The sequence below is a fragment of the Siphateles boraxobius genome, unplaced genomic scaffold, assembly GCF_051911475.1.
Source record: "Siphateles boraxobius isolate OS27281-9 unplaced genomic scaffold, OSU_SipBor_1 130, whole genome shotgun sequence".
Lineage (NCBI taxonomy): Eukaryota > Metazoa > Chordata > Actinopteri > Cypriniformes > Leuciscidae > Siphateles > Siphateles boraxobius.
Window position 1 is genome coordinate 30,103,889 of NW_027508734.1, and position 144,179 is coordinate 30,248,067.

Sequence of the window (144,179 nt, forward strand, 5' to 3'; positions counted from 1 at the left end):
TCCTCAGTGACGCTCCCCAACTCAGCATTCGATTCACCATCATCTCCCTCCATCTTAGCTCTAGCAGGTGTCTCAACCTCTGCTCGCACCGCCCGCACCTTTTTAGAAGCCATTATGGGCCAACACTGTTGCCTGCAGTGGAGAGTAAAAAAATAAAAACTACAACGAAAATATTATTATGAATTTGTTTGGTTTTTTGCAGAGAGATAGAGAGAGAGAAATTCACTACTGCACTCTTCTGACCTTCCCACTTCTGACCCCATTTGTAATAGGAACACAGTAATGAGTGAATTCAAAAAGTTTAAAGTATAAATGAATATTTATTCAAACTTGCAAAAACATGAAAAATCCTAACCCAAAAATATAACATTAATGGAAAAATTAAACAAAATAATTGTTATTTGGCAATAATGCCAAATACAAACTTTCCAAAAATAACCAAAAATACCAAAAAGAACACCAAAAAAAAGAAAAGTCAACAAAGTACAAAATACCTGCAGCACTCAGGCCACACTGTCCACTGCAGCAACCAACACAGACTAACTCCATTACTGGCAGCCAACACCATTACCCCATAGGGAGGGACAGGCTCAAATACAAGACTTTACACGTTTTCCCATAAATATAGAGTCTAGAAGAAACATTTTGCCATAATGTACAAAATAAATAACATACTCTCTTATGCAACAGACGATATAATTTACAATACATTGAACAGGAAATAACAGAAGCAACTCGGCCGCGTTGTCCCTGAAACAGCCACGCTCAATTATTAAATAGTAGATTCCCAACCTTAGCTGAACCAAAGATTCCAGCCACTATTTTCCCGTCGGAGCTCTAAAATTATGGGCCAGACAATATTGCATAAAGACAACAGGGGGTGCTTCTCAATAATTTCCTCGCTCCTCCATCCTCCATCCTCCATCCTATGACCCGGAAACCGATCGAGCTCAGCCATCTTGAAGGACATCTCAATTCTCTAATTGGACCACAAGGAGGCGAGGAACGAGGAGAGAGGAGGCTTCCTGAGTCATGAGTGATGATGCACCGGTGTATCCTATGCGGACGTCTTTCTTGTCGAGTAACCTGACGCACGTATAAATTCTCCTCCCCCTTCACATCTGTCACAATAATTTCCATTTATGCTTTACCTTTGCAGTTTACATAAATCATATATCACACATATATCAACAGGGCATCTTGCTTTATCTTTATTATTTATTAATTTCTTAAATAACCAAACTTTAACAACATAATGGCAGATCCCTTGAGCGCAGTTGATGACACAGTGAAGTGACGCTCAAGTGCAATATTCCAATATACAAATAAGCTTTCCTTCGATCCCTCCATCCTCATTTTCTTTCCTTGCAGCCTTCCCTTGTGTCCTACAGGGGGTGGAGCTGAGACGCAAGGAAAGGAAACGAGGATGCACAAATAAGAATTGAGAAGCACCCATGTATTTCATTTACTCATTTCGATTAATAATCATAATAAACTCTTGTGTCAGTAAACAGTCGGTGTGTGTGTGCGTGCGTGCGTGCGTGAGAGTGCATTGTTAAACTCAAGTCCATGTTAAATGTGTGGTCAATCCATGACCGTCACAAACACACACTTCAAAGGTCCATGCATGGCACATTTATAACCAGTACATTTGATTTCTTTCAATCAGAACCACCTGAATCTGAAGCATTCCTTCCCATCAGGATCTATATTTATCTGAGTTGAGACAGCTTGCAAATTAAAAGCAATGGAAGGTGGCCCACTGATATAGCTGGTGCTGTGCTATAATTAAGCCCTGTGAGACTTCAGTCAACCAAACCAGACCCAAATTACTCTACAGGTCATGTGAGCATACCTTGCCATGAATAATACTGTACTCCACAAGCCGCTTTAATGCAGTGGCAATTATAAATCTTCTGTAATACACAAAAACTTTTTTTGTAAATAAGTGTTCATACATTTACAGAACATACAAAAATTGTGCAACTTTAAGCTTTATTTGTGTATGGTAAAATAGAAAATAACCAGACACACACGCATCCGAAATAAGCCTTTTCTGTCAACATTACAAAGTAAAACCTTTACAACTGTAAGTAAACAGCAAGCCATTTTCTAGTATGGTTCAAATGTTTTGGGTTGAGGTTTTTTTCCCCAAAACACAATTTATTAGTTAGGCTATTTCTGTACAGCATGAACAGACATTCATGGCTTTGAAAATGAAACGGCACTCGATTAAAACAAAGTGCCTCAGTTCACAACAATGCTAATTAACAGCATAAATATCTATCAACAAATAATACATATTAACTAGGCATCAGCAAAAATGTACTATAACACATCAGAGTAGAAGCTTTTCAATGTATAACTAAAATGTGTCTATGTAGCTCTTCATCTCTTTGATTTGTTTTTTATATGGGAACTATGCTTTTGCACAGATTTGGGTTTCTGTTTCATATCGAAAAACAAAACGAAACACACATGCAGTAGTCAGAGTAAAATTAAAGCCATGCTCCCAGTTCTGGTAGAACATACCACATCTGGAGTATTTTCTGAAATATTCATACAGTGCTTAAGACTGGATCAAAAGGCAGACTGGTGAAAACGTGTTCTCTCACATTGGTAAATGAATAATTTAAAAATCCTTTCCCCCTATTTTTCTCCCTTGTCCTGCTCACTTTCCTCAGTACCCTAGTCCGACCTGTTCTACCTTCTCTCACCATCCTGCCTCCTTTTGCTTTTTATACATCAGATCAGGATAATGAAAGATTGGGAAAATCATGAGTTGGTGACATGCAACCTGGCTTGTTCCAAATGTTGGGGCATTGCCAAAAAACACAATAGAAAAGGTTACAATAATTACACTAAGCAGATGTGATTGCGATCTATAGTGGGCCATACGGACTTTGACAACACTACATGAATGCAACTTGTCAAAACAGAACATTTAGAAAGAAGCTTTTTATGTGGGCTACTTAAAAAGATTAATTTGTATAATTTGTGTGACAGTATTTAATAGGCATGTCTTTATATACCCTATTTTTTTGAAAATGAACAGTAAAGACAACACACACAAAATATTCTGTATATTGTAAAAATTGTTAGAACCACACCCCAATCCGAGGAGCCAGTCTTGGCATCCGCTTCTTTTTGGTGTCGGACTCCTTCTGCAATAGTTTCTTTCTCCTGGTGTCAAAAAAACCTATAGAAATGAAAGTTAGTTACTATGAGGGAATCTGATGAGCTTTGACTTTTATTAACACCAAAAAACAACAACACAAAATGAATAAAACAACTTGACTAATAGTTGAAAACATATATTAACCGTGGTTCTAGGAAACAGAAGGGAAGAATTCAATTACTTTTAAATCAATAACTGGAACATCTTTGTAACCTTGAAATTCTCTCCCAGATACTGTTGAGAGCTTAAAGCAGTCAAAAGCAAGTTGTATTGGCTAAAAAAGGTTGCCTGCTGAAATAAATTTCATGAGTAAATGCCGCCTCCACCACGCTGACAAATCTTACCTTTTAATATCTGACTCGATGATGCAACCTTGAAAAATACAAAACTGAATATCTTTATGAATCAACACTGCATGAGACTGCTTCGCTCCTCTGACTTTGGCTTCTACCCTACAGGCACAGCGTCCAGCTGGGACACAAACCTTTGGCAAGTCCCAGATTCTGCACGCCTCTGTCCTCCTCTTTCTCCTCCTCTGAAGGGTTCTGGGCCACATTTCGGAGGTAACGGTTGTGTGGAGCGGTGCTAGAGAGAGCATTCTGTCTGCGGCTTTCCTCCAATACATTGTCATCAGAAATACCTGTGAGCATGACCAGACACAGTTCAGATTAATTTGCATTAAATGTTGATTGCCTATTTATGTTTTGTATTGCTATTTACATGCTTTAAATGCACCCTCTTATATAATTCAGTCTTAAGAATATAGACTGGCCACATTTTTGAAGCATGTGCTTTTTTATGTACAATTAAAGTCACCACTCTAACACTAACAATCCCTTTAAAACACATTGCAGTTTCACAAATATAATGCATATCAGTGCAATAACTTTTTTGTCCCGAATGACACTATACACTAAGCACTTTTTCAATGTACTTAATTTTTTATATATATATATATATATATATATATATATGGTTATTTTGTAATCCAGCACCGGAGTCTGATAGCCTGTCCCCAAGCTGCGACTGTTGAGTATGACGTTCCACACTACTTCTTATTGGAATTTTCAGAGCAAACCCTATTTATAATAAAAAATGGCTTTGAATAGTGCATTTATACGCAGACTGGGACACACCTTATATTATTTATAATGTAGTCATTAGGATTACAAGAATACTTTCAGTAAAGTTGCCAAAGGCTATTTAAGTAATCTAAAGTCATAGTACTTCAAGTACTTAAAATGAAAATGTGTAACAGATAACACCTCAGAAAAACCATAATAGTGAGATCAGTAAAGATCAATATGTGGTTTACAAGCAGATGTACTGTAGGAGTTCTGTGGCTGGATAATAGTACAAGCAAACCCAAACAGAAGGAAGCGTGTTTGCTGAAATGCAGTTTTTATGTAAGCACAGTCTCGGCTGTGATCTCTGGGCAGTTATTTATTTCTCTAAAATCTGACATCATTAGATTTACTTCAGGGCATCAATTCCTTCTCATATTTTTCTGCATTGTTTATAAACAAAATTAGACCGAGGGCTTAAACTCGAATAGAAAAACATAATTTTTATATGACATCACTGTAACAACACACAAAACAAGACAAAATAGTCAATGTCTACTCCATCATAATTTGTGATGATAATATCCAATACACAATCAATCATTTAGTCAACCTTCATGAATTATGTTAATTTAATCACTGCAACTTACTGTACCGCATAAAACAGACAAATGATATGGAACATTAGCAGTTTATAATAAATAAATTGGGTTTAATGTTTCATTCATGTGAAAAATCTGTCAGTGCTCACCTAGAGTCATAAAACAAACATGATCAAGTTAATTATTATTGAATTTCTGAGATGTCCAAAAAGCATACAAATCAGAAATATTGCTCGTTTCAGAAAGGCACAATCAGTTTTATATATATCAGATGATGCCTTGCTTGTATTAGTCATTATGATACATGCAAGGCTTTACTCTCATTGAATCATTCCTCTCTGTGCCAAACCACCTCCATTTATTATACTGAACTGATTCCATTTATGAACGTGCTTCTATACAAAAGCTGTGAGATGCAAACTAAGTAAATCTGACATTTGAAAAGTAAATAATAAATAAAAAACTTCTTAAATTTCACCTGTCACCTGCTTAGTCCCTCAAATAAATTTTTGGAAACAAGTTATGTTTGTATTGAGTTTGTTTTATATTGGATTTGATTTTTATTTATATTATATTTAAGTTTTCTGTTTCTGTTCAAAGTTACCAAAATGTGTTTATCATTTTACTGACAATATTCTTTGTGGTTGTATTGTGCTGCTCTTATTTAATTTTCACAAAATCCTCATTTTCAGTCAGTTTGTTCTCTAGGCTCGAAGAGCCAGATTTTTTGACTATCATTATAAAGTCTGATCATATAACATTATTCTGGCAGAGAACCGCCTAGGACATAGTGACAGTCCATCTGACAAATAGAGTGATCATCACCATTTATTTAGCTTTTATCCACCATTTAGAAACGGGTAAATCTGACACAGATGATTCCATAACAGTATTTAAAAAAATATATAGATAGGATGATCAAAATTTCCATCATTCTAAAAAGTAAGTACTGATAATTTCACAGGCATAAAACAAAGCAAACGCCAAGTTTTATTAATTGCCTCAAACTAACTCTGAATGTATTTTAAAGATTTGAATCCATGAACATCAAATAATTCTACTAATCCAATCATTAGTTCCTCTTGTTTTAGCCCAGTACCTCAGATATCAGTTCAACCATGAAGTTTTGAGAAAATTGTATCTTCTTTTTCTTTCAATTTATTAATATTGCAGTTTAGCAAGGAGTGAAGCTGGTAACATTATCTGACAGATAGATTTCATGTTTTTTTATATATATATATAATTATTTAATCCATCATAATCCTAAATTAAGGTTATATTCACCAGACTTTGTATTCACTATTGTAAGTGTTGTCTCCAATGATACTAATAACACAGTCTTGTAAATTTTTTCATATCAACCTTAACCTGCCTTTTACAGACACTCCACAAACACAATAGTGTGTGAGAAAAAAAAAAAAAAAGTTTGACCAGCTTAAGTGTTCCTTGCCTGACACCCACAACCCCCTTTTCCCCTAATCGAGATGCATTAATTCATATTTCATGTGGAACGCGTTTATTGTGATTAGTCATGTAAATAGATTGAGATTTCTTTATTCTTTTCGCGTGTTAATTTACATTTATATTGAATTAGCGTACGGAATAGGGGCTCGGAAGAGAGAAAAGAGAGGCTGATTATGTGTGCAGATTATGGGCACATCTCGTGGCTATTGTGTTGTGTAATTAAAGGGGAGAGAGGAGAAGAAAAGGGACAGATGCTGCTTCTCAAACTACCAAACCGTTTTTCATCTCCGGAAAAGGCCTGCGTCTGCTGCAACACCCTCCTCTACCAACCAACAATCCCCCAAAGAAAAGATGAAAAATAGAACACATTTAGAGGACAAGCCACAAGCTTTTACCACATCTCTTGTTGTCTGGCAGACCCTTGTATTTGAGCTTAGAGTAGGGGATCACTGTGACCCGGACCACAACAGCAACTGCAAGGTGACACTGGGAAATGTCTTTGTTTGTGGTATATGGATATTATAAAAGCTTTTAGCATAAACAAGTTCATTTGTTTAAGTAATAACACACTCAGAACTATGTTAAATAAATAGTTCACTCAAAAATGAAAACTCTGTCATCCTAAACCTGTTGGACTTTCTTCCGAGGAACATAGAAGAAGATATTTTGAAGAAAGTTGTTAAAAAACCCTTTTGGTTAACATTGAGTTCACTTGGACATTTCTAAAAATATCTTGTTTTGTGTTCAGCCAAAATAAGAAACTAATACAGGTTTGGAGCAAAATGCTGGTGAAATGATGACAGAACTTTTATAACTATGCCTTTAAAAAAAAATGTTTAAACAAGATGCTCATGAGAGCCCATATATGTTTATGTATATGTATAAATGAATGTCTGTTGCACACTGTTTTTAGACAAGAACTTGTATTGGACAACATACTCAGGAAATAGGAAACTAGCTGGCCATCTTGCTATCACATAAAATGTGATATACTTCTATATACAATTTGGGATGTAGAAACAAGCATGTGAGGGTAGCAAAAGACCTCCTTCAAACTTTTGTAGTAGCCTATAATCAAAACCAATAGAAATTTGGTCATGTATCTCTAAAAAGAAAAACAAATGAAGGCTCAGTAGAGGGGAAAATGGCAAAAGAGAGTGACACATGAAATGAAAGATGAAGGTAGTGATATAAATGAGAGAACGTGACAGTGAAAAAAGAATAAGAGGCCCAAATGTCAGCACAAAGCATAATGAGTATATGGTCAAACAGAGAGACAAAAGCAGTCTTAATGTCCACGCACATTAAGATTGGATGGACGTGTTATTACCCGGGGTCGTCGTAAAACCGCAGTCTATTACCGAAGGTCGCACGTCCATGCAAACATGTGCATTCACGCAAATCAAGGCGCGGTGTCTAAATCCCAGTCAGGGACTGTACATGGAAAATAAGTGTCCCGTTCACTAGCTCTCAGTGGAGTAAAAACCCTCGGCGTTAAGGTTTCTCATCCTCGTCGAGCTTTGAATAACAAGCAGTGTTTATTCGACCATGAAAGGCAGCGGGAGAGATCATATCTAGCTTTTTAAATATGGAGGGGAAATAAAAAAGGAAATAGAGAGGCTTTCGCAAGCCTGGTGTATTCAAGAAAGAGGAGTATTCAAGGTGGTGTTTTTATTGTTTGAAAGCATCCTTGCTTTCAGATCAGTATATCATGGTGGTTACTGGTTATCCCTGTGGTAAGACTGGAAATGTTCTAATCCATTATCATTTAATTACTCTGCGTGGTAAAATAAATATTTTTGGCGGGAACAATTAATTAACTACAAGCTTTTAATACCAATTAAGCAAAGATATGTTTTCTCTGTTCAAATCCTATTTTTTTCTTTCATTACATGGCTTGTTTCAAAGAAGCTATCCTTTGTTGTTTGATCTGCAAATGGCAAACTGCCATGCGTTGGGGTTTGATAAAGTAACCCATGAAGTCTAAAATAATTCTGTTAGTTTTCTTAAATGTGCAGTCAGTGTTTTTCCTCATTAAGTTTACACATTAAGAAATTGGTAGTAATTTTAAAGAAAAATATGTTTAAAATAAAAGTTGTGTGTATATACATGGATGAAGACTCCAGTCATTTAAGTAGCAAAAGCTGTACTATTTTACATGGATCAGGTCCCCTTATGGGGACTGCCATGTTGAGGTCACATGGCAAGCTGAAAACTACTCATACTGTATTTTGAGATGTGTGAGCACAGCTCTGTCTCCTCTTTGGATGGGAGGTATTTTGTATTGTATTGTATAGATGAAATTAAACAATTTAATAATTCATGATCTTTACAACAATAGAATCAACACAGAATTGACTTAAGCTGAATATGACACTATTTTGTTTTAGAGCTGCTGTACAGCCGAAATGAACTGTTTGCATCATTGAATCATTTTCCTGTTATCACTGTAAAGCTGCTTTGAAACAATCTGTATTGTATAAAGCACTGACTTGACTGCTTTTGAGACGTTAAGAAGACGGGCTTTTCTGTGAACGAGAGAAAGCTGTCTGATCTCGACAAAGACCACTACGTCCATAGGAATGACACTGAATTCCCACTTAATGTCTGCCACCCTGTCTCAGGAATGTACAACAAACATTGTACATTGTAACAAACATTGTACATTCCGCACAGGTGTGTCTTTGCAGTACGGGGTGGTCCTTCGGCTAATCCAGGGTTAGGCAAGTTCGGTCCTAGAGAGCCACTGTCCTGCAGAATTTAGTTCCAACCCTAATCAAACACACCTGAACAAGCTAATCAATGTCTTCAGGATTACTAAGACTATAGGCAGGTGAGGTTTTTTTCAGTGTTGGAGCCAAACTCTGCAGGACAGCGGCTCTCTAGGACCGAACTTGCCTACCCCTGGGCTAATCGGCCTACCCCTGGGCTAACCTGGGCTAATCGGTAACCGGCTTCCCTCACAGGGTGGGGCCGTGGGGGCCAACATGGATTCAAGGGGTATTTAAAGTTGCTGGACACCGATTCAGACCACAGAACATATAAATCTTCTGGAACTATGTGCAGTGTTCATGGCTCGAAGGAATTTCTTGCCAGACACCTCGACAGTGTTCCATTTGAACCACCAGGGTGGCACGAAATCCCGCTCGTCTTCCCAGCTTATTTATGAGATCCTGAGTTTACTGGAGGCGGGAACATGCAACCAGACAGCGGATTATCTTTCCAGGGATCGATTACATCCAGGAAAATGGAGACTTCATTCTCATTGCAAGCACAGGGTGTTACTCATGGCACCAGAATGGCCACCCAGACCATGGTTTGATTTGTGACTTCTGACAGTTAATCCTAGGAAGCTTCCCCCCAGGAAGGTCCTCCTCTCCCAATTGGAGGACGGAAATCTGGTACCCAGATGCAGCTCGTCTACAGCTTTGGGTCTGGTCACTGACCATTCACTAGAGCATTGTGATCCTGCAATTATGACATGGATGTCCTTGAAAACTGCTTTTTTGTTGGCTGTTCCTTATGCAAATTAAATCAGTGAGTGCACGCACATTCGGTTAGCGAGTTGTGCTTGTGTTGGTTGTTGGATGTTGGATGGCTTCGGGATGGTCCTCAGGAAACCAGCACATTGATCTGGCCTCTTTTCTGACATCTTCAGGGTCTGATTCGGGAGCTCAACTTTTGTGTCCCATATATGCCCTGAGGTGTTTTGTGGAGACTAATGCTCAATTCAGACAGTTAGACCAGTTATTTATCTGCTATGGTGGTGTGAAGAAAGCTGCTTCTGAGTCGAAGCAGAGGATGTCTAACTAGATACTGGAGATGATTACACTTGCTTACAAAGCAGCAGGGAAACCATTGCCCTGGGTCTAACTTGTCATTCAACTAGGCCCATCACTTCACCATGGGCTGCCTTTAGAAGAGTCTCATTGACGGACATCTGCACTGTCGCTATTTGTGCTTCTCTGTGGATTTTTGCCAGGTTTTATAAGGTCAGTTTTACTGCTCATCATGCTGCGAGTCAAGAGCGGTCTTAATGTTTTTTTATCAGATGGGTGGCATCCCTCATGACTGGGTTGGTATTTGTCATCCATGGGTCAGTAGGAATGAAACAGAATGCTAGTTATGTTTGCCTTAAATGGCTGAAAAACTTCTGCAGGATTATGCACCCATATTAGCCAGCGCAACAAAAGCAAAAAATTACACCTTTTAAGTGATATGAAAAACAAACGAAAAATAAATGTCAGTCACTGAGAAATTAGACTGGATCTCTGCGTAAAGCATAGCACTCTTCCATCCATTCTGCAATACCAAGAATCATTCACACAGGCAGGAAAGCAACTGCCACCATCTTTAAATGAGACCACAGTCAACAACCACTTCCCACTGTTCTGACATTCTGATAGCATCACAGCAGGCACTAACAGAAACCCAGAGCTAACCTTATATTTTTCTCTACCACACTCCTATCTTTACCATCTTTAATAAACATTGGCAGGACAGCAGTAAAACACGAGGGAAAACATTCTTCATCGGGCTTTGGATGCTTTTAGCTTCCGGTTTCACAGCTGTAGATCTTTTTGATCAAATTTGGATAAAGCATCAAAGAAAGAGCAAGGAAAAAATGAAGGAAGGAAATGAACATCTATTTTTGTCTACATAGATATGTCTCTCTATATAGCCTATATTTGTGGCCTGCTTTTGTTTGAACTACAGTATGGCAATTTTTGGTGTATATACACTCACCTAAAGGATTATTAGGAATACCTGTTTAATTTCTCATTAATGCAATTATCTAATCAACCAATCACATGGCAGTTGCTTCAATGCATTTAGGGGTGTGGTCCTGGTCAAGACAAACTCCTGAACTCCAAACTGAATGTCAGAATGGGAAAGAAAGGTGATTTAAGCAATTTTGAGCGTGGCATGGTTGTTGCCAGACGAGCCGGTCTGAGTATTTCACAATCTGCTCAGTTACTGGGATTTTCACGCACAACCATTTCTAGTGTTTAAAAAGAATGGTGTGAAAAGGGAAAAACATCCAGTATGCGGCAGTCCTGTGGGCAAAAATGCCTTGTTGATGCTAGAGGTCAGAGGAGAATGGGCCGACTGATTCAAGCTGATAGAAGAGCAACTTTGACTGAAATAACCAGTCGTTACAACCGAGGTATGCAGCAAAGCATTTGTGAAGCCACAACACGCACAACCTTGAGGCGGATGGGCTACAACAGCAGAAGACCCCACCGGGTACCACTCATCTCCCTTACAAATAGGAAAAGGAGGCTACAATTTGCAAGAGCTCACCAAAATTGGACAGTTGAAGACTGGAAAAATGTTGCCTGGTCTGATGAGTCTCGATTTCTGTTGAGACATTCAGATGGTAGAGTCAGAATTTGGCGTAAACAGAATGAGAACATGGATCCATCATGCCTTGTTACCACTGTGCAGGCTGGTAGTGGTGGTGTAATGGTGTAGGGGATGTTTTCTTGGCACACTTTAGGCCCCTTAGTGGCAATTTGGCCTACCTGAGCATTGTTTCTGACCATGTCCATCCCTTTATGGCCACCATCTACTCATCCTCTGATGGCTACTTCCAGCAGGATAATGCACCATGTCACAAAGCTCGAATCATTTCAAATTGGTTTTTTGAACATGACAATGAGTTCACTGTACTAAAATGGTCCCCACAGTCACCAGATCTCAACCCAATAGAGCATCTTTGGGATGTGGTGGAACGGGAGCTTCGTGTCCTGGATGTGCATCCCACAAATCTCCATCAACTGCAAGATGCTATCCTATCAATATGGGCCAACATTTCTAAAGAATGCTTTCAGCACCTTGTTGAATCAATGCCACGTAGAATTAAGCCAGTTCTGAAGGCGAAAGGGGGTCAAACACAGTATTAGTATGGTGATCCTAATAATCCTTTAGGTGAGTGTATATATATATATATATATACACACACACATATATATACACATACTGCCAGACACACACTAAATGGAAAAAAAGTATTGGCACCTGACCATTACACCAACAGGGATTGTAATGACATTGCACTCTAAATACATTCATATGGAGTTAGCCCACCCTTTCGCAGCTATAAAAACAACCACTCTTCTGAGACGGCTTTCCACACGATTTTGGAGTGCTTCTTTAGGGATTGTTGCCCATTCATCTAGTAGAAGTAGAGCATTTATGAGGCCAGGCTCTGATGTTGGACCAGAAGCCCTGGCTCATAATCTCCGTTCTAATTCATCCCATATGTGTTCAATAGGGTTGAGACCATGGCACTGTGCGGACCAGTCAAGTTCTTCCAAGCCAAACTCATCCAGCCATGTCTTTATGGACCTTGCTTTGTGCACTGGGGTACAGTCGTGCTGGAATAGAAAAGGACTTTCCCCAAACTGTTCCCACAAAGTTGGAAGTATATAGCATTGTCCGAAATGTCTTGGTAGGCTGAAGCATTAGGATTTCCCTTCGCTGGAAGTATGGGGCCAAGCCCACCCCCTGAAACAGCCCAAGACTGATTATCCCTCCACCAAACTTTACAGTTGGTACAATGTAGTCAGGCAGGTAACGTTATCCTGGCATCTGCCAAACAGAAAAGTGCGATTTGTCACTCCACAAAAAACGCTTTCACGGCTCCAGAGTCCAGTGCTTTACATCACTCCATCCAACACTTGGCATTGTGACTTAACGTGGTCTTCCGCTTCATGGCTGAGTTACTGCTGTTCCTAAACACTTCCACTTTCCAATTATACAGCATACAGTTGACGGAGGAATATCTAGAAAGGGTGAAATTTCACAAACAGACTTATTGCAAAGGTGGCATCCTATCACAGTACCATGCTTGAATTCACTGAGCTCTTCAGAATGTCCCATTTTTTTCACAAATGTTTGTAAATGCAGACATGGCTAGGTGCTTGATTTTATACACCTTTGGTAACGGGTCTGATTGAAACACCTATATACTGTAAATGTGTATGTGTGTTTCATATGATGGGTAGATTACTTACATGTAGTCAGTTAAAGATTGCATATAGCATGATGAAAAGTTTAGATTATTTTTGACCTAACTTGTTATCATATTGATTTGAATAGGACAATCTTGTACCATATTGATATAAGAAAAAATACAAAGCTAAACAAATATAAAAATGAATAAAAATCCATGAAGGGCATTACACATTACAGTACGTTAGGGTTTGGAGACTAGGGTTTGTAAAGGAACTGCAAGCGGGGTAGTGAGTTCATGAAAAGCTAATAATTCAATAAGCCATAAAAATATATCATTAAATAAATAATTTTAAAAAAATATGGATTATTTTTATTACTTTTTTCAAAGAGAAATGTAAAAAAGGCATAATTATTGTTATACTGTACAAACTGTTCTATCCCCTAAACCTACCCAAAGAAAACTTTCTGCATTTTTACATTTTCAAAAAAAAAAAACATAATTTAGTATGTTTACTAAGCCATTTCCCTCGTAGGCTGGCTGCTCCCCGCAATGCTGATCTAAGGAATTACTCCCCACAATTAAATATAAACCTGTACACATCGATACACACACATACACACACACACACACGATCAGTCATTTTCTGCCAGACCTTGTCTGTTAAAAGGTTTCAGTTAAATTCATCTTTCTAACCCTGTTATAAACAGACTTTCTGGACATTAAATACTTTAAGATATCACTGAAGAAATGGCGCCCTCTAGTGCTGTCACTACTGATTAGACAAGGGCTAGGTAACTCTGGCCCTCAAGATCCACATTCCTCCAATTTAGCTCCAACCCTGATTAAAATCACCTGCCTGTAATTGTATAGTGATCCTGAAGATCTTGAATAGCTTGTACAGTTGTGTTTGATTACGGTTTCAGTTCAACTCTGCCGGAAAGATCTAGAAAGTGTAGGCCTACTTTTTGGCTGCTTCTCAACAGGCCTACTACTGATGCATCCTCCTTTCCTCTCTCCTCTGTCCTCTAGCCCGTGACCAATCGAATTCAGCCATCTTGAAGGGTATCTTTATTGTCACCACGAGGAGGAGAGAAAGCGAGTTTGCTTCCTGAGGGGTCAAGGCTCATGAGCGAGGATAGACAGGCGGCGGAGCGAGGAAAGGAAAACACATACATTTGCCTTTCAGCTGACAATATATGGTGAAAATTACACCATCCTAAAAAAGTATATTCATAATTAGAAACTCCAATCTATTTAGCTTGCTTTTACTAAAGGACAAGGCAAGACTGAGGAATGGAAAGGGATTTTAGTGTAACATATAGGCTAGATAACAGGGGGCGCCAGTGGACCACAAACAAGCTACTCAGCACGTCTTTCAGCTTCATCCACACATCATTCAGCTTCCTGACGAACAGTGCTCTCACTGAAATCCGTTCAAAAGTTTGGGGTCAGTAAGATTTTTTTGAAAGAATTACTATTTTTGTTTAGTAAGGATGGTGTTAATGCTGTTCTTTTGAACTTTACATTAATTGAAGAATCCTTAAAAAAAAGGGATGTAGCACAGTTTTAAGCAGCACATCTGTTTTCGACATTGATAATAATGATAAATGTTTCTTGAGCACCAAATCAGCATATTCAAATATTTTTCTGAACTGAAGGATCACCATCACCATAGCTACCATCACAGCCAGGAATAAATTAAATTTTAAAGCACTTTACAATAACACTTTCAAGAACACTTTACAATAAGGTTCCATTTGTCAACATTACTTAATATTAACATCAATGAAAATCACTAAGCATTTATGTTGTGTTAATTATTAAAATCTAAATTTGCATCAGTTCATGTTAGCTCAGGTCAATATTAACAAAGAAAGAACAGTTGTATTTTTTAATAGCTAACCTTAACAATATTAATAAATACTGTAACAATTGTATTTCTCATTGTTAATGTCAGTTAAAACGTTAACATTAAATAAAGGGAGGGGGCACTCAACCTTAGAGTTTTACAAAAACAAATCTTACCCTAAACTTTTAAATGCTTAAAAATATAAATAAACCTTTTTTCATTTTAATGAGTTTTTTAGTATAATTCTACAGAGAAACATTACATCAAAATACAAAAGAAAGGAAGAGAGCGTTAGCATGAATGAATATCTGCTCATGTTCAACAAGTTCTTTCCAACTTACCTTAATGAGTATATAAAAATCTCCATACACACACACACACACACATTGGGTTTCCGTGTTTTAAGACTATTTTTATACTGTACAAACTGTACAGTTTGAAATGGTATATTCTATCCCCTATATAATAATTATATATATATATTTATTTATTTTTTATTTTTTTTATTTTTTTCTATCCCCCATTTAAAATGTATAAGCTGTTTTAGTCATGGGGACCAACATTTTGTAGGGAATACCTGGACCAATTTTGAATATCTGGAAGTCGGTTTTAATGTCATTATATTAGTAAGGACATTTGGCCCTCACAAGTATAGCTTAACTGTAATATGACATATAAGAATCATTTTTAACAATCAACAAAATAATGAGGTTTGATCCATCACATATTTATCTACAACTTCAGATCTTGAAGACATTATATCCATAACTACAATTAAAGGAACAGAGTAAATCAATTATATTGCTGATTTTCCATAGTTCTCATACTGTAATGCCCTGCACTGTGTGTAGGAGCTAGTCATAAAGTGAGCCTAATTCTAAAGACAATATTTACATCTAGAAAAGAGTTCCGTTTTATTATGATAGCTAGCTTCTTCATTCATAATTTTGAGGATTATTGAGGTTATTAACATCAATATAAAAGGGACGAGGTTTGAGCTCTTCATGGCTGTTAAAGTGTGCAGAAGCAATTCATATTTACATACACTTGTAGTTAATCAAAGATGAAATCTTGTATTTGTGTGCATTAATTTGCACGTAACATAGAAGAAACCAGATAAAACCAGTGAAGTACAGTATGTGCACATGCATGTGTGGATATTTTGGAGGCTAGTAGTAATAAAGTGATGTGAAAGGCAATGTTTTACTCTTTTTAATTGTGTGAGTGCTGGGATGAGACATGCATACGCCAAGCAAAAGGACACACCTACATACAAATTAGAGACGAGTCACAGCAAAGAATCTGTGAGTGCAACATTCCAAACATGTGAAAGTGAGATTTATTGAACCTGAAACTGTCCACCTTTGCTTTTTTCTTACAAAGAACAAAATTTCCAGCATGTATATATATATATTATTTTTAATGGAAAGGTCTCAGGTTATGCAACAGTTAGTTGTGAAGCAAAATAAGTAAAGTAATTTGTCAACAGCCTAATATCCACAAATGGTAGTTATATAAAATTGGTTAGATCATATTAAAGTGGAGAGGTTAAGACTTCATTGGAACAGTTGAATGGCACAACAGCAGAAAGCAGATACAACCTGTTACGCTCCAGTTTCAATCAGGCAATAAGCCCTTATGGATGAGAGAACAGCCATCAGCTGACAGAAAGGAATGAATTGCGCTCGTTCAAACTGAGGTCTCCAGGTTTTGTAAGGAATAAATGGTCCCCAAGAAAAAAAAAATGCTCACATTGAAATGAGTGTTTAACCCTGTTTATGTCTGCAAGTCACTGCAAGGAGGGTAACGGCATCACAACGCTTGGATGCGTCACATATGACCTACTCTTGGTTTGCTGACTAGTGGAGAGCAGATGCTTTGGTAGCCATCAGCCGGGTCGTGAGGGTTGCTTATCTTTAGGAATGTTTCGGTTTAAACTTTTTGAATGTACATCTGCAGAGTTCAGAGATCACTTCTTGTCCCATCGTAGAAGCTACTCCTTACCATTGACTGAGAGAGATCTGAACTGACCGTCCTCCTCTACCTCCACTCTCTCTTGACCGTTCTCTACAATACTGTAATGACATGAAAGTTAGCTGTACAGTGAGATTACATGAACTGTGAGACTATAATTACCATATCTAGTGGTAAAGGCTTAGTCAAATAAGCAACGATTTATGAGCAATTTGCATAGATATGTAGTGACTGAATAACTATGCAAAAGTGCTTGAAGTTATGAGTCACTATTAGAGGCTAATCACAGTATGTTCTTTGGTACCGTTTGGTGGTGATCCTCCTTCCATTGATGAATTGGGTGGATGTTGAGACAGAGCGGAAGTTTCCCATTCCACCTCCACCACCAAAAGAAGAGGAGGAAAATGAGGTGAAACCACCCCCACCCATTGGGCCGAACGGGGTGAATCCTACAGAAAAGATGACGATGATGATAATGATGATGTTCAAATACACAAAGTATGGCAATCTTACCCAGAAGTACTTTTGAATTTTCACTGGCTACACACAGATTTACATACCAGTGTTAAACCCAGAAAAGGCAGGAGCGAATGGAGAAAATCCAGGAAAGAATGAACCTGTCGTCCTGCTCCTGCTCACACCCCTATGATGCCGCCCACCACCAAAGAAATCTTCAAAGGGGTCATCAGCTAAAAAAAACACACAAAAAAACGTTTTTTTCAAATTTTTGTTTGTAAGACATGTTCAAATAAAGTGGTTCCAGATTAACAATTAATCGAGAACTACTGAACAACAGATTTACATGCTTGATAGATATCACAAAGATCACGGAAACATTCACCAACAGCACAATATTGTTTTACAGAACCTTTTTACAGCATCTAAATATGGACACAGTGAGGAAAATCACTTTTCTGAATTCTGCCATTCAAAAACAAAGTAAAGAAAATGAATTCCTGATTATTTATTGATGAACAGGATAGCCAGAGGGACGGGGCTGACAGGTGACCTCAGCAAACTTCCAAGGGGGCCACGGTGTGACTTACAATTACTTAACTATAAAAAAAAAAAAAAAAAATAGGAATACTAAAGATGTACACTCAAATTATATACTTATTTTCCCCCTAAATAACTACTGAATTACATATAGAATATTGAGTCCTCTGGAATCAGAAAATGCATCATGGTTAAATTATTTAATATATTAATACTCCCAGTTTCTATGAATAAAACGGTTTGAAAACAAGCAGCGTCATCATAGTTACAGCAGAAACACCAGTGACCTTTTGCCACTCAGAGTGAGGAAACTGCATTTAAAGGGAACCCGTTTTTCATGTCATGGATTGCTTTAAAATAAAAATAATAAAAATAAATAAAAAGTTTTCATCATAACTGTGGTATGACAAACACAACATCTTCATAACTGTGGCATGACAACAATGAGCATTTTGACTTGTCAGAGATAAGCCATTTGAAAAAGCTCATAAATGTACGGTGCGTTTGGTCAATTTGTTTAAGGAAAGTTATGAATATACGGTAAGTGTCAAACAAGTAGTAAATGATCGAGTAAATGATTCTATCCCAGGTGACTTATAATAGTGAGAATCTCCCTGAAGCAACCTGGAGTTATCCGTTAAATACTGAAGTGCTACGTGCATTGCTCAAGGGCACATCAGTGATGTCTCATGATCCTTTCATGCAGAGCTCGAACCCACACATTTTCGGTTTCCAGCTTTGAATAAATTGCACATTTTATTTTTTCTGACCTGTTCATCGGAATACTAGGTTGATGGTGTCTACAAATGTCTATTTTTATTCTTTCTCATAATGTTGGGTACAGTGTCGCAATGTAGAGATACAGTATGTCAGCAGAAACATCCCCAAATCAATGTTTCTCCATTTTCAGGCACTCAGCACCTTCACATGAACCTTTCCCAGCTCCTTCAAGCAATTTGATTTGGCAGGCAGAACCATGCCTGATATCTTCTCCAACACATGCACAGCACACACAGTTATTCTAACCCACCCCCAACTTTGTCATGGCTACATAAACACAAGTAAACACCATTGACCTTCAATCATCAAGGATGGTGTTCCTGAAACATTCACATGTATTCCCGCATCTATTTGACTGCTGTATAGAAATAATCCTAAGTAGTTTGACATTTTGCTCACAGATGAACACACATGCGAACACATTAATGTTGTTGAACAACTCGTTCCCACTCTCTGTAGCGGCCTAGAGCTATAAAAGCATTCCCCTTCTCTTACTGCTCTTTTATTCAGAAGCTATTTCTGAGAACATTCCTATTGGATGATGCACAGTCTCTTCTCGTCCCACTGGTCTGAGCGCCCTCGCCATATTTAGAGTGCCTGTATGTTTTACACATATCCCGTTGAGCAAGGCTCGACATTAACGCTTCTCCGGGACAAATGGATCTTTTGAAGGGACAAGTAAAAGAGAATTTTACTTGCCCGACCGGACAAGTAGCCTGATTAGAACGTTTATAAGAAAATAACTAGGAAATCACTAAAACGACAAGTACAAAACGAGTAAACGATAGTGGATAATAAATGTAGTAGGCCTACTGACGGTAACAAGGTTGTGCTGTTGAGGCTCGCGCAGCCTCTTGAGGAGAAATGTAAAACAAATGAGCACAGCACACACTAAGAAATTCAGTTAACAACATACTGCCAATAAAAAAGTCGAGTTTTTATACGTTTAAGATATGATACAGTTGACGAGTAGAACTGTATGATACAGTTGACCTCACACGACTATTGCAGTTTACCCGAGTACCATCACAATTGAAAATGTGACATTGATTTCATACAACAGTTCATTAAACAGTTACATTTTAGATGCAATATTGATGGTTTTTGTTCAGTTTCAGCAGTGAAAATAGTTCCATACAAAGATCACAGCACTGACAGCAGAAGCATTATGCATCTCACAGCAACACTCAAACGTGTTTTCATTACTGAATGATTCAGCGTTTTGAACAAATCGGTTGAGTCAAAGATTCAATGAACCATTCATAAACATCCGACTCATTCTTGAATGAATCAGTTGCTTGAACGAATCGTTTGAATTAACAAATCAATGACTCGCTCATTAAGACTGTCGCCTGCCGCCTCCGACTTGGGGTTTAGTGTTAAAAAGTATAAACGTTCCTTATTTGTACATTTAAAACAATCTCATAACATTAATGCAATTGTAATTTTACATTTAATTTGATCAGCCCTACCTAGGGTAACAGTCCTATAGTGTCTTATTATTTTAAATAATTGAATTTAATGATCACATTTAAGAATTTGAATTTAATGATCACATTTAAGAATTTAAAATGAAAGATGAAGCATACATTTAATAAGATTGGAGGGGGGGGGTGAGCTTTAAAAGTGCAGATATTAGAATATGCAGAATTAAATATATCAAAGCTAATTGAACACTGATGAGAATATTGCTTCTGAATAAATTATATTTACAACACACACAAAAAATTCCAAACATGCACCTTTTTTTCCTCGGACAAGTGAATAACAGATTTATTTGTCTGAAGGACAAGGACATGAAAAGGCTTAATGTCGAACCCTGCGTTGAGCCATTTGTTCCCAGCAGTAGGATCAGTGGGCATGGGGTAGCACTTCAGTATTTAATGGATAACTGAAGCGTGTCATCTATGATCAGCCCAACAACACTATTTTTTACTAGTTCATCAATACCTATATCAGCATTAATGCTTTTTACTAAGTTATTCAACAACATATGAAATCATAGTGACTACGGACTCTCAAGCTCTAAAAAGATATTTATATTATGCCATTATTCTTGGAAAATCCTCTGAAGACTTGGAATGTAGCACACAAGTCGTGCTTTCATGGTGCTTTTAAGTCCTATTCTAAGCTTGACAGTCTGTTATTAACTGTTGTATAGACTAAAAAAGAAAAGAGTCAAAATTGAGTTTCTTTGTGTTTTATAGCAAAAAAAAATTTAAACAGCATACTTGTGTGAAATGACAAAGTAAAAATATATTTTATGTATAAAAGGTTTTTAAAAAAAAGCTTTTAATAAAGTGAATAAAATTGTTCCCATAACACACCAATGTTAAGAGCAAATTTTTGTGAATATTTTTAGTGAGCAATATAATTATGGTAGATTAACAGAAAGTTAATCGATTAATGAACCAAAGCTCCGATTAGTTCATGCCAAACCTAATTATAACTCAAACCACGTTATTACTTTCACAGAGACACTGTGAGAGATTAAATGACCTTCAGTTCCTCTCTTTGGGAATTTGTTCTCATTTTTCACTGACAATAACCTCTTTATTCTGGAAATATGCAGGTTAAATGTGTTTTTGCCATTGAAAACTGAAATAGAGAAAAATTATTTGTAACACTTTCTATGAAGTCCATGCTTATGAATTATATGCTCATAATCCATTATAAACTGATTTATAAGTATTAATTAGCCAGTCATATGGTTCCATCATGAATGTTAATTTTGATTAGTTAAAATCTAGATCTTCTCAGCCATATGAATGATATTGATTATAGCAGTTTGAAATTATAATTAAAAAAATAGTTGCAGTGTTTGCTCATATGTAACATTAAAAAATTTTTTAATGTTTTAAATCAACTTTTTGTATTAATGATTTCTGTTACATTTACAAATAAACAACTTAACAGGATGCAATTTTCCTAAAGCAAAGGTTAAGAAATCATGTTTTCACTTTACTTAAAGCCATCAATGATGCATTTATAGAGGATAGTAACTGTATTATTACTCACAATAAGTATTTATAAGAAATCAGCACAGCTATTAATAAAAATAGATTCACTTTTTTTTGACAGAAATAAATCTGAATTACTAAAAGTAATTGTAACTATAATAAAAAAACATAGCAATGCAGGTTGCATCTTTATAAATACATTCATGGAACTGTACGACTAGCTAATTAATACTTCTAAATCAGTGTATAATGGATTATGAGCATGCACATTGAAAAAACAAATGCATGACTTATAAAATGTAACTATATCTGTTCTTATAATGCAGTATTGCTCTTATATCTGTTCTTATATTGTAGTATTGGTCTTAATGTACTTATAGAATAGTAATACTAAACCGGCTATAATTCATTACAAGCATGGGCTTCATAAAAACTTACCAAATTAATTTATGTACTCTTTTTCGATTCCACCTTTATTTTTCGCTTCATTAAATCAATATAAATTATTAAGTATGCACCTACCAAAGAAATCTGCAAATGGATCTCGGCCTCCAAAGAATTCCCTGAAGACATCATCTGGATTACGGAATGTGAATCCACCCATGAAATCCTCATCATAATGGCCACCTTTCCCAACAAGAAATATACATTACAGGATAATTGTAATAATTACAGGAAAACCACATTTCCAAAAACAGGTAAAAATGTGAACAGACAACTCCTATATAAAGAACAACTTCACTGACCTCTATTGGACAATCCTTCTTTACCATATCTATCATACTGTCTCCGTTTGTTTTCTGTATGAAAGAGAAATGCTGCTTTTAGTTTCACACAAAACAGACACAGATTAATGAGGTTTATAATAACTACACACTACTCCCACCACACCTACACAACATCAGAGCCAATAAAGGGTGCCGTTCTGTGCCAAAACTATGGTTTATAACATAATGAAGTTGATTGTGACTACAAGCAATGATCAATGCTTAGGCAAACATTTATACCTACATGGACAACAAATGCAATCTCCTCACTAGGAACTTGAGTCTATAAATAATGCAACATATGCAGCCTTCACACACCCATGTAAACACACACACACACACCAAATATTACCTTTACCTCAGAAAGGCACACTGTTGCCATTTGCAAGCTTACTGAAACCTATTTTAGGATGATTCTAATACTCGTGTGACAATCTATACCATGCACATTTAAATACAGTTTTTTCTACAGGGCTTAAAAAGGAAAGATGACATCCATCTATTAATCACCTGCATTCAGCTAGGACACAACTAATAATATTCCATAAAAAGATCAGAAGCAGATGTGCAAGGACAACCACTAAAGAAAGGACAAATAGAACTGGCCATTTTCAAACAGTTGAGAAATGTTGGCTTGTACAGTCAAGATTTAATCCAGGGTACTGGGACTCTCTGGTTTTGCTCCAAACTCCTTCCTATACTGAGGAGGTGTGCCATACAACATGTTTAAAACATTCATGAATCAAACATTTCAACTACTGAATGCCTTATTAGACTATCACAGCTCATTCTGGATACAGCTCTTTAAGCTTTATGCCGTTTTTAATCAGCATAAAGGGACTGTCTAATGGGCATTCATTCCACAACAATTTGTTAATGTCTCAAGTCACCTATTTATTTTAGTAAATTAAAAACACTCACTCTCAAATAAAAATGAACAAGGCATCATATTGGAAAAAATGGTAACACTACAATGTCCTTGTTACATGTTACATGTAGTTACTGTAGTAATAACAATCAATTATGCATAATTACATGCAAACCAAACCCTAATCCAACCCTATAGTAAGTAGATGTAGTTAATTATTATTACTCGGTACTTAAATGAGTTAGAAGTAGAATTACACTATAACATGGACACCTTAAAAGAAAGTGTAGGCAAACATTAATAGCCAATACCATCTGACAGGACTTCATATGCTTCTGAGATCTCTTTAAACTTGATTTCTGCCTCTTCTTTTATTTCTGGGTTTTTGTCTGGATGCCACTTTAGTGCTTGTTTTTTGTACCTGTAAAAAAACACACACACACACACACACACTCATTAAAACAAGTCTTGTTAAGAGTGAACAACGGCAAAAAAAAGTGCTTCATTCTTAGTATATACAAAATTACGACAACATTGCTTAACATTTAGAAGTACAGCAAATATGAGGTTCATTAAATAAAACCTATGACATATGCAGTTTAGGGTACATTGCCAATTAAAAAAAAAAGACAAAGTAGTTGGAGTTAAATATTTTTGGATGCTGCTAATTAATTTATTATCATCATGCATGCAACTTTTATGAACTATTAACGGACCATTTAAAATGCACCAGTAAAGACAATAATTAAAAGTCATGGTGTGTTTTGGGGGGGGGGGGGGGGGGGGGGGGTGACAAGACCTAAGATATGTTTTTCACCAAAATTCTTGATCCTGATTTAAAACCAGACTTTAACAATGATTAATTAATGTCACACAATGATTAATTTTACATGCACATGTATATTATGGTCTTAAATCTCACACATTTGTTATGGGTTTAAAGTAAGAGTTATAATATTTATACATTACAATGAATAATTTGTGTCTTTGAACGGTCAAGTACTGCACTGTCCTCATTTATGATGCTAGCACATCACTGCATTACAAAGTCACACACCATTTAACAACCACTTTCAATAAAGGTCATTCTGCACAATACAACTTCGGTAGGTGTGAACAGGTCAGCACCTCTGCACACTAAGTCTGAGTCAGCGATACACACCCGACCAGCAGCGTCAATGGCCTAAACCAAACACTCCATACACCAGGGGATTTGTCCTTTGCACATCTTTTAATAGTGTTTGCCCTCTGTAGCTCTTTGCTTTGAATTTGCTGATGATTATGAGGGGAATTTCTAGTGACCTACAGAATCAGGATTCAATAGATGCTTGCTTACCTGAAAAACAAAGGACTAAACACCCTTAGGGAGGTAGTAGATGAATAAGGCACGGGGCATAAGCAAGGACACAACGTGTCTGAATATTGAATGGTGTACGCTCCTCATCTATCCATATACTCCATTCCCTTTCTCTGTGTCCATTTTTTATTTTAAAACACTTTACTGGTATGACTGTTTACATGCATACAATACAGCCAAAGCATTATGCACAAAACAAGTAATGAGAAGAGAAAGAAATATACAATATAACACACAATAAAAAAATAATAATAAAAATAATATGATATAATAACTATTATTATTATTATTATTAACACATTTATCAGGACATTAAAATGTATAAAATAAACTAATAATATGTATAAAACAGTCTTTTAATTAATAGACAAAATATGGAAAAAAATGAATAAATGGTTTCTGAGGGTGTGCAGCTGAAAAATTAATTTTGCAGCAATTGATGGGTAGCCGTCTTCCCCCAATAACATCTGCATTTGATCAGTATCTGAAGAACTATAAAACTGTGGCATGAGGTTAGCGATTTTGTCAAAGTATTTCTCTTTATTTAAACCACAGTGTCTGTCTCAACCTCACCAGTGTCACAGAGAGTACAAACTCGTTCTTCTATTGGCAGTCATGTCTGTGTCTGCCTTTTTCTATTGCCAAACTGTATCAGTGTAATCACAAAGTGCTGATTTTTATTTACCGAGAACATTAAAAGCGATGCATTGAGACAAACACACAGTAATAACGCTAGCAGCAAAGATGTCTCACATGGATGGTATCAACTAACCCCTGCTGTGTTGCACAGTCACTGTTGTCATTACTGACATACGTGTACAAAAATAGATGGCCATGATGACAGAACACAGAGTACTTACGCTTTCTTTATATCGTCATGGGATGCATTTTTCGTCACACCCAGGATCTCGTAATAATCCCCCATGGCTCAGGTTTTGTTTTGTTTTTCACTCCACTGGATGACAATTTTTCAGCAGTGGCCCTGGAAAGAGAGTGAGAAATCTAGTTGAAGACATCCAACAAACAGAGGGTGTGTTTTGGTAGCTATGTGGGTGTGTGGCTACTGTGAGGGACAACCTCAAACAAACCAACATGTCATGTGAAAGCAGGGTTCTACATTACACCGCTTACATAAGCATTTATAAGGAACCGACTGATTCATGACTATTTGTTATTCACTCTTGGCTCCGGTGTAAGATTTCAGTTTCCTTTGGGAAATCCTATTATCTTCTAATCTACATGTCCATACTCCAGCTTGGTTTAACCCTAATAAGACATGAGCATAGTAAATATAATATATAAATAATTTTCAAAAAGCAGTTTACATATGTTCTTACAGCATTTACTGTATATAACCCATATATAACTCTTAAAACCTACAAGCCATTTTTAAAATCGCTTTGAGTCATCTCAAATCTAAACTTCTAATGAAGAACAAAATGTCATTGCTTTCAAACAAACAGGGGCCTAATACCCAGTTCCAATAGCTTTCCAGCTGGATCTCATTGGTTATTTATATCTGCAGTGTCCTTCAGGACAGGCCCAGAGGTGATCATGGCACAGCACTGGCTTTCCTCTGCGTTGTCCAAGTAAAGGCTGGAATACACTACACAACTTAACAACTGAACAGATTTTAAAACATTAGGGCATCATACACTTGCCGACCATGTAAATGCTCAGAAAAACTGGCCATCATATACAAAACGAATGAGGATCACGCACTAACAGACTGTAAAGTCGTTCCAAACACAGACTCACACAGAAAGACGTGCCTCGTTGCAAAGAGATGCACGACAAATGAAAATAATATGTGTTCTAAAATAGGCTTAAAATATCAAACATACATGATATCCTCCGACTGGACGAAATCATAGTATGAAGCAGGGCCGTTACTGGTGGGGTGAAAGGTGGAGACAGTTATAGGGGCCCCCACTGCCCAAGGGGCCCACTAAATCAAGTTATGCTACGGTATACATTACCCTACTCTCACGATTCATAAAATATATATACATATTAGGGGTGTAACGATACACAAAACTGACGGTTCGGTTTTCCCACGGTTTTGACGTCTCGGTTCGGTTCGGTTTAGAAAACTAAAAAAAAAAAATATATATATATATACATACAGTCGTTTAAAGAAAAATTGTGTCTTTGTCTTTAAATTTAATTTAATTACAATTAAAAGTTTTCCATGGATTAAAAATCTGCTAATGCTGTAAACTATATAGGGAGCCGCACATTACTATAACATTAAAGGTTAACAACAGAGCCTAGAATTTTAGCCTATATTCAGATGCTATTTATTTTTTAGATATAATAATCAACACATTGTATGAAAACATGTAAACTGAACATAAGGCAGTTTTTGCATTAACTTTACTCTGATTTGTTATTGAAATATATAATAATTTACACAGCTGTCATTTTCATGAAAGATATTTTAAATGTACATTAAATCATCAAGATATAATTAACAGGTTAAGTAAAATATAATATATAGGCTAATATAGTGCATTTATTTAGTGCAAGAGTTAATTTCTCTAGGAACCAACAAGTTGTGGAAACTAAGGGCGCTTTCACACTTGGTTCGATTGCCTGTTCCGAACCCGCGTTCGATTGCTCAACATTTCTAAAGAATGCTTTCAGCACCTTGTTGAATCAATGCCACGTAGAATTAAGTCAGTTCTGAAGGCGAAAGGGGGTCAAACACAGTATTAGTATGGTGATCCTAATAATCCTTTAGGTAAGTGTATACAATATATTACATTGTCAGCTTGTATGCCAGAGAGTTTAATGGAAAACAACAAAAACATTTACAGGTCCTTCTCAAATTAGCATATTGTGATAAAGTTCATTATTTTCCATAATGTAATGATAAAAATTAAACTTTCATATATTTTAGATTCATTGCACACCAACTGAAATATTTCAGGTCTTTTATTGTTTTAATACTGATGATTTTGGCATACAGCTCATGACAACCCAAAATTCCTACCTCAAAAAATTAGCATATCATGAAAAGCGTCTGTAAACGAGCTATTAACCTAATCATCTGAATCAACTAATTAACTCCAAACATCTGCAAAAGATTCCTGAGGCTCTTAAAAACTCCCAGCCTGTTTCATTACTCAAAACCGCAATCATGGGTAAGACTGCCGACCTGACTGCTGTCCAGAAGGCCATCATTGACACCCTCAAGCAAGAGGGTAAGACACAGAAAGAAATTTATGAACAAATAGGCTGTTCCCAGAGTGCTGTATCAAGGCACCTCAGTGGGAAGTCTGTGGGAAGGAAAAAGTGTGGAAAAAAACGCTGCACAACGAGAAGAGGTGACCGGACCCTGAGGAAGATTGTGGAGAAGGACCGATTCCAGATCTTGGGGGACCTGCGGAAGCAGTGGACTGAGTCTGGAGTAGAAACATCCAGAGCCACCGTGCACAGGCGTGTGCAGGAAATGGGCTACAGGTGCCGCATTCCCCAGGTCAAGCCACTTTTGAACCAGAAACAGCGGCAGAAGCGCCTGACCTGGGCTACAGAGAAGCAGCACTGGACTGTTGCTCAGTGGTCCAAAGTACTTTTTTCGGATGAAAGCAAATTTTGCATGTCATTCGGAAATCAAGGTGCCAGAGTCTGGAGGAAGACTGGGGAGAAGGAAATGCCTGAAGTCCAGTGTCAAGTACCCACAGTCAGTGATGGTCTGGGGTGCCATGTCAGCTGCTGGTGTTGGTCCACTGTGTTTTATCAAGGGCAGGGTCAATGCAGCTAGCTATCAGGAGATTTTGGAGCACTTCATGCTTCCATCTGATGAAAAGCTTTATGGAGATGAAGATTTCATTTTTCAGCACGACCTGGCCCCTGCTCACAGTGCCAAAACCACTGGTAAATGGTTTACTGACCATGATATTACTGTGCTCAATTGGCCTGTCAACTCTCCTGACCTGAACCCCATAGAGAATCTGTGGGATATTGTGAAGAGAAAGTTGAGAGACGCAAGACCCAACACTCTGGATGAGCTTAAGGCCGCTATCGAAGCATCCTGGGCCTCCATAACACCTCAGCAGTGCCACAGGCTGATTGCCTCCATGCCACGCCGCATTGAAGCGGTCATTTCTGCAAAAGGATTCCCAAACAAGTATTGAGTCCATAACTGAACATAATTATTTGAAGGTTGACTTTTTTTGTATTAAAAACACTTATTTTATTGGTCGGATGAAATATGCTAATTTTTTGAGATAGGAATTTTGGGTTTTCATGAGCTGTATGCCAAAATCATCAGTATTAAAACAATAAAACACCTGAAATATTTCAGTTGGTGTGCAATGAATCTAAAATATATGAAAGTTTAATTTTTATCATTACATTATGGAAAATAATTAACTATCACAATATGCTAATTTTTTGAGAAGGACCTGTAATTTAATAAATTGCAAGCTTGTGTAGCTGTCTATGGAGGGGAGGGACAGAAAGCTCTGAGCTTTCAACAGAAAGATCTTTATTCGTATCCCGAAGATGAACAAAAGTCTTACGAGTTTGGAACGACATGAGGGTGAGTATTTAATGAAAGAATTAAAATTTTTGGGTGAACTAACCCTTTAATATTGATTAATGTACAACAAATATAACCTAGTTTTGATTTCTTTATTTTGGATTTGCATTAATTTCCCTTTAACCAGCTAAAATGGCTAAATAAGTGTTACCCATGTTGATGCAGCCACAGAAAAACACAACATGATTTGTATTGGCAACATTTAAGCCTATAAATGAAAGATTATATCATACCTGCAGGCCAGCAGCATCCTCAAATTTCACAACAATGTTTGGCAATGCGTAGTCAGTAAGATCTATATATTGTACTTCATAAAAATGGTACACAAACACAAGAACTAATTAATACTGAACATTAATGGCCACAACCAAGGTTGAAAATCTGTTTTAAAAAAAAATTCACAAAATACTCAATAGTTTTTCTGTGGTGGTGTTAGGGCATAATCCGAGGATTTCAATGGAATGGATTTAAATATGACAAAATGTGTTAAAGCACAGTTTTTAGCTGAAAGCACAATCAAAATTAGAAAAAAATATTTACTAAATTACTACAACACAAGGGTGAAAGATATTTAGAACTTTGACTGATGATCCACTTTCTGCAGATGCAAATTCTCGTAATACTTACGATGCACACACCCACTATTTCAAGTCCTCTCTTCCCCAACTTTTGGATCTTTAAGTACATTTCTTTCAAACCACACCTACTGCACAACAGCCAACATTCCTGACTCATACTACAGTCAATCTTTTCCACCTTTTTGAGACAGCCTTTTCATGGACCTATACTTTTAAGCAGCAGTCCCCTCTTCTTCACCCTAATCTTTCCTCTGCCATATCTTCCTCCAAAATCTGTTGCACATTCCTTTGCTACTTGTCATGAAACAGCAGTCAGGGCAAGCTCACAAATGTGTGAACAGATGTGAAATGGCTGCTGAATTCTTTGGAGGTTGTTTTCTGGCTTCTCATAGTGGCACTAAGAGGAGGCTGTCAGCTCATCTCAAAGCAGATCACTTGACTGCAATAACTCTAGCCAAACCTGCACCAAATGACCACAGCTCAGTCAGTTTTAGTTAGTGCAAAATGGTTTAGTGATTTAAAAGGCTAAATTAGACTTCTACATGTGAAAGGCAAAGAGTTACACAACATGAACAGTCCTAAAATAAGTCAGTATGATTGCATGGTAATGTGTCGATGTACAGTGTTGATGAAGGAAAGTACGACAAACCGAATTACCTGCATATGTTGACCAGATGATGCCATAATAATTACAAGACAATTTGTCCATGTGGTCTTTTGTTTTCTCTTCTTTTTCTTTCTTTGCAAATTTAGGAAAGAGAGAGTATTTGACTTGGCAATGTGAGTAACAGATGAGCCATTGCTCTCTAGGGCAATGGAAGTCATTATTTGGCAAGAGTGTGTGACAGACTGAACCAGATGACAGTGTTTCAGGATTAGTATGGCCAACTGAACCAAGTTTCTGACTGTTACAACAAGAAAAGACAACTAAATTAACTTTCTCTTTCTATCTTTGAACAAGTATACAGCAACATTCGTTTGTGTGAATCTGCACAGGACAAAGACACACTTATTTGCAGTAACTTCCTGCATCAACCAAAGACTCTAGAGTAACTTGTTTGTCCAAAAGAGGGACTGTAACAAATAAGGCTGAGGCTATATGAACTACCTGTAAAATCTTACATTTGATCAGTCTGGCAGAACATTAAAATCTGTAATACACTAACTAGGCCTAGCCTATATTATGGACTAAACCAATGTGTTTATGATAATAATGATGATATAATATAATAAATATTGTCCGTCAGACTCAGCCGCAAAACAAACAGCCTAATTCAATTTTTTTTTTACAACTAAAATAACTGGAAGTGGATTAAGTGGAAGTGTGCCTCACACACAAACACACACAAAAAGTTTAAAACCAAGCGAGGCTGTTCTTGCATTTAAATCAAGGTGGATAGAGTTACAGCTTATAAACAAAGTGAAATTAACACTGGTACCTCCTTAAAGTCAAAAACTACACATAGGAGTACCTTTAATAGCATTAATCTCAAAACACTGGGATACTGTACATTGATAAAGCACAGAGAATTATAGGGGAATTTGGTCGGTCCACCTGAAGATGAAGGCTGTCAGATTATGCCATTTCAAAACTTTGTCAAACTGGCTTGTTATGCTACAAACATTATCCATTTCATCTGATGAAAAGATTTGAACAACTTAAAGTGATGCAATTCACTTCAAAATGAAAGGGAAGCCAAACCATTAACATACTACTCTCCATTCTACTGAAATGTAAGACTTATGCTGTCAACTCTGATCTCAAATCAAATTGAGAAAGAAATATTAACCATACCATGAATATGAAAATGTCAGTTTGAAATTGCAGACCAAAACTTAAACTACAGCTCACAAAATAATCAACAATGCATTTAATTAACATCGTCAACATGTAATTAATTCTCTCAATGTAATAAGAAAGCTAGTATCACTTCCACATCCATAGCAGATGTAAACGGAAGCCTGAAAAGGAGAAACGCTGATACTTTCTATAAAAATGAACAACGAGATGACTTTTCTGCCAAACATGCATGAGCTTCAATTCCTTTTCTAGATTTTGCCCTGTCCTAATGCTGTTCTACAAGAATAAAAGTAGCCTACTCGAAGAGCAACGTGATGTCTTAAAGAGTTTAACTCTTTTAACACTATCAAAACTAATCGTGGAAATAATCTCAAGCACGTCTCGGGTTCATTAATTTGAATGCAGCATGTTTACAGGTGTGCGTGAGAAGAAACGGAATGTACTGGAAAGTCAAAGAACATTTTACAAAATTCCGTGACTCATCGTTTCACTTACATAGCCTATACTGTACGTCAGTTTACACACATAAAATAACCTATTTGAAATTTATGTTATTGTTAGCCAACTTATTGGGCGAAATAAAAGCATTATCCTTAAAAAAAGAACAGAACAAAACTATACAAGCCATTGTCCATTATAGGATAGGCTACAATTCAACACTAACGTAAAATCGTTTAAAATTATATCGGAAATGTGAAAAAAAAAACTTTTAGATGTCAAGAGAAATTATGCGGCTGCTGGTTACTGGGAGTCAAAACCTTTGTCTTTTGTAAAATTAGAACTATTAAACATTTATGTATTTATGTCTGCCTAACATTTAAATTAAAAATTATGCTGCTGTTGCTCTCGGTTGTTTTTGTATATGAAAATGCGCTCCAGTGATCCCCGAAGACACTTTGTCCGTGCCTCATATGAACTGCCTGCCTAAACATTTGGGCATCATAGTTGCGAAACTAGACACCCGCACCGTATATGTTTTTTGTCTCGTTTTCATAGCAAACTGAAAAAAACATCAACATATCTCAAGGTTAAACTCACAAACCTTACGTGTCCTTATCCCGGCGCTTTATTTGGACCTCCGATCAGTGTATTCCAATGATGAGGTCGAGTTTCTTTATTTAAAATACTATTTCTGCAGTAATTAGCCTACTCTGTTTGGTCCAAGGTCTGTCCGTTTATAAAATAGTCTCAGGTCAGGTGATCGGAGTAACTTCCCTATATGAAAGACAGAAATGAGTAGACGAATATATGAACCTTTATCACTAATATTGTGCTGGCACTAATCTCTAACCACCCGCCGACCTCTATAAATCGACATGATTCTTGTGCAATTTCGTCACTTCCTGTTACCCAAACAGCTGAAGGAGATTGCACATAAGTGTGATGTGACAGGTAGCTATAGTGTTGTAATATGGGGAATCAAAGGGAAAATTATTCGTCTTCATATCTCAAACATTTGCTGAATGTTTAATCTTCTTAGGAGCAGATAATATGCATTAGCCTATAGGTGGACAACAAATATTTACATAATCCACTCATAAAAATAAATCCAATTTTAAAACTAATATATCAAGCAGAGGACAGAGTTTTATGATCCTGAGACAGAAGAAGTGGAGTGGAAAGTGAAAGTGCAGTTTCCACATTCAAAGCTGGAGTGAAGGGTGAGAGGTCATGACCTGTGACTAGCTGCGCCAATACAATCACCAGTGTTTAATGATCTAGATTGTAGAACAAATCCAATTGAGCTTTAGCAGGTTAATAACCATGCAAATTAGTGATTATAAGCATAACTCCTTCAGACACCATTTATGTTTATGGTTTTATGACTGACAAAAATAGGCACATCTATGTTTTTTTTTCTTTTGCATTCAACCAAATGATTGCATGTTAATAGACAGGATGTGATGCATGCATTGGATTCAGATGTTGCCTTTCCCCCTTCTGCTGCCTTTGAAGTATTCTGGGATGGAGATTGATACCATGGAAATCATGTGGAAGGATATTTTTGTTTTCCTGCTAAAGATAGCTAGACCCTTGTTAGTAAGCAAATGGATTGTATCATTCTCCATATTGTGCTAATTTTTTTTTTAGGGAAAGAATGTGCCAAAAAGCTTGTGCTGGAATCTTCAACTTGTTGATCCAAACTTGGCAGGGAGCACGTAAGAGTCTGTATCCCCTGTTAGACCCCATGTTGAAATTACACATGATTTAACTGGTTAAAGGGATAGTTAAAACTAATCTTAAAGTCTGTTCTGACTTATATTTTTCTGCAGGACAACAAAAGAAGATATTTTGAAGTAACCAAAAGAGTTTCCATTGACTTCTATTTTATTTTTAGTCTATACAATGACTAAAGAACATTCTTCAAAATGGTTCATGTTAAACAGAAGAAAGAAACCGGTTTAGAACAACATTCTATGACAGAATGTTCTTTTGGTGGACTATCCCTTTTAGAGAAATGGTCTCTAAAAGGGATAGTCCACCAAAAGAACATTCTGCCGTTTCATCCAGACGTCAAAGTCAGTAAAAAGAAAGAAGAATGTGGAAAACTAAATTTGTAAGGCTACTCTTTTTTTTTTTTTTTTTTTTTTTTTTTTTTTTGTTCTCTACTGGGAGATAACTATGTTTTATTTATTTTTAAAAAGTTTGACTAATGAAACTGGTATGAGTAGCCTAAAGTGTGTGGTGTGTTACAGACTGCTGGAGAGTATAAAGCAGGCCTATTCATGATGGGATTTTGTGGAACACTGAGAACTAGTGACAGTGTTATGTAAAACGTGTAAGTATTAATAAAGTTTAAATGGGTGGTTCAGGATTTTGGACATCAGACCTCATTTCCAAGTTAGACTGGGTGTTACTTATCAGTGGATACAGTTTTCAAAAAAATTCACCAAGTCCTTCAGTTGCATAGTTTGCCGGTGCTAGGCCAGCGCGCGTCAACGTAATCCGCTAATTTGCCATTAAAAACCGTTTTACCCACTCCACAGTACACCAAAAGCAAATAAATGATAACTCCATGACTATCGATGTAAATGTCGGTTGAGAGAATAATGTTAGAAATCAAACTACTCTTTCATCGCATTGCAATAGTTATACTTTGTTCCCTGTATTTATTAGCAAAATCTACAGCAGTTGTCGAGTGATATTAAGTTACCTAGGCAACCGAGAGAGCCGGTCCACATGACAATCACGCAAGTGTATTTACCTGCGCTGTATTCACAATTTCGAAATGCACACCGAATCACCATGTTGCCAATTCCTTCGCTTAACGTTACAATCGAATGTTCCAATATCATTGTTCAAGGCTACTGATAAATAACATCCAGAACCACCCAAAATCCCAAAATCCTGAACCACCCCTTTAAACTTTATTGTATGAGCTGTATGTCTAAGTATTGGCCAGCAGAGGGTGACAATTTCTTTCCTTTGATCTCACATTTAACCCCCTGTTACATAGTGCACTATTAAACTTTATACAGTGAGATAATACCAATATGTGCCTTTTCCCAATGCGAATGATTCAATTAGACTTTTTATCTTGTAGGCCTAATAACAGAGGTCATGATTTATAAATGCTGCATGCATAACTGATACTACATAACTTCTTTCTAGTTAGTTTCAAAAAACCTCCACAGGGAGGCACCCTTGGTCTTCTAATAATTATTCATCTTTATATGCGGTAGTTAGGCTTACTTATTTATGATACATTAGAGCAACAAAGCAATGAAAAAATAAAATATTTCTAAATCAAAGTATTTGTTATTGTTAATTGATTTAATAATGTAACATTAATAATAATAAGAAAAATATAGTATGGACAGAGATCTTGCATGACAATATTCTTGAAAAGCGATTATGAATTAACAGGCTGTCATTTTGCTGTCAATTCTTTCCAATTTTCTGTTGTTAGCAGTATTTTCATTTTTGAGCAAGCTGTAAAACGTAAACCATGGTAATATTTAATACATCCAGGTTAAATTTGTTTATGTAGGCCTATATAATTACGAATGTGTATTAACTTCAAATCTGTTCAGATTTGCGGCAAATCATCTAAAGTGTCAGATTGTTTTTCTTATATCTTTATAATTATTTTACACATTAAAAAACGCGAGTTTTTTACGACTTTTATAGTTTCTTTAACACGATGGATGGCAATGTACATTCGAATCTTTTCCTGGAAAAAAAGCAACCAAAAAAAACAGACTAAACGTAAAGTTGTTTTTTTAAACCTATTAATGGTTCTTGATGAATTCTCTGAAATTAAATCTTTAAGCTTTCACATTCTGGTGTGAAATGACTTGACCCTAAGTGCAATAATATCATTTCTAAAAGCTATATGAAATACCTTTGGTATATCTTTGCACGTGGATGTGATTGATGGCCAGAGGCATTAACTTTGCCAGCTATAATACATTATAAGGTAATAGACCTAAATAAATCTCCCCATAATTAAGGCCAATTCTTCATAGCTATAAGACAAGTTAGTTTTTTAAGACCCAATTACCCCCGTCTGAGATTGCTGCTAAAATGCTGGAAATTTGGTCAGAATGGGAGGAGTCTAGAGACCCATTCCAATGAGGAAGGTGAGACTGAGGCTGGGAGAATATATGGAGATTATCCAAGGTGGAATAAAAAAAAAGTTCCCCCTGCTCTCCGGCCATTACTTGCTCTCATTGCAAGGCCCTATTAGATTTATGTCAAACGAACACATCCTTAATTTATGTTATACGGATAATGCATCCGTGGTCCCGACCAGCCTCCTTTCTTGTTCCATCACTGGATGTTTCTTTAATTATATGTCAAAGGCCATTAAACTCAAAATGAAATTCAACATCCCAGTTTTTCTTAAATGTTATGTTTAAAAAAAAGATGCTAATAAAAAAAAAAAACATTTAATCATTACCACACATTCTATGACACATAGATTGAACACCTGTCTTTGTCATTCAAAAAAATCATTCAGGGCACATACACTTAAATGTTGGTAAACACATCTTTACAAACAACTTTGCTTGTCCTTGCTCATCATGAACTCTACACATCAGTGTTTGTAAACGATCAGATATTCAGCACCTGTGTGCTGTCATATTACTCATTTACTTTAACAGATGTTGGGAAACAGGTTATTACTGACTAGGTGAGGAGAGAACTTAAAAGTCTTGTACAAATGCTGCGTGAACATTAAAAGATGTAGACAAATACATAGTCGCATATCCATCATCATCAGCTTTCCACCAACCAACATGTCCATACAGCCGTGCTGAACCCAGGAAGTAGCAGCAAAAAAAAACACAATCAGAGGATGCTGACAGCACATACTTCAATCCTCTTCAGTTTACCAAATTGTTCTTTGCTACAGCAGAACTTAGGCATGTCACACTTTTCCTTCATTCATCAATTTGTCTGAAATTAAAAACTCCCCTAGTTCCACTAATCTAAAACTTGCATGTCCTCAAAGTTTCTGTGTTTAATTATTGCACAATGTCAGCATCACTCTCTCCATTGCTATAAAACAAGGCCCAAAATGTGGAATACATAATTACGCAATCTGTGTTTTCTTTGTAAAATGCAATAGAAACATACAGTAAACCTTGAGGCCTGAAATGCAACTAGGAATTGTTGTAATTTAAAAATGAATATTTTTTTTCCAATAATCAGCCAATTTTACGCCATCATTAGTACATGATTCAAAAAAGATGACTCCACACCTGTGCTACTGTTCTACCACTCCTGTTAACCTCACACATCCTGCCATGATTCTAATCTATTCAATTCTTCTGTTGGTGGCACATTAGCCAAACAATAGTATTTAGCCTGCAAAATTAATAGCTCAGAATTTTAAGCGAAAGCTACAATATTAGCACGCCCTGTATCAAGGCATGTGCATTTGTATAGCTGAAGCAGTGTGACCTTAAACCAAGCACAACCTTTAGTATCCCTACTGTGCTGAAGAAATGTCAGGCATGCTGTTACATTGGAGAAACGTATGTTTTAGCTTGTTCTTGAGTCAGCGAGGCTAAAGCATGCATCTTTATTGGTAGACACTCAATATGTGCTGCACTATGGTGACAAACAGCAGTTCAAATTGTAAAATGGAATTGTCTTAAAACATCCACTTCAATGTAAGCAATGCAAAACCAAGGAAAATCTACAAATAAATTTTGCGCTGCCATTTTATTCCCTCTGTATGTCCAACATTCTGATGTTCCTGTTCAATGTTAGTGCTTATGATCAATGGACGCCTTTCCCTGATGCTGCTTTGAGATTATAAATGCATTATTTACATGGTTACTCTTTTTGAAGTAAAAATAAAGCTGAGCATATATTTGTCCGTGCCACAACTTCAAACTGTCCTTCTGCATTTGTTTGTTTTTTTTACGTCCCAACACCTGCAAATCACTGTACATCCACAGCAGACACACTGTCTGTTCATTCTCATCATTTAATATCTGGTCACTATGACAAAAGTCGCAGCTTCTTGCCTGCGTTTCAAGGCCATCAAGGGGTTGACGTATTCCTCAGCTGAGCTCAAAGCCAGCAGAGGATTCAATAGCATAGAGTAACTTGTTCCTCATTTGCTGAGAGTCACAAAACTCTGGTAGCTTGAGAAGGTTCATGCAAGTGCTAGCGGTAGGGAGACGCTCCAGGTCAGTGCCTCCGTTATGGATGCAAAATGCTGGGTACAGCTCCTAGAGACAAAGAGAAAGCGGAAAATCTCATAAACATCTATGAAAAGGAATACTCAACAAACACTTTGAGGGGAAAAAAGTATCTGGAAGAGACAAGAGGAAAATACTTTTCAGTGAAACAAAATCATATTTTAGTCAAGTTGTAGATGCGAGATTGGTCACTCTGTATGTTTGTTTTGTTTTGCATGCAGCCCAGACAACTTAGAAAGACATGTTTTTGTGTCTTCAAATTTATTTAGGCAGTGTCATCGAATTTACAAATTATTCTTATGAGCCAGTTCTTTTAATGAATTATTCAGAAAGACAATACTTGGTTGAATCAGTCTGACAAATCCATCACTGAATGAACTCCTCGAATCAGTCAGGGCGGTTACTGAATTAAAGGGAACATTCGTCAATTTTCAACCAGCTTTGCACTGTTACAATGTCAGTAGTATAAGTGAATGAACAATCTACGCACTTTTTCCATTTTACCAGCACGAAGATAACCTCGTTTATTTTGTTGAAACTACAGATCATACTTTGTCATTTTTGTATCCTGCTCACAGACAGTCGGATCAAGTCCAGTGCATTATGAGTGTTGAAATTTTCCTACCTTTTTTCGCCACAGACATTTTTATCATTTATCTCTAACCGTGTATCGCTGATTTAAAAATAAATAAATAAAATATACATACATACATATATTTATATTTCTACTGCATAGACAGACAACTTTTATTAAACCCTCATCTTGCACATCTGACTCGATTACAGAACTGCAAGTTATCATCAGTTTCAGTGCTGACCGTTTCGAAATGAACCAAGTTTTTTATACTTAAGTTTTGGCAAAATCAGTGTAGGATTGTAAAAACAGTTTTAACACTGTGTCTACACTAGGTGAATTGTTGTCAACCACAGCTTGAGACTGTCTACGAGGAACGCGTCAAAATCAAAGTTCCAATTGTGCTGTTGTCAGAAGTAGCGCAGGCACGTGGTGTTCGTTACATCAGTTTATTTTCAGTATCTGGTCACACTGTGCTCCATTCAGTGTAGACTGTATCACTGATTATAAAACAAAATGCTAAAAAACATTTTAAACAGGCAGCATCTACGCAGATAAATGCAACAAACAACAGCCTAATATCACAGCAACAGCTAAACAGAGAACAGATCTGTAAAAGGTTATAGAAAGAACAACAACATGGGCCTACTGGAAAAATTCTCCACGTGGCTGAGAGGCTCAACCCCGAAATGAACCTGATTAAACCTGCTTTAAGGGGCCAATTTTTCGAACAATTAAGGTATTAAAGTATCGTTCCTTATCGAGAAAATGTCATGATGGGAGCCATCATTTTGAAAAAAGGGTATCCATCATGATTTTTAAATAGCTCACTGTGACAGGGCTATTTCTCCCCTAATGAATTCTGGGATGTTTAACGGCATCTAATTAAGGCTGAGCTGGCTGAAGAGGCAGACGAGGTGGGAGGCCATCTCGCCTTGATCTGTCTCTCTTCGTCTTTTTCCTCTTACTCCTCCTTTCCATCCGTTCCTCAGAGCGTCTGCACCAAAGTCAAATTCATTAAACAGCCCCACTTTAATTTTGGCAGTAGCACGTATCTGTGGAATTGCTCAGAAGCCATGATTTTCCCCCACCCAAATTCATTCAGGCTAAAGTAATCTGCTTTAAACTGATGACAGATATTAAAAGATGCAATAAAGTCAATGAAATGACAATTACTGTCCTTGGTTAGTCTAAGGAAGGCATAAAAACACATTTAATGATTTTTCTGTTCCCTAGATTCTGCTGAGTGTAATAAGCACAACTGACAGACTCTGGTATACAAGAAACAGACTTAAGGTTGAATTTGTGGAGTCTGTGACAATACTAATCCTAAGAAAATAGTTGGTGGATGAAGTAGTCAAAGTAATTTGAAAGCTCTGTATTTTATTTTCTGCGTTTACTGTCAGACGCTATTCTCACATCCTCATTTCCTGGGCTTTGACTACACGCTAGATACAGTCAACATCAAGCAAGAGCCGTTTCAAGTTCAACAGGGCATTTTATCAGTCAGAAGGATTTCACACACAGTGGCACTTGGAAAAGCCTCAAATAACATTACAATGCTAGGGGTCACAACCTCTCTAGCACAAATAGAGGCCAAGATAAGGCATATCCTGATAGCTGTTATAATGTGAAAATGATTTGTTACAATGAGCCTGTTTGCTCGTACACCCTTGTGTAAATTAATGACGAGATACTGCGACAAAACTTTTTTTTCACTTCATTATTTCTCCGTTAAGGCAACACACCTTGCAGGGAGTAGACGTCTTTGTGGTGGGGATCCTGATAACTTTATTGAATAAAAATATAGAAATTAGGAAAAAATCATAAGCAGGTGCGAGTTAGCATGAACTTCATCTGAACTTCATATGTGATAACAGAGGTGCGAGTCAAATCGATGGTGCTCAGACACGGGGTTGGGTTATGTCTGTACATTTCACTTTTCCAGTGAACCCACCTAAAGCCCCTTACAATCTCAGATAAAACATTAACTCATCTTTAAAGAGTTTAAAGAGAATCATATTTTCAGAGGGTTTAGGTCAATGTCACTGACCTTGAAGCCTAAGAGCGGAGGTCGTGAGCAGCTTGTAACAAACTTGAGAAGCTGCCGTTTCTCCTCATCACTGAAACTCTCCACCACATCCCAGAAAATGTTGATTACTGGATGATTTGCTGAATAACCACCTGAGTAGTGCAGCAACAGTTAAGAAAAACAAAAAAATATAATACATAATAAACAATAAGTCTTTCATAACTAAACCCTTCTAAATTATCAGATAATACAGCATCTCAGCTATGAGCTTTAGAGCAAAACATGGTTAAAACATTTTTAACTTTTTTACTACATCCTGTTTAAGTGGAGGAAAATTTGAAGCATCCGAGTTAACACTTACAGCTGGAATACACTACATGACTTAAAATCTGAATTTGTAGTTAATAAACTCTCTCCATAATGGCTCTCCATTACTTATAAATAAATACAAGACAAATGTAAGAGCAACATGACATCTCTGGAAGGAAAGTAAGAGAGGCTAGTATATCAAGCTAACTCTATAGTGATAAAAAGTCTGATGGATGTGCTTGTAGTACCTGAGTAGTTGGTAAATTTCTTCAGGTCATCCAGACAGATGGGCACGTGTGCACCAGAAATCAATACCTGAAATTATAGGTGGACTTAAGTTGTTTACATTTAATTAATGACAACAAAAAAAGTTTTCAATATTGTGTGGTGATAATATCTGTTGATGTTATTATTATTAATCCTTTCTGACACATAACTGATTAGTTTGTGTCAAGACATGTGCCCTTTGTGTGTGTGCATGTGTGTGTGTATGTGTGTGTGTGTGTGTGTGTGTGCACGTGCGTGTGTGTACGTGTGTACGTGTGTGTACGTGTGCATGTGCGTGTGTGCGTGCCCAGGTAAGCTGCTACCTGAATTTCCTGCTGATCAAACATTCGCAGCCACTCCAGGTTGACCACGTTAGCCAGGCCCTGTCGAAAGGCCAGGCAGTGTGCTCGGATCTGTTTGTTCAGACGGTAATCAGCCACTAAATGGATGTAGGCTATCCTGTTGGCTGTGGTTACCGGGATGTCCTTTCCCCCTGGTTTGAGCTCAACCACCTGGAAAACGAAACAAATAAATGAAAGTGTAACAGGCACTGTCTCCCTGGGTTCAGTGATGATTTAATTCCATGTTGAAAGTGATACAGTTCAGCAGCAGAAGAAAGTGTTAAAGGCAACTGACGAACATAATGGAAATGAGTGCACATGAACACCCTTTACCTAATGAAGGGGAAAGTAAATAAGAGTTTGCTTGTACTTTGGTACCTTAGTAATAAGAAAGAATGATCAAACTGTTTAATTTTCTCCATTCATAGCTATAAGAAAGAATGGTCAACCTATTTATTTTTTTCCATTCAACCAAAATAAAAGTTTTTTTAAAATAAAAATCAGTATCAATTATCATTTCCATTCAACTTGCTAGTCACTACTGAATTACTATTTAGGCTAAATCTACCACCCTGTTACCCATCCTGTCATAGTTATATATATATAGTTATATACATTTTATATAAGGACACAATTGTTACTAATATTTGACCTGAGTTGACAATCAATATTTTCTGAACATTCAATACCTCCTTTCATTAACAAATTTTTTTAAAGATTTTTTTTTTTTTTTTACTTAAACTTGAACCAAATGTGGAGAGCACACACAATTTCCCTCCATACAAAACAGGTTGAGTTGGTTTTCATATGTTTGGAAGTGAGGAGTGGCACTACCAGATATCAAGCTGGATGATTAGACCTTATACTTTGCTACACAGTTTTCCTCCCAGTAGGTGTGTTTGAGCTGGTCAACAGAGAAGTTCTAGACAGAGACGTGCTTTATCTCCATCAGCCAAGACTAACAACAGTTAGATCAATCATTAACAATGCCAGAGAACAAGAGATGGAGAGAGGAGAGACAAAAGACAAACAAAAGGGCATGGGGGGGGGTTGTTCACCTGTGCCTCCCCAAGATCATTGTTGACCACAGTGAAGTTAAGGCCGAGGTCTTCCACATCACCTTCATAGCTCTTGAGGAAAAGCAGGTTTCTGTACATCTCTGGGTCTAGAGAGGCCAGATGGTGGATGTCCACCTCTGAACTGGTGCCTAAAATCTTGGAGAGGAAGAAACTGGCAAAAGGCAATTCCACTAGCATGTTTTCATACAGCGCCTGGGAGACAGAAGACAGAGAGACATACATTTAACAATATGACCTCTAGGACTGTTAAACGCTGTGTAATGTAAAGTAAGTGGCAAAATGTTGACAATATCTATATCCTGTGGGCTAATCTGTCCCAAATACTATTGACACCTTATATTAAAGAAGCTCAAACTTTAAAAACATCAACTGTATCCTTAACCTCTTGTTCCATTAAGAAGCACAAGGAAGGTGAGTCCTAAAAGCTAAAGTACCACAACAGTCCTAAAAAACCCATATCTGAGTTCATTAAAATATACAGGCCTTGAATAAATGATTGCACTTAAATCCTTCAACCACATAAGCTAAATGGATTATAAATTTTCCAAATCTCCATAATGCATGCATCTAAAACACACACGTAGGCTGTAAATCAGAGCATTTCTTAAACACAGGTTAATCGTGCAACTTCAAACATGGGACATTTTTTATGCAAAATAATCCACTTAGCAACACTCTTCCCACGAGCCCTGTTGTGGGAACATATGTGCTGCGCCCTCCTGAAACCTATCAATAACGGCGCTCCCGAGAAGAAGCCGCAATAAGGATATGGAGGCACAACGCAGCCTATTTTTCAAACCTTCAAGTTATTTATGGGTGTTTATTGCCAGAAATTGTGCCAAAATGATTTGGGATAAAAAGGATTAATGAATGGCCAGGACTTTTAATATAAGTGAGTGCAGTGGCAACGCAATTAATGCAAATTGTGGCACCATCAGGAGAGTAAACGCCAACAACTTAGCAGCTGCCTTCTGTTTCTGCCAAATAAATTTGTAAATTTACAGCATTAAGAATCAATAAAAAATTTAACACACTTGCCATCAATCAGGAGTTCTGACCTTCTCTTTCCTCTCTGTTGCCCTTTGAAGAGGGACAGTTAAGCACTGCTTGTTGAACTGCAGAGCACGTGGCACTTGTGACTCAGTTCGTATTTGAGGGCATGTGTAGATTAGAGTGTGAAAATACTTCAATTCTACACAAGGGTGGGTCTTTAATTAAATGGCTGTAGCATGCCTTGATATTTAAATAAAAAACATTTATTTTTCAAGTATCCACATTCAATATTTTGAAAACACCTTTTTCTTCTACATCATGATCTATAATGCACCCATCCCATGATGTCTTCCTGATAAAGACATGTTATAGCAATTCTACAAATTAATATTGAAAATTGTATTCGTCACATACAGTCATGTATAGAAATACAACTTGCAGTGAAATGTAAACCTGGTCAGTGTCTTAGACTAAACCAAATAAAAACATTTAAAAAATCATGAAATGATGAAAGATAATAATAAAACAAAAACATTTGCCAAAAACTAAATTTTTAAATAGAATTGTATGTTGAATGGATCTGGGAGTACTACACTTCTTAAATGGTAGCTGAAAGTATAATCAAATCAATCAAAAGCTTAATCAAAACATTTAATAAATAAGTGAAGTGATGTGTCGACCCTTGTAAATGACCATGGCTCCAATTCTGTGTAAATCACCGGTTAGCAGGACCACACAAAATCTGCATTTGCAATCATGTCTAAACTCTCTTAAACCTGATGACACAAATATGGTCTGCAAAGCTAACAGTATAGGGCTCAACAGGATTTTATCCAGCTGGTCCAATCAGGCAAGAAGTTTAGATTTCATGTAATATATGAAGCCACCACCACCACCACCAAAAAAAAAAAAAAAAAAAGAACTACTGACAGGTTTGGACAAAACCTTTCACCAAAGCCAACTAGATAACTTTCACATGGTGACACAATGTCAAAATAAAAAAATAAAAAATTGCAATGCATCACAAAAAGTAAAATTGACAGGTCTCTTCGTTGGGCCCTGCCACAGTTACAGTGACGCAATTGTAATCTATACAGATCGTCTTTATAACAGCACTAAACAAATATCAATATCCCACTCAGTCTGCCACTCCTTCACATATTTATGGAGAGAGAAGGAGGGTTAATTGAAAGTCAAATTGTAATTAATCTCGTCACCTTAATTGCTTCGCCCATTACTAAGGAGTGGGGGCAATTGAATGGAATAAGATCAAGAAAGTAGGAGGGAGGGGGCCAGCCATTCCTTAGGGTAGGAGCTCAGTTATGTCCCTTCCATCCTACAAGGTGTGTGTGTGTGTGTATGTGTGTGTGTTCATTATAGCTCTCTAATAAGTGGCCTGAATTGCCTCTTCACAAAGTGTGTTGATGCCCGTGACTGTAAAACAGATCAAAACTCCATTACCAGCAGCACGGCTCGAGTTATTTATGGTGCTAGCTGATTAAGCGTCCATGGCCAAATGCGGTGGCTACACAAACAGAGACGGGAAATCGTGGGCTAATGGAGTAGCCTAATTGAGCAGCGAGCTTCTTGGCATGAGGTAATTCATCTACCCTTCCCCCAGTCAATGTGATTTGTGATAAACAATCCTGGGCATACGCATTAATGCAACTTTAAAAACATTAGCGGCTAATAAATACCAGCTAGCGGCCATACAAAAGAGATGACCAAAACAATAGCGTCAATAAATTATGGCTCAAGGTGTAGCCATTATAGAAAAATACTAGGCAAATTTAGGATAATCAAAGAGTTATCAAGATGGTTTTATTGTAAAAAAAATAAATAAATTCCACTTATTACGAACCATTCTAACCATTAAAAAATAAGCATGCACTTATATCAAATTCTTTCCACCCTCCAACAAAAACTAAGTACTGCTACTGTATATACAGATTCCTGCAATGCTTGGAAACAGTAAACTGTAATTTCTGTCGCTAAATTAAAGCTCCTAAACTACTTTGAGGCCTCATACAATTAGACAAAGTAATGTAATTGTGAGCAAATTATTTAATTTACAAGCAACCATACATTTCTAGTATTTTGATGGAGGTTTATTAAAGGTAATTTACTAAATGATCTTAGAAAAATAAACCTAGACAAAGAAAAAAATATTTGGCTCAAAAGGCCACAAATAAACTTGACTTTAAACTTCAGTGACCTCATAAATCAAATGCATATGATCTATAATGTTAACTAAGCTACTCAGCCTGAGACCACTGATTGAACCTGACCTTTGACCTTCAGCATTGATCCAAATGACCCCATTTGACCCCAAAGTCAAATGAGAAAACTTGAAAAAAATGAAAAGACCAGCCACTGCAAGTGTTATTAAATTATTAACTTGCAGTGAAATATGTTAACTAAATCGTGAACAGGTGTAGCAGGTGATCAAGCTGATTTCGTAATGCTCTTGGGTCTCTATGCCACTGAAGAGATAAAGAATGTTATAGTGTAATGCAATACATCACATGATCCTTGTGAAACTGGTCTTACCTTTCCCAGTATCCTGCCAAGAAAGTAGTAATGACGGGTGAAGGATTCTCCCACAAGCATCTCTGCAGTTGGGCTCGGATAGAGAAGCCCTTCATTAGTTGTCTTGAAGAAGCCTTGGTTAGGATTAAAGCCTGACTTCAACAGTTCATTCAAGAACTCTCGAAATATTCCCCCTCCATCAATGCCAGCTTCATCTAGCCCATGAGCATTGAGCAGATGAACTCTGATCCTCTTCTTGAGATCAGGTTCTGAAATGGAGATAAACAAAATGTATTTAGAATGCTCCACATGCACCGTAAGAAAATAAATATCTGTAGAAAAACGTAAAGGTGCTGATAATTTACTGACAGGACATTATCCGTTAAAGGGATAGTTCACCCAAAAATCTAAATTCTGTCATTACATACTCAGCCTCAGGTTGGTCCAAACCCATTAGACTTTTGTTCATCTTCAGAACACAAATGAATATCTTTTTGATAAAATCTGAGAGCTTTCTGTCCGCAACTGACACTTTGACCCCATTTACACCTGGGATTAAAATGCCATCTGTAACCAGATAAGTTAACCGGATAATAAAAAACGCATGTTAATGCAAGGTGTAAATACGTTGTGATCGGATTGTGATCGGATTTCCCTTACCAGAACTTTACCGGATCTTAACTAGGTGTAAACACAATCCGTACGACGTGATGGCATTCGTACCTGCCAAACGTCATCTTCTGCCCCTGCTATGTTGACAAACTACAGCTGATTTCCCGCCACCTCAGTGCTCACGCGCAGGTGTCACTCAATGTGGATAACGAGAACGCATTAAAAATACAAGGTGTAAACGCAAAGGTAAGATCAGAACACTTATTATCCGGATAACTTATCTGGATACAGATCGCATTTGAATACCAGGTGTAAATGGGGTGTTTGATGCTTCAAAAAGTTCATAAAGAGATAGTAAAACAAATCCATATGAATTGAGCAGTTTAGTCTAATTTTTCTGAAGAGACTGCCTTTATATAACAAACAGATTTAATTGAGGCTCTTATTCACATATAAACATTGATCAGTGGTAATAAACAGAAGGTCAACTGAACCTGCTTGATGCACGAGAACAAACCTCATTGGTTCTTGCTGAAGCTCAAACGTGCCGCGTAACACATGAGAATCAACCTCATTGGAGCGAACATGCTTAAGCTTATGTTTACCACATCTGATATGTGAGTTGATGAATGTGTGAATAATAATAAAAAGCGATATAATAATATAAAGCGATCGAGTCTCTTCAAAAAAAGGAAATGGCTCAATTCATTTGGATTAGTTTTACGATCTCTTTAAGAACTTTTTGAAGCACCAACAAAAGTGTCAGTTGCATAGCTCTCAATGGAGGGACAGAAAGCTCTCAGATCTTCATTTGTGTTAAGAAGATGAACGAAAGTCTTACAGGTTTGGAACGATATGAGAGTGAGTAATTAATGAACCAACCCTTTAAGTTTACTTTTCCTTTAACCCTAAAATAAAACACAATGCAATGCATAATTCAAAATAAGAGTAAAACACCTGTGAAAAATATTAACAATACATTGTGCCCTATTTTACAGACTTTTAGTAATTACATCTGTATGGGGTGACCTACCTCAGAAGTACAGAAGGGAATAATATTATGAGAAAACAACAATTTATGTGACAAAATTAGAAAATCAAGTTCTCATTCAGCTCTGCCAAGCAATGAATCAAACACCAAATCCCTGCACTACATTCCTTCTTTTATGATTATCTGTTTCACTTGGATGTACATCGCAGTACAGAAAAAAAGATCTGTTGCTACTTCCGTTACATATAAACTTCGAAGGCTTAACACCAGTCTGTGCTATAGTCAGAAAAACATTTACCAAAAAAAAGCAAACACTAAAATTTGACAAAATCTTCTGTCATCTATAAATGTCTGGTGCTACACAACTAAAAATACTTTTCTCAGGTACGTTCTTACACTCAAGAGGCCTCGCCCCAAATTCATCAAAACAGCTGCTATAAATTATTGTATCTTATACCTTTAATTTCTCATCCCAGTGTTTATGAACATCACATTCTGTATGCGAATCGCTTTTTATTAAAAGAGCTTTCAGCATATTTGAAGGGGAAGGTTTGCCTTGTTTACCATTCTCGGGGGATAATTTATCATATGCATCTTCATAGATGTAGTTCCGCCGAATAGTGACGTTAACACCATCCAAAAAAGGGCCCTCTCCTTGCACCTCCCGCTTATCAGCATAGATCAACTTCTGGAAAATCTAAAAACAGAATGAAAGAAGTTTAGCTGATTTAAGTCAGTTAATGGATGCAAATTTGAGCATGTGTTAATTTAGATTCTCACTTTCTCACCATTTCTTATCAAAAGCACAAAAACAAATGAAAGAGTTTGTAAAAACCCAATGCTATTAACTAATTACAACTTTCAACCTTCTCTTTAATTCAAAAATCATTGAATTTTTAGACCAGTGCTGAGCATGAAACGGAATCCATATCATACCAGTAATGGCTCTTACCTTCACACGCTCCTCAAAGGGCACAACAAACGGTAGTTCAGTCAGGATAGCCAAATGTCTCTCCTCCGATACTGACAATGGTGGAGGCTCCAGTCCAACTGTGCGGGGGACAACAATCTTTTATTACACTTTATTAAAAAGGTCATCTCTGAATATCTCCTTGTTTTCCGATCCTGTTTCCCCTTGTATCCTTGTCACTGTTTGTCTTTAAATTGTGCAAGTAAAAAAAACAAAAACAAAAAACATCTACAAATCCTGAATAATGAAATTATGAAACACCCAATACGCCTTTAGGAATCTATCCCAATATTTTTTTATTACCTCACTGTTCAATTTACAAGGACAACAAAAAATATAAAACTGACAAGCAATTTACTGTACAACCACAGAATCTTCATCCATCCTGTTGACAGTCAATCGCTAATGCTGTATTCACCACCCAAAAACATATACTACCAGTCAACCAAAAAATTCTTTCTCACCTTCCGCACCAAATCAGCATATTAGAAATACAATAAAATAGAAAAGTTGTTTTAAATTAGGGCTGCCCGATTATGGCAAAAATTATAATCACGATTATTTTGGTCAATACTGAAATCACGATTATTTAACAAGATTATTGGTGGGTGATATAATCAAAGTCTTATTTCAGACATCAGATATATACAAAGTTCTGTCATTAAACTCTAGATGGCACAGGCTGCAAGGTCCTTAACTCAATTTGTTAGCGATCACATCATTATCTATATAGCAGCAGCCAATGAGCTAGATGCTAAACATTCAAATACTTGGCATTGTTTGCTTTTAGCAGTCAGAAAATACAGAAAATAGATTATAGATATAGATAATATATACTTCAGCATAAACTAATACAAGGTTAACTAATGTAAAGGTCCTCAAAACAATTATAGAAAACAAGTAAACAGTCAGCAATATAATAAAAACAAAAAATAATTCTCATAAACAAAACTGACAAATAAATTCAACAGAACAAAAATAAAAATTAAATAAACAGTGCTTTAAGTTTTTCAGGAAGATGTACTAGGTTGTATTCAGATAAGTAATAGCTAAAATAAATGGAATATAACAAATGTAAAATAACCCTGCATAGTCTTCACTGTTTACATTAAATACAGATTAATACTTAACAGGGGTGTGACGAGACACTTATCTCACAAGACGAGACACGAGATTGGGTTCATAAGAACGAGACGAGACTTTTGCATACATTTTCAGAAATCCTCAATGATGAAATTCATGACTGGAAAAATAGTATGCAGGTGCATTTTGAAATGTTTTAACTAATAATATTATAATGCATGTCTTTTCAGGTCTACTTTATGAGTATGAATTATCAAATGCATTGAAAGAAAACAATATACAAGCACTGTAAAAGGTTTTTACTGACTGGCTTTTCACCTGTATGATTTCACATTAGTCTCTTCAGACCTTACTGTACATGAATTATGATGAGCTTCCAGAACTTCTGATTGAGGCTGTGTGTGACCTCCTAACTGAACTCCTTAACACAAATTCACCATAGAAATAAAAACAGTATAAATAACAAAATAAATAACAGTGTTCTCTTAGTCTTATTAAGTGCAAGTGCAACCATAATCAAATTACTGTAGCGCACAGACTCTTTATAATTGTTGTGAAATTGCTGTTTTTATTTTGCACCGGCAGTTATAGGGTTATAGAGGGAGCGGCGGTGGCACGAGATCTCGTCACACCCCAAACACTTAAAACTGCGGTCCGTAGTTTTTCTTTGTCACAATCTCTGTTCGAAATCTGCAATTGCAGTTATTCACGGAATTATCAACTTGACGTGGGTTGTGCCTCGGCACGGCACAGCACGGATGAATCCAATGTTTTGAGGAGAATGTGCGGCTGTCAGTCACCGCGCCAGTGTGAATACTGTCATTCGGAATCACAGATTTCACTTTTTGGAAGTATGACCAACATAAGAATATTCACCGGAAAATGTACATCTGAACATGTAAGTAACATCCACTTTTGTTCTGACCAACTAAGGGGAAAAAAACATAGCAGTAAATCGCGCTGATTAAATCTAACGATCGCTTGTATCTGATCGAACCGTGCAACTTATACTTTGTTCTCAAATTATTAATGTTAACAACATCAGCATTGCATGACTACATTTAATGCCCTTCCGATATTTATACTTGTTTTCGCATGGGCCCGGTTACAGTCTCTTTTTTTCTGTAGAGAGTAGACACTCGGAAGTTGCTTGCATTTTACAATGGGTGAATCTCCAGTTGTCACTGGTGTTTGAAACTTTCTGGATCCGTCATCAAATTGATAACTTTAATTATATCGAGTGCCGTGAGAAAAGGCTATAAATCTCCACCTCCAACATCCTTGCACGCAATATAGCCTACTAGCCAATAGGGGTGTAACGATGCATGTATTAGTATTGAATCGTTCGGTACGTGGCTATCGGTTCAGTACGCATTACAAACCGAACGATTCGTTGGACCATTTTTCCTGCCGACCAAAATCTGCGCTGGCGCGACCACTACAACGTTGCGGAACATCAAATGGCAAACGTAATGAAAGCGGACCGAAACTGAGCTACTCATTATTTTGTGCTTCACGGACCGTTTATCAGTTTGGACCATCAACATTAGAGCAGCGTGAGCCGATCCTGATCAAGCGACACTGTTATACACAGCGCTGAGAGATCCAGTAAACATAGCATTTGAATTCGCCACTGAAGTAATAACATCACTGCGAGATCTAGTGAGAAGCACTAACATTTCTCCGTTATTAACGGATCAAACAGCGCTGACGTGGAAACCAGGAGAAACATTGTTCCATGAATGAACTAGTTATAGGTTTTAAGTCCACAGATCAGCAACATTCACCATGGATTTAATGTAGTAACACTAACTTGTAACCATGGAAGTTTGGCAGAAATAGTAAAATGCTTTCAAGTACATCACACATCTTTTTCATATTTAAATGTTATTTATAATGTGATGACCAAAACATTATTTATTCATCCTTCAAAGATTACCCCCATTTATTAAACTAAAAGTTTCAAGATGTAGGAAAACTCACACTTTAAAACTAATTTTTCTTTTAATAAATAGGAAATTTATCTGGCATTTCTTTCTTTTTGCCGTAGCCTATCGAAAACGTACCGAACCGTGACACCACTGTATCGTATCGAACCGAACCGTGAATTTTGTGAACCGTTACATCCCTACTAGCCAAGACACCTTCTTTATGTGTACAGATGTGACGTAATGACACAAAGTGTCATTTCATGCTCAAATTTCCCACGTAAATTCACCAGTACTACTGAAATTAAAAAACGTTATTTCAAGCTTACCGTTCTGAATCGAGGTATGGCAAGCAGATAGTTTTGAACACTGGCTGGTTATGAATGTACAATTTATTCAGGATAATTTTTAACCCAAAAAAGTTATGGACTTAAGTTACCACTTAAGCTTAAAGCTACTTAAGTTTATTTAAGCATATTTAAGCACTTAAGCATATTTGTGTGTATTTGACCATTTAGGCCCACACCTGAAGCTCAAAATATACTTTGCTCTACCACATTTGGCTACATCTCGCAGCGCTCACACAGAAAGTCGCCTGGGGAACAGTGTCTCTTTCGCGGCTTAATGCACTTTTAATAACACTATTTCATATCAAGCACGTCCCGCAGTATAGCAACAGTAGAATGCATTTTACAACACTCGCTTATCTGGCTGTTTTTGAATGTTAAGTTGGGCTTTTAGGGAGGAACTAATGGGCACCGCTGTGAAGTAAAGGAAGGTGTGCTGGACAAAGTGCAGCAATGGCACAATAATTGTTTTACCTCGATTATCTTTTTTTCATAATCGTTGGAAGCCAAATTCGAAAATCAATAACAATTAATCACACAGCCCTGTTTTTTTTTTTACTGTATTATTTAATTAACAATGGTGGGACCTTATGCTTCTTTCAAGAACATAAAAAATATTATTGACCTCAAACCTTTGAACGGTAGTGTATATCCACATATTTTTTCCATTCACAACAAGGTCAAACCATGTGGCAGTAAATTGTTAGAGATAATTAACCTGCACAAGACAATGATGTCTGTTGCAAAAGACCTACTTCATTTACATCTGTACACTTGCTCAACCTTGAGTGAGGTCTCCTTCCAGCCTTGCTGAATGCGATATTTACAGAGCATCCCATTAAAGATCACTCAATCCCCCTCTGTCTTTCCTGCCACACACTTTTAATTAACTCAGCAGCGATTTGCCCATCCACCTGTCCTCTCCCTCCATTACAGGGACGTTTGTTTTGTATTATACAAACGTTTCGACCACGGGAAAAAAACTGCCATAGCAGCAGATGAGAAGTGTCATTCATCTAATACGTTGCTTGCATGGTGGAACGATTCTACTCAATTAGTCAGTTCTTTCTCTCTCTCTCTCTCTCCACAAACCAGCCATCAAGGGGCCATCTTGGTGGAGAAATATGGCGCAGCATGGTCAATACAGGAGCCATTCGTCACTACCTCGCTAGTCCATTTAGGGAAATGAAAAAGGTCCGGACAAACAGGCAGCCAGATGTGTCCAGCCTTAGGCTGATTGAATTTTTAAGCACATGTGCTCCAGGGTGGCATGGGAAATATCAGACACACTGGTACTAGTTAGCATTAAGACCCTCTTGAGTGTTCTTGCTTTGGAATGAAACTGCTTGACAGAAGCCATGTCATTATTACCACATGTTTTTGTTTGTGTTTCACAACACTTCAACTTAGATGAGGTTGTTCTCCACAAGTATAAGTCTTACCATCTAACGTGGACTGAAGTGGTCCGATACGTCCCATTCTCCTGGTTCTCCACACATGTCTTGCAGAGGGCACATAGAGCTGAGTCACCTACGCATTAACAATAATATACAAAGCAAGTCAGTTCACTACAAGCTATTAGTGAGTTCATGCATTTTCAAACTTATTTATTTTGAAACATGTATTTTTGATTATATTAGGGATGTGCCCGAAGCCATATGCTTTATTCAGAAAGGCATGGAAAATAACGAATTGTACATAATAATAGAAAAAAATTCCTTGTGCTTGCTAGATAACAGAGAGGTGATAGCCTTATTTAATAGAAAAATATTAAAATTACAATGCAATATTAAATGTGTAAAGTTAATGAGTGTAAACTCTATGAACGCAGCGCCATCATCCGTGTTGCAGTTTCTGTATATTGTGTCTCTCAGAAATTAGAGCTTGTTAAGAAATACATCAACTAAGATACTGCATTAGACACATTTTCTACTATTTCATGTCTATTTAAACATACAATACATTACAAAAGAGAAACATTATACGATGTTTTTCTGTCTTGCTGGAGGCGGCAAGCAGACGTGTGACGTAAGTGGTGTGCGCAACAGCATGAGGCTTTCTGCCCTGTACGAGTCAAAGAAATAGAACATTTGTGTCTGTGACTCTCGTGCTGCACCACATGCAGTGTAGACAGACAGTATAACTAATTATAATGGGTTCTGTTGGTTTTTGTAGTTTCTGACCAATAGGAGCGATTTCTTATTAAAGCAATATGATTGATGAGGGAGAGCAATCTGCAGTTCCTCTAGTATACAGACAAACACACTGTCCTAAAGAACTTATTCCTCTTATTTAACATTTAGTACTATTGTTTAAATTAATAAAAAATTAATTAATAGGATATTTTAATTCTTTTTGTATTTAATTATTAAAAGATTAAAAATACATAAAAAATAAATACATTAAATAATAATAAAAAAACAAGAAAAAATATTTTATGAATTATAAAAGGCATACTTGCTATATGCAGGGAAGGGAAGGGAACAAAGTTACATTTAAATCAGGCTTTCGTATAGTTTAGACAAACCCTCGGTTTATGTCCCACCCATATTTGGCTTTATCTAAATACAAAAATACAATATTTTTGCCATTGCCACAGATACAAATATTGGCTTTGCTGCACACCCCTAGATTAAATAAATAAAACCATTACACTTTCATAATAAATTGTATTTATTCTTTCAAATGCAAATGCTTGCCATTCATTAGCAAAAATCTAACTAGCCCAGCTTTCATCGGATCTTTAATGTTTATCAATCAAATACATTGCAGTCAATTAAGCAAACAGCGAAACTAGTAATTCTGTTTATTACGTTTTATTCATATGATTAAATTTCTTTAATTATTTTTACCTTGTCTGCCCTGATGTTGACCTCATCAGACAGCCAATGACCCGATGGACAGAATGGTCTTCGAATATCTCGGGCTTTGAGCATTTTCACAAGGTTGGTAATCACCTACATATTTAGAAAAAAAAAGTTTAGCACAATGTGCATTCACAATCAGGACAGTGGAAGTTAAAAAAATATTTAAAAAATGGCTGATATATGAAAAACCTCATATTTTAAGCTTCTAAAAACATTACGATTTAGTCATTAACAGTTCAGCAACCAGAAAAAAACTATCTGCCCCATGCGTTTATCCTATTTCTTTAATAAGTATAATTAGTTTGTTGACATAGCTTATGTAATAGTGCAACCAAAAGTGGAGCAGCCAGCACAACTAACAAAGCATGCATTTTATTGACATCAGGACACAAATATACACACACTCAGGTGTGCAGGGAAAAGCAAAACAATAACAAAAAACACACACACTACTATTTAACAAATATATCTTTTCTAAGTCTTCGTTCTCTTTGAACACTGGGTAAGTCACATCTAAAGTCAGTTGACTTCATCTGAATTCACTTATCTACACTTCTGTTTAATACTCATTTTCTCCGATTACAGTGTCAAACAAACGTCTGGAAGGCTATCTCTAGAGAACGCCTATCAATCTCTGACCAAGGAATGTTAACGTCACTGTAATAACGGCAAGTGCAAAACTCTGTTGCTGGTGGGCTTGAGGGGCAGGGGGTCCGAAGGCTCTTCCTGTCTAAGTGGAATGAATAAGCATTGGTTAATTAGCCCATCAGGTTAAGTGCAAGCCTTTAATGGGTCTCTCCAAAACTCCTGCGGTGACATCTCTCTTCAAACAGGGCCAAGAAGAAAGTTCCATTAGCAATATTAATACAAGCTTAGTTGATCATTTTCATTCAATTAACTTCTTTCAATTAAATAGATAGCTCGACAATAGGAGTGATAAAACATCCGGAGGGACGGCCCATGGCTGGAGGCAAACATTAGTGTGTGAGGGGTCAGCTGCGTTAGAGCTGACTGTAAATTGCACATTCAATTTGGGAAATGCGTTTCTCCTGCTTGTACTTCTTTAATGGGTCGTTTTAGCTGACAGGAGGCGTTTTCCGCCATCTTTTGTGGAAATCTTTCAGAGCCTTTTGTGTGCTGTACTGACTCAACCAGTGGAACCCAAGCAATAAGATGTCTTTTAAAGTGCTTTTCTCAGAACAAGAGTCTTGCTGGAATAGTACAGAAAATTCCAGTGTGTTTGATTAGGGTTGGAGCTAAACTCTGCAGGACAGTTGCACTCAAGGACTGATGTTGCCTATCCCCGACTTAGGATCTGTTTCTATCAGTTTTAATGACAAAATAAAGGCATAGAACCAGCTTATTTGAAGTGCACTGGCAACATAGTTTTATATAATTAGTTTAATAATAAGGTTAATTAAAGGTTAATTAAGGTTAATAAAAACTATAAAAAGAAACCTTAAGATAAATACTTATGACTGTACAAAATGTTTAGCTGCAAATGAAACTTCACACTTATTTGTGACCTTTAACATCTTAAGATATAATATTCATATAAATTTAAATGATCTCATGGATGTGGCTGTTGTGGTTCATGGTCATAATGGCATCAGCTGCAGCAGTAAATGAGGCATATTCAAACAACTTTGACGCATTTTTTTTTACATTTATCCGCTTTAAATGCACATTGCCCACCGTGCACAGCTGTCCTAAATAAAGCCAGCGGGGTGGCAGGTATGCTGGAGCTTGGGCCCATCATCGCTGCTAGCAGCTATATTTACAATATTGTTTTTTCCTTGGTAAGGGTTCACTTTCACAAGGCAACATTTTTCATTTCAGAGTGCACCTGTTTGTGTTCTGGGATTCCGCTCATAGTGGTCATCCATCAAGATGGATTTACAATTTAGCTCCACAAACTAGCTGTTGTGGTTACACGTGCATAAATGTATATTAGTCTGGATTAGCGCTCTAAATGATACATTACATATAATTTATTAGAGGTACTCTTTGGTTTTCAACTGCGATAAGTAATGTTCCAGTATACTGAATTAAACACTGCTGGGTTTTTTTGTAATGCATTTCCCATTATTAATTATAATACTGCTTGGTTCATTGGTCCAATAGGTCAGATTGCCTTTTCACCATATGTAAACTTTGTTTTCAATTAGGCCAAGACCCCCTCATTCAGGCATTCTCAGACTGATTATTTTACTCCGGATCTGAGCATGATTACTCCGTTCATTTATGTCTAAGCAAATCGAAATGATGGAGAAAATACACCAGGTTACAAAACAAATACTCCAAATGAGCCAGGTGAGAAAACTGAAATAACAACTTCTAAGTTTTTTCCATCTAAGTTTATTATAACTTTTCTCCAAATTAAGATCAATGATCTCCACAATTATCTGTTAACTGAATCCGAGCAAATTTTTGGAAACGTATTGTGTAATCTGTATATTTGTTTGAGTATATACATCTTAATATATGATGTAATCAATAGTGGACAAATCTATTGTTCTTGATGTTGTTTTAAACTGATTTGCTAAATGAAGAGTCTATACTAACAGTTTGTGTGAACTGAATTAGATAGCAGTAATCATAGTTTGGAGAAATGTGTAATATCAGTACAAGAAAAAGATTGATGTCATTCATTCAAGGGGAACATCTTTTTTAAATGTAGATGTTACCAACATGTTCCTGGAGACACATATGTACTGAGATGTACTGTATAATCATATAAATTCACATTATTCTATAATGCGAACAACACTTAGTTTAATTGTCAGTGTTGAAAAACTCTACAAATCTACTGAAAATAAGTTTAGTTAAATGAAAGGAAAAGTATTTACATGAGCTGTGAAAAGCAAGCAAGAGATCTGGTTAAACCACAAACAAATAATGAGGAAAACTCTGAAGCTTGACATGGGGATGGAAGTAAGTACATGATGGAGAAAGACGAGGAAGAGGGTGGAGATGGATGGAGTGAAGACAGCTGACTAATATCCTAATGCCGTTATTCAGCTCACTTAGTCTTGGGCAAACAACCTATTAATTTCCCAAGTGAGTGGTCTTCCTGCCTGGCTGATCAGCACTGATGGCTATAACAGATGCTAAAACTACTCGCCTCATTAATTGTCAACTCATCTAATTAGGTCATCAAAGACGTTGTTAGGACTGCTAATACAGCGCCCGGTTAAAAGTAACGCACATCATCCACTGGAGGTATTATCACCGCTAATGAATTTAGAATAAGTGCTAGTGAGAATCTTCTCAGTACTGGTTAGGTTTAATTCCTTTCAACTACAACACCTAATGGAAGTGAATTCTGCATTAACTAGGTAATACTAAGAGTGTGAGATATAGAGGAAATCACCTTAAAGAGCTGGACCCATCGTTTCTGCTGAGCTTGAATGCGCTGCTGTACTTGGCTGTTGGTTTTCACCCCAACACTACGGAACGCAGCAACATACTCCTCTTTGTGGTCTGTCTTAGTCTCAGGATAGGCCAGTTTAATGATTCCCAAACACGCATCACGCAAACACCGAGACAATGTCACCAACTCTAACAGAGAGAAGGGCATCATCGACGACTGGCTTTGACCTGCCCGAGCAATGAAAAAACATTTATTATGTAACATCCCATTAAAAAAATGGGAGTGTAGGGGTTTTAGGAGTGTAATAGTATTAACAAGACCACAATAAAAAGAAGGCAAAAAAGAACAAAATTACCAGATCTGTTAAATACTTCAATATATTTCTATACCGTTATTAGTACATTTTTGCAGAATAGTTATTATTACCATCTGCTGAGCTGCCAAAAAACTCGCTGTCATGCACAGAGATGAGTGAATGACTGAAGAGTGAACTGAAGAGATAGAAGAGAGGGATGATCCTGTTGGAGTCCTCCGGAGACATTGGAGAACCTCGGGACATCACCTGCAACAAGGGAACCATAGAGCTACACAAAAGAGAGAGAATAAAGAGAAAAGAAAAATGGATTGGTTAATTTCATATTCAAGAAATAAACATTAGAAAAGAACAATGTGGAAAACTCACCCTGTGATCATTTTAGTCTTCATAGATGTGATTAAAAACCAGAGGTGTCTAAGAAAACGAGCATTGAAGGCTAAACTGTACAAAAGCCTAAAAAAAGGACAAAAACACAGAATAAATATTTTAAGTCAAAATACACATCTTAGAAGCTACCACTAATCATTATGTAGTCTAGGCTATATACACACAATACCATTACTAAAAAAAGTCAACAACACTTTTAGTCAAAGGTGCTACAGGAACTATGCTCATCTCTAAATGTTCAAATAACCACATCTCCTGCCCATAAAACCTGAACTTCCCAAATTTCCAGCAGGACTCGTAAATTAGAAAAAAAATATAAACAACCCAGTGAGCTGGAATTTCTAGTCTTTGTATGTGACCACAGGAAAGATTAAATGAGCCATTAAGCTTTATTTAGGTGAGGCACCTTCCATTAGTAAACTAGCAGTCTGCTTCAGGGTCGTAAACAGACCAGTGGTTCCTGTGGGGGCTCCATTTAAGTTAATGACGGCCAGAGAGACAATGTAGCACGGCTACAATTGCCTGACCGTAGAAACAGTGCTGCCATCACAAATTAGATACTGTGCTTAGGCCACCCAAATCATTAAACCTAACAGCCGTCACACCAGGGTGTAAGAAATCACTCTGGTGGTTACTGCATGCTTGTTTTGTGTCAAGGGGTGAAAGAATAAATAAAGCATAATTGCAAGTAATAAGGGGTGAAAATAAGATTAAAGTTGGGGCAAGGTTAAATAAGAATATGTACGGGCACCTCACTCACACACACACACACACACACTGTGAAATAAATAGACCAAATGTTAAAAAAGTGAAACTGACACACAAAGCAAAATGCTATCCGGTATTTTTCTAAATAAAATAAATAAATAAATATATATATATCAGTTTATGATTAATTCAATTTCAAGAACCAAATTACAGTAAAGTGAGTTTAAAAATTAAGCAGTTATCTCAGCATCACAGGTTCAAGGAAAATTAGGCCAGAACAATAAATAAACGTTTTATTATTATTTTTTCCTTACATGCTTCACAGAGCATGCACTGTAATTGACTGTAGAAATGACTGCAATTTTAACAATAAAAGACTGAAAAAACCTGTTAATTCGTTAACAGCAAGTTCCCGTACTATATGGAAGTAAAAAGAATAAATGTATTTAATAATTTACAGTGAAAACAGCTGTAAACCGACATTCCTAGAATTCAATGTGTGGAATTCACTTCACATTTGATGGTTTTTAAATGTAATAATTGTTTCTTCTTAGTTATCATCTCATCAGTTGCATTGGGTTTTATGTTACATCTTATGTTATTTAAAGAGTGTTTATTGCATTATTTTAGTGCAGTGTATTACCATGATGGTGTTTTGTGTTTGTGTTCATGACACTGTATGCAGCTTCTATATATCAGTATTTAGCTCAGCTTGTGGAAAAGCCACTTGCGATGAACAATGATTCATCATGTGGTTTTCTCTTTACCACCAGTGTTATTATGGTGGATGTCAGTAAATGTAAATCGCATGCCAGTTGGATTTACCGGCTAATTTTCTTTCTTCTAAATTACAGTTTAAAGTTGTAAAATGTACTGGTTGTTCTGTAAATATGTTTGAAGTTTACTGTATTTTTACAGAATTATTCTTGAAAAACAGATTTGTAAGAACAGATTATTATTTATTTTTTACAGTCTGTGTTTGACCTGAAATGTAAACAAAACTATATGGCCTAACTGGGCATCACACAAAACACCCAATTTCACTGACTTTAAGGGGTTTAAAAAAACAAAAAAATGGGTCTGCCAGCTACTACATATTTATAAGTAAGATATGCAAGGATAATGAAGTTGCACTTGGAAATCTTGTATCTATAATTAACATGAATAATGAGACTTTTTTTCTTTATTTCATCTTTCTGTTCTTTGCATCTAATCATTATTTAAAAACGCTATGAAGGTAATTTTTAATTGTCAAAACAAATACAGCAGGCTTAACATTAATGAGACCTTTCCATGAACAGAAACCAAGCACTCTATTTACTCTAACAGTTTTTGATGCTTTAATGACCTGTTTAGAGTAAAATACAGCCATACTCTTCACTTTAAAATATGATAATGTTCAAAAGGCAACCAAGTTTGCACGCGCACTGGGTGCTTCTTTAAAGGTTGTAAATCAGGGACAGCTGTTATACCTCTTGTAAAACTATCCCATCCACTCCTGCAAGAATTAATCTTCCTAGGCCAGCTAATTATTTTGTACAGATATCCGATAATGATAAAGTAGTGAAGGCAGGATTTATGATAAAAGCCTTCTTTTTTGGACGGAGCTGTAAAATATAAAAATACAACTAAAAAATTATTCAGGGAAAAAAGGATGAGTAAAGAATATGAAAGAAAACAATGGAAATAAGCGGTTTCTGTCATGTATGAAAGTAATTGGAACAGGCAAAACATGTTAAAGACGTCAGAGGAGCAAGATTAAGAAGGAAGTCTAAAGGGTCAGCCAGAAACTTGTTGAGTCAAATGAGGATGCATGTTAGATTTTTTCCCTATATTTTTGATTACTCAATATTTACATAGAACAATTAATAATATTAAATAGTATTTAAAACAATTTTACTTTGATTAAAATGCCATATACAGTCATTTTAGGATATGAAAGCATCATTTTTATAAGACAATAATGTGCAAAATGATGAAATGTGCATTAAACAGCCTAAACATGAAATCTATTTATCCAGAAGTTAAAGTCCCCCTGTAGTCAATCATTTTCTACCTCATCTTTGATCACCAAAACGTTTGATATCACGTTGTGATATTTAAAAGTTTTTTTTTCCTGTAAAAACTTTTTTTTAAGAATTTTTTTCACAACACTTTTAGGGAGAAAATACTCAGCAATGGTGTTAACTTATGAATTTGCACATGGTTTGTCTTAAAGCATATTAAAAACAGCACATAGAAATATAAACAACATTTAAATAATTATTCTCACCACAGGGGGGTCTTGTTAATTTAAACATTGCAGATATTAACAAAAGAAAATGGATGGATCATTAACAATTTTCTAAGATTTGAAAGGCTTGTGAATGCTGCCTCCTTAAATGAGTAGTTCACTTTAAAATTACCTCATGATTTACTCACCCTCAAGCCATCCTATGTGTATATGACATTCTTCTTTAAGACGAATACAATAGGAGTTATATTAATAAACACCCTGACACTTCCGAGCTTGATAATGGCAGTGGATTGCAACCATCAATTTGAAGCATCCATCATAAAATAACTCCACATGGCTCCGGGGGGTTAATAAAGGTCTTCTGAAGCAAAGCAATGAGTTTGTGTATGAGAAATATTCATATTTAAAACTTTATAAAGTAAAATAACTAGCTTTCGGCCAAAAACCAAACATACGGATTCCACTTAAGTGTAAAGCACAACTTATGCGAGTAATGTGACATACTGCTGATATTTACGCTACTTCTGATGTCACAAGTTGAGTAAATTGTGCTTTAGTTGCAAGTAGACTGCGTATGGCCGTTTGGCTGGAAGCTAGTTGTTTTACTTTATAAAGTTTTAAATATGAATATTTCTCATACACAAACTCATCACTTTGCTTCAGAAGACCTTTATCAACCCCCCGGAGCCGTGTGGAGTTCTCTTATGATGAATGGATTCACTTTTTCGAGCTTCAAACTGATGGTTGCAATCCACTGCAGGGTGTCAGAGTGTTTATTAATATAACTCCGATTGTATACGTCTGAAAGAAAAAAGTCATATACACCTAGGATGGCCTGAGGGTGAGAAAATCATGGTGTAATTTTCATTTTAAAGTGAACAACTCCTTTAATTGTGAAGACTGTTATCTGACAAGATTTTAATACCAATATTGAAGAACACAAAAGGTATAGGCCAGGGTGCTTATAGCTTAATACACTGTGAGAAATGATTTAGCGAGATTAAACACATGGCATGTGTTGAAGTTCTGATTAGCTGATTGACACTTGCTTTACCAATCAAATATGTCCCTCTCCCTCATTAAACTAGATGTTCTTCTCTTCCCTGTCTTTCATACCACCTCTCTCCATCACTTACTTTCTTTCTCAAGTTCTTTCTGCTGAAATCCTGTTCTCATTTTGTCAATATAGCAGAAGTAGATAAAGCAAAGGTAATTGATAGGAGAGCTCATTAAACTAATTGATGAGTGACAGCAAATTAAACTGCCCTGGTAAAAGAAAAACACGTCTGACAGCTTCATTAGAGATTTTACTGTTTTTAAAAACCAGAAGAAAAACAGAGGCAAAGATAACAAATAAAAAAACAACACTGACAGACTTGAGGACAGTTTGATGTTTGGGAATCTTTTATATATTCATATAAAAGTGCATTCCAATCCTATCCGACTCCGATCTATAGCACTTTCTTGACTGCATCTCTTTTTATGAGAGCGTGATAAGAGCACAAGTGTGCACTGTGCAGTACATCTAGTTATATTGGTTATCCTTAATGTTGTGTTGTACAAAATGCTACGTGATTCATTTTGTTTGCATGCGTGTACTGTATGTGATCTGACCTGACTCTGGGCACCATCATACGGTGCTGCACCATCAACGTGTGACAGATGGAAGCCATCATTGTGAAGATGTCTTCACTTGCAGAGTCTCTCCACACTAATGTTAGCAGAGCATTAGTCTGCTGCTTGGTGTCCAGCTTCTGTACACATTCCTCTGTTATGTAATACACAGAAATCCAACTGCCATCCTTTTGAAAAGAAACAGGATTATATCCACCCGATTTATGCTACTCTCTGAATATTTTCTTTTGTGCAAAGATTTGGATAAGAGATAATGTGTGTACCTTTCCAGTAAAAGGCTGTACAGTCATTTCTTCCTCATCTTCTGAATCACTGTTGATGTCAGCTCTCCTGTTGCACTCCGTCACTGGCAACAATGGCAACAGAGTCTGTAGAGCGTTTAAGTACAACAGCAACCCTTCCTCTGAGAGTGAACCTACACAAATAAAACAGACAAAATACTCAAAACTTGATTCCATAAATATACCCTCAAAAATATCTAAAAAAAGATTTGCAAATTGATTTCTAAAGGCGTCACCTTGTAAGCACAGGTTATACTAGTCATACAGTTCAGTTTTATCTTTCTTACACACTCTACTTACCCAGTCCTGATTCTCCAACTGACAGCACAAAGTAAAAGAGCCAAGGAGCCTGAGCTCTGGCCTGGGCAGAGGAGGCTATAGTGGCCTGGAGTGACCAAAGGAAGTTCTGAAATGGGAAAGCTAGTTTTGGGTCTGCCAAAGCTGGCACGAAGAAATGATATATTTGTTCAGTGAAAGGCGCTGAGATGAACTCCTCAGTGAAGGCTGTAAAAACAAATTGCCTGTGAATGAGAAGAGAGAAAAGGTTGTGAATTTAATACTCTGTTGACTAACATGTACTGTAGCTTATCATGTTTTAGCCTGAAGTAAGTACTTCAACTTTCATATTTTCTAAATAATCACAATATAGATCCACTTCAATACTAACATACATTTTCATTGCCTCTACTCTACAGTCAAAGTTGTTAAAATAGAAGTGGCACCTCCACAATTTAGTCTACCCATACTGGAATAAAATAAAAGATGACAATGTACACTATTGTTCAGAGGTTTGTGGTCAGTAAGCTTTTTAATGTTTTTGAAAGATGTCTCTTATGCTAACCAAGGCTGCATCTGTGTGATCAGAAATACAGTAAAAATAGTAATTATAACATTGTTATAATCCTTTTTAATTTTCATACATTTTAAAATTTAATTTATTCCTTTGATTGCAAAGCTGAATTTTCAACATCATTACTCCAGACTTCAGACACATGATCCTTCAGAAATCATTTAATATGTTGATTTGCTGCTCAAGAAACATCTTATTATTGTCCATGTTTTTAAGGATTCTTTAAAAATAGATAGTTCAAATGAACAGCATTTGAAATCCACTGTAATATTATAAATGTCTTTGCTGTCACTTGATCAATTTAATGCATCCTTGCTATTCATTTTTTGTCTTTTTTTAAATCTTACGGACCCTAAACTTTTGAATGGTAGTGTACATTATTAACCCTAAAAATGTAAAAGGAAAGAACAGATAAAAAAAGTTTCAATGTTAATTTCAATCAAAAGGTGATAACTCGAAACAGCATCTGGCTGGTTTGTCTAGATACGTGCCTCCGAGTATGTGTGTGTGTGTGTGAGAGAGAGAGATAGAGAGAGAGAGAGAGAGAGAGAGAGAGAGAGAGAGAGAGAGAGAGAGAGAGAGAGGACAAACACAGGACTGTATGCACAAGGTTATACTCTCGCGCTCTTGTCATTCTTCAGAGAGAAAAGAAAAGAAAACAGCACTGTTCATCACTCAGAGTTTTAGAATGGAGGGTAAATGTTGTGTAAACATTACATGTTGAGTCAATGAGTCTGTCTGGATTTTACTACTCTCTGTAAACAAAGAAGTGAGGGAATAACTGTCCATTGGTCCACTGGAAGGATAAAGCTAACGGTCTGCAATAAGGGCAACCTTTTACTGGGTGGGACCCGTGCACGAAACATACACCAAAACAAAGACATTCCTCGAACAGCTTAAATCGAATGCTCTCCAAAGCATATATAGTGTAAAAGGCTGTGAATAATTTGAACTAGACAGATTCTTTACAGTATGGATGGACGTTAGAGCCCGACCGATATATCGGCGGGCCGATATTATCGGCCGATTTTAGGCATTTTCCTAACTATCGGTATCGGCATTTATAATGGCCGATAAATTAATATTTTAAAAAATGCGGGTACGGTGATTCATGTAAGGGTGGCGCTGCCAATAAAGCACCTAAAAGCTGTCACAAGAACTGGCAAAAATAATGATTATGAATACAACAAATATAGCAAGGAGACATTTTAATTGTTTATTAATAAACAAGTGTTTTCAGTCAGTGTCATTCTGTTTATAGCTACTGTGTAAAGTACCCATCAAAAGTTTGTACACACCAATAGGAAAGTGTCCAAACTTTTGACTGGTATACTGTACTATAATACACATAAATAATATTGCTACTGTATTATAATATACACATAAATAATATCGGCCGATATATCGGTATCGGGCTTTTTTTACTCCCTAATATCGGTATCGGCCCCCAAAAATCCATATCGGTCGGGCTCTAATGGACGTATGTGAGTGTGTACCTGGTATCTGGGGGGCAGGAACTGTATGTAAAGTGCAGAGGCTTGAGTGTGTGTTCCAGTAGCGTTTGTGCCAGTGGAATGGAAGGGGAGTCACTATATTCTAGACTCGATGGCAACTTGTGATTCACTAAAACATACAGAGATCTGTAGTATCCTAAAAGACAGAAAGACATTGAAAAGAATATGATTAAAGCAGAGTTTTGCTAAATTAAAAAAAGAATTCTGTGTACAGTCTCTAACTAAATATATTCATCTATTGCCTCAAAGTATGGTTAAGACAAATCAAATAAAGGGCAAAACTCTGTACCTTTCTGTACCATATAGCACAAAATTTGCTCAATAAGTGCAGTGACATAGTTTTCATCCTGTAAAAAGGGCAAGTAGGTTCTCTCAGATGAAAACACCTCCAGCATCCGCATCGGGACTGTCACATTCAGACTGTTATCTTCACGTGCTTGCAATAACCTTATAGAGACAGAAAAAAGGCTTAGCGACCAACCAATAAGCAGATCTAAAGATTTTTACTATGCCAGAAATTTTTATTTTAGGGATGCTACTACAGAAAACAGTATCTGGGGAACATCTTATTTTGTACCTGCAACAGTGTCCCAGCATTCTCTTGATCTGAAACAGGCAGCTCTGTCTTTCTGGCCCTGTCAGCAGCTTTACGAACTGAGCATGATGCTTTACCAAACTCTGACACATCCAGATCTACAACAGTTAAGACATTAACATCCTTAAATGCACATAAATCCAATGAAGTTTCTTGGATTCATTAAAGACAATGACACCATAGAACAAAACTGTCCAACTTATTTTGATGTCTCCTCAATTCACATTAAAAAGGCAATTAACAAAAATAAAACGTCATTGACACTCATATGATAACAAAAGCTTTTTAAACCGGCAACGCAGATCATATTTTTGGTTCTTACCATTCTGTTTCTGTCTTCACTTTGTCTGTAAAAAAAGAGAAGCTGGCGAACAAGTTGGCTGAGTATGGCACTGTCTGTAAGTTGAGGGCCAGAGCCTGACTGGCACTGACACACACAGTGGTCAAAGCAGCCCCTTTGAATGGCATACTATATGAAACAGAGAGAAAATTCAGGAATTTACCAATCTGTCTATCAACTACAAGAACGGGTTCAAACAAACCCATTCCCACTTGAAGAGTTTAAAGTGATTCCACATACTTGCTGTTTTCGGTCTTGGTATCCCCTTATGTATGACTGAATGATGATTGAATTTTTGAGTCTTTTCCTCTCATCCTGTGCAAAATACAAAGATAAGTAAATAATCTTGTATTTGTTCATAAGTGCAAGATTCACACTGTTATATCAGGATCTAATCTAATAAACAGATACAACTCCTTAGATACACATCATGGGAATTTTGTGATACACCAAAAAGTATTTGGACACTCAAGACACACTTGAAAATGAGTGAATGTCATTTCATTAGATAACAAAAGTCAAACCAAGCTTTTCTCAGAACTAACATAACTTTTTTGGTCCTATTTTCACAATAAAATGCTTTAAACATCTGTAAAATACCCTAATGGCAGATACTCGCCTCTCTTTTCCTTCTTTCTTCCTGTGTTCGATGAAGAAGAGATGCCTTTTCCTCCTGAACAAAAAAAAAGTTAGACATATCAAAATAGATCCAATATCAATATGGAACAACAATTACCTGATTTGTGTTGTCCATATTCGGAAATTATTTGCACTAGTTTAGAATTAGCAAACAAATATTCACAAATATACAAAATGGTCAGTTTCCAAGTAATAATCATTGTAGACAAATGCCAAATGTTGTGATGTCTATCACATGGAAAACTTACTTTTCTGCTAGCACCCCCAAGGGACACCTTGGGTGTTCTCCTGAAATCTCCCTCAAAGCTGAACATGGTTACACTTTTCCCATTGAGCAGCAATCAATACAAGTATCCTGTGTGCAGTGCAACGAAGTGCTGTCTGTGCTGGCAAGACGGAGAGAACAAAAAATATGAGATTGGAGTCTAGTCAATTAACTAATCATAACGGAAACATTATCTCATAACAGAATTCATGTTTGCTTATAAAAATAAGCACCGGTAAAGATGCTGCTTAAACATATAGTAATGTGAAATAAAGCAGGCTGTTATGATGAATATATTTAGAGCAACTTTATCCTTGTGATAGATAACTGAGGAGGTGCAGAAGGTTACAGTGGGCGTGAATGGAAATTGTCACCCCGCTTTCAGCAGATGTGATGATCAACACTAAATAGAGCTGTATAACACCACCGTATCTCCAGTCCGAAATGTCACAACATGACCGCTGAAATATTATTTTAAATTTATGCACACATTATTGTACATGCGTACAAATATCTGTGTTCAACAATTGCCCTTCACCTCATTTGAGCGAAACGTGTTCAAGAAAAGGGTTGTTTCATAAGGAGACAAACACATTTGTTATGACTCAAGCCAGGCTAATTAGCTTGCTAACATAAAGAACCTGTAAAGAATCATTATACCAGAAGTTCATCATCATTTACGAACGTGTTCGTTGAAGTTTTAAGAATAAATGAGCATTCGCGCTGTGAAAGACACAGAGTTCTGGTATTTTCTTCAAGTCGGATCCGATTAACTTCTCTGTTAGCCTCTTGGCTAAAGGTTCTTTGACTAGCTAGCTAATGACTCAGCAGCAGGTCAACTGTCTTTCACCTCGACAATTCCCAATTTAGCAGAAATTTACACGTATAGCTGTATGTTATTTGGGGTCTGTCACCACTTAACGAGAATTAAGACAGTAATTTGGAAACATAAATGCTGTGCTCTGCTCTGACATGTTAGTTCAGCTTGACAGAAACTTCAGTCATATGTCGCTCTGGTCGCTTCTAAAGTCATCCAGTGATTTCAGTGAGGTTTTACAGCTTTTTCTACGGATGAGTCGTGTTAGTAGATGAAATGCGAATTGTTTACCTGGTTTTATTGAATGATCAGCCGAACCATACAGTTCAGCGACTGGAAATCAAAGAAAACAAAAACGAAATCTTTGCTCCTGCTCTACTAAACAAACACAACACAGAGAATCACCCGCCCACTCAGTAGCGCGGTGGAATGTGATTGGACTACACAACACTGGCTACCAAACGATTGGTTAAAAACGAGGTCAATAACGTGAAAAATATCACAATTACTTCCTGGATGAATCCCAGCAATAAAGGGAAACCAGTTGCGGACGGTGAAAGGGATCTAATCTCCGAGACGTAGAACTGAATCATGTTTATATTAGATATTCTTTAAAAAGTATTATAAAAAAAACCTTTCTTTATTGGGTTCTTTGTAAGTGATGTAAATAATGAATTGGCAAACACATAGCAAAACTAAAAGCAACCATTTACACACAGTTTTGAAACCTTAAAATGCATACACTCAAAATGTATAACTCTTTTTATTATTTACTCACCCTCATGTCATTCCAAACCTGTATGACTTTCTTTCTTCTGTGGAACAGAGAAGATTTTTTGTTGTTGTTTTCCCTCTCCATTGAATGGAAGTCAACATTCTTCAAAATATATTTTATGTCCCACAGAAAAAATGAAATTCATGTGGATTTGGAATGAGTGTGAGTAAATTACTACAGAATTCGAGTTTTAGGGAGAACTAACTTTGAAGCCAACAAATTATACTTCACATACAAATACTCATCGGCACTTCACACATCCGCCTAAATATTGTAGAATAGGTCTCACACTCATTGCTTGGCATCTGATTCTTGTTGGACAGCAGTAGCAAGACAGGAAACCACTCAGTTTCTCGTATATGTTATAGAGGGATTTATGAGTTATTGATTGATCATATCCTGCCTTTTAGACCTGAAAAGGGTATAACGAGCCACTACAGCAAGTCTTCTGGAGCTGCTTCAGAATACAAAATGGGGGTCTCATCATCTCAAAAGGTCTCTAATTTTGAAAGATGTCAAAAAAGGGTCACACATTTACGTCAACTCTCTGACTTATATGTCTCCATAACTCTTTGTTGAGTCTAGTTAATTGCTAAATTGTTCAAGAGTCCATTAGGACTTGTATTCTTAAGTAAAAAGTGTTTTTACGCTATTCGCAGCATCCATTTATCCATATATATATATATATATATATATATATATATATATATATATATATAAGAAACATATATAATTATATATATATATATATATATATATAATGAATCACGATGCCTTTAAATTTGTCTTAAATATATACAGTATATGCTTATGCTTACATTCAAGTTACATGTATTATTCTTTTAAACCACAAATAGGCACTAAAAATATTCAAAACAAATGTGGGTTATAAAAAATTAATTTATTCAAACGTTCACAGAGCAAATTTGATATCTGGCTACAAAGTACACTTGTCAGTTTTTTTTTTATAAAACAATTGAAAGTTCATCATTAAATCTGTTTATTCTGAGCTATGTGCTTTGTGTTTTGTACTTTGCAGTCATTGTTAAATGATAAAAATCCCTACAAAAACAAGACTGATCATTCATCAGTCAGTGAGACAAATGTAAAAGCTGAGCTTGAGGAACATTCATAAGAAAACACACAACTGTTTTCATTGACTAAAACCTGTTTAGCTCCTAGGATGTTGGTTGATAATGGAAACATGTTAGGGCCAAATGCACCTCACTCCCCCCTTTTTTTGAAAAAGTAATTAAAAAGACAGGAAGAAAAAAAATGGACACACTCCAATTAATTTGTGGTGGCCAAATGTGCTTTTCTGAAACACAATACAGCCATCACTCTGTCACACTGTGTCTTGCCTTACATTTAAAAACAAATTTGCATATTCAAATCATTACAGTTTTTCTTTGCAACATGTTTTTTTTTTTTATGTTTTTTTTTTTTTTTACAAAACTGTTATCTCACCTGTCTACTTTATAGTCAAATATTATATCATATGGCTGGGTTGTTGTTGATTTAATAAATATAGCCTACATTATGCATTGCTTTTAAAATATTTCCTCGGTTCTCAGCTTGTTTTGTGGGGCACTCGTTTTAATAAACAGCGAGATCTTTGAATCTTTACAGTGCTTATGACAGGTATGAAATGAATTAATTTGAATTAGCCTGACATCTGGTGACATCGTCAATCACGGGCTCGTGTCACGGAGAGAGGGGACTCGTGGGTCATCTCGTTTAAGGCACATTTTAAATTACACCACTGACTGAATTGTGTGTGTTCATCACATTAGTGTAGCCTAGTCTACCTTATAGGCTGCTCGGTTGAGTGACACCTGGCTTTAGGGCTTGTTCACAGTTTGGTCCAGTGAATCAAGATATAATCAGGGTTATCAAACCAAACTGATAAAAACACTAATTTCGATATAGCCAGAGCCAAGAAGAACTTGGTAGTATGCGTTTAAAAATAATTATATTCAAGTTCCATGTTCAGAATCATAAATCTATAAGCGCTGAAATCGGATTTCCTTTAATGATTCGTTGTAAGTAACCGTTCTCTACAAATTCGATTGATAAAATGATTATGAGCCCGAAATGTGTTTAAAAGCAGTGCTATACATTTCATTACACTGCCCATTTGTGCAATAAGCCTATGATCGAAAATATTTAGGCTATTGCAATAAAAGAGACAGTGGAGGTCCCGTTAAATTGGCTTTTCATAATGAACACATTTACCACGGATAGGGCTAATTAATATATAAACTATTTCGATTTGTCATTTTGATATGTGTTCCACTTAATTGTGAAAGTAATTACCGAGCGAATGAGCAGCTTTGAGGAGAGTCCCTGGTTTCAGGCCCTCCTATCTGAGGGTGCAATAACAATCATTTTACTCTCCCCTGATGTGATGAAAAAGAGCCATAAATCTCTCTGATCGCTGCAGGTCCACGGCTTCATATTTCACTGCTGCTTTAGAAATATTCATGCGATCTCTTAATGAAATTAAAACTGATGGGAAGCAGACAAAGCGGCAAGACACAAGAACGTTTAAACGCGTTTAAAGACACAAGCACATTTGATTGGGAAGAGTGTCGAAGACCTCAAGGAGGATTCCAGATAAACTCATATAAAAATAAATAGGGTTAGCCTATTGTTGCGTTGCAAATCACGTAAAACCATTTCTTTTTCGCAGTCTATGATCGTCTAAATAGGTTATGCATTTTCAAGTTGTAGCAATTACACCTGAGGATATGATTCCTATTATTTCAGAGTATAACTTCATCATTACGGCACCCTATTATTTTTCTCCTTTTGGTTCGTGACTTGTTGATTTCCCCTGAGCAAATAAACGCATGCGAGCAGTCTCGAGAGAGTGGTTGATGAATTGAGGAAAACTAATCCGCTTTATTGGTAGACAGGTTAAGGGCAACAGAGTGTCAATAATTCTCTCTCTGGCCTCTTTCTCCATTAGCTTAAAGAGGCTTATAAGAGGAACAGACCCCACAACAGGACACAGATCTTCCGTACCCCCATCCCACCATGTGCCCAGCTGCTCGAAGAAATATATAGCTAATTTAGATTTTAAGAGATCCACCGTTTGCAGTAGACATAACTTTTAAGAAAGCCATAGGTTCCATCTTTTTTTCATTTTTTTCATGAGTAGCCTAATATTTTTTCCTTTAAATTTGATCAAACTAAGGTCTGATTTGCCAATGTTTATGCAGAATAAATAACCTACATTATATATATATATATATATATATATATATATATATATATATATATATATATATATATATATATATATATATAATTACCAACATGTTAAAATATTATCAGAAGTTTGTAGGTGTCATGATAAATGTGACAGTTTGATTATAATAGTGTGGCACCTATTCGGCTATTTATTAAATATAATCTAACATTGAAATAACCTGCACATTATCTTGTTGTTATGGATGCAAAGTTGCTAAAATATGTAAAAATCCAGAATAGGCTACAACAGAATAATGTAACTGTTAATCACATTGGCTAATTAAGATTTTTTTTAGAGCATAAACAAAGACCGGTGCAACATGTCACGCGGAAAAGGTTTTGAGTCAAAAGTCAAAATGTGTTTTCGCAGTGGTTACAGTTACATTTTTTTATCATAAATTAAAATAATTTTGTGAATTTTAACCTCCAGAGTAAACATCTAATACATTTATATTTCTGTAGCTGTTTAGTAAACAAATGATCACAATAATGTCAAACCGAAACTGGCATATTTTTATAGGCAGGCCAGGGGTCAAATAAAATGTTTAACCTGTGTTCTCAGGACAAATATATTTTATATATCATGTGGCGGGCAATATAATAATTTATTAAATAATTACAATTACTATATTTAATAATTTATTAGGCCTGTTATTAAATGTAGCTATAATTTATTAAATATCTGTTGCTCAAAACACTGCTCCGATCATAGTTACCTTTTACATTTTTCCCTAGGCAAATTGTTTTACGTTTCATCATTGTTTTACTGCTTCAATCTTTGCAGAAAAAAATTATCATCGGCTGTTCAAAAATATTCACTCCTGTACAAAAAAGTATGACAATGTTTGCCCTATGGTTGGTTTTGAGGACAGAGTTTCCACAAATTTGTCCTCTTATGATTCAGAATTCAAATATATATTTAATATCAAATGCGTAGCCTATAGGCTATATCCCACTTTGTTGTTAATTCATAGGCCTAACCTAATCGTCGAATTAAAAAAAAACGCCCATAGTTTTTCCGTTCACATTCAGTAGCCTAGCTCTTGGTGGATATTTGTCATTCTCTGTTTCTAACACATAGTCGTTATCTTTATAAGGATATGAACTATATTTGAACAAATTATCCATATGAACAGGATAGCCCAGTACTACCAGTTTTAGCCATTTATTTAGACATCTTCGTTAAGACTTAAGCTTTTTGCATAAAAAATACACTATAGCTTATTGTGCTAAGCTACACTGTATTAAACTCTTTTTAAGGAATACAATAAAAAGGTGTCTGTTCTGTATCTGTGATTTGATAGCATCATTGCGTTTTAATGCTTTCTTAAAACCATTAGCCTTCAAGCATGGATATGTAGGCAAGTATGTGCGTGTTGTGTCAACACAGTTGTTGTGTTTTTTTCACACACGCTTAACTTCCACGACGATACGAGGAAATTCTTATCTTTTGAGGACTATTGCATTTCCAAGCGCACCGTGAACATGGTGAAATCATTGTCCAATCGGAAATCCACAAGGATGACGTGAATGACCAATCCACACCCTTTCGGGCAGCAGTTGACAAGTGCACTTCTGGCTTGCACACCTTGGCCAAGATCATAACTTTTAAGGAGAGGAACGGTGACACTTGTGACAGCCTTGTAAAGTTGCGAACGACGCGTGAATCTGTTTGTGAGGTGGGCCAGATGGAGAAATCTAAAAACTTTCGAATCGACGCGCTTCTAGCTGTCGATCCACCAAAAGTGCAGACCTCGCCGCTGGCGCTGGTCACCTCCCTGCCCACATCTTCCATATCATCCTCCTCCGAAAGTGTCCAGGCGTCAGATTTGAACACGAACTCCGAAGCACTTCGGAACGAGACTCCTTCGCCCCCCAGGATATCATCTTGCGGCTTGATTCCCAAGCCGGGTTTCTTAAACTCTCCACATTCGGGCATGGTCGGACTACACCCTCAGAGCAGCACCGGGATTCCTCCGCAAGCTCTCTACGGTCATCCAATGTACACATATTCAGCAGCAGCGCTCGGTCAGCACCCGGCACTGTCGTACTCATATCCGCATGGGTCGCACCATCATCATCATCCCAATGACCCCCTCAAACTCACCGCCAGCTCCTTTCAGCTCGATCACTGGCTGAGGGTCTCAACTGCGGGAATGATGCTGCCCAAAATGGCAGATTTCAGTGGTGAGTTCAATTTGAAATGCATATGGATATAGGCTATATTTATAGCCTTAGGTAGGCCTATAGGCTAGGCTTAATTATTATAAGCCCATTATTATTATTATTATTATTATTATTATTATTAGTAGTAGTAGTAGTAGTAGTAGCCTAGTAGTAGTAGTAGTAGGCTAGTAGGCTATTTTCAAATCGTAGCCTATTTCATCATATTCAAAATATGTTTTTTTCTGTAATTCCTTAATTAGCCTGACGTGGTACCCTATTTTGAGTTTAGAGAATAGCCTGTTTATTTTCATATGTAGGCTATGCTGTAATAAATAAAATTAGGCTAATCATTTAAGATTGCACAGAGCAACGGATCACAGTAGCCTGGTCTAACAAGCGCGTGCAGGGTCAGTAAAGCTGTTCTTTGACTGAGACTGTACGAGCACTCTCTTTCAAAGAGGGGCTAAAATGGACAGATAATGGACAGAGGGAAAGTGGCGGACGAGTGTGAAAACCACAGCCTGCCAACTGTGTACACTGCAGACACTGTCTCTCTGTTCCGCTGCTCGTCTGCAGATTTTCTCAAACCTCTCCCAAACAAATCAGACAGGGTGGAAATGTTACCAGATGTACTGACAATGCCGTGGCACATAGAGGCAATGTGTGATTAGGAATTGCTCTGGGGGCTTTTAAGAATGAGAGCTTTTAACATTTCTTGCCGTCCCATTCTATAAATTGCATTGTGTATTAAAAATCCGTTTGTGTTCTTATGCTGCAGGCTACAGTGCACTAACTCTGCTGCTGGGCCTAAATTTAATATATATATATATATATATATATATATATATATATATATATATATATATATATATATATATATATGAAAAGCAGTCTCTAAAATAATTTAACGTTTCAGTGCAGTAGCATTTTCATCAAATAGCCTAACACTCAAAGTTTTTTTCTGGTTTTCTTTGGAGATTACGAAAATTGATGTGTTTGTATTGCATTATAGTTTTGTAGACCAGTGCATAGGCATATCTGGGTTCTTAACACCATCAGTTTGTAGGTGGTTTTCTAAAAAAAAAAAAAAAACGGAGTAGCCTAGGCTACAAAAAATATTTGCAGAACTTAAAATGTTATTATATTGTAAACATTTAGCTAAATTTGTTTTGGTTCTAATTGGAATAGTTCTGTTTTTAAAACAACATTTGCAACAATAGCCTATAAACTTTTAAATTAATTTATTTCTGCTGTTTTACGAAATATATGCTGAAATATAGACGAAATATGATGAATTATAAATTTTGTCATTCTAGGCCAGGCGCAGTCAAACTTACTCGGGAAGTGCAGAAGACCAAGAACCGCGTTCACAAGCCAGCAGCTCCTTGAACTTGAGCATCAGTTTAAGCTCAATAAATACCTATCGAGACCAAAACGCTTTGAAGTGGCCACATCTTTAATGCTAACAGAGACACAGGTAAACCTTCAGATTTTTTTAACGCATCGCCTGGAAAACACTTCTGTAGCCTAATGGGAAAAAAAAGTATTGTTATAAATAATGTTAAATGTTTTTAATAAATTATTATATAAATCTGTTTAAATTAAATATGGCTGATTAACATCAATAACGTCAAAAAAATGCCAAATTCGATTAGCTACTGTATTTACGAATGAGAAATGTTATGTTTTTATTTCCAGGTGAAAATCTGGTTTCAGAACAGACGTATGAAATGGAAGCGCAGTAAAAAGGCTAAAGAACAAGCCGCTCAGGAGGCCGAGAAGCAGAAAGGCAAAGGAAATCAGGACAAAATGGACGGACTAGAGAAGGACTTCCAGAAGCTAGATTCAGTGAAAAGCAACAGAATACGGGACTTTAGAGACAGTGACGACGAAGGAGAAAATTACATGCTGAATTCATCTGATTGTTCCTCCGAGGATGAACGAACCAATGCCAGTGATATAAGTCCACAACCATGATAGCCTACTTATTTTACCACAAAAAAAAAAAAAAAAAAATACCATAAAAGAGAAGTATGTGATATGCATGTTATCATCTTGCAGTCATTATGGAAAAGCTGAGGTGGACGCGTCCACATGAGCTGATAGGCAAAGGCTACTACTTTCAAACATTGACTGTATAGGCCTATTTCTCCTGAAATAGGCTATAGCCTGATGTAATGGTTGCAGAGCATGTGGTAAAATCGCATCTCATCAAGCATAATAGATGAGTAGGCCTATATCACTATCAGTAGACCTAATAATTAGCATCATTAAGATGATCTTATTCGATAACCACTTGTTATTATTTTCTGAACTCGAGTGGGATAAAAATAATAATCTACAGCCAGAACCATATGTGATGTTTATTTTTATACAATGTATTTATAACAAAATTGCTTTTAAAATGCATGTAAATTATTGTTTAGGTTTATCAGTTACACTTTGTGAATACACTTTTTTTTTGTAATTTTGGGGGGCCTTTTTTATTTGTGCCAATGTTGAACTAGTATATTCCATTACAAGCGTGAAGGAGGAAAACCCTCATCAACAAGGTTGGATGTGAAGCGGTCTCTTTCTCTTGACAGTGGCATGGTCGGGTCATGGGAATCGCCGTTTATAGAGCTCTCATATCCGTGCAAATGTGCGAGTAAGCATACTCGAATATGGCCAAACATTTCTCACCACTGCTGCAATAGCCACCCAATAATGAACCTTTGAGACAAAGCCCATCCATCATCACAGCACATCACAGGGCCTATTCTAGGTGTCTTTTCTATTTATGTTAGACTTTAAGTGAAGTGAAATTAGACTGACCTTTCCGCTGATTTTTGACACTTCATGTTATATCTATCCGGAAGTCTGTTTCTGTCATGTTCACAGAGTAGCCTAATGTTGAAAATGAGCCTAGTAGCTATTAGCTAAAGACAGAGCGATAGTACCCCTACTTAGGGACATGAAATGAAAATGATAAAGAAAGAGAGTATCCTGTATTACTCTACAGCACGACTATTTTAATGGTCTTTTCGGCAATCTAATTGAGGTCTATTTCGCATAAGTGCATTTCCTCCTTTATTAATAACGACATGCTTTATTGGGTAATAAACCCAGAGATCCATCTGGTCTTTGCCAAGGAGCTTCTTCGAATCAATTAGAGGACATTTAAATATAATCACTATCCACTCCTATCAGTCCAGGGCCACGAGAACTGTACTCGGACACTGAATGTGATCTGAAATGGTTCTTGTTTTTCATTTACTAAGCCACTTTCAGACACATTCTCAGTGGAATAATATGCAGTGTATTCTGGTGAATCAATTCTCTGGGACAGACTCACCTTTCATTACTCATAAAACAGCATACCTTCCCTATGATATGACTGCAATGCATAGCAGAAACTAAAATCTGGCTAATCTATTAAACTTGGCATTGTCCTTGGGTCCTAAAAGGCTTGTAGGGTAGAGCAGGAGGACACTTTTTAAAACAGAAACAGGAAATTCAAAGGAGTGAAAAAACTAAAGAATGTTCAAATGTGGTTCAATTGAATGCAGATATAAAACATTATGATGGTTATGATAACTAAAACCATGTACATAAATACATCAATGTATAATGTTATCCAAATATACTCTAATGGGCAACAATTAGCAATGACTTAAAATACAGCATTTATTTGGCCCTGAACAGGTAGCAGTCAATTTGAAACATTAGTTACCGATTTAACTAATGCCTAATTTACCCTACTTTTACGTTTACCCAGCTGCATAAGTACAAAGAACTCAGAACCTTATCAGTGCCACTATCACCCTCTAACCATTGGGAAAGAAAACCACAAGTAAGCAGGGTGGGACACTTAGGTCTGGATGAGACAGTTAAAGGTGAGACAAAACCTGCAGGGTAAATACATTACTAAGCATGAGTGCATAATAAACCACATAATATAAATAGTTAAAATTATGTTATAGAGTGATATGTCAGTAGGGGCCAGTGCACATGGTTTTATATGACATTTGGCTCAGGCCTTTGCACATGTATGAATCTCCCATGGTCCTTTGCACAGGAACATGTAACATCCTCACAAGCAGTATTCTAACTGTGCTGTTATCAGTTCAAAGGCAACTTCACTTCCTATTACCAGTTCAAACATAGGTCAGTATCAACCTTCCTATGGTCTCACAGACAGACAATAGCACACACTATTTACAGTCACCTGTGTGTATCTTAGTGGGCTGGACCCACATTATACGCTTCTCCTCACATATGGTGACAATGTTGTCTTTGTCAAAGGGTGGAAAAGCAGGCCATCTGTAGGTAACCCTCCCGTTTCCAGCTCTAAAACTGCGAGAGAAAAAACAGCCAGACTGATGTGTCATCATTACAGGTTCTAATGTGACAGTCTGCTTGATCTGACACCAGGGTGTGTGATAAGGTTTAATTAATCAAATATAATTGAACACTTGGCTCTTTTGTAGTAGAACTGCAAGTGTGATGTTTCCTCTGCCTGACCCCGGATGATGATCGCTCAACTTCTGATCACTCCATGCAGTAGATTGATGTCAGTAATGCCAATGTTGCTAATGAATTAAACATGGGCCTAAAATCTAACGGTAACCCTCTGTTATGTTATGCTAGTTGGTCACGTCCAGAGCACTGCTGCATGTGCAATGAATCCATATTTATATATCCATATTTCTAATTAGGCAAACAATGCATGTTTGTGCTCTTTTCTAAATGAAGTTAATACAGTTTTGTTTTCATGGGATAAGCTATTCAACTCAAGAGTCACAGGCTGAATTTGTTAACACAACAGTTATTGTACATTGAATGTTTTTGAGCATTAGAGGAATGAAAGTTATTATTTTTCTGCTGAAGACATGACTCTGGCATAAAATATATATACAGGTCCTTCTCAAAAAATTAGCATATTGTGATAAAGTTCATTATTTTCCATAATGTAATGATAAAAATTAAACTTTCATATATTTTAGATTCATTGCACACCAACTGAAATATTTCAGGTCTTTTATTGTTTTAATACTGATGATTTTGGCATACAGCTCATGAAAACCCAAAATTCCTGTCTCAAAAAATTAGCATATTTCATCCGACCAATAAAAGAAGTGTTTTTAATACAAAAAAAAAAGGTCAACCTTCAAATAATTATGTTCAGTTATGCACTCAATAGTCAATACTTGGTCGGGAATCCTTTTGCAGAAATGACTGCTTCAATGCGGCGTGGCATGGAGGCAATCAGCCTGTGGCACTTCTGAGGTGTTATGGAGGCCCAGGATGCTTCGATAGCAGCCTTAAGCTCATCCAGAGTGTTGGGTCTTGCGTCTCTCAACTTTCTCTTCACAATATCCCACAGATTCGCTATGGGGTTCAGGTCAGGAGAGTTGGCAGGCCAATTGAGCACAGTAATACCATGGTCAGTAAACCATTTACCAGTGGTTTTGGCACTGTGAGCAGGGGCCAGGTCGTGCTGAAAAATTAAATATTCATCTCCATAAAGCTTTTCAGTAGATGGAAGCATGAAGTGCTCCAAAATCTCCTGATAGCTAGCTGCATTGACCCTGCCCTTGATAAAACACAGTGGACCAACACCAGCAGCTGACATGGCACCCCAGACCATCACTGACTGTGGGTACTTGACACTGGACTTCAGGCATTTCCTTCTCCCCAGTCTTCCTCCAGACTCTGGCACCTTGATTTCCGAATGACATGCAACTTAGTACTTTGGACCACTGAGTAACAGTCCAGTGCTGCTTCTCTGTAGCCCAGGTCAGGCGCTTCTGCCGCTGTTTCTGGTTCAAAAGTGGCTTGACCTGGGGAATGCGGCACCTGTAGCCCATTTCCTGCACACGCCTGTGCACGGTGGCTCTGGATGTTTCTACTCCAGACTCAGTCCACTGCTTCCGCAGGTTCCCCAAGATCTGGAATCGGTCCTTCTCCACAATCTTCCTCAGGGTCCGGTCACCTCTTCTCGTTGTGCAGCATTTTTTGCCACACTTTTTCCTTCCCACAGACTTCCCACTGAGGTGCCTTGATACAGCACTCTGGGAACAGCCTATTTGTTCAGAAATTTCTTTCTGTCTTACCCTCTTGTTTGAGGGTGTCAATGATGGCCTTATGGACAGCAGTCAGGTCGGCAGTCTTACCCATGATTACGGTTTTGAGTAATGAAACAGGCTGGGAGTTTTTAAAAGCCTCAGGAATCTTTTGCAGGTGTTTAGAGTTAATTAGTTGATTCAGATGATTAGGTTAATAGCTCGTTTAGAGACCCTTTTCATGATATGCTAATTTTTGAGATAGGAATTTTGGGTTTTCATGATCTGTATGCCAAAATCATCAGTATTAAAACCATAAAAGACCTGAAATATTTCAGTTGGTGTGCAATGAATCTAAAATATATGAAAGTTTAATTTTTATCATTACATTATGGAAAATAATTAACTTTATCACAATATGCTAATTTTTTGAGAAGGACCTGTATATATATTAAACAGGCCATTGTGGTTTAACACACTCAAATATCTGTTACAAACTTGGTATTTTTTACTTTCCTTTTTTTATATTTTCTTTTTCTATTTACATTTTCTGCTCTTATAGTTTTCAAATAAAAGATCACTTTTCCCCTTTCAATTAAATAACCATTACAGAAAGACTTACTATTAAAAGAGAACAAATGTTATATTCTTCTTTCTTTTCAAACTTGAGATCTGTTCTGGTCAATGTGCAGTCATGCATGAAATAATAATTTAAAAAAAACCTAGGGATAACATCTTACATCAGAATAGAAAAGCTGGCCATTGAGGTTTTCTAATATGTAACCTTTTAAAACACAAAAAATGTCATAGTTATATATTTTACTTTTTATTTTTTTCTACAGAATGCCATTAATAGAAAATGCAATAGCATCTCAGTGATCTGCATGTGTCTTAAAGTCTGCATACAGGTTTGCATATTGCTTCTTGTAGAAATTGTCACTTTTTGCATTGTCTGATGCATTATGCACACATCTGTGTGCTCTATAGCTTGATTTGGGCGTCTCGGGCCTCCATAGATTTGGTGGCGACCTCAGCTCTGTCCATGAGTAACCTGGCTTGCTCAGATGGTTCTTGTGTCTGAACGGTCCGCAGCAGAAAGTGACTGATGAAAAGCTTCAAGCCTTCCCGAAGCATTCCTAGCTCAGGAATTCCAGAAATCCTGGGACACAATGGTAGACAGATATTGACACACTAGGCCACACACAAGCCATTTTAGAAGAACTCAGGCTGTCCCGCACATCTGGTCTTTTTACTCATTTTACTGAAATCACAAAGTGTTTAAAACTTGAACGCACAAATAAATATTTAAGCATTAATGTAAGAATTGTTATAGCTAATTAAGTTCATTTCTCTTTTGAAGTTAATTTATACTGCCATTATGAACAATGCCTCTGAAACAAGACTAACACTTTTGCCTTTAATTACAAAATATAGATTTATGCCTTAAAAAAATTAGAAGCTTGCAAACCATTAAACATTATGAACATGTATCTCCATGGCTAATATAATTTTTTTGTAGACAAATAATACTCACCGGCCAAATATATTCACAAGATCTTCTGGCTCAGTTTCTTTAAGGAGTTTCAAGAGAATCTGCTTCAGGAATTTGACTTTGGGCTTATCTAGCTCCCCAAACTCAATAGCCTTATTAAAACACAAAAGCCCATCAGAAATTTAAGCCATCCTTTAACTACTATGTAAATGATTCATAAAGAGGATGAAGGACGTTAAACATATATACTACATAGTGCTGTCAAATGAACTTTACCAAATATTACCTTGAGAATAGAAAGAGAGAGACTCCTCCTGTGTAAAAGATGAGTGACCATCTGGACCAGGTTACTGAAAGACCTACTGGAAAGGTTTGCCAGTTCTTTGAACTTATCCCACAGACTAAACTGAAAGGTCATCTAAAGGACAAGAGAAAAGCACAGAGGGTTTACATTTACAAAATGGATGTTATGTTTAATTGTAATTGACCTATAGTAAACGGCTATAAGCTACTAGGCATTACATGCAGCAGAAATGGGTGTAAACAGACTGACTCGTATCATCAATACAACAGATTCGTATATTAAAAACTTGCTGATCTTATATAATATCGCACATGATAAGAGTAATATTCATTTACAATATCAATAGCAATCTTAGCTAACACCTAGTGACAAAAGCATACTCCTAACAGACTGAGACATACTGTAAGAATCACTGCAGCTTCACTCTACCTTGAACCGACGGTCATGCAAGCAGAGTTTCTCTGCCAGAACCGCATAGAATCTATTGAACATTTTCTCCTGCAAGCAGCAGTCCGTAAGAACATGAACAATTTCCCGCTCTTGCTGGTTTTTCAATCCTAACCTGAGGCAGAAAATGATCCACTGTATGAATTGTTGTAATTTATAGTTTATGAAAAATATTACAAATATAGTACATCATGTTTGAAATACACAGGAAGAAAACAGGCGGGTCTCTTATCAAGTAATTTAAAGAAAGATTTGTGTGATAACCTTAACTAAAATATTTAAGTGTGTGGCATCAAAACACACCAAGGATATAATTTCAGAAGATCTAAAATTTTTCTTGTTCTTTTTCTAACCTAACTTGAAATAAACGTTATCTTGCTAATAAAGCAAATCTGTTAATCTGTCACTAAAGACACTTTTCAAATCATTTTACATAAGTAGGTCTCCAACTAAATAAGAAGCGCATTATCGATTCTGGCATTAAATGAGACTGTGATCAAAACAACACTTGCAATTCAATTAGTCAACATGGCCAATGTCACTGAAAATCTATGTGAAGAGACAGAAACTATGCAGACAAACCTTAAAAGTTTCTCAAAGGCATCCAAATAGTCTTCACTGGACATAATCACACAGAAAATGTTCCTCCTGATGTCAGTGTTCATTCTTTGTTTGTGTGCAAGATCCAAAATCTTTGTGCTGTACTGCAATTCATAAAGAAATGAATGAATAATCCATTTCAGATGACAATTTGACTCTCATAAAGCCAATTTATACACAAAAGCGACAGATTCTATAAACAGAAATAACTATATTTGGTAACACTTTTTTTGTTTTTTACAATAAGGTTTTATTTCTTAACATAACTTGAAGATACATGCATTAACATGAACTAAGAATGAACAATACGTCTACAGAATTTATTATTCTTTGTTTATGTTAATCTCAACATTTACTACTACATATTTTAAAAAGTTGTATCTGTTAACATTAGTTAATGCACTCAGAACCGACATGTTACCAAGTTTAACCAACTTTAACAAATGTTTTAAAAATGTATTTCTCATTGTTAGTTTTTGTTAGTTAATGCATTACTTATGTTAACAAATGACACCTTATTGTAAAGTGTTACCCTATATTCTTAATATACATTTCAAACATGTCTAAATACGCAAAAAAATAAATAAAAAACTTTACTTGTTCCCCTTTGGTGGATGTGGTTGTTGTCTTATTCTCATGGTCACCAATCATGGGTGCTCCACTCCATGAAGATCCCACAATCCACCAGCGGCCAATGCGTTCAGCTTCCAGAAGATTGTCTAGTGAGACTCTCAACTTCATATCACTGCCACTGGCACTGCTGTGAATCTAAGGGTTGTGTTAGTGCATGAGCACTCTAAAACTAAGTAACGGGCTACTATTCAACATTTCTCTGAAAATACTGGACAAAACTCGGATCAATGTGTGACCACACCAAAGTATAGAGTTAGTCTGACCCCTAGTGGCCACAGCGAGAAGTTAATTTGGTACCAATAACACCAAACATTTATTTTACTATTAAGGCTCCAATGAATTTAGGGCTGATAATAATGTGAACATTAACTATTTATCTGCTCTAAGCACTTTTGCATCACAAGTCCACCTCATAAATCTACCAATGAAAGTAACATCAGTCATGTTCTCACCAAAGTCCTCTGTAGTTTCCTTAATTTCTCCAGAGGTTCAGGGTCATAACCCGGAATCTTCCTCATGTCATTGTTCTTCAGTGCCAGCATAGTCTCCAACATAAACCGAATCTGACAAGCAAACCAACATAACAAACGTCTGATTGTAGAACTTGAGGCCGAATATAGCACAATTGTCCTCATTTGTAAGTCGCTTTGGATAAAAGAGTTTAAGATTAAATGTAAATACAATATGATAATTTCTACGCACCAGAAGATAGCTTCTTCACAGGAAAAATGAGTCTTACCCTTGTTTGGTCCTGAAAACGCTCTCCTTCAGCGTTGGCTTTCCGCTGAGCCTCAGAGATCAGCTCCTTAAGAGCTAGCGGATCATCCTTTCTCAGAGCAAACCCAACGTTCTTCAGCACCAGTAGAACTAGTTCTATATCCTTTGAGCTGAAACGTGTCACCAGCTTCTTCAGAATGTCAAACACTAGGAGAGCATGAACCACATGGAAGTTGTATATGTGGGCAATTATGGACAACAAGTTGTCACATTCTTTGTCTGTAGCATCGAGTTGACTGTAAGTTTTATCAAACTGACGGACTACAGTCTCCAGAAAATGAGCTCCAACCTCAAAGAAAACAAGAGAGAAAGTGAGAAATTAGCAGGTGTCAAGCAAATCTACAAACTATGACAGAAATTCTATAGCATGCCACAGAAAACAGCAGCCGCTTAGGGTTTAAAGGAATCAGGAGGCCCCATAAAAAACAATATTATTACATCTGCACGAATGCAGACTAAAAAGCTAGTTTAGAATTAGTTGGGATATATATGCTGTATATAATAAATGGTATTCTAGTGTAGTCTATCCATGTAAGATTTGTATAATTGTTGATTATTTAATGAATCTGTATTAGGGCTGCAACAACGAATCGATTTTAAAATAGTTGGCAACAAATTTCATTATCGATTCGTTGCGTTGCGCGATTATTATCCAGGCAATTTCCCTTGTAGGAGTTGGGCGAATTGTAATGCGATGATTACAGGTAATTCTTTCCCACATCCACAGACTGGCAAAAAATTCTCTGTGAGAGGGAGAATTACTTGCCGTACGTCCTTTGTTGTGTATTTACTTAAATGTCCATGTGGGCTTTGTTATGTGGGTAAAACAAAAAGAGAGTTAAGAACAAGATTACACGAACATAAAAGTAATATACATAATCACGACATTAAGTCACCAGTGGCTAGACATTTTAATGAATTTGGGCATGATATTTGTATTTTGAAATTTCAAGGCATCGAGTTAGTTAAATCTCTCCAACGGGGTGGAGATAGGGAGCGCTATCTCCTTCAACAACAGGCTTTTTGGATTTATACGCTTCAAACGGTATACCCCAATGGTTTAAATTTTTTCTTGTAAACAATTTAATCTGGAATTAAGTTAATTAATTTAGTTCTTATTTTTAAACTGGTGTTTATTTCTGTTTTATTTTTTTCTTATATATTTTTTGGTAATTGTTTGTGAGGGTTACATGTGAGCATTATTTATGGTTTGTTTTGTCATTACTCTCTGTGTGTCTTTACAATGTTGGCAACTTGATGCACCTGATGGTGCAGATGATTGGATGTTAATGGGGTTCACCTGTTATGGTTAAAAGCAATCTCTTTGGTGTTTCACACCAGTCACTGATGATGGCTTACGGCCGTTTCACACCGCAAGCATGAGCGGCGCGTGAGCAGCACGTCAGCACAACTACATCGTCACAGCGTTTGTACAGCGTCACAACAGCGGCTCCCAGGCTACATATAAGGCTACATATAAGCAAGCATTTCTTTACAAAGACTTTTAAAAAATTTGTTTTTAGAAGGTGGTGGTCATAAACACATTTGAAGTTTGTTCAAAGCCCAAACTGAATAATTAAAATCAAGTTTAATGGGTATCCTACATTTTCTATAAAATTTTATTTTCTTTATGTTAGTCTTCATTTCCTTTTCTGACATACTGCAATTCTTGTTAAAACACACTAGACATGCAAATTCTATGCGTTTTGGGCACTTTTTGTGTGAAATCATATTAATTTTGTCCATCAAAAGTGTGCTTTCACTTTAATTGAGCGTGAGCAGCGCAGCAAAAATAGAGTCGAAGCCGAAACCCCCGCTTCACTGCTGCTCACGCGACGCTCCTGCTTGACGCTCACGCGCTGCTCCTACTCGCGGTGTGAAACGGCCGTTAGGCTGAAACGCATCTGTATGGACATGGTATTAATAAATATGAAGATGTAACTAGAGAGTGCGATTTTTCATCTTTATTTTGATTACTTTTCAATAACTCGCACCCACAAACGTTTTGGGAGTTGAGCGCGCCTGTTTTCAGCACTATTGCTTGATTATTACGCCACATAGTAATATATAATTGCTATATAAGAGGCATGGAAGTTTGATAAATGGACAACAAAATAAATGAAAACAACAACTAAATTCTTACCACTGAATTAGCAGACTGTGATTTGAATCAGATAGACGGAAGACAAAAACACTTTCTTGTCTGTCCCAAGTACCACTACAAGTGGAATATTTTTTTCACAATTTGCAGCACTGAATTTTTCAATCTTTACTCTAAATAGAACTTCACTATATCCTCGGAAAGGATGAGCTGCAAAATACCTTACACACCGTAGGAGGTGGTCAATCCATTGCATTTGTTTTTTTTATATTATTTTATATTGCATTTATATTTTATATACATTGTATTTAGAATTAAAATTAGGATAGACTAGAGATCTTATTTTCTGTTATAATTATTATTATTGCTATTATTATTACCTATTATCCATGCAAAAGTCCAAAAGAAACTTGTCTTTTTTGTGCATTTGCTTGTCAAATAATGTCAAACATTTTGTTAAAGATTATAAAATCTTTGACAAAAAACAAAACAAGTTTGTGAGTGTGTGCATCTGTGAATTTGAGTTTGTGAGTGTGTGCGAGTGTAGTGTAGAGAACAAGTTCTGACGTTCAAATAAATCCTGTTAAGTTTTCTGATTTGTATTTTTCTTTATTTTTTATAAATGATTTATTGTTCTGACAGCTCAGGTCCCTTCAAACAAAAATATACATCTTTTTGTGCACTTTATTTTTAAAAAGCCTATATATTTGGCAGATGTAAAGCATACATGTGTATGTTTTTTATGTTAGTCCATTTTTTTATTATTACTTTAACAGCTCAGGGATGTTCAAGGAGCAACCTGTTAGTGCACTTTCTGAATATTTTTTGCACTGTGAATTTGCACTGTCAGTTCTGTTTTTGAATAAAGGGTTGGAAATGAATGCTTTTTTATTTTATTTTTTAATCAGATTCATTGATTAATCGAAAAAATTATCGACAGATTAAGCGATTATTAAAATAATCGTTAGTTGCAGTCCTAATCTGTATGTTCTTATACATTATGGCTATGCTAATTACATTACATTAAAGGGATAGTTCACCCTAAAATTAAAATTCTGTCATCATTTACTCACACTCAAGTTGATCCAAACCTGTATGCGTTTCTTTCTTCTGCTGAACACAAAAGAAGATATTTTGAAGAATTTCAGTAACCAAACAGTTGACGAAAAAAATAAACAAACTATGGAAGTCAATGGGGCCAGTCAACTGTTTGGTTCCCCACCATTCTTCAAAACATCTTTTGTCTTCAGCAGAAGAAATAAATTCATACAGGTTTGGAACAACTTGAGGATTAGTAAATGCTGACAGAATTGTCATTTTTTGGTGAACTATCCCTTTAATGTAATGAGCATATAATTTAAGATAAGCCCTTTAAGATTTACACTTTATTTATAAATATATGTTCCATTTATTATTAGTTACTTGCTTTATTGTTGAGTATCTGTGCGCATTAGTTAGGCTTAGTTGTTCCCATCTCACTTAAAGGTGCAGTGTGTGACTTTTAGCGACATCTAGCGGTTCGGTTGCGAGTTTACACTAAGGGCTCAGCCCACCGCTCACCCCTCCCTTTCGAAGAAGCTACCGTGTCTCAAACGGGACAAACATCGTCGTCTGAGACGGCAGAGAATAGCCAGAGTAAACCAAGTTTCTGTACCACAGTCCATTATAAACCACATCATGGATAAAGTTTACAAAGCCATAGTACGGTGAGGATCAAGGGTCTTAATACGTAATATAATAATAGTAATTAGTTGATTGTCTCACGAACGTAACCAGCACATTTCTCCCCACATAGCAAACCCATAATACACCGAGGGAGAACCACATGAAACTATGCAACTATATATTTTTTCTAACAGGGTAGTAAAAGTTTAGATGGCTAATATGAGCTGTTACTGTGGCTGAGCTGGTTAAAGCGTAAAGCCTTGTTTAAACTCGACACGTCCGCATGAGCCCAAAGCTAAAGTAAGTAAAATAACGTGATTGTAACAGCGCGCGCGCCTCGCATCCCCTAGACACCATTTACTACACACAATAGGTTTTTTTTCTCTGATTTTGGAAACTCGATCGACTTAAAATGCTTCCAAGATCGACGGGTTGGTGATTCCTGTAACTGTTTTACGGTCAATGACAAGAGTACTAATCAGCTGTCTCACGAACGTGCAGCACATTTATCCCCACATAGCAAAGCCATAACACAGCGAGGGAGAATTAAGTTACATGAAACAATCCAACTACATATTTTACACCACTGACAAGGGAAAAGTCACTACTCACTCATGTTTATGGCTAGCTTCTAGCTTTCTGCGGCTTCTCTTTCAAGGTAGTGACGAAACGCGCTCTGTAATGCTGTTTGTTTGCTGTCGGCTACGGTAGAAACATGACATCACAATATGTCGACCTTCATAGAAGGGGATTCCCGCGGTTATGTAGATATAAATGTCTCATTCTAAGGTAATAAAAACATTACGGTTTATTAAGTAAGTTCTTTATACACCACTGAACACATAGTTATGGATGTCATATTGCATTTCTGTTAATAGATACTCAAAATTTTTACACATTGCACCTTTAAGCTTGGTGTAAACGCTTGAAAAATGGGGGTTCCGTGTTTGGAGAGAGAGGAAGAAAAATAAGGGCTACACATTAACAGGGCGCATAGTTGGTGTGTTAGCGCATCATATCTGGGATTGCTTAGAGCCCCGAAATCACTAAGTCTGCTCCTGACAGCAAGTGTGTACTATATTGCCATGATAACAAGTGTATGAATCTGTGAGATGTAGTTAAGTAAATATTAGATACCTCCAGGCCAACACTATGGTGGAGGACGCTGACAAGTAGGATGTGCTCCATTAAAAGCCTGGAAGAGAGAGTGTTAGTGTTAACGATAATAATTTACAGGTATTTATTAGTGTGTTTGTAGCAGAGCCGCTGATACGTTTTAAGGTCACATTTAAAGGGACAGTTCACCCAAAAATCAAAATTAGCCCCTGATTTAAGCCTGTTTTATGCTTCTGCGTCGAATCGACGGCGTACCCCCGCAGACCCCTCTGCGTCGCCGCGAACCCCTCCGCCGTAGCTCGACGTGCACCTCCAAAAAATTGTAACTACGCGTCGAGGAGACGCAGACCACAAGGGCTGTGATTGGTCAGATGCACCGCGATGCAACTCAACCTGACGCAGAACCATAAAACGGCAACGACGCCGTAGGAGTGACGGTGTAGCTACGCCCGGGAGTTGACACAGAAGCATAATGAGGCCTTTACTCACCCTCATGCTATCCTAGGTGTATATGACGAATACACTCGAAGTTATATTAAAAAATGTCCTGGCTCTTCCAAGCTTTATAATGACAGTGAATCGCTGTTTATGTTTTGAAGTCCATCAAAGTGCATCTATCCATGATAAAAGGCTCTGGGTGGTTAACAAAGTGCTTCTGAAGTGAACCGTTTGTGTAAGAAATATATCCATATTTAAAACTTTATCGACTAAAATAACTAGCATCCGACAGACGGCCGTACGCATCGATTTACAGCGAAAGAGTGACACTTGACATGATGCATTGATGAACGCGTAAGAGCAGAGGATAAAGCAAAAAAACAAACACCAGTCACGAATTAGAAGTCACTCTAAAATGAGAATTTTTAAAGAGAATTGCCAGAGGGGCTTGAGTTTGTTGCCCAGCCCTGTTCGTTTGAACCGCAAGAGGCGTCAAAGCTTACGCTACTCCTACATCATACATCGTTAAGTATTACTCTTTTGGTGCAAGTCATCTTGCGTGGGCCGTCTGCCAGAAGCTAGTTATTTTAGTCGACAAAGTTTTAAATATGGATATTTTTCTCACCTGAACGAATCGCTTCACTTCAGAAGGCCTTTATTAACCCCCCAGAGCCGCGTGGAGCACTTTTACCATGAATGGATGCACTTTGATGGACTTCAAAACAGAAACGGCCATTCACTGCCATTATCAGGCTTGGAAGAGCATGGACATTTTTAATATAACTCCAATTGTTTTCTTTTGAAAGAAGAATGTCATATACACCTAGGATGGCTTGAGGCTGAGTAAATCATGGGCTAAAGCCTGGTTTACACGGCAGGATAATTAGGCCGATTTTAGCCCAGATTTACCCCTTCCGAGAATTTTAAGTATGCTCCGATTATGGTAAAATAATCTGATCAGATATTGCTGCCGTGTGAGGTGTGTTAGGACTGCTCTCGTCTGCTCGGAAGGACATTGGGACCGCTCCAATCTCAAATCGGGGATATACAACATGTTGGATTTTTTTGGCCCGATTTCTCCTCGTGTGTGATGCCCCCCGGGGACAAACGAGCACGCAGCCTGTGGACTGTGGCGTGTAGCCAATCAGAAAGCGAGGTGACGAGGCGCAGCGGAAGCACCGGGAAACAAATCAAAACAACCGTCCATGCTCGCGTTGTCTCCACTTCTTTGACCATCGCCTTTTCTTTTGATAACGTTTTTTTTTCCGGTTAAAAACAAACTACAAACTATCGCCACTGCATCCTCTTCGTCCGCCATGATTGTTTACTCTGAAGTCACGTTTGATCTCGAGGGATTTTGCTAGATTTTGCTTCTGACCTGGGATTGCTCGGGAGTCAAATCGGTTCGTGTGTGATGTGTTGATTTTGCCGTGTGGCTGCGCATCACACACTGTACGACCAAAACTGTTAGACCCGTGATTTTTTATCGCCGTGTGGGGGGTCACTCAGGTTTGGAAAATCGGCCGACAATTTTAAAATCGTCCCGTGTGAACCAGGCTTTACTTTCAAGTTTCGTTCGTCTTCTGAACACAAACGAAGATCTTTTTGATGAAATATGAGAGCTTCCTGTCCCTCCATTGACAGCTACGAAATTACCACTTTGACCCTTCAAAACGTTTATAAAGAGATCGTAAAACTACTCCATATTAATTGAGCTTAGTCAAATTTTTTCTGAAGAGACTCGATCACTTTATTTGATGAACCGATTGAATTTAGGCTTCTATTCACATATAAACATTGATCAGCGAACATAAACAGACGCTCAACCGAACCTGCTTGATACGCGAGAACAAACTTCTTGCTGAAGCTCAAACGTGCTGCAAACGAAACATTGGTTTTCGCACGTCCAGCAAACATGCTTGAGCTTCTGTTTATCACAACTGATGTGCGAGTAGATGAATGTTTATATGTGAATAAAAACCTAAATTCAACCTGTTCATCATATAAAGAGATTTATTTTGGGAGAGAAATTTTCAGAAAAATTGGACTTAACAGCTCAATTCATATGGATTAGTTTTTACAATCTCTTAATTAACTTTTTGAAGCATCAAAGTATCAGAAGCATAGCTGTCTATGGGGAGGGTCAGAAAGCTATTAGATTTTATAAAAAAAAAAACTTTGTGTTCTGAAGATGAATGAAAGTCTTGCGTGTATGGAACGACATGAGGGTGAGTAATTAATGACAGAATTTTCCTTTTTGGGTGAACTTTAAGTTGAGTGTTTTTTAAGGTGGTTGCAAGGGAGATGCTAGTGTGTTCTGGGTGCTCACAAGGGTGTTCTGAGTGGTTGCTAGGATATAGATTTTTTTTTAATCAGTTAGAAAAGATATAGCACAGTAAATGCTGGAATACACTACACGACTTTAAAAATTATACAGGCATCATACACTTGCCGACTTTGTAAATGGTTATAGAGAAAAACAAGGCAACATACATTAAGAGACTGAGGATCACATACTAACAGACTTTCAAGCTGTTCAGAACACAACCCTCGTTTCTAGAAGATGCATGACCAATGAAAACAATATGTTTTAAAATAGGCTAAAATTCCTCCGATTGGATGGAATCACCGTATGAAGCTAAAAAAAAAAATTGGAGTCTGTGCTCATCATATACACTACGCATCTGTCTGCAAAATCTGTCAGCTTGGACTGTTTAAAATCTGCAGACTGGCTCTGACTTTTAAAAACTAGCATTGATGTCTCTAGACTGCAAATTGAGCCAAAACATCAGGGAGAAAGTCATGTAGCAGATTCCAGCTTTAAATCAGAACAGTATGAAGATCTGACCCTGGTGGATGTTGCTTGAAAGCACTAGGGTTTTTAGTCTCAGAAGAAGAACATCAGTATGTGGGCTTTCTCAATTCAACGTAATTAAATTAAGCACTACACAAATGATCAAAGACTGGGCTATAAAATGAAGAATAATAAGGTAACCTTTCAGGCATGAGAGCAGGTGTGACGCAGGCAGCCAGCACAATGTCCGTGAGAGTATCGTTCATGTCCTTCCTGCTGGTGCTCATGTACAGCTCTTCCAACTGACTGCTGATCGATGCCATGTTGGGCTGACTTAATCTGCCAAGCAAAAGGTGGATTATCAAACTGATCAAAAACACGTTGGCTGAATTTCTCCTGGTTCGCCAAAGATAGTATACCTTCCACGGCACCTTACCTGTTTATCAGACCTTTTACACGGCGCTTCAGTTTCTCCAGCTCGGCTTTGCGTTTGCTGTCCATGGCTTCTCGTAGGTGAGGTGGAACATACTTGCCCACAGTGGCAGAATTCTATAAAAAGAAGAAACCACAAATATCAGCTTCAAAACAAACTTTTGATGATCATGCAATAGACTGTGAGTAAAGAGTAATGGCCAGTACACTAGAGCCGCTATAGCTGAATTGAGTTTTATAATTCATGAATTTTTCAACATTAACACTGTACATGTTCTGTTTATTACTGAGAAGCTGCTTTAAAACAATCTGAATTTTCTCAATAAATAAATGTGACTTGACTAATAGAGAGAACAAGACTGAATTTAGACCTAAACAATAATAATGAAAGATTTACAATGACATACTAGTTCCTGGTTTTCAGGTGTATTTTGTTCAGATTTAACTTCTTCCCCATGATAATTTTCCTCTGATGCATCTGTGTGATCTTCCTCTTCTTCATCTCCTTCCACATAATCTTCTATCTGTGTGTCGTCTTCTTCAACATCCTCCTCTTCTTCCATAATTGTGTCATCCTCTCCATCAGCGTCATCTTGATCCTCACCGTTGTTCTCATCATCTGTAATTTGCCTGTCGCTGTCCTCTTCTAACTCATCGAAGTTATCCTTCGCTTTGTCAACATCCATTTCTTCATCACTCTCATACAGTCCTGTCGCCGATGCTCCAGGCTCAAGAATTCCTAAAATATAATCGAGTCCATCGTTAGCGAATGACTGAGGCAGGGTCTTTTTGTTCCTTCTTTTATTCAGTCCAAGGCGTTTTTCTAATTTCTTTATTTCCTTGTCCTCTTCGATATTTGCCTCTAACAGAGCCCGCTTTCTGCTCTCGTGCAGGCTAGATTTCGTTCTCTGCTTTGGCAAATGCTCGGAGAAATGGACTTTCCTTTTAGTCGTTTCTTCCACTCCATCTTTTATATTAATATTGTCTTTATTTGTCTCCTGCTGTCTCTGAGCGACATTTTTAAGATTTCCAATCGGCTTCGCAGCTGGTTTCTGTGTATTTTCTTCATTTTGTCCGGGTTCCTTCTCCTCAATAGGCTTCAGGAGGGATTGGCCCATGTAGTGACTTTTCATCTTAGATTTCTTTGACTTGCGTTTCTCTTTGCGCAGCTCTTTTCTACTTTTCCTCTTTACGAATGTTGCTCTTTGGTTGTTTTCATTTTCATCGAAGCCGCCTTTGCTCTTCACAAAGTTATTAACTGAATCCATGAATTTTTGAAGTTTCTCCTTGTGCGCTTGCCTTCCACCTTTCCCTTTACTCTTCCGCTGCGCCTTTACCTTCATTTTCAAAGCGAACTATATCTGACGGTGCATAAACTCTTTATTTATTGTCGATAGTTACGTGTTTACAGAAAATCGCTAAATATCACATAAAATAGGTTTTGGAAATTTAACACATGCAGAAGCTGTAGGCAGCCATTGATGTTCTTCTTCTTCTTCTTTCGTGTTTTTTGCGCGTTGCATTCTTAGTGCATATCGCCACCTACCTTTCAGTCATTTCCTTGTTACAGAGTAATTATATATTTGAGTTACATTAGGGTTAGGGTTACACTTGGTAACTGGTGTTGGTTGATCATTTTAGACCGAATTTTTTTTGAACTTTTAAAAATGGGTACTTCATCAGAATGGTATGAAACTCGATGCCTTTATGGCACACAAACTTTTTGTGTACAATCTACAAATCATCCACGATGTAGAAAAAAAGTGCACAGCAATGAAGGGGTGACACTAAAATACCAAGAGTGCAAAATAGAAACACTCCACCACCCCCACAGGCACACAAATATATGAACTGGTGTGACTGTAACACAAAGTTTTTGAAAAATGCGTGACATAAAATCAATCATTCAGCTACAATGCATGGAAGGGGTTACACTCTAAAACATTGAGTGTACAGAACAGACACTGACACTTAAACACACACACACACACACACACACACACACACACACACACACACACACACACACACACACACACACACACACACACACACACACACACACACACACACACACACACACACACACACACACACACAAATGAACTATTTTGGCTGTAACAATATAGCCAAATTGAGCCAGAACACTCAAATAAGAAGTTGAAATCAGGTTGATTAACCTAGATTAATACAGCATTCCTGTTAATTTTAGTTACATTTTTGTTGAATTTGATGGTATGTGTAAAAATGACTTTCTCTATGTTCAGGTTAGACTGTAGTAAAATTAATGCAAAAACTGACACTTCAAACCAACATTTCAAGCAAAAAATCGAACCCTTTACAAAAAGTTGTCTTTGAGAATGTTTAAATATATCCAAATCCACAAGTTAATAAAAATAAGTAATTATGTCTAAAAACAACTAGAGAATTTACAATCATTTTATATAGAGCTATATAGGAATCTAGTGGTTAAACTATGGCATTACAGATGTTATTCTTTCTCTTATTTTACTCCCACCAGATTACACTAATCTGCCTTCAAAAGTTGGATTTTAAAGGTCTATATTTTAACATGAAATACTGCTTTAATTATAAAAGTAATACAAAATATTAGATTTTTTTTTCAATGGGAAAATTTTATGATAATTTTCGCATAAATATTAATTAGTAGCCTACCATGAAAATCTCTCAAAATACAAAATATTATTGACCAAAAATATACTCCATTGATTTCACTGAAAATGAAATAAAAGTTACATTTCAGGTGTTCGTCGCTTTTAACTGCGAACAACACAAGTGTAACCCCCAAATGAACAATACCAGAGTGTTATTTTTATGCATAATTTCCTGTTATTACTAGCCTATAGTAACTACATGTAACATTTGTAACAAGAACGCTGTAAAATAAAGTGTTACCAATAATTATTATATTACTATTGTTGACTCTAGACTGGGAGCCTGAAGGATGTTTACCCCAGATATCTGTGGTTATGTGTTTGGCCAAGCGAGAAAAAACATACTCTCAGTAGTGCGACAGGAAACGTCAGATGAGTGAACAAATGCTGAAATATGTAATTCTTTAAAATAATTTAAATCTATTCTCAGTGACAGCTGTGCACATGTGTGCATGCGCACTCTTGTCCTGTCGTGTGTCGCTGAATAATGACGCAATATATCTTGACTGTGTTTTGATCGTTTATTTGGCGCTGAGACGTGACTGGATCTCTGCCTGTCAGTCGGGCGAGCTCTTCTTTTCAGGGCGGTCTTATTATCCCATAGATGCGCTTTCTCTTACAGTGAATGGACTCGCCACAAAAATGTGTTGCTAATGAATGTGTTTCTGCAATATGAAGAATGGAAGAAGACGATGTGACGATCAGAGAGCAGAATTTCCACAGCCAAGTGCGCGAGTACATCGTGAGTACAGAGAAACTGATGAAGAGTCACCGTGTTTGCCATCGTATTGTTCTTTATCGCATTTAGCCTCCGTTGCGTCTATTTCTTGAAATGAAAATTTAAATGGGTCTACTCCAATTGAAACTTTTGATAGTTTCTCTGTTGAAAACGTACTGTATTTGAGTGAGTTTCATTAGGCTAGTTTGCTAGCCTGTTAGCTTTTAGTTAGCTACATTATTGAGCTCATTGATCCCTTTCGGTGGCATTTTATCCAATTTTTATTTATTGAACAAAGCCAAAAGCTGGGGTTAAGTTATTCCTTGCAAGTTAGTCTGTTATGCATGTGGCTCTGTGAATGCAATGTTTTTGTGAGATACATTCCTGAATTAGAATTAGAGCAGACATAACATTAACCAGACCAGTAAGTAACGTTAATCCTAACGGTTCTGCACTGACAGCTTGTTTGCTGTTGTTGGTGTACATAAGCTTAGCAGGTTTGCAGTATTTATTTTGGGTGGCAGGATGTAATGTGTATCTCCTTCCACCGTAAGCAAACCTGTTCTCAAGATCTGCAAGTGATTAAATATCACGAATTAATCTGTCAATGCTAACTGACAAGTTTTGCAGCCTTTAACGTTAACTTGCTTGTAAGAACAGTCAGAAAACTCTAGTGTGTCCCAGCTGCGGTCTCTGCCTTACAACATACAAAACTGTTGAAAAGTGCAAAATAGAATGATTTCGTAATCAACGTTGTTCTTGAGCCACACTTTAAAACAGGGAAGCAATGAAATATGCGCAAGATTAGAAATGAAGTGTGATTCGTTGTTGCAGTTTTGACACTTATGTTAATATTTGTCACTACATTTCATATACTGACCTTTACATTTTACCACTAACTTTAGAGTGAAAATGTAGAAGCACGTGCAGTGTATTTAATAGTCTAAATTCATTTTGCTTTAAGGTTTGTAGAAGTGAGATAGCTGTTATCGGCTGCATACAATAAGTTAGTCTAACAAATATCTGTTTTTTGATGCTGTGGTAATACTGTCCTAGTAGTTTCTAAACTGTCCTATTTCTTGACTGTCATATAATATACAATAATCTTGATATATTTTGGCCTTTACCACACAAAGAATCTTTATTTTCTAAAGCCAACCTTTATTTATTTAAGATTTAAACTGTAAAACAAAATGTACATGTTTTTTTTCTAGCTTTTGTGTGTACAGTTTACAGTTTTATATATTTTTATGTTTTTAATATGCATGCATTCATTAAGTCAGTGTAAATGTACTTTGTATATTATTCAAGGATTTTGAGAGTGGTGATTGTGCTAGGATCTCAGCTTCAAAGTTTTTTTAAAAGCAGAATTTAGGAATAAAATCCCCCTTTCACACAAGGACGATAACTATATAAGCGTCCAGCGGACGATATCGTTCTATTCATTCTAAGCTTGTCTGACACTTTAAATGCTCGAGCTCATTACAGTAGGATGGATTCTTGATTTTATCGTTCATCAACTGGATAAAATCGTTCTGAAAGTGATTCCCACTATATCGTTTCTCTGTCCTGTTATCATTATAGCTGTGGTGTGAACATGCTATTCTTTAATGGTGAAAACGATTTTTATAACTCTATCTTTATTGTTATCTTTATAGTTATCGTCCTAAGGATGGCCTAATGGCCCAGAGCCTTGAGAGTTTTCTTGGGAAGAGCGGTTAGAATGGCTTGAAAATTATAAACGTATCAGTAATGCTTTCTACCATGGCATGCCATTTCATTTCTAGCAAAAGTGTTTGAGACGTTTAGCAGTCACAGAGTATCTGTTGTAGAAAATGTAAAATAGTCATGTGTTATAAAAAATGTTTTTTTTAAAAAGAAACTATGATATATTATTACAAATATAAATGTAAATTTTGTTTTGTAGTGCAGCCAGATTGTTTCATGTTGTTTTGCTGTTGGATGGATGTTCTGGGTGGATAATAATTTGTGGACTTTCCTTGGTAAGAATCACTAAATATGATAATTGTTTTAGAGTTGCCTCTTTGGCTTGTACCTCAATAGACTGCCAATCTGTGTTTGACATTATGGTTTTAAGGTTTAAGATTGTCTCTCTATGCGAAGGGTTGTCCGGCATATTATTTATGCTTTAATATCAGTTATTTGTTCATCTTCATCAACTTAATGTATGTTATTGCTGAGAAAGTTCACCTGGAAGAAGTTTGACTGGAAGTTTAAAGTCGGCATGAAGTGTAAGTTGCCACAGTCTTTTCTTCTCTATTGTGACATTTGTTATATTTTGGGGTGCAGTCGTGGGCTCGCACTCTATTGGCGAATCAGACCGGTATACCCGAATGTTCCGGCTTCAATTCTCAATACCGACCGGAAAATGTAGGTGGGGGAGTGAATGAACAGCGCTCTCTTCCACCTTCAATACCCACAACTGAGGTGCCCTCGAGCAAGGCACCTGACCCTCAGTCGCTCCCTGGCCACCGCACCGAATGACTGCTCCGGGTGTGTGTGTGTGTGTGTGTGTGTTCACAGTTTGCAGTGTGTGTGTGGACACTACTCACTACTTTGCTCCTAATGTATAGTTGCATGCAGGTAATGCAAACCTCTGTTAGGGATCTGTAGTTCTGCAAGCAAGGTGTAATATGAGTAAAAATTCACACTTGACCAGCATGTTTATGCAGATCCATCTGTCCATCCCAAAATACAACCCAGTGTCCTGGATACTCTGCTGATTCTTGCCATATCACATAGCTACAGCTCTAAAGATTACAAATATATAAAACAGAGGTAATACTTTATCATTTAATTGGGCTCTTACTGCTTGGAAATCTTTTTTTGATACAGGCACAACTTATACAGTGTTGAATTACGTTGGGAATTAGACCTGCATAATTCTGGATAAATTGGGGATCAATTTTTTTTTGTTTAAAATAGAGACCATGATTTTCCAACTAAACAAAATAACAGTTACCAGATGTTCTGACAACATTGCTGCAGCAGTCTATTTAAAAATTAATAAATCTGAATGAAAAATCGGTTTGAATGAAAGATTCAATGATTCAATCATAAAGACTTTGCTCGTTTCGTTCCTGGACGAATCTGTGTTTTTGAATGAATCTCTTCAATGAATGATTCAATCACAAATATATACTGTGTATATATATATATATATATATATATATATATATATATATATATATATATATATATATATCATTTAAAAAAAAATTTTAACTTTTTTTTTTTTAAACAATCTTTTACTTGTCACCACCTTCTGGTGTAATAATTGAATTGATACAATCTTTATTTGAAGCGTCAAGTTACTACCAAAAGGTGATTTACTTTAGTTTGATCGTTACTGTAAAACTTTTATCCCACTACTTCAGTGATCATTTGAATTACTGTAACACAGAAATAATGATACTGTGGTGGTTGAAAAGACTGTTTGTGGAGCTGTTTCATACCTATACATGACAACTGCTCTCTCCGGCTCAGTGGCAGCCCCGACGCAGACTTGGTTGTTCGCTGTGATTGTACTTGTCAAAGATTTAGACATGGCTTAATCATTTAGGAATAAGATCGCGTGGGAGTTTGAATCGATATTGCGATCATTTAATGATTAATTGTGTAGCTCTACTGGGAAGCAATGGATTTCAGGACACACAGCACACAAAATATGTCTTGGGTTAAATTTTCTAGACAACTGAATTTCAGTTAGGTACTACTACCTTTTAGTTAAACAGGCCTTGAATGTAAAGTTTACAATGTAAAAGCCCTTGCAGAACTTCAGTGTTTGGAAACTCATTCATCTCCTTCATCTTTTTCTAGGTCTGCTTCCTCCTGTTTGCAGTACTATACATTGTGTCGTACTGCGTCATTTCACGCTACAAGAGGAAAAGTGGTAAGTATATGACTACTAGACTAATCCAATTGTTGTTACTGATCAAACTGTTGCACCATACACATGTATTGTGTGTATATATAATATCTTGTACAGTATATTGTATATATAATATTGTATATATAATATAATATGCTTTGTATTTATAATATCTACCATGAATAAATACAGCTTTTTACTTTTGAGATATTATATGATGTTATAGATAAGTTTTCCAGTCATATATTTGACTCTCACAGGTTTATGATGTCCTGTGAGTAGGCTTGGGTACCGTTCACATTTTAACTGTTACCTGAAATTCGGTGCCGGTACCCAATGGTATCCTTTTTTGGTAATTTCGGCATGTTTACCTGAATAACTGTAAAGAATCATTTGTAGAAGTAATTTGTAGAAATGGTATTGACATTATACCAGAGCTGCCTTGGTCATTTTAGTAAAAATAATAATTTCTATGAAATCTTTTGCTTTCCACAAATTCTGTGTTGTGAATTTACGAGTAATCAAATGAAGACATTAAACTTGTAAAATATTTAAATATTTTAAAAAATAATATTTTTTTATTTATTTAATTGATATTTTATATGAAATTAAACTTTTTTGTCAAACAACATACGGCACAACTGAGCTTTATACTGTTCAAATTACAACATAGAAGAAAAAGTGTGATTATTCCTTAAATACATTATTGATAATAATTTAATTATTAATTAGGATTCAATAATAATAATAATAGTATTATTATTCGGTAGAACCGATGTAATTCGGTGCCTTTAAAAGTTCTCGGTTCGGTATCCAAACCTACCTGTGAGTTCTTCAGATTTAGATCAAATTCCTCGATGACAAAATAACAATTTGATTGCTTGCTTGCTCGCTTTTAAGGGGTTTACACCTTCTATAACTCCATAATGCAACGCCTTACAGTTATGTTTTAATGTACGCACATTCCCTTGAGTATCGTCCAACTCCATAACCGCCACCTCCAACCTTTCAATCCTGACACAAACAGTTGAGTTCTTGAGAAGGTCACGTCCTCCCGTTTAAAAGTAGCATAAGTAACGTCAGCTTACCCTTGTAGAGAGTGTCAATCACAGCAAAAACTAGGCTGTTCTCAAGCATTGTGTCTTAATAAATGAACAGATGAGCCTCAGATGCTGTTGTGAAGCATGATTGGAATGCCAAATGTCGCTGGCATTATGTCATGTCAAGGGTTTTCAAGGAGTCTGAATATAGAGTGGTGCAGGTATGATGTTAGAACCTGGAAGACTAATTGTTTCGAGGGAACAGCGACAAATTAGACTTCCGGTTTCTGACTTCATACCTGCACCACTCTATTTAGTGATCCTGTTCTATGCTTTTTGTCTATCTCTCTCCTACCCTTTTCTTTCTTCTTTTGTTGCCTCCATCTGGCCGATTAATTGTGAAGGTTTATTCACATGTTTGTGATTTATGATTAACCAGTTTTCATGTAACTTTCAGTTAAACGAAGAGAGATCATGCTTTAGACATATTAAACCATCTGTCATGCCTCTGTGTCCTCTGTAGCTAGAGCTATTTGTGTCGCAAGTTCACAGTAAAGAACTTTGCACTAGATTGTAAAACAGCTGGCTGACATTTTTTCATGGTTAAAGATTGTCAGAGCATCATAGGTTTAAAGAACTAGAGGAACATAACCTTTATCAAAAAATAAAAACAGCAAAACCAATGACTTGCATCTGTGGTTATGCCTCTCAGATGACCAGGAAGATGAAGATGCCATTGTCAACAGAATATCGTGAGTATGATAATAATAACAAGTGCCATTTTTTATGGTGCACCCAGTTATATTATTTTCAGTGAAACTTTAGTTTAACATTTTTGTTATTAGACGTTCCACTGTACCTTGAGGTGTAAACACTTGTTTTCATCATGTATCACCATATTATTATGCCATGATCTTAAATGTGAAGTTAAAACTGATGTAAATGGTTAATTAATTAACATAATAATGCATAAAATGTGCATGCTTTTTACTTACTTTTTTCTTCTCTCTCTCTCTCTCTCTCTCTCTCTCTCTCTCTCTCTCTCTCTCTCTCTCTCTCTCTCTCTCTCTCTCTCTCTCTCTCTCTCTCTCTCTCTCTCAGTATGTACCTGTGTACATTCACATTGGCAGTGTCTGGAGGGGCTGTCCTCCTCTTACCATTTTCTATAATCAGTTATGAGATCCTGCTGTCCCTTCCAAAAAACTACTACATACAATGGCTCAATGGATCACTCATTCATGGTCAGTATCACTCCTTTTTTCTCTGTAAGTTTGTTTCCTTTTCGTCTGTCATGCATTATGTGACTTTTACAGACTGTTGTAGAAATGAAATGCTACTTGTGTGCTGCTAAAGGTCTAATTATTTTCCTTTAAATGCAGCCCATTGTACCTGTCCTAGTGTCCTTGTGTTTCGTTTTTTGATCCGATTAAAGTTTATTGTGTGTTACATAGAATTTTACAGATTTTACAGTATATCCTTTTTTTTGTTGATCATTCTCTGAGTCCATACTTCTCCCATTTATAGTAATTTTATTACAGCTGAGGTATTTTTCTCCTTAGTTTCAGCCATGGCCACAAGGTGGTGTCCTATGTCTGTTATTCTCTGTGCAGTTTTTGAGTTGTTTTACATGATGAGAACATTTGGGGCTTTTGGAACTTTGAAACTTGAACTTTTTTTCATTTTCTTCATTGATTTTGGAGGGGAAACCTGTGGGATGGATTTAAACATGGCAAAAAGTTATAAACCGCACTAACTAAAAGCACAATCAAATTAGACATAATATTTACTGAACGAGGGATGAGGGGATGTTTTCCAAATGCTGTTATTATATAAAATTATATTGATCAGGTTAGTTAGCTGAACTTAAAGTTGAATGAACAGATTTCTCTTTGTTCAGGCCTGTGGAACCTGGTGTCCCTTTTCTCAAATCTCTGTCTCTTTGTGCTGATGCCTTTTGCCTATTTCTTCCTGGAGTCCGAGGGCTTTGCTGGTTCAAAAAAGGTATGTGGTAATGTGTGTTTGTGTGTGTTCTCCAATCTTGAGGCTTTGTGTTTATATACAATGACCAAGGACACATAAGATACTAAAGATATTTTTACACATTTGTACAAACCAATACTCCCAGCACACCCAAGTTTGTGCACTTACTCACCCTCGCTTACCCAAACACACACACACACGGTTTTATGTGTAACCATTTTAATTTAAGCCACTCCCCCACCCTAAAAAGATAAAAGTTCAAAAGCAGAGCGGTCTTATTTCTCCAGCTCATTCAACCTTATGTTATTAGTCACTCAAAGAAGGGCTGTCACTGGTGCTCATAGAGACCGTAAACCAGCAAACACACACCGTCACAATAGAGCGTGCAGATAAAAATGAAAGGGTGGGAGGGAATGCATCACGTTGCCCTATGTCTTACTCTCATCACAGTTTGAAGTCGCTCCTGGTTTATGTCCCTTCTGGCAAAGCTACATAAAGATTAGTTGCTACTGTAGTTTATGAGGGCTGCACTCATTTGTACGGGAGCAAGGCGTACTGCTTCATTTTGTCTCGTTTGCACCATGACTGTTTCTGGCCATTGATCAACCAGAAACACAGGAGAAAGGGAAGCACTGCTTTATGTTGGCCTACACGTCTTGGAATGACCAGTGAAGAGTATGTATGTGCGCACGTGTAGCAAAAAGAGAGGAAATGATCAGAAACTGCCGCTTGTATGAAAGCCCCCTGCTGATACAGGGAAGGGTTAAGTCGTCAACTGCAGAAGCCCATAAAATCAAGATTTCATGTTTTCTTTTTAAGTATAAAGTCAAATGGCCTGCTTGTGCCAGTCTCCATGTTAGATGGTTAAACGGGGACGTATATATGGCAAGTGTCATTCAGTAACTGGAGGAAATGAAACTGGGTAGTTTGTTAAAAGCTTGTGTGAGCTGTAGCTGATGTGTTTTATGAGCCAGTGTTTGTATTAGTACTTCATCAAATGTAATAAACAAAACCAACAATATCTGTAGAGATGAAAAGTGTGTGTGTGACTGGACTTTTTTTCTTTCTGTATCCACTTCCTGACTGCTAGTCAAAAGTTTAAAATGATTAAGATTTTTTTTAAATGCTTTTTGAAGAAATTTCTTCTGCTCACAAATGCTGCATTTATTTGATCAAAAATAGTTAAAACAGTAATATTGTAAAATATTACAATTTAAAATAACCGCTCTACTGTTATAACTTGTGGTGAAAATCAAGTTTTTAATGTTGTTTATATGTGTATGTGAGGTCAAATTCATAAGTCAACACCATTGCTGAGTATTTTCTTTTTGAGCATAACAGACTTCTTTCAAAAACATTAAAAACGTAATTATTTAAACCTTGTGTATATAAAATATTTGTCAAAAGCTTTATGCACCCAGTACACAATGTACGATTTTGGACTGTCCCAATGTTTATCCAAATGTTTCCATATTTGCCATGTAACATTTGGTTGCTAAACTGTTATGCATCATGTAGCTAAACAGGGCTTTGTAATCTAGAATCCACGTAAAACCGCATCCTTCACATGCACAAAAATGTGTTTGGTTGGTCATTGGGCAGACTGATTTTACAGCAGGCCATTTAAACTAAGCAGTGTAACTTTTATGTTTTGTTGACTGCATTTTAGTTTGATGATGAATGGCGAATCCTCATGTTCTGTTGTTTATGCTGCTATTTGTGCATGTAAAGCTAATCCCCATTTGTGGAATTTTAAATGGGTCACAGACACCCATGGAATCTAATTTAATCTAATCTTAACGGTTAATGATCAACTAATGAGCTTCAGTTGTCAGTCAAAATGATCAAAATGCTCTCATAACATTTCTCCTCCAGATTTACTATGCAAGTTCACACTAACTCAAAAACCTGCGTACACGAGACCTGACGTGAGATTTGATCCTAGTCTCCGCTCACGGAGCGGATGTTTTGTCATGTTTTGTGTGGAAATGACCGTACAGCCAGTTTTTTGTTGTACGTTCATTTGGTAAATGAGGCCCAGTGTGTTTGCTGCTACAACTTGCGTCCACTGACTAGCCAATAAAAATGCAGCATGAAATGGCATATTGATCAACGTGACATGGTACTAAAACTTAAAACTACTCTTTTCACCTCTTTTCCTTCGCCATGAACATATCCAAGTTCTCATTTGATCCCTCCCCTTTTTTTCCCAGTGCATATACCACAGCTACCACAATTGCCAAAGTGTGATTAATCTTGCTCTATTTGTTTACAACCAGCACATGCCGATGACATTTTATTCTTCTATACTAACTTGCGTTGTAGGTTACGATTCAATGGGTGTCATCATCGTACAGTCTACATGCATTTAGTACCCAATTTTATTAGATCTATGTTGTATATTGTAATTTGTAATGATTTTGTAGGATTGTTGAAAATCTACAGACTGTAGCAGGCATTATAAGGGTGCTTTGGATGGAAAGATGCATAGCCTAGGCCTGCAGTTCTGATCATGTACAACAGATGGCAGGATTATGATTTCAGTAAGCATGAACCGGATGCCTCAGTCAGTATCACATTAAAAAAACCTATGAGGAGGTACTTATGGCCTCCTAACTCATTACGATGCACCTGGTGATAGGGCTAGTAAAATGTATTGGTTATTATCACTATGCAAAAGGACTCTAACTTAACTGACTCCTTAGCATTCACACATGAATCTTTAACACAATGATCGTGTGTGTGTGTGTGTGTGTGTGTGTGTGTGTGTGTGTGTGTGTGTGTGTGTGTGTGTGTGTGTGTCAGTCTCTTCCTTTGTAGTCTGTCCACAATAGAACTGATATTTATTTTTGAGATGTGATTCTCGCTCCCAGGCTTTGCTTGCTAAGGCCATGACACTGTGTATTTACTCTGCCTGCGCCCCATTCTATACCCGTTTCTATGACAACATATGAGTTTCTCTATTTTGACGGTAAAAGGCGCAACACTGGATTGGATAATATCCTCCATTGTCAAACCTTAGAAAGCGTGAATGTTTGTATGTATTTCTTGTGAGGTTTACTTGAATGCAAATGAATGTGTGTTGACTGTTCAACTACCATCAGCACTGTTTGTGCAATAGTTTGGCTCTATTACACTAGATGCCTCAACGTATATTTTAGTGTGTTTGAACAACACACTGAAAAATGATTGCCTGCTTCCTTTTCTATTCATTTCTGATTTTTATCACTCTTAAACATTTTTTTGGCTTTTAACATCTTGCTGTTTGTGTTCTTGACAAACCCCAGATTAGTTCAGAAGCCGTTCTCAAAGGTCTTATTTGTTAGACACCTCATGCTAACAAGAAAAAGATGGTGACACTGTAGGAAGAGGGATAAAAAGAAAATGAAACACACCCACAAACTTCAAAAGTACTGAAGTGCCTTCCTCAAGTCATATATCCTGTTTTCTCGTCATTTTGACGGGCTTCTAATGTATTAGTCAGAATGGCACATCAATGGCCTGTGTGTGTGTTGATATACAGTGATTCATGTCCCCTTGCGTGCTCTGCGCTCTGTTTTGTGTCTCTGACACTGCTCTCGGTGTAGCAGGCTTAAAGAGAAGGTAATGACTACTGTTCATGCTAAGCCTTTATTGATGAGAGAGTTAGTAGTTCATGAGGGGAAATCGTAGTAGACAGGGAAAACACTGCATGTTTGTGAACGTGCCTGTTGTTCTGTCTGTTCTGCAAGGTCAGATCTGTTTTAACAATTTTCTCTAACTTCGTAGAGGTTCTTCTCTTTTTTCTTTGTGATCTCTCTCTCTCTCTCTCTCTCTCTCTCTCTCTCTTTCTTTCTTTTTTCTTTCTTTTTTCTTTCTCTCTCTCTTTCTCTCTCTTTCTCTCTCTTTCTTTCTTTCTTTCTTTCTTTTTTCTCTCTCTCTCTTTCTCTCTCTTTCTCTTTCTTTCTTTCTTTCTTTCTTTCTTTCTTTTTTTCTTGCTTTCTTTCTTGCTTTCTTGCTTTCTTGCTTTCTTTCTTGCTTTCTTTCTTTCTTTCTTGCTTTCTTTCTTGCTTTCTTTCTTTCTTGCTTTCTTTCTTGCTTTCTTTCTTTCTTTCTTTCTTTCTTTTTTTCTTGCTTTCTTTCTTTCTTTCTTGCTTTCTTTCTTTCTTGCTTTCTTTCTTGCTTTCTTTCTTTCTTGCTTTCTTTCTTGCTTTCTTTCTTTCTTTCTTTCTTTCTTTCTTTCTTGCTTTCTTTCTAGAAAAATAAGTTTTCCATTTATGCTTGTTACACAGACAGTCATTTTGGGCATGAAAGAGAGAGAACAGTTTGTGACCCTGAAGCTGAATGAGGGTGTGTAAGGTCAGGGAGAGCACTCTTAGGTGACTCAGACCAACAAAACATGCATAAATGCAAACATTCGCTTTTATATCTCTCTCCTTGTCTCTCTCTCTCTCTCTCTCTTGGACACACACACACACACTTGGAAGTCAACCTGGTATTAGCAGCGGTCCGAATAGAGTATACTGCAGTGTGTGTGTATGTGAAAGAGTGAGATTGTGTGTGTGTAAGGACTAGATGCTGAATATTTTAGAGTTACTATATTAAGCAGTGCTCACATTTAGATGGGCAAAAGTAGAAGAGTTCAACCCTTCTCTGGCTTCTCTGCCACGTGTCTCTCTCTCCTTCTTAGATACCAGAATGGTAGAGCTTCACTTTTAAAACTCTTTTCTTGCCTATATTTGTTTTCTTGTTCGAAATACAAGTAACTTTAGAAAAATAGCCATGTGACATCACATCACCAAATGCATATAATCTCTTTTTGTGTGTGTGCAGATTTTCAGTTATTTATTGACACTGATTTTTTTTGTAACTCATTCATTCACAGTTCAAATATAAAAGGTTCAAAATCCATTTGGGGAGACTGATATGTGGCAGATGTTGTTCATCAGGAAGTCACTTGGAGGTGCTCTAGATTCTCTTAATATCAAGAAAAGCTGTTAACTACTGCACATACATAAAGTGCCTTAAGGACAGAGACTGAGACAGGCTTGTATTAAGGATGCAAGGAATGTAGACACTTGTAAGAGTATAGAAGGGCCAGTTGGGTTTAAGGTGAAGGGAAATAATCCTAATGGTTTCAGTCAGATGTGTAATTGCTGGATTAAATTACTGCTTATTAGTGTTGCACATACTTGCTTGTAGAGTTGCATGATAATGGTTAAACTGATAATCATGATTATTTTGTTCAAATTATAATTGATTTATTAATCACAATTATTCTCATTTGGTATGTATATATATATATACATTATTGTATATATTACACACACACACACACACACACAGACTTCATTTAAGCAAGTATGATGGCTTCATCACACGGGAAATCAATACAAAAATAATGGAGGTTTCAATACATTATGTTCCTAACATTTCAATAATTCCAAATGATGTACATTTTTACTTTGTATTGTAGCACAGAGGTCGCACGTACCCCATTTATTCTCCAACCATGATCGCAAAACAATATGGTCAAGAATCATGTTTGAATTTATTACAGATCGTCACAGAGACTGTTCGCTCGCAGATTTAGGAGCAGCAAATTGCACGCTACCTCATGAAGAGAAACAAACTGGCTGTATGACACTTTCATTGGAACAGAATTTCACAATCAACATCGCTTAACTCCAACATGCATGTTTGTCAGTGTTGTCAGATCATCATTGCTTTTTTGCTGCGCAGAGATATGCACAGATGTGTTGCCAGATTGGGAAGATGAAAGTAAAACACTGGGCAGAAAAGACCCATTTAGGGGATTTATTCTCTTGAAATCTGACAACCTCAAGCAGGAAAGATAGTGGAGGCTTATTACCAATGCAAATAATAAATAAGTAAAAATAAAAACATTTTAAGGACAAATAATCAGTGGGGCAAATATTGCAATGAATATTTTTAATTAATTGAGAGAAGCAGAAATTATCATTATTAAAATATGATTAATCGTGTAGCACTTTTTTCTTTCTTTTTTTAACTGTGATACTTTTTAGGATTCTTTGAAAACAAAGTTCAAGAGAACAACATTTTTTTTATAGAAAAATACAAATTCTTTACATTGATTAAAAGTCGCAAAAGTTATAATAAAAGTTTGCTTGACAATAAGGTTGCAATAGTTAAATGCTTTAACTAATATTAACTAACAATAAACAATACATGTATTACATTATTTATTAGTCAATAAAAATACAACTGTTCATTGTTCGTTCATGTTAGCTCAGGTCCATATTAACAGATGCAACTTTTGATTTTAATAATTTATTAGTAAATGTTGAAATTAACATAAAATAAGATGAATAAATGCTTTAGACGTATTTAATATTGTTAGTTAATGTTAACTGATGGAATTAATTAATGTTAACAAATGGAACCTTATCGTAAGGTGTTACCAATTTGTTTTTAAAAAGTCTTACTGACCCCAAACTGTTGCACTAGTTTATGTGCGTGTTTTCTGCATAGTGAAAGATCGGACTTGTCACAATCTTGCAGTTTACAATCGTGCTATAACATCATCAATATCTAGGTTCTGTGGAAACAAAGCAAATCAGTATAGGAGTTAAATGCCACACATCAGGAAATTACTAACCCAGAAAAATCTCCTAATAGTTTCCAGATGAGCCTCTGGAGTTAATCTCAGACAGTAGTAGTCACCTTTTTCATTTTAGCCGCAAACTCGGACCGGACATGTTAATAACAGTTCATATAAGTGTGCATGTCAGTGAATGAGAGGGAGGAAGGTCATTAGTTTCTTTGTATCTGTTTGTGACCTATTGTTGTGTGTGTGTTTGTGTTTGGAAGGGGGCTTGACATTGAGGCAGTGTTATAGGGAAGTCCCGGTGCTGCCAAATTTCCAATTAGAGCCTCATTTACACCTGTGTGTGTGTGTGTGTGTGTGTGTGTGTGTGTGTGTGTGTGTGTGTGTGTGTGTGTGTGTGTGTGTGTGTGTGTGTGTGTGTGTGTGTGTGTGTGTGTGTGTGTGTGTGTGTGTGTGTGTGTGTGTGTGTGTGTGTGTGTGTGTGTGTGTGTTTGAATCACTCTTGGCTACAGCCATAAGTAAACTTGAAATCATTAAAAAGGGTGTTTGTTGGTTTCAGGGCATAAAGGCTCGAGTGCTGGAGACATTTGTCATGCTTTTTCTGCTGGGTCTCCTCATCCTGGGCATTGTATGGGTGGCGTCCGCTCTCATCGACAATGATGCGGCCAGTATGGAATCGCTCTACGGTATCTCTTTTATCCCTCCTCCTGCTGCTGTGGATGCATGCATGTGATGTAATCAGATATGTATTGATCTGTGGTTTACTGTGCCTGTCTCATTCTCTCATTCTAGATTTATGGGAGTTTTATCTGCCGTACCTCTACTCCTGCATCTCTCTGATGGGTGGCCTATTGCTGCTTAGTAAGTTCACAGGAAACCTTCGCTTCCGCATTTAGCCTTTATTGACCACCGGAACTTCCAGTGCAGCGCAGTGTATAGACATTGTAAGGAAAATGAAGCACTGTCTGAACAGTGACAAGTCAGTGTTTGTAGATTGAATATTGCACTTTTCTTCTAAAGTTTTAAATTTGAACGTTTTGAGTTTAACCAGGGAGATATTTTGAATATTTATGATATGTTCATGATTTTGCTGGCGATATAAAATTTAAGCAACACTGTGAACGAGGCGATTGATTTTAAGCCATTCATGTGGCATTTAAAATGTTTTAGTAAGTATGTAGGTAAATGTTTTATAAACAGTGAAAAACAGTGTGGAAAACCTAACTAGAATTTTACTGTTTTAATACTTTGAGCAGGTTGAATCTTCTTGGCTGAGGTGTCTGTTTGGTTAAAATGGTTCCTCTCATTGAAATGATTTCAAATTATGGTGTTTTTTGTGTCAACATGGCATACAAGGCTGAAAATGATCAAGAAAATATATTTTTAGTTATATCGCCCACCCCTGCTGTCACTCAAAATGCCCTTTTCACTTGTTTCACTCACTGTAACCCACTGTAAAAGTAGTTACATAAACTTGAACTCTTTAGTTCAAAGGTTGCATTCATACTCTTGCCTTAGAAAAGCATAAATGAGCATGTGTGTGGTTTTAAGCAGCTTCTTGTCTCATCTCATCAGTGTGTACTCCAGTGGGAATGTCACGTATGTTCACAGTGATGGGCCAGTTACTAGTCAAACCCACAGTAAGTACAATTACACTCTGTGTGTGTGTGTGTGTGTGTGTGTGTGTGTGTGTGTGTGTGTGTGTGTGTGTGTGTGTGTGTGTGTGTGTGTGTGTGTGTGTGTGTGTGTGTGTGTGTGTGTGTGTGTGTGTGTGTGTGTGTGTGTGTGTGTGTGTGTGTGTGTGTGTGTGTGTGTGTGTGTGAAGATCCGCTCTAGCATTGTCCCCCACACACTCCCTCTCTTTCTCCGTGTAGATTTTAGAGGATCTGGATGAACAGATTTATTGTATACAGCTGCAGGAAGAGGCCCTGGAGCGTAGACTCGATGGTGAGCGTGTTATTTTTATATATTTATTTTTTATGAAGGGGCAAATGCATTATATAATCTTGGGGATAAATGCATTGCTAAAAAAACAATGGTCATGTTTCATGGTTCAGCCTGGTCGACCAGCTACTGTCCAGTTGAGATTGAGCCACTATCACACATCACCATGCCACCCAGATGACAGATCTGACATATTAATCCTTAAAGGGGTGGTAAAACACGATTTCACTTTTCTAACTTTGGCTAGTGTGAAATGTTGCTGTTTGAGCATAATCAACATCTGCAAAGTTACAATGCTCAAAGTTCAAAGCATAGGGAGATATTTGCTTTTAAAGAAAAGGACTACAACAAACGGCTGGTAGGGACTACATGACATTCCTCCCGGGTTAGTGACATCAGTAACCCTAAAATGTACATAAACCCCGCCCCCGGGACAAGTAGTCCATGTTGAGAAGAGGAAAAGTTGTTGTATAAGAGTTCATTTGTGAGTCAGCTCAAACTTTAGCATCCTTCTTTTCACATGCAATAGAAAGTCACTCTGTGTGCATCTCACAAGAGTTCCTATATGAGCGATTAATAGATTATCATGACAGAATATCCTAATTGAAGATAGTTAACTCCACATCAGCAACATAAATTCATCAACTAACCATTCAGAGACGTCCTGTTGCAATCTACATATTGTCACTTCTTCTTGAGTCTCTCCATCTTTGTCTGACTCTGTTTTAACATTAAAGGCCGAACAGTTTCTGTCATTTTAGTTTGTCTGCGTGAGGTAATCACAGCTGCTAACACACAAGAGCTCTTGAAACCCCACCCTCTGAGGCAGCTCATTTGCATTTAAAGGGCCAGGCACAAAACGGTGCGTTTTTGCTAACCCTCAAAAAGTGACAACTTTAACATGCTATATAAAAATATCTGTGGGGTAATTTGTGCTAAAACTTCACACACACACTCTGGGGACATCATAGATTTATCTATACATAAATTTATTTTATTTTTTTATATAAATTTATATAAATTTATATAAAGATTTATTTATACATCTTGTGAGAAGGGCATTTTACCACCCCTTTAAACATGATGCACTTCAATTTTTGTTCAAAAGAAAGGATTAAATTAAATTAAATATATTGCTATCTCCCTTCATTGACCTGCTTCTGTTCTAATAGAATGATGTCCCTGGCCGTTTAACCTTCCACTTCCTTTAACACCCTCCTATTCATGTGAGAAATCATACCCATGCACTCTGATTCATTTTGTGTGTACATGATGTTTATTACAACAACTTTTTCCGTATATTTTGTATATATATATTATACCCCCCCAGTAATTAGACTCATGTAAGTTTCATTAAACCAGTTTTTAAGAATTAAAGTACAATCAAGAAATTTCCAGCCAAAGCGTATCGTTTATTTATCTATTTACTTAAATGAATGTAGAGGCTGTTGCACTGTGATGTAGCACTGTATGTACTGCTACTTATTGTTGATTAGAACCACTAGTAAACAGGACTTGGTGGAGCAGCCACATTAATCGGAGTCAAAACCAGGGACTCCAGTGATCTTGTTTAAATCAATTAAGTAACTATTGAAACATCATAAAAGTAGGATTTAAAGTTTAAACTACTACAAACAAGCTACGTAGCTGCTTAAATCTGAGTGCCGGAACTCTAGGTCATTGCTGTCATGACACTCACAAACAGCACTGAAAACACACTTTGGCTGGTACAACTTGAATTTAAACTTTCATTAACTTCAGGATATACAATAAAGGAATTGTAATTGGCTGCTTTTTCTGCAGAAAGCTGATCTCTATTGATGCGTCTAGTTTTTTATCGATCATTTATTGGTAAAGAGTGCCATACCTGGCGAGCCACATGATTTTTGTCAAAGAGCCAGGTGTGCCTCGCGAACCGTAGGTTCCCGACTGCTGCCCTACACAAACATCCACACAATGCAGGAAGTGTTTAGGCTTAAAGCCAAACTAGACTTTAGCTTCAACTCAAGCACGCAACAGAGTGTACAGATGCCAGTCAACATAGAACATGTGCTTTTTCTATTGAATTCACGGAGGTAAGGTAGATCATCTTAACTGATAGTACCCAGTTGGACAAATCCCATGGATGAATTTCAATAGCCTCTCATTTGGTTGTTTGGTTCTGTATTGTTAGCACCAAAGGCAGATTTGCTTTGAACACCTGATAAAATAATTGTAATCGGTCTTAACGATATTCGCTTTTTTTGTGGTGGTTGTTTGATGTGAACCGCAGTGGCAGTCACTATGATTGGGTGACAAAAGGCCACTAGGGATGCGGAATGCAATTTTGGCAAAGCATAAGAACTCTGCGTTATAGGAAGATCTCGCTCGGGCGTTACAGAGAGAACGAATTTACCTTATCAGGAATTTAAGGAATTTTTGTTCTTTTCTTCTTTTGCACCAGAAAATAAAAACCTGAGGTGAGGTTGAGGGGAAGAGAGTTCAAGAGGAAACTGTCTACTTTGCTTTACTCTCTTATCTGTGTTCTATCTAATAAGAATTACCCAACTGACTGTAACTTCATTTAGATACTACATGCCTGCACACGTTCTCTTGCAGGTCTTTGATATGGGCTAATTGATAAGCGTGTTAATTATCCCATTGATCCAGTAATCTGCATCTGATGTCAACTTTACGGTCCTTAAATTGAGGCCATTAATCCAGATCACTGCATTTGGTGTCTATGTGTTGTATTTTGAAGTATTATTTTGAATGCATTCATGTAGTTGTGTGTGTGTGTGTGTGTGTGTGTGTATATGTGTGTGTGTGTGTATTGCTATGTGTGAATGTCATTCTATGTATGCATTAGTGCACTTGTTTACGCAATGTGAGGGGATCTTGTGGCTGTGTGTTTAGGTGCATTTGTCTGAGTGTATGCTTTCATATTAGCCTTTCATGAAATTGCAGGCATTTGTTTGTCCTCTGTCTTGGCTCTTGCTATGCTTTTCTCTGTTGCCCAGATGCGCAGTGGCAGGGTGACCTTGCATAAACTCTCCTCGGTACCGGATGGCTCTCTGCTTTGCATAATTACCACTGACGTAATGCAGAACCGGCTGAAGTTTCTTTAGAAAACAATGACATCATCTCCTTTCCTTCTGCCAGCATCCCTCTACTGAGTTGCTGCTGACCAGCACCTTTATCACCTTAATTGAAGGGCTATAAGCAAGAATTTAGTCAAGTGTTTCCTAATCTTCTTTTTGGAAATGATTGACTAATGCTGATTTTAACGAACTATTGGAATTATTATTCCATAAAACACATTTGACAAAAAAGACTCTGTTGTTCGTTATCTCAGTTTTTGCTCACCTCATGTTAGCCCTTTAAGGCAACTGTGAGCCATGTTTGGCAGAACAATCCAGTCCTGATCAGCTAATAGTGACACTTCCTATTTCAATGTTCTCACAGTTTTGGTTGGAGGGTACAGATTTTCCCTAAAAATCACTGGTATGGACAAGTACACGATCAGGAACCCACCTGTTGTGTTTTTTTTTCTTTTAATAGATTTCTTTATGAACCTGAACCTCTACCAGACAGGGCGTGGTACAATCATCATAATAATAATCACGTTTTGATCAAAGTGATTGACTTCTCAGCCCCATGTCGGTGAAAAGATGAAAGATTGTGTTTTTATTGCACGCCAGTAACGGTGTAACACTGAACTAATTGCTGCTGATCTGCCAGTGTGTGTCCCCCAAGGCTGTGCAAACCAATCCTTTGCTTTGAGGAGCAAACGAACCACTGAAACAGGGAAAAAAACAAATAAAAAAAAAAACACCAGAATGAAACGGATAAATGAGAGCTAAATGAGACAGAAGTCTGTGGTTTTCCTGGAGAACCCCTCTCTGGTTTTGCCCTCTCACTCTCACCTCCTGACACACACACACACACACACACACACACACACACACACACACACACACACACACACACACACACACACACACACACACACACACACACACACACACACACACACACACACACACACACACACACACAGTCAGTGTTTTGAAGAAACCTCAGTCCCCTCTTCCGTCAGAACCAGTTGCAGCATGCACACGTCTGGCCTAAACCCAAAGTATACCTCAGTTCTTATGCGAATACTGCATTTGAGTCCAGCCAGATGCATAGGCGGTTTGACACATGTGCACTAGATTCTTTGACCAGTGTCTGTGCTATTTCTCTCCAGAAGTTATGACCTATAAAAAAATTGACCTAAAAGTATCAAACATGTTCCTTTCCGTGAAATATAATGATTTAATGTAATTACTCACTTTTTTAAGGCAATAATTAACTTTTCAAAGCATTGTTTTCCAGCACTGTTAACCACATTTGAGATTGCTGTTGTGTGGTGCTCATGAGATTTTCTCAAATGTTGCAGATGTTGAAAGTGGCAGAATTAGCGAAGCAGAATAGAACATTATAGAAATAATGCTGAACTGTGGTGACAAACCTCCTGCAGGGTATTTCGCTCAGTCTCACTTCTTGGGCGTCCAGATATTGAATTGTAGATATTGAATCTCCACTCCATGAAAGCTGTTCTTTCTTGACAGACTTTCTGACAAATGGTGTGATGTATTAATTATGTACTTGAGTGAGGGAAAAGATAACGTTCAAACCACTGATTTATGTTCACATCACTAATGTTTCCTTTGATCTTTTTTTACAGAAGCTATTAATAAGCCAAGGTAAACAGAATGAAAGTATCTTTCTTTTGTTCCGCTCTTTCTGTCTTCTGTCACTCAGGTATGATGTCAAACTCTTATTTCCTTGGAAACTCTCAGCACCATCTCTATAAAGAGCTGGACAACATTCGCAATCAGAGGAACAAACTCGGTGAGAGATGTTTTTAACAACGTGATATTAAACTAAATTGAACCATGATTATGAACTGTCAGTTTAAAATATGTGTAGGCTGCAGTATCCACTCATAATAATGTTGAATTGCAAAGTGTGTGCATATTTGAATGTGAACAGTCATTTGGAGTGGGGCCAGATGGGGTATAGCTGTATCATTTTCGACGTCAGCTTGTGTTTTGGGGTATTATAAATGATTCCAGAGAGACAAGCAGTTGGAAGGAGAGGAGGCCACAAAGGCACTTAGGATATTGGAGCGTGATGCAAACTTTATTGTGGCTGTCTCTCCAAGTGCGGTCATTAATTTAGAGGCAGCATGGTGCATATGCAGGGAACCCAGCCAACCTCAGAGCCGGAGCAGATTCAGAGCGGGAGATGTTGAGAAGGAGAGAGTAGAGGACAGAGCGGCACGGGAGTGACAGACACCGAGATAGAGAGAAGATGTTCTAATCTAGACTCACTTCATGAGTGGAGCAGGAGAAGCCTTAATGTTTGAGTTTTTCCATCACTGTTCTAAACTATATCGAAACCTCTGAACTATAGGCATGCTTATATGTAGCCATAATTCAGTAAACCCAGAAATAACTGGTAGCTGTTATCTCTACACACTAAGGAATTGGCCAATATACGATAAGTATTTTAATTGTCTTAACTGTCACTTTTGATAAATGCATCCTTTTATAAAAAAAAAATCCCAAACCTTCGAACAGTAGTATATGGCCACATTCACACAGCAACAGAATACGGTTCTCAGTCCTGTATTTGACTCCTTAATACGGTTACGTTCACACACAGAACTGTTACGGGAGTGACAACCGCATTCTATAACCGAACTCTCACACGTAAATTTTCAGGCCTCCCACCCGCATTCTCGGGAAAACCAGCGCTGCGCGAATTGAAGCATTCTGGACAACTAGTTGTCTGTCGCGTCATACTGTGCGAGAGAGTCGCTCTGTGCTGCGCAAATGCATGTCTACCGTGAGTTTTCTTGAGTCTTTTCGGTCATATCACAGAGATATGAGCTGTGTGTCATCTAAAGGCTTAGATCCAGTCACTGTTTCTCCACCGGAGCTACTCCCTTCAGTTTTGTGTTCTACACGCAACTCAAATGCTCCTCTCTACACCCAGATATAAAAGCTGCTGTCGGTTAATAAAGATTTGATGGATGAACCGATTAAACTCTTGTTGTGTCAAAAGTGATAAGACTTTTCAGTTTAATGGACGACGCCATCTTTTTTCAATATTACCATGTAAGAGAATACGGGCTTGACCCCCGTTACACGTTCATACAGACAGTTTTCAAGACGCTACTGCAAGTTGCTGTGTGAACAGGACATTTCGAGACACGCACCTGTAAGTTGTCAATTCAAAAAACTGACATTGTAAATGTAGCCTTTTATGTGTGACACTTGACAATAAGTTTAATTAGTTAATGCCCTTGGTATCATGATCTAACCATGAACAATACTTTTACAGCGTTTATTAATCTTTTAGATTAATGTTAATTTATACATAGACGACTACTGCATTTTAACATTTTTAAAGTTATTTTATTTATACATTTAGTTTAATGTAATATTAATAAATTAGTATTATGAATGTATTTTGAACAAATATGAATTAACTAAGAAAGGTAGTATATATTTATAGATTAACATGAACCTAGGTTAATAGTCAGAGATATGTGCACTAAAATCGTTTCTCTCATCCCTCGGTCCTAGAAAGGAGAAAGAAGGCCTCAGCGTGGGAAAAGAACCTCCTTTACCCCATAGTGATGCTGATCCTTCTTGCTGGAACGGTATGCATTTTAGACTTTGCAGGGTTGAACCACAAAGCATATGACTTGATGCAGTTTATTTTATGAGATAGTTTTGTTTCCTTCTGCTGTTTATAATGCTTATGCTTGCTGCTTACAGGCGATTTCTGTTCTCCTGGTTGCTCTGAACATTGTGTACTTGCTCGTTGATGAGACGGCTATGCCAAAGGGTTCAACGGTAAGAAAAATGCAAGTCAACAAACCAATACTCTGCTTTTCTGGATTTTTCTTTCACTTGTTGCCGCCTCCTCTCACTACTGCTGTGTCCTGCTAAAATCATGCTTTGCGTCGAAACAAACTGATTTCCTGATATGCTCAGGTGTGTGCTATAGAAGAAAAGGCCGGTCGAGATGTGTATCATGTCGCTGCTGTTTGATGCTCTTTATCAGAGTTGTGCTCCTGTTCGCTCTGCTTGATGTCAATTCAAAGCCACTCACGCACTGTACGTGTGTGAAACTCTACACACAGACCTCATTTGTTTTAACTGGGGGTTTTGAGTACTTGACCGAAGTCCTTTCAGCCAAACTGCTGCAATGAAACCATAATTTAACCTTTAAGCAGTTATGCACTGTGAGAAGACCGTGTCAGTTTTCTCTTTTGACAAGGTAATTACAAGCTACGGCTGGTTAAATTTGGGTCCAAGTCAGTTTACCACTCATTTGAGCTTGGAAAGGTAAATGCTTTAATAGGTCCATGGGAACCGTTACGTAATTTCCTGTTTTTTATTTTAATTAGTTAATTATTTATTTAATGAACATTTTGTTCTCACTCTTTCCTTCCCTCCATACAATGATGCTCTTATCTCACCTTACTTCACCACTCCCACCTGCTGTCCTTGCTTTGCACATTTTCCTTTTTCTTCCCACAACAAAGGAAAGGCAGATCCCTTTTCTGGCCACGGTTTGACAGTGTTGAGCTTCTCTATTAGAGTGCCCGCTTCACATTCTAATTATTTTATTAGTGTCGATATTTGCCTTGGCATGATGCTTGACTGAAAATCCCCCAAATTACACTTGTCACAGTGTTCAGAGACGAAGGGCCCCCTTGACAGGCTGGTTTAATGGTTTATGCGTTTGATGAGCTGGACTGGTGCCATGCTTATGATCTCGCGTAACCACGACAACCCAGCAGTGGTGTCTCTACGTCTGTTTGATGGTTTTTACGTCGGGTTGGGATGTGGTGGGGCGTAGGCCAGCATTCCACAACAATCTTAAGAGAGATTGATGCGAGTTAAGGTAACTAGGTTAACGCAGAGACCGTCAGATAAGGGAGGGTGTCGTAAATGTGGCTATGAGGTAAGGAGATCTAATGCAATGGCACTGCTTGCATTAAGCTGTCTGATGCACTGTTGCTAATGACTGCCATAAAAGTCTTATTGCTGTCACTCCCCATGGATTCAGAGTTATTGTCGATGCTAAAAACAGCCTCATTAATGTCCGTTTCTCATCCGAACTCATATCTCGCATGTCATACGGAGCAGAAGGAGTGATGGAATGAAACAAGATGAGTGAGAAAGCAAGGGATATCATATTTCTCTTTTTGACCTCTGAACCTTTTGATAAGAGTCGACAGATGGCATTTAGCCCCTAACCATAAGCTTTCTAAAAAAGAGAGAATGTAAAAAAATCTAATCATGATTAGTTTTTTAAAAAGTTTTTTCTGTTATTATACAACATCAGAGGTAGCTGAGGCACATCAAAACATGTAGTGTAGTTATAACACACCTGAAGGATGGTAAACACACAGATATCCTTAAACTCACTCAATCACAGGTGTTAAGCAGGCCAACAAACACCTGACACAGCTCTGAGCATAAAAGGAGATTTCAGATGCTTGTCCAGTTCAATAATATCAGTCGGTTTATGGTTAGAAGTTAAATGACAGTCAAGGATGGATGTGGAGTGAAACTGTGTGTGTGTACATATGTATATATAACATTACATTAACTTGCATTAACCTAGATTAAAAAATGCTGTTAAAAAAATTCCAAAAATAACTAATATTTACAAGATGAAACTAATTGTTACGTGTAACGCTTTACAATAAGTTTAATTATACATTCATACATGCATACTACATACTAGAGCTGCACCATGCCGGATAAATTGGGAATCACAATTTTTTGTTTAAAATAGAGATCATGATTCTGAATGGACAACTAAACAAAACATTTACTAAAGGTTCTGACAACATGTTTATTGCTGCAGTCTATTTAAACAATTGGTTTGAATTAATGATTTAATAGCTCAATCATAAAGACTTCGCTTGTTTCATTACTGGATGAATCAGTGTTTTTGAATGAATCTCTTGAATTAATGATTCAATAAATACATTTTTTAGCAGTCACTTGTCACCAACTACTGGTGTAATAATGTAATTGATACAATTTGAAGTGCCAATTTACTTTCAAAAGGTGAATTACTCTGATGTCTGCGGAAGTGATCAAATAGTGTTTATATCCCATAGACTTTTATCACAGTACTTCTGTGATTTTATTTATTGAACCAGGAAGGTCCCATTGAGATACAAGATCTCTTCTACCAGGGAGGCCCAGTGTGGTTAAAAGACTGTTTGTGAAGCGCTTTCATACCTATAGCCTACATGACAACTGCTCTCTCTGGCTCCATGCAGCCCGACACGGAATTGAATGTTCGCTGTGATCGTACTTGTCAAAGTTTTAATAGACATGGCTGAATCATTGTCATTTAGGAATAAGATTATGTGGGTATTTGAATCGAGATTGTGATCGTTTAATGATTAATTGTGTAGCTCTACTACATGCTATATAAATATACACTCACACAATATTATAATTATAATTCTTAGCTCACATAGCTAGGATGAAACACTCTCATTGGTGTTTATGCTATTATTGAGCAAGTGAGAATTGGTTGTGGTTTTATGTTTGATCACATTACCTATTTTGGTCTCATTTCACATTAACTACAAGCTAACTTTCTTGGATGATTCAGAAATATAAAGTGATTATATTTTACATGTCAGTGTTTAGTTAAGCTTCTCTGAAGAAAGTTTACATGTGATTAAAAAAACAGTCCTGACATCAGCAAGACTGACATTATAAAATCTGGTTCAGATTTTATCTAATCCAGTTAAAAAGATCATCATAAATATTTGTATATGCTCTGTTGATTTTGAATTGGTCTTCTGTCAAGTGCACATCATTAGAATGTGACTGATGATTGATTTTTATTTTATTTATTTATTTTACTTGTCAAGCCCAGACTAAGATTGTTTTACTTTGATAAATGATGTCAAATAAATCTTGGGCTTTTATTGTAATAATTCTAATCCAAACCTTTAGATCACATCAGTGACTTCAGAAGATATTAAAGGCCTGAGATTGAAAAACTTTGTTTGCCAACGCATTTGTTTTGGTTTCTTTTTTCCAAATTTTTCTCCACATTTTTGGCAGCCATTCATTCAATGCAGGCTCTTACTGTAAGAGCACTACTGCTTTTTCATTCTTTTCTCTTTTTTTTTGTTTGAACACCTGCTCGCATATTATGCGTGTGTGAGCAGCGGTGAATTTAAAAAGATTTCTTTCATCTGCTTCCATTCATTTCTTCGCCAATTTCACTCTGTCTGTCCTCATTGGTGAGAGGGGATTCTTCGCTAATCTGAGCTTTATACGTTTTATTTCTTCATAATAGCATTCACTCAGAACAGCTCCAAATATTTGTGCCGCTTTTTTCTGCCCACACCGCCTGAAGCACTGAGGTGTCAACACTGTAGTCTTATTTAGATTAACAGCTTCAGTTGTAACAGGAGCCTTTGCGTTGGGCATGTCGCTAAAACACGTTCACTACATGCAGTTACTCCATGTAAGAGTATTGCCTCAGTCCAGAACCTAAACCTGCGATTATCAGAGTCATACAATAAAACACATTTTATATGGGGAAATAATTTAAGTTTATGAAAATAACCTTTGACAGTAACTTTCACTCTTTGTTTTGGCAGGAGAGAGATATTGGCAATGCCTCTTTATCCACATTTGGAGTTGCCCAGGCAGTTATTGAAATTATTCTCATGTTGTATCCTTTGCTGTGTGTGATTTCTCAAATTGTGCATGAGCTGTAGTCTAGTGTTTGATCACAGATTGTGTGTGTTTAGTGAAGGGACTCGAGTTGTTTGCTTATGATTGTCGTGAGTGTGTTCTAGAGTGAAATGCTAGTAAAGGGTTTGACGAGAAACCTCTGTGTTAGTCTTAACTCTTGAACAGTTATCTGATGGTCTCGTCTGTGGTTGGCTTCTATAGCCTTCGCATCTTTCAGGAGCTCACTCCCAGAAAGGACGACACTACCATGACAACGGTAGGATCTGCAACACTGCTTCAGTTTTATGGCCTGTTGACACTTAGTCAGATGGGAAAATATTCACCAACAGTTCATTGTTCATGCTATTCTCTAAAAAAGGTTAAATACCTGAATTTATTGTTTAGCATCTGAATACAAAAATAACCTTACCTCCCAATTATTGCATTATAATATTTTGTACTTAAATGTATAATTACACTGTAACAAGGACACCTTAAAATAAATTTTACCCTTACAATTTATATTATTATTATTTTGCTGAAAAAATGGTCATGTTGCATTTAGTTATATTTTTTTTTTTTTGACCAAAGACATTGACTATGGAATATTTAGTCATTTTATGTTTAATTTGGAATGATGGAAATGCTTCTTAGAACATTTCTCTTGTTTTTCCTTTTCTTGTAGATCATCGGTTGCTGTGTATCTATTCTAGTGCTGAGCTCTGCCTTGCCTGTCATGTCCCGAACACTTGGTAAGATCCTCCTTGCATGCATGCATACACTATCCTTCATAAGCATCTGTGTATTTCTTGGGGTTGCCATTAACATGCCATGCAATGTTTGTTTGTTTGTTTTTGGATACTGCAATTGTTCTACACTGTCCAGCTGCACTGACGTACTTGCAACTTACATATACCTGCAAACTAATTTTTCACTGTTAAGATTTAACAAGTAACATTCCAGTAGGATTTGCCATAGAGATTTTACACAAGAATGGAGAGAGAAAAAGGACAGACAAGCAGCCGTCAACAATAGCTGCAATAAACAACATGGCAAGCTACAGAGACAGCTGTTCAAATAGCTTTGTGTGTGTGTGTGTGTGTGTGTGTGTGTGTGTGTGTGTGTGTGTGTGTGTGTGTGTGTGTGTGTGTGTGTGTGTGTGTGTGTGTGTGTGTGTGTGTGTGTGTGTGTGTGTGTGTGTGTGTGTGTGTGTGTGTGTGAGTACAGTGACTCATTGGGATCTTCAGAAAAATATCAACATTACTGCTGTGCTGTATTGAATAGATGAAAGGAGAGGTTGCATAGAGAAGTTTTTTGCTTTTCTTGACCTAAGAATTTCATCCACTTTGTTCATATGAGCTGCTTTTCCACCGTCGAGCCAAACGGTTCTAAGAATGGTAAGGAACGGTTCCAGTTATGTTCCACTTGAGCCTAGTACAGCACGGCATGATTACAAACCGTTCTGAGCCCGGAATTCTCAGCACGGTTGGCTGAACTGTGCAGCTAGAATACGTGTAGTGATGTCACCACTCAGGATTGGTCACTTATCTGTTGCCTGGCTACCAGTTTCTCTGTAGCTGGCTAAGCGTGCTATTTGAGCGACAAACACAAATTAATACAATTTAAAGAAATATCTGATCATCCTCCATAACGCAGTATATTTACATCTCATATCATCAGTAAATAGCCAAGGCAAAGACTGACACATTTGTATTACACTCCAGAGAGTGGCCGTTATCACCACAGTGGAAAATGAAACCACATCTGTGCCGGCTGACCCTGATCGGCACAAAGTGGAACGGTTAAGCAAAGCGAACAGTTTGGCCCAACAGTGGAAAAGCAGCTATAGAGTCTCAAATCGACAAATTAAAACTCATTTACTATCAAATAGACTCACTTATGCAATTGTTTTAATTCAACATGATCGTCAATGACTATAGGTTATAGACTAGGGATGCACCGAAAGTAAAATTCTTGGCTGAAATCGAAACCGAAAATTCAGGATGCACTTGGCCAAAAACTGAAACCAAAAATAAATTAATAATCAATTAATTAATCAAATTTATTTAATAATAAGCAATCAAATAGCTAAAACTGAGTTGTACAAACATTTAAATTGCACATAAGGGACTTTTTATTTCAACTTTTTAATAAAAGACTTTTAACATTTAAACGATAATAACTGTAATAACTTGTTTTCATGACAGACTTATTCAAACATACATTAAATAATGAAGACATCACTAACAGGTTAAGTAAAATATAATGAATATGTAATACAGTGCATATATTTAGCAAAATGCTCTTCTCTAGAGTTATTTTTACTAGATAACTAATGAGTTCATAGACTTTGAATAGCTTTGTTAAGGTAAATGTAACATTAAGTGTCATTGTATAGCCTACAAGCTGTTTTATTGACATCTTTCCCCAGTTGAAACTTTGATTGAGCGGTTACATTAGACAGGATTCTTTTTTGTATGCTGTAATGTATCTTTCAGCATACCTTCTGGTGTTCACCCATGTATAATTTTGTGCTGTAACTAATAGTAAAGAGGAGATGAGATGATGGCTTCACGAGTGCTTGATCTGTGCAGCTACAGTGATCTGTCACGCCGTATTAAAGAGTGCCAAAACGTCATTTATAGCTTGAATTTATAATAAAGTCAACAGAATTTTAAAGTTGAGGCTTTGCTTCATATTAAAAGTAACAAATCACAGAGCTTTTTGCAATTATTAAATGGCAGGCGGGCTACAAATGTTTAGTGAAGTTTTGTCCACTCATCAACAGAAAACAGCACAGTAAAAAAATTTAGATTTAAGAAACCATATCATTACCAATTACAACCGAGAAATTAATATTTTCAACCCAGAGCTAATGTCCTGACAACTGACATGTTTAAGTGTTATAGCTTATCCACGTTGTGTGCACGCAACAGACACTGACCAGTCAAAACGTGCCTTTGAAGAAAGCGCTAATTAAATGTCTGTTTTGGACACTGATTTCGGCCCTCCAAAACCATTTCGGGCTGAAACCGAAAATAGGTTTTTCGGCCAAAAATGTTTGTTGGTCGAAATTTCAGTGCATCCCTATTATAAACCTTGTGGTATGTGATGGACTACAGGTATTACTAGAAACTTGCGTTCTCCAAGCGAATGTCGTCTTGTGGTACCATCTCAAAGAGGAAACACAATCTCTTTCTCGGACCTTTACCATGACTGTTCCCTGCTGGTGGAATGATCTGCCTAACTCAACCTGAGCTGCTGAGTCCGTAGCCACTTTCAAGAAACTGCTGATCTTTTTCTGCAGCACTTGATCAAGTAATACTAACACTTTCTCTTCTATTCTATTTTTATTTATTAAAAAAAGAAAGAAAAGGAAAAAAAGACTGCGTTAGATTAAACTGAGAGGGGTCATAGCACTTACATATTGTTGTCCTACTGTTAGTTTAACTGCTTCTATTGTTCTCATTTGTAAGTCGCTTTGGATAAAAGCGTCTGCTAAATGAATAAATGGATAAATGTAAATGTAGATTGTATGCAATTAATTTAATTCAGGATAATGGTGTGAATGTGACTGCAGCCAAAAATCAGGCATGTGCAAGAGAAACCTTTTGAGAATAAGTTTACTTCTACAGCAAATCAACATATCCATTTCCAAGTGCTTATTCAAATAATTGGATGGATCCTGTTTATAATTTTAAATGTGATTCTCTTTACAGTTGCCTTTAAACATGCAGTTTAAAGTGTAGAAATTGGTCATTGCCCTTATTAACTGGTAATTAAGTCCAGAAAAGCCCTTTTAATAAAATCATGCCCAATAGGAAAAGCCATGATGCAGTTAAGTGGAGGAAAAAGAAGGAAGGCAGATTGTTCCTTTCTGACACATGAAACTAGTTGAACTATACATTTTATGCGTTTAAAGGGAAGTCATTTATAGTCGGTGTTTAAAAAGGCTAAATTTATTTTGGTTAAACAATCATTTATCTGATTTCAGACTAGCTTTTTGGTGGAAAAGGAATGAATTTGGTTGGAAAATAGAAAATGAAACATGAAAGTATATTCGATATATTATTTCTATGAAAAACAAAATCCTGTGCAGGAAAACCTTGTCTTTTCATGAGCTTGCTTAATTTTGTAAAACAAATCTCTTTAAAATATTTTGTCCTATTTATGATGAAAAATATTTTTTCTTTTTTGCCTTATTTTAACATGTTTGCATCCATGCAGTCTAAAGTGATGACCTGAGTTAATTCATTTCAGACTGCACATGCTGCATTCACTATTATTAAGTTAAGCAAACACTTGTTTGGCAACTTGGCAACATAATACTCAAATTTATTTTGCACAAATACATGTCGTTTGAATGTGCAACCCCTTGGCTATGAATCATTTAGTCATATGAAACAGCAGAGTTTAACTTGTCCGTTTTGTTTCAGAAAGAATGTGTTATTCTCAATCAGTTTTGTGTGATGAACAATAAACAAACTTCATTCTAACTGTAATATGTCAGCAGGTGGTAAATGGTAGACTTATCTTAGGTGTTGTTATCTGATTAAGATGGAGTTGAAGTCCTTTAAGTGTCTTTCAGAATTGCCTCCTTTTTATCACGTCCTCATCTTGAGCCCTCACCTGCTCTTTCAGTCCTTTCTTTCCAACCATACATTTTCCCCTTTTTTCAATCCTTTAATGCCAAATGCCAAATCCTTTTAAGAATCTCCCACCCAAATAAACAATCGTGGCACATATATTTCATCATGAGTTTACATTGTCATTTCACTGATGGGTTTTTTGTGCATGTGGTTCTTTTGTTTGATATTCCGTTAATTTAGAGAAAATAAAATTATTTGAGAATTGTGGGTTGTAAAAAAAGTAATGAATCTTTAGGTTGTAATATTGGTTTGGTGTAGGATTATTAAGAGAGAATGGATGCAAAATTGTCTGTTCTGCTGTTCAAACAGCCCTTTTGTTGATTATAGGAAAGGTGGTATAGTAGAGAATCTGAGAACCATTTTTCTGTGTCTCACTTTCTGCAGGAATAACAAGGTTTGATCTCCTGGGTGATTTCGGACGATTTAATTGGCTTGGAAATTTTTACATTGTACTTTCATACAATCTTCTGTTTGCTGTGGTAACCACATTGTGTCTGGTCCGAAAATTCACGTCTGCCGTGCGAGAGGAACTTCTCAAAGCCCTTGGTAATGTATTCTGCCTGACTTCATTCTATTACGACTTCTTACATCTTAGTTTAACCTCCTAATTTCTTTCCCTCATTCTTGCACTGTAAAAAAAATATTTATTACAACTTTTTTACCTTCGTTAAATCAACTTAGATAATTAATATGGTTCAGATAACATCATATTTTGAGTTTCTGTTGATTAAATCAATCTCCTCCTTTGTATTAACTCAAATTTTTTTAATCAATTTTAAGGCAGCCAGGTTACCTACTTTTAAAAAAAAAACAAATTATATAAAGTTAAACCAACAATTATTTTTTACATAATGTGTGTTCTCTACATTTTTGCCCCCCATTCCTGTTCTCAACATCTCATTTGTTGGACTCATGTCTCTGTCTGTTTGTATTCAGAGCAATCCACTGATTGATGATACATAGGCTACTGTAGTTTCGGGTTTTGTCTATTAGAGAGAGAGTGAGAGAAGAGATCAAATCTGATTCTTTCTAATTCTTTTTTCTTTGCTTTCAGGTCTGGATAAATTGAATCTGTCAAACAGTACGACGGATACAGAGTCAGGGAAACATGCTGTCAACGGGCATCAGAAAACTTTGTGATAGAAAAATCATCGAGACATTCTCACACAAACACGCGTATGTGTATACAGTTGGCTTTTTCATTTTAAGAATATAGCGGTATACAGTCAGAAAGCATAAAAAAAAAAGGAAACGGATAATTGGGGAAAAAAATAATGTGAGATGCTTCTAGTGTCAAGTGTTTACCTGACGTATGGAATATGTCCATCACCTCGTGTGAGCAGTCAATCTACTATACAGTTGTACATGCCACTGAAACTCACTGCAGATTACTTCCAGCTGAAACTAATCTGAGATTCACAATAATTTAATTTTGGCCGATGTTTGTTGTTCAGCTTGTAAATGCTTTCATTTCAGGTGAGAAAATGTTATTTTCGTGCTGACCTGCACATCTAAAAGGCCTCTTGACTGCACCCTTCAATGGGTATTATTATTATTATTATCATCATCAATACTTTCTCTTTGATTAGTGGAAAGATTAAGTTTGCCAAGCTGATTGAATTTCACATGCAGTGAACCATGCATTAGTCTCATTTTGGGTATATAATCTTCCTCCTGAATTGTAGATTTTGTGCCCAGATTATTTTGAACGGTATTTCGTTAAGTTAAATAGAACTTGTTACATGAAACAGGTTTAGGCCACAAGAGCAGTTCACGTAAAAACAGCACACACATGAAATGTAAACTTTTTTGATATTGACTGGAGAGACACCATTATTACATGTAATCTTAGAGCTAGTATTAAACTATATTACCTCAAGAATTGCAGAGCTTTGAAGTTTGGCACTGGGAAAAAATTTGCTGCAGTGAGTGTTAAACTTAACATTTATTTAGTTTCAAATATTTTAATACCAAATTGACTGGTTCTAATTAAAATGGCACTCATTACAAAATGAGTTCATGATAATATACAAGCAAAATGTGATCGCCCAATATTCTGACAAATATTCCAAAAGTTTGATTGTCAGAATTGGTCCATATGTCAAATGTCTTGCTTGACGTGTAGAGTTTTGTTATTCTGTGTCTGCCATTGAATATGTTTACATTCAATTATGCATACATGATCAATTATTATTTATTAGATGATCAATTATAAATGAAGGAAGCATTATGATTTGTTTCCTCATGCTGTACTGTGACAATTCAGGTTTGTTGGATGTGACAGAATTAAGTAATGGGAATTGACAAGGAAACTCCTCAAACATGTGCCTTACTCAAAATGTTGGCATATTCTGGGTAGTATTGGAATGTTACTACCAGTGGAGGATCCTAGCTGCCAAATTTCTATTTGCACTGCAACTGCTCGTTTCCATCGGTAGGCAAAGTTCAGAAGTGGACATTATGGGTTCGAGTCACTACCAACAACCAGCTTAATATCTTGTTATGTTTACTTAAATTGGTTGCGGCAGATTGTAAACATTTAGCAATGTTTCGACCTACCAGTCACTCTCGGTAATATCACCTCAATGATTTAACACATTTAATGGATTGTAGTGTACCACAGTCTAGAATTAGGGAGGCAACAAAAATGTAATGACAGCAAGAGAGATGCTTCTCTGTTGTTATAGTAGTAAAAATGCACCAAATATTTGGGGGGAAGGTGAGGCACAATCTTGGGATTAAGATTCCTGTTCTTAAATCTGATGCTACTTCCTCGACAACCTTTGATCCTATGTACTAGACAAAATGATTGGGGCTTTTTTCCCTTGTTGGGAGAGCATATAACCAGTAACATGCATCCTTTGAACTTGGTTATCGCTGCAGAGCTTGTTTGCCTTATTTCAGCATCACTAGCAAAACATCCTTCAAAAATCTAGTCTGTACCTCTGAGGCTGCTTTGCTTTTTGCAAATGGCAGATTATTATATCCATGAACATTTAAATGTTTTTCCACTCGCTCTCCTGCTGGATTTTCAGCCTGTTTGGTCTAGTGAATTACTGGCATACGCAGATTAGAGGTGACACTCTTACATTATGTAGGATCTTGTATATGAAGGCTGTGGAAACAGGACTGCAGAGCCACATCAGTCGGTTACATGCTTAATAAAGCTTATTGTGCGGTGAAATGAATGTGAAGTCCGAGCTGAGACCGTAGAAAGCAGCAGGACTTATTGAAGGGCAATGAAATACTTTGTAGCAATGAAATACAGTGTCATAGAGACTTTTTTTTTTTGCTTTAATTTGAACTTTGTTGAAATGTTACTGGTCACGCATTTATTGTACGATATGTTCTGTATAGTTTCCAAACATTCCCATTCTGAGGACAAAACCAACAGAACATGTAGACCATAAAAAGAACATTTGATGTAAAGCTGCATAGACATCTTGTTTACCCTTCATTGTTTGTCTCTTTAACTATGACAATTCTCATACTAATGTAAATGATGTATTTACCTGTATATACAGTATATTTCTCTTTTTATTTTTGTAGAATGTAGATATGAAACAGGCTCTTGAGCCTCATTCATACTATGCTTTTTGTGGAAAAGGCCAGACAATTAGCCTCTCAGCATTTGTTTATTGTAAAAAAAAGAAATCACCTCTGTTGCCTTAAACAGGCTTTCTAGGCTTTTTTCCGTTTTCGTCTCCTGTTGTCCGGTATTGAGGAGACGAGCTGTGAGATGTGTAAATGAGTGAAAGAGTGAGACATACTGTTAGGGATGCACGATATATCAGCCACCATGTTGGTATCGGCCGATATATGATCCTTTTTAATATTTTTGTCGACCTGATGAGAAATTTTGGCCGATTAAAGCCGATAAATAATGTATTATTTCATTCAGATTCGCACTGTTTGCCATGATGGGTTTGAATCGCTTGAAATCTGATTGGAATCACTTCGAAAAGGACACAGTTAAGTGCAACATGTGCAGCGCAAGTCTGTCATAGGCTACATAAAATTATAATGTGAAGTGAACAAAACTGTGAAAGAATGTTGGACATTTTTTGTACGCCCGTGTTTTAGTGTATTGTTACAGGAAAAGCGCATCCACAACAGTTACACCTTCATCATGACTATAAGTTTGCTTGTGATTCCGCAGCTTTTTGGTTTGTGCAATTATAAGTTGTAAAATGTTTATTTTGTGTATATATCTGATTTATCGCATATAGGATGCAATTGTTTAAGAATTAAGGATTAGTAAAGCGTGCCGGTGATCATCTTCAGCTTCAGCACGTGCAGCTCAAACAGCAATGCATGACATTAATTAACTACGATTGGGACTGTCATATTACATAACATTATTATGAGAACACTATTGTAAATAAATGTGAATTAATTGGGTTTAGTTGCCATGTTTCAGTGTGTTGTTGCGGGTAGAGCGTGTGCACAACAGGAGTTACACATTCATACTAGCAAAAGTTCATGTTCACTTGTGCATTTGCATTATTTTGTGCAGATATAAGTTGTAATATGTTTAGTTAGCATACAATTCTGATTAATCTCATGTAGGATGTGTTTGGTTGAATTTATACGCCTGCTAACTAAGCCCTTAAGGCTGTTATTTGAAACAATAATATTAATTTGAGATGTTTCCTTTTCAAAAAACATTGCATTATTATTAATTACTAGGACTTTTATTTTTCTCATATTTTTTAATTTATTATTACTATTAAATTTTATTTATCCATGGCAAATGCATTTTTATTCTTTATACGCAAGTAATGTTGTCCAGTGACTAGTTTGCATTATTTAGGCATTATTGTATTAAGTTCGTAAGGAAATAGATTTTTTTTTTTTTTGGATAAAGAAATTTGGCCATAGGAGTGTAAATTAATTTTAAAACCTAAACCGGTTCAAACTTCAAATGTTGAAGTGATTGGGACGTGGCTTTTAATGGTGAGACTTCTGTTTTTGTAATCAGGCTCTCAAGAATTATATAAAATGTGGATTTAGGATTTAGATTTATAGGTCAATATATCGGCTATCGGCTTTCAAATTTCTGCCAAATTTTCATATCGATGCATCCCTAGTTAGTGTGTGTAACTTTTTATTGACTAATTCACTGTGAATCCCTCTTGTCAATAACATGGCATACCAAAACGACTGGGTGCGTCTTTTTAACTCAAACTGGCCAAAGGCAAAAGAACGTGTCAGGGCTATGACATGGAAAAATAATGTTTGGGCAGGAAACATTTTAAGAAATATATTGTATTTTGTGGAAAGTTGAAGGATTTAAATGAGGGACACTGAATTCAAAGCCTGTGAAATGGTCATTTAAAATTGACACCTCAGTGGGTTCTATGTGGTTCAATATGATGCATTGTTGTTGTATTTTTATTGTCATGGATTTAACAAAGTTTCACGTAAAATACCTTTTTCTCCTGTTGATTTGCACAGAATATTTTGTAAGAAAATATCTGGGGAGTAAGTGTATGTGTCAATAATTGTGTCATTGAAGTAAGCTTTTTTTTTTATGTTTTCTTTTGTGTATTTGTGTGTTTGTATCACTTTTGTCTGCACAAAGTTTGTACTGCCAGAACATGTTGTGTCATTAACTATCAATACTGTCTGGACAGGATGCAAAAATTTGACTCTTTTGTTACTACTGCTCTTTTAGTTTAATTGGCTTTTTGAGGGATGTTGCTGTGCCAGGCTTCACACCTGGTCCTACTAGCACAAGGACTGTTGGTGTGTTGGGTTTCTCAAAATAGAGGCATTTGCAGTGATGTACTAGAATTAATTTTGAAAGAAAACGAAGCCTATTCATTCCATGCTCTGTTTTTCTGCTTCAGTTCATCTCTCTTTCCAATCCTCAATCCCATCGTCTGTACGACATTGTTGAGCTACAAAACTACACACTACGTCAAGGATGCTGTGGTGTTTTTGGTTCATCAACCTGTCAAACTCTGACAGACAGCGTTTCACTAGACAGTGGCCTGTCTACACACTGAAACAACTTGTTTGTTCATCATAGGTTAAATGTCTATGGTGTACAATGTCTGGTCTCATTTGAATTCTCATTTTCAGCTAAAGGGAAAGATTAATTATGTTTCCGTTTTTGCCTGTTGATTCTTTTACATGTGTGAATGTATTTTCAGAATGTTTTTTTTCCCCCGTTAGTGTTTAATTACATATGTTTGTGAAGCAAAATATTCAGGTTATCTATGAGTTACTTTGTATTTAATTTCAGTTTTACAATAAAGTTTGTGGTTTTGACACAATTTTTTTTTTGTGAACCACAAATTCACATTTTAACTGATGTGGGGGAAGTTTAATTTGTCTCTTTAAGTAGATACATTGGAACATCAGGATTATGTAATAAATATAGTGAGCTTCAATTCAAGACAAGCATTTTAGCGTAGTGTGACCGACAGAGAGGACATTTGGGTTTCACCTCCTGGCAGAAATTCTCAAAGGCCTGCAGACAGGGTTTGTGGAAAAGATGGGAACAGGACAATAATAGGACATTTCTGTCTTCCTTCGATGAGCCGTTGTGTGAGCTCAAACGGTTCAGGCAAATGGGGCAGTCCTGAACGCCTCGCTGGACAGCCTAGTGGAACCAAGAAAAATAATCATTTGTTGTGTCAATTTTTAGGAGATTGTGTAATTCAAAAAAGTAATTTCACTACTAGGAAAGAGCTTCCCAGTGGAAACCATTATCAGTGAGTAATCATACTAAGTATGTGAGAACAAACAGTAATGGAGCCTGCTAATGATTTATGTGAGAATTACACTGATAATGCTTAAAATGCATATATACCCATCCAGTTGCTTTCAAGAAGGTGTTAAAATGTCAACGACATCATGTATATCATCCAGTATCCATTTGCAAATTTAACCAATTGTCTAATAGGATCGGAAATTAATTGTCCACTACCCATAAAATGTGGTATCAGGGACAATTCTTGACGTTTAAGAGACTATAACCATTCAAAATACACAATGATTTATGCTGGTAAGAAACCACTGTGACACTGACACCAGCAATTAGTAGGTGCAACTGAATCAGTTGCTATTCAGATACAAAAATGTTCAAAATTGCTGCTATGCATCTATCGACCAAATGCCCTTTGACCTATACCCATTTACATTTTTATTTATTTATTACGAACTGAAAATTCAAACCGACTATCACTTAGAATGAATAAAACTGACAGTACCATGCTTGGTGCCAAGTTGTTCTAGATGTCCCCTGGTTAACCATGGGACAAATATCTATACACTACTGTTCAGTTTGGAATAATATGTTTTTTAAATATTTTTGAAAAAAGTATCTTATGCTCACCAAAGCTGATTACAAATGCAGTAAGAGTAGTAGTAATGTAAAGTAAAATATTATAATTAAAACTAACAATTTTATTTTTAAATATATTTTAAAATAAAATGTATTCCTGTGGTGACAGCTGTATTTTTCATCATCATCATTACTCCAGTCACCATTGTCATATGATCCTTCAAAAATCATTCTGATATGCTGATTTGCTGCTCAATTATTATCAATTACTAATGGTACTCAATTATTAATAATGGTTCTTAATATTTTCAATGTTGAACGCAGTTTTTGCTGCTTAACATTTTGAATGGAAGTGCATCACTGTTTCCACTGTTATTTTCAACATTGAAAATAATAAGAAATGTTTCTTGAGCAGCAAATTAACTGATCTCTGAAGGATCATGTGACACTGAAGACTGGAGTGATGATGCTTAGAATTCAGCTTTATCACTAAAAAAATACATTTTAGAATATATAAAAATTGAAATAATATCTCACAGTATTACTGTTTTACTGTATTATTTAAATGCAGCCTTTGGGAGCTGAAAGAGACTTCTTTCAACAGTATTTAAAAAAAAAAAACATAATTATTCCAATCATTTGACCGGTAGTGTAATGTTATTTGGTATTTAATTATCAAACTATATTCTTCTATTATTCCTTTGAGTTAAAAAGCGAATCATTTGCTTTCTAGGCCTCTGAAATGCTGATGTTCCAATGTCAGTCATGAACAGACACATGCCTCGTTCCGTGAGTGTTTTCCTGTTACATTATCAGGGGAAAATGATTAGCAGATTTATGACTGCTGTGTGCAGCTCGTATCACAGTTGAGATTCAGTTGAGTCTAACAGAAGGTAGGTGTGCAGCCATAATCATTAACTGACTGTCAGCTTCCTTTATTCAGCGAAGGCCAATTGCTTCGCACAAGAACGTTTCATAATTGTTCGTTCTGTTTGCCTGGGTGGGAATGGGTTGATTCTGACTTGAACTCTGCTAACTCTAGGTTTGAGTCTCAGGTTATCTCCCGACCTCTCATCGAGAAGATAAAAAATGAGCATTTTCTTTTTTAGTGGATCACTGCCATTGGCTGCCTCAACACAATAACAATGAGGCCCACTGAAATGCCAAATCTTTTCTTCAGCTCGCATGTAATGAAAGGCTAGGCGTGCATTATCCACACAGCTTGTGTTTTTTAGTAAACACAGTGGATTATTTCTGCTCATTCATTAGCAAGGTAAACAATCATCTCATGGAGGGTTTGATACTGTTGAATTGGAACATCTGTGCTGCCAGTGCGGCTCAAGCGTTCTGGGACAGGTGGCGGCATGTTGGGCTAAGGGCAGGACCGAGGAGCGACTGCAGAGAGGGATTAGAGGCATTGATGAGCTGCTCTTTTATAAAGGTACACTGGTATTTCAGTCTCCGTCTGCATGTGTAGGTGAAGGAGCAGCGGCATTATTCCTAACCTTCTCTTGAGCTTCCAGCCAGTCTTTATCCTCCATTTCACAAACACTCGTGTACTTGTTGTCGAAGCAGCGCAGGATGTCGTGGCTCATGGCCACCGATCGATCGATATCGTTTAGGAATGCTTCCACGTCTGTGCTGCATGACTGCACCAAGCTGTCGTTCATCTCCTGAAACTGATTAAGGAAATAAATGACACGAAAATGGGTTTTGGTCAGACTTGACAAGGCAAACTGATGTTCCATCATAACATAAATCAATTCTAAATCTTACACTGACAATGGAAGGATGTTAACAGCCAGATCAATAGCAATATGAATGGATGTATGAAGGAATTTTTTTGGACAATCCCAGAAATTGACCTGCAAGATTAAGCATGCACAGGTATACACACACACACATCCTGTGGCGGCTATTGCACCGAATGACATCAGTGGTTTCTTTATAGCTGTGTTTGATCAGTAATTAAACAGACGTTAAGCGTTCCACAGAGTTCAAATGTAGACCTTCTTAAAGAAGGACAAACAACACTTGGCAATGTGAACTCTGCCTCTTCACATTCAGGGAAAAGAGAGGGCAGGTACAATCAATCTTAATGTCACCAATTTAACTTTCTAATATGTTGACTTAGTGAGGTACCTGAAGAAAAAAAGAGCAACTAGTTGATTGAAAACATATCTAAAAGCAAAGTGATAAGCATACTACATTCTTTCTCTCTTTTGTTCCATATTGTTTAGCTGGTTAACTGCTTCCTGGTGTGCCAAAGGTCTAGAGAAGCACAGACAAGCCGCACTAGAAATATACTATTAACTCATTCACAAGTAACATGCCAGATATAATATATTCACATAATATTTCGCTAATGTTATATCGTGGCACTAGCAACACCAAGATTATGGGTCTGATTCCTAGGGAATACAAAAAATTATCAAATGTATATCTTGAAAACACTGTAATTTGTTTTAATTAGTAATAATAATAATACCTTTAATTGTATAACACCTGCTGCACAAGAAATGCAGCTCAAAGGGCTTTACAAAATTACAATAAGCACCAAGTACTTCACATGAAAACAAGTAAAAATACCATAATTAAAATAATATAAGTTAAAATATGATACTCGCTTTATAATGATAATAAAAGATAAAATTAGTATACATAAAATGCATACAAATGGAAATGAAAACCAAGGAACGATAAAAGACAGCATAATACTTTCTATATGCTTCAAAAGTAATTTGATAGCTAAAAGCTCAAGTAAAAAGATCTGTTTTTAGCTTTCTTTTAAAAATATTTAGTGAGCTTTGTATAAGCTGTTTGCTAAATTAATATATGTAATGTAAATGTAGATATTTTACCTTCTGACTGCCATTCTCACTACAAACTGAGATAGCAGGTGGATATTAGTTGTTCAGTAATCACAACTGAACGCTACTGAGTCCCTAGTAGCAGACAAATGTAAAAAAAAAGAGTAAATATTCAAACAGATTTGGCATGCCCCAAAGGTATACAATATTGTCACAGGGGTTACAGAATCGGAATACTTTTAAATAAGAACACTCTGTTCTTCAAAGCAGTTTCAGAATATGGCTTGTCTTGCTTGGACTCTGTAATCCAGCTGTCAGCTCCAGAGCCGTAACCAAGACTTGACAGTTGCTGCCTCACTAGATGGCAACCTTTGCTTTCCCTGGGCTGTGGGATAATGAGGGGGCTGCAAGAACAGACGTCTGTGTCAGTGAGGTCCCTGACCAACAGCCTCTAACCACTTTCACCTGCTACCAGTATCCTGCACTCTGAAGGGTCAAAGGGTGCATGAAACCGCCACAGAAAATAACAGGAAAATACTTCTTTTTTTAACTGTTCAAGCCTTAATATTTAATCTCACAAATCATGTACAAAATTAATTAGCAAGAATTATTTTCATTTGGCAAAATAATCAATAACAAATGACAAAATAACAGACGAACAAGAAAAGTGTAGGCTAAATATATGAAAACAATAATCTAATAATTTGTCAACTTAAAAAAACGCTATTGTATAGAAGAGTGTCAAAGTGTCAATCAGCAATGTCAAAATATCTCAATTAGTGTTACCTTTTTTTCAAAGAATCTTCGTCTTAATTGTTGGTCTTTCGGAGGCACGTGCTTCTTTATGTTGCTGTACCATTTGTGAACATGGTAGCCACGCCAGAAAGCCTGTATTCTGAGATTTTTTAAAGAAAAGAAAACAGTTACAAGCTCATTTAAGAGACCTGGGAGCTATTTAGATGAATGTAGATTGTCAAACCTCATGAACTTCTACATCTTTACCTGAGAGCACACTTTTCTCGATAGAGCCGAGCACCATCATAGATCACCCTTGTCTCATACTGCTCCTTCCTGCACATCGGGCAGCTCTTCCTGCCTGAGAGCTTCTCAAAAGACTTCAGACACACCTGAAATTAGTGGCACAAATGGACTAATCACCAACTCAGAGTGATTCCCATAAGGTGTTGTTAAAGCTCAATGACAATTCATGATGTCGGAAGGATCTGTGCTAACTTACTTTGTGAAATACATGGGAACAGGATAGTAGGACCTATACAAACATCACAAGAAAAATAATTAAACATGCTGTCCTGACTATTTTAAGGAGCGACTCTATTAAATCATCTAGTAAAATGTTTTCTCAAATGTAGCATGTGTTGTACATTGGTCACTGGTATATCTATACCTATTAAACTCTGCCATAAAACAGTGCTGTAATGTACTGTGAGAATGTAGAAGGCTGAAAAGAGTTCTCAAAAATACTGCATGATAATGAATGAACAAGGTGGCAAGGTTATTTTGGAATGGTAAGCCACCAGAAACGCTAGGAGCATATATAAAGTGGTACAAATAAAGTGCAGTGGGTATATGCAATGATTGTGGGTGGCAACTGGGAACATTAACAAAGCCCTATAAGCATAAACTTCTTATACAAGATGTAATAACAGAAGAAAACAGGATTTCATTTGTAAAAAGTAAAGCATTTCATTGTAAATAATTACAAACAATGTAATTATATTGCAATCTAATGACTTGTTTGCAGTATATTGTTTTTTTTTAAATATTTGATTACATTTATATATATTTACAAATGACAGATATAAGGTATCGAAAATACAAGTCTCAAATTATTTAATAATATATTTTAGAATGGCTATTATTGTTCAATAATTCATATTTTCTATTATAATATTGGCATGATATTGAGAAAGTCGTTATGCCAGTAGGTGGCGGCAAGGGACTTTAAGAGTGAGTTAAACCATTCAATAAAAAAACACTGATTCATTCTGGAACAAAGCAAGGTTGTAAACCAGGATATTATTTTAACTATGAACAACACCTTATAAGGCGCAACTGACAAGGAAAGTGGATCCGGGGTGAAGCTGAATCTGATGCTTCACTTCATAGAGATATTATCCAGCGCTGTCCCAGTCATGGGAAATCCCCTTAACCATTGAAAGGATACTATGACAAAGATATCGCTTTCCTTGTTCAACCTAATTTTTTTTCACATGAATATATGATTGACCTGAAGAATGAAACCTGTATCATATACTTGGAAATATATGAGCAATATCACGCTCATAGCCATGTGATGGAGCCATGCGTCTCGTTACTGATATAGATAAAGAGACATTTCGCATATGCAGTGCTATTTTTGCGAAAAGATTGTATTTGTGTTGTTGTTTTTTTAAATCAATTTCAGTTTTCAAGTTTTTTTTTAGGACTTAAATTTCAAAAAGTCAAATTCATATAATCATAAATTCATAATATTCTAATATTTAATATGAACTATATATTAATATATTAAATATTATTTCTTCCTAATTAAAATGTTCTACCATGTCTTTTTGGTTACATCTAGTGAAATGTGAAACTTTTTATTAAACTCTGAGATCTAATTAACAAACACATATAGACACATGCTCAAACTAATATTTACATGTGACAAAGGCAACTTTGTTGTCTTTGAACATCTGGTCTTTTTTCCCAGCATTCTTAAGGTGATTGGCATCTTAAAAGGGAATCAGGATGCTGTAAATGGCTTGTTGACCTCTCACACTGACCTAACTGACTGCTACTTCATTCACAAAACAGCTAAGTTACAAGACATTATGTTAAATTTGTAGTTGCAGGACCCTAAAAAGTGTGATTGTGCACATGTGTATATGTAGGAAAAAGCAGGGGCATCTACTGACTGACAGAAAATACTGCAGGAACACATCATCCCTTGACTGAGATAAGAAAGAAGACGACATAAAGTTGAGGAGATCAGGGAAGGTTTAAAGGGTTAGTGCACACAAAAATGAAAATGATCCCATAATTTACTCACTCACAAGCAGCTCTAGGTGTATATGACTTTCTTCTTTCAGCCAAACACAATCGGAGTTATATTAAAAACATCCAGGCTCTTCCAAGCTTTATAATGATAGTGAATGGTACTTTGTTTTTTGAAGCTCAAAAAAGCTCATCCATCCATCATAAAAGTAATCCATACGGCTCCAACGGGTTAATAAAGGCCTTCTGAAGCGAAGTGTTTTTGTACGAAAAAATCCATATTTATAACTTTAAAAACTATAATGATTGGCTTCCGGTAACGGCCGTAGATGAGTCTAGTTCCGGCGGAGGAGTGAACTCTGACCCGACACATGACATAATGATGATGCAGAACGCGAAAGCACAGAGGATAGAGCAAAACAAAACACCAGTCATGAATTAGAAGTCTAAAACGAGATTTTTTAAAGAGAAATGTCAGAGGAGCCTGTTTGTTTGAACCGCGAGACGCGTCTACTCTCACCTAAGCTTACACGCCTAAGTCCTACATCATACGCCGGAACTCGACTCTCTCGTGAACGTGCCGACGGACATTACTTGAGGCTAGTGATTACAGTTTATAAAGTTATAATTATGGATATTTTTCTAACAAAAACGCATCGCTTCGCTTCAGAAGGCCTTTATCAACCCATGGAGCCGTATGGATTACTTTTATGATGGATGGATGCGCTTTTTTGGGCTTTAAAAAAACAAAGTACCATTCACTCCCATTATAAAGCTCGGAAGAGCCAGGATATTTTTTAATATAACTTCGATTGTGTTTGGCTGAAAGAAGAATGTCATACACCTAGAATGGCTTTAGGGTGAGTAAATTATAGGATCATTTTCATTTTTTGGGTGGACTAACCAAAAGTCCTCTCAGGAACAATCAAGAATGCTAATTTCTTTCCTACAATTGCAATACATTACATTTCTGCATAAAACAGAAAAATATGTTTTGCTGCTGTAGTCTATTAGAACAATTCCATAATTGTCTTCATACTTTATATTCAAAGTGTTCCTTAAAGGGATAGTCCACCAAGAAATGAAAATTCCCAATGCTGTTCCCAACTTGTATGACTTTCTTTCTTCTGGAATACAAAAGAAGATGTTTTGAATTAAGGGTATCATGCACATAGTTTTTTTGAGGGGTCACCATCAGTGAGAGTTCTTGCACTTCTTTCTAAGACTGTGAATCTTGAAAGTCTTCCACATATTCTTTAGCTTATAGAAACACATAAACTTGAATAATTACCGCAAGATTAAACTGCATCTTATTTGTATTTGGAAGTACATTTTGTGAATCAGAGGTTCTTCTCTCTCTGTAATCTTTAACGTCTGCAATACAGATTCCCTAGTGCATGAGTTCAGCCAACAGTCATTCTCACAGAAGATTAACAGAATTAATAATTTAAATGGATATATAATAACACACATATATAGCAATGATATACAATCTCAATCCCTTGGTTGAATTGTGCTGACATATTAAGATTTGGTAAAATTTTGTTTGGACTCCCCCACACTAATCACATAGGCTAAATGGCATATACATTTGGCTTCAAAATGTACCAAAAGGCAGTGACTTTGGGGCACTGTTAATTTTGTACCTATAATAACCAAGGAACCATGGAATCAAATGTAAATATATTGATATTTTGTCTTCCGGAAGTTGCATTCAAATTCCACTTGGCTCAAATCTAAGGTGGCATGTGAACGTGCTCTGAGGGCAGTTACCTGTTGTTGCAGACGAAACTCCTCCCTGCATATCACACATGGTTGGGTTGAGTCTCCCTCCTGGATGGACCTGGCTTTGACCTCTGCCCACTCCTCTGCTGTTAGTCCTCTTGAGGGAGATGCCACCAGACCCATCCTCTGGGCTGCATCATCATCAACAACTGCATATTAGTCACTGTGAGCTTTCAGCTACGTACATTCAGCATGAAACACCATGATCACAGCCTACCAAGAGTCAGAGGTGGAGGGGCACGATCCAGCACATACTCTCTCTCTTGTCCTGGTGTCCGTTCAGGATGTCTGACTCTCTGCCTTGTGTTGTTTTCTTTGTGCCTCCTACTAACATGTGCAGCTCCACAGCCAGCAGGACATGAAGTGTCTGATACGGGGAGGTTATGGGGAATGTTTTGAATAGGAACCCTTCGTGTGATATGGTCCTGTAGTGCTACAGCTGCTAGAGTCAGTCTCCTGCTCTCTGCTTTACAGCCAGATCCCTAAGGAACATGGAGCTGTCAAACTCAGTTAAGAAGGCAGATAATAAATATCAGTCCATTTCTCACATTTAAGAGCCTTTGTAAAATAAAAAATCCACAGTACAATAATGAAATATTTGTGAATAATACAGTAGACTTCCATCAAAATAGAAACATGCTTCTTTATAGACCAGTCTAAACTGGTTTACCTACACTTTACAATTATTATACAATTATATTGCATTGGATATTATGTGGATTATTGTAAATAATCATGGG

General features: G+C 36.8%; 6 protein-coding genes across 13 annotated transcripts in view; 2 read left to right on the forward strand and 4 right to left on the reverse strand.

Annotated features, from left to right (window-relative positions):
* Positions 1-1,978: 1,978 nt before the first annotated feature.
* dnajb6b (DnaJ heat shock protein family (Hsp40) member B6b) lies at positions 1,979-33,119 on the reverse strand. Of its 3 annotated transcripts, none has more exons than XM_077229105.1 (10): positions 32,788-33,096; positions 25,681-25,802; positions 23,775-23,884; positions 22,575-22,628; positions 22,351-22,455; positions 17,653-17,781; positions 17,397-17,541; positions 17,123-17,193; positions 3,663-3,818; positions 1,979-3,199 (listed from the first exon to the last, which is right to left on the reverse strand). In XM_077229105.1, exons 2-10 carry the CDS (start codon positions 25,743-25,745, stop codon positions 3,099-3,101), a joined length of 936 nt encoding a protein of 311 aa, XP_077085220.1. In that variant the 5' UTR covers positions 25,746-25,802; positions 32,788-33,096; the 3' UTR covers positions 1,979-3,098. The 3 variants fall into 3 exon arrangements, with proteins under 3 accessions (XP_077085220.1, XP_077085221.1, XP_077085222.1); XM_077229106.1 differs by lacking the exon at positions 32,788-33,096 and adding an exon at positions 30,602-30,663; XM_077229107.1 differs by lacking the exons at positions 1,979-3,199; positions 3,663-3,818 and having other exon boundaries at positions 16,435-17,193; positions 32,788-33,119.
* A 3,465-nt stretch (positions 33,120-36,584) lies between these two features.
* On the reverse strand, positions 36,585-69,700 carry ube3c (ubiquitin protein ligase E3C). Of its 2 annotated transcripts, none has more exons than XM_077229108.1 (24): positions 69,574-69,700; positions 68,449-68,586; positions 68,181-68,234; positions 67,802-67,876; positions 67,544-67,690; positions 67,204-67,319; positions 66,916-67,073; positions 66,609-66,762; positions 64,563-64,783; positions 64,245-64,396; positions 63,961-64,148; positions 59,382-59,468; positions 59,126-59,283; positions 58,700-58,926; positions 55,312-55,416; positions 53,902-53,989; positions 49,084-49,181; positions 48,696-48,828; positions 46,550-46,797; positions 42,986-43,198; positions 41,910-42,098; positions 41,568-41,634; positions 41,032-41,162; positions 36,585-38,434 (listed from the first exon to the last, which is right to left on the reverse strand). In XM_077229108.1, exons 2-24 carry the CDS (start codon positions 68,512-68,514, stop codon positions 38,264-38,266), a joined length of 3,246 nt encoding a protein of 1,081 aa, XP_077085223.1. In that variant the 5' UTR covers positions 68,515-68,586; positions 69,574-69,700; the 3' UTR covers positions 36,585-38,263. The 2 variants fall into 2 exon arrangements, with proteins under 2 accessions (XP_077085223.1, XP_077085224.1); XM_077229109.1 differs by having other exon boundaries at positions 68,449-68,581; positions 69,574-69,697.
* Positions 69,701-74,974: 5,274 nt separating this feature from the next.
* Positions 74,975-77,469, forward strand: mnx1 (motor neuron and pancreas homeobox 1). Its single transcript, XM_077227303.1, has 3 exons — positions 74,975-75,499; positions 76,795-76,955; positions 77,177-77,469. Exons 1-3 carry the CDS (start codon positions 75,001-75,003, stop codon positions 77,453-77,455), a joined length of 939 nt encoding a protein of 312 aa, XP_077083418.1. The 5' UTR covers positions 74,975-75,000; the 3' UTR covers positions 77,456-77,469.
* Positions 77,470-82,335: 4,866 nt separating this feature from the next.
* nom1 (nucleolar protein with MIF4G domain 1) lies at positions 82,336-95,837 on the reverse strand. The gene is made up of 12 exons (XM_077229228.1): positions 94,729-95,837; positions 94,326-94,438; positions 94,091-94,228; positions 90,679-90,736; positions 85,738-86,064; positions 85,451-85,561; positions 84,963-85,133; positions 84,348-84,469; positions 83,748-83,880; positions 83,301-83,432; positions 83,057-83,166; positions 82,336-82,681 (listed from the first exon to the last, which is right to left on the reverse strand). The coding sequence occupies exons 1-12, from the start codon at positions 95,662-95,664 to the stop codon at positions 82,504-82,506; spliced, it is 2,529 nt and encodes an 842-aa protein (XP_077085343.1). The 5' UTR covers positions 95,665-95,837; the 3' UTR covers positions 82,336-82,503.
* A 1,667-nt stretch (positions 95,838-97,504) lies between these two features.
* Positions 97,505-134,868, forward strand: lmbr1 (limb development membrane protein 1). Of its 4 annotated transcripts, none has more exons than XM_077229110.1 (18): positions 97,505-97,738; positions 101,555-101,627; positions 103,359-103,398; positions 103,748-103,887; positions 104,544-104,647; positions 111,754-111,880; positions 111,987-112,055; positions 112,770-112,834; positions 113,069-113,141; positions 117,924-118,013; positions 119,756-119,832; positions 119,951-120,028; positions 123,829-123,902; positions 124,091-124,181; positions 124,590-124,656; positions 128,938-129,099; positions 129,608-129,729; positions 134,406-134,868. In XM_077229110.1, the coding sequence occupies exons 1-17, from the start codon at positions 97,676-97,678 to the stop codon at positions 129,691-129,693; spliced, it is 1,479 nt and encodes a 492-aa protein (XP_077085225.1). In that variant the 5' UTR covers positions 97,505-97,675; the 3' UTR covers positions 129,694-129,729; positions 134,406-134,868. The 4 variants fall into 4 exon arrangements, with proteins under 4 accessions (XP_077085225.1, XP_077085227.1, XP_077085229.1 ...); XM_077229112.1 differs by lacking the exon at positions 134,406-134,868 and adding an exon at positions 130,030-130,075 and having other exon boundaries at positions 97,519-97,738; XM_077229114.1 differs by lacking the exons at positions 128,938-129,099; positions 129,608-129,729 and having other exon boundaries at positions 97,519-97,738; positions 134,406-134,468.
* rnf32 (ring finger protein 32) overlaps positions 133,654-144,179 on the reverse strand; it is an 11,519-nt gene continuing 993 nt past the window's right edge. The window contains exons 2-8 of one of the 2 annotated variants that reach the window (XM_077229115.1): positions 143,657-143,921; positions 143,428-143,570; positions 139,895-139,927; positions 139,660-139,784; positions 139,444-139,552; positions 137,353-137,526; positions 133,654-135,163 (exon numbers count right to left, since the gene is read on the reverse strand). In XM_077229115.1, the coding sequence (XP_077085230.1) occupies positions 134,948-135,163; positions 137,353-137,526; positions 139,444-139,552; positions 139,660-139,784; positions 139,895-139,927; positions 143,428-143,570; positions 143,657-143,921 (1,065 nt within the window). In that variant the 3' untranslated portion in view covers positions 133,654-134,947. The remainder of the gene's footprint in view (positions 135,164-137,352; positions 137,527-139,443; positions 139,553-139,659; positions 139,785-139,894; positions 139,928-143,427; positions 143,571-143,656; positions 143,922-144,179) is intronic. The other variant, XM_077229116.1, reaches the window with a different exon arrangement.

Bases quoted from the DNA above. Each gene is read 5' to 3' on its own strand.
- dnajb6b (XM_077229105.1), bottom strand. From the start codon at position 25,745: ATGGGGGATTATTACGAGATCCTGGGTGTGACGAAAAATGCATCCCAT. The intron at 22,629-23,774 runs GTATTGGCTATT...TCTTTCATACAG, and splicing joins ATATGAAGTCCTGTCAGATG to AAAACAAACGGAGACAGTAT. The intron at 17,194-17,396 runs GTACCAAAGAAC...ATGTCATTACAG, and splicing joins AGGAGGATCACCACCAAACG to TATTGTAGAGAACGGTCAAG.
- ube3c (XM_077229108.1), bottom strand. From the start codon at position 68,514: ATGTTCAGCTTTGAGGGAGATTTCAGGAGAACACCCAAGGTGTCCCTT. The intron at 68,235-68,448 runs GTAAGTTTTCCA...TTTTTTGTTCAG, and splicing joins TTGGGGGTGCTAGCAGAAAA to GAGGAAAAGGCATCTCTTCT. The intron at 64,397-64,562 runs GTAAGTAGAGTG...TTATTTGTGTAG, and splicing joins AGTTGGAGAATCAGGACTGG to GTTCACTCTCAGAGGAAGGG.
- mnx1 (XM_077227303.1), top strand. From the start codon at position 75,001: ATGGAGAAATCTAAAAACTTTCGAATCGACGCGCTTCTAGCTGTCGAT. The intron at 75,500-76,794 runs GTGAGTTCAATT...TTGTCATTCTAG, and splicing joins CAAAATGGCAGATTTCAGTG to GCCAGGCGCAGTCAAACTTA. The intron at 76,956-77,176 runs GTAAACCTTCAG...TTTTATTTCCAG, and splicing joins TAATGCTAACAGAGACACAG to GTGAAAATCTGGTTTCAGAA.
- nom1 (XM_077229228.1), bottom strand. From the start codon at position 95,664: ATGAAGGTAAAGGCGCAGCGGAAGAGTAAAGGGAAAGGTGGAAGGCAA. The intron at 86,065-90,678 runs GTATCTAATATT...GTTTTCTTTGAG, and splicing joins ACCATAGTGTTGGCCTGGAG to GTTGGAGCTCATTTTCTGGA. The intron at 84,470-84,962 runs GTAAAGTTTTTT...TATGAATTGCAG, and splicing joins CATCCACCAAAGGGGAACAA to TACAGCACAAAGATTTTGGA.
- lmbr1 (XM_077229110.1), top strand. From the start codon at position 97,676: ATGGAAGAAGACGATGTGACGATCAGAGAGCAGAATTTCCACAGCCAA. The intron at 112,056-112,769 runs GTAAGTTCACAG...TCATCTCATCAG, and splicing joins GGGTGGCCTATTGCTGCTTA to TGTGTACTCCAGTGGGAATG. The intron at 118,014-119,755 runs GTGAGAGATGTT...CCTCGGTCCTAG, and splicing joins CAATCAGAGGAACAAACTCG to AAAGGAGAAAGAAGGCCTCA.